Genomic DNA, 129078 nt, shown 5'->3' with positions numbered 1-129078 from the left:
ATGGATGAACATCCAGAAAACGATCAGGATCAACAGCTGAGAGGAAGAATAGGAGTAAGGATGTGAAGTGGAAGGGTACAGAAGGGAAACAGAGGAAGAGGCAGAAGAGGCCAAGGACAGAGGCCCTATCAGATGAAATAAGGGCCACTATTGTGGACCATGTGGTCAATCAAAGACAGGTGGGTTTCCTGTGTTTGGTTTTACTAGTAACAAGTGTAACTGTGAATCCTATCCAGTCTCTTTCGATCAATATCCCACATACAATAATGTGTAAATTTGTACTTTTGAAATGGATATATGGCATAAATAAGAAGTGCAGCCTCCTGCATTTCAGTACAGTAACAGTCATCTGAACTGTTGTCATAGTTTACATCAGGTAATACTAACAGGCTGTTATAGTGACAACATGATGAAGCATTTTGACTCAATCTTGTTACTGAGCAATGACTCAAAGACTTTTCATTCTGATGGCACTGATATGTTCATTGACATAAATACTTGCTTTTGAGAGATGAACTAAAGATTTTGATTAAGTTACAGGCTTTGCAGGTAATCTATTATGTGGAGCTGTTTGTGCGAAATGCAACGAAGTGAATGAGAAAAACTGTATAACTTGACCTTTGGCCTATTTATAGGCCTTTCCTAAAGCCATGATTGGTAGGTGTTCAGTAAAGCACATGTGAGGAGTTACAGTAACACATAACATTCACATATAATTACACAACACTGCTGATTATTACTGTCATTTTTCTTTTCAAGTGTTACTGATGAGACATGTGTCAGAAGAGCTTTGACACTGTCAGACATGAGCTGTGTGAAGATAAAAGAAAACCCCAGGCTCGACTGTCTGAGCAAAACTGACTTTATTGCTTTAAGTAGCTACTCTTTTTGCTATGCTATTATTGCTTATTTATTTATGTTTCATAAATAATCCAACAAATCAAGTTGAAATAACAAGTCAAAAATAATATAAAAATAATATAAAAAGACATGTAGTTACAATTTTTGTGCGCAATATATCACAACAAACACAACTGTTTACTCATGCAAGGAAACAGTCTGTAAAATAAATCCAGCTACATCATTTATGTGCAAGAGCATGACAGGAAATCTGGCACCTGCACCCTTTCTAAGCTATAGCAAATATAATGACATTGTATGTTATATTATAAATATGCATAAAATATATTTTATATAAATCTTCTTTAGGTTTGCCATGTGTGTAATATCAAGGCAGAAAAGGAGCATGAGGTGAAGTGTGTGTGTGTGTGTGTGTGTGTGTGTGTGTGTGTGTGTGTGTGTGTGTGTGTGTGTGTGTGTGTGTACACTAGTGACCAAGCATGTGTTCTGTGTTCATGCAAATGTGTGAGTGTGCATAATGTGTGCACCTCCATGAGTGAGGATTAGCGTGTGTGTGTGTGTGTGGTATTAACCTCAGTGTGTGTCCAGCAGTGATTAGTCTGGTCAGTTGAGCTTTTTTGTATTCACTCAGGCCATTAGCATATTAATGCCCGTCCCTCTTGATCTCTCTCCCTCTTTCTTTTTGCTGTTCTCTGTGTTGCTTTTTCAGTTCCATCTGCACAGATAGATTGTCACACTATATTTCTGATTGGAGGTTTTTTTTTTTTTTTTTTGAATTTCAGATTTTCACCTGGTTGACTGTTTAAATGAAACACATCAACACCCTTTTCACTTCATCTTTAGATATCATTTTCATTTTATACCCTTTTTTTCCCCTCTAACTTCAAATACTTAGTCAAAGCAAAACAGAAGGAGGTTGCTCTTGTACTGTGTAGGAGACTTGATTGAGTTAGTTATGGCCCGAAATCTGGTTAAGACAAATAAAAACACAATACACAAAAACAAGGCAAAAATTAGTAGAACAGCACTCAAATAAATTTCCAACTTTCTTGGCAAATCTTAGCACAGTGTCACATGTCTCTTCTGAAACTCTATAGAGCAGGATTCACCAGCTTTTAAAGTTGTACATTTGAAAAATGAGTTTGAGAGTGAATATAAATAAGAAATATTGCCTGATAAATAATTGCTTTTTAGTTGTTTTAGCAGGGGGGGGGGGGGGGGGGGGGGGGGGGGGGGGGGGGGGGGGGGGGGGGGGGGGGGGGGGGGGGGGGGGGGGGGGGGGGGGGGGGGGGGGGGGGGGGGGGGGGGGGGGGGGGGGGGGGGGGGGGGGGGGGGGGGGGGGGGGGGGGGGGGGGGGGGGGGGGGGGGGGGGGGGGGGGGGGGGGGGGGGGGGGGGGGGGGGGGGGGGGGGGGGGGGGGGGGGGGGGGGGGGGGGGGGGGGGGGGGGGGGGGGGGGGGGGGGGGGGGGGGGGGGGGGGGGGGGGGGGGGGGGGGGGGGGGGGGGGGGGGGGGGGGGGGGGGGGGGGGGGGGGGGGGGGGGGGGGGGGGGGGGGGGGGGGGGGGGGGGAGGGGGGGGGGGGGGGGGGGGGGGGGGGGGGGGGGGGGGGGGGGGGGGGGGGGGGGGGGGGGGGGGGGGGGGGGGGGGGGGAGGGGGGGGGGGGGGGGGGGGGGGGGGGGGGGGGGGGGGGGGGGGGGGGGGGGGGGGGGGGGGGGGGGGGGGGGGGGGGGGGGGGGGGGGGGGGGGGGGGGGGGGGGGGGGGGGGGGGGGGGGGGGGGGGGGGGGGGGGGGGGGGGGGGGGGGGGGGGGGGGGGGGGGGGGGGGGGGGGGGGGGGGGGGGGGGGGGGGGGGGGGGGGGGGGGGGGGGGGGGGGGGGGGGGGGGGGGGGGGGGGGGGGGGGGGGGGGGGGGGGGGGGGGGGGGGGGGGGGGGGGGGGGGGGGGGGGGGGGGGGGGGGGGGGGGGGGGGGGGGGGGGGGGGGGGGGGGGGGGGGGGGGGGGGGGGGGGGGGGGGGGGGGGGGGGGGGGGGGGGGGGAGGAAAAAGGGGGGGGGGGGGGGGGGGGGGGGGGGGGGGGGGGGGGGGGGGGGGGGGGGGGGGGGGGGGGGGGGGGGGGGGGGGGGGGGGGGGGGGGGGGGGGGGGGGGGGGGGGGGGGGGGGGGGGGGGGGGCGGGAGGGGGAGGGGGGGGGGGGGGGGGGGGGGGGGGGGGGGGGGGGGGGGGGGGGGGGGGGGGGGGGGGGGGGGGGGGGGGGGGGGGGGGGGGGGGGGGGGGGGGGGGGGGGGGGGGGGGGGGGGGGGGGGGGGGGGGGGGGGGGGGGGGGGGGGGGGGGGGGGGGGGGGGGGGGGGGGGGGGGGGGGGGGGGGGGGGGGGGGGGGGGGGGGGGGGGGGGGGGGGGGGGGGGGGGGGGGGGGGGGGGGGGGGGGGGGGGGGGGGGGGGGGGGGGGGGGGGGGGGGGGGGGGGGGGGGGGGGGGGGGGGGGGGGGGGGGGGGGGGGGGGGGGGGGGGGGGGGGGGGGGGGGGGGGGGGGGGGGGGGGGGGGGGGGGGGGGGGGGGGGGGGGGGGGGGGGGGGGGGGGGGGGGGGGGGGGGGGGGGGGGGGGGGGGGGGGGGGGGGGGGGGGGGGGGGGGGGGGGGGGGGGGGGGGGGGGGGGGGGGGGGGGGGGGGGGGGGGGGGGGGGGGGGGGGGGGGGGGGGGGGGGGGGGGGGGGGGGGGGGGGGGGGGGGGGGGGGGGGGGGGGGGGGGGGGGGGGGGGGGGGGGGGGGGGGGGGGGGGGGGGGGGGGGGGGGGGGGGGGGGGGGGGGGGGGGGGGGGGGGGGGGGGGGGGGGGGGGGGGGGGGGGGGGGGGGGGGGGGGGGGGGGGGGGGGGGGGGGGGGGGGGGGGGGGGGGGGGGGGGGGGGGGGGGGGGGGGGGGGGGGGGGGGGGGGGGGGGGGGGGGGGGGGGGGGGGGGGGGGGGGGGGGGGGGGGGGGGGGGGGGGGGGGGGGGGGGGGGGGGGGGGGGGGGGGGGGGGGGGGGGGGGGGGGGGGGGGGGGGGGGGGGGGGGGGGGGGGGGGGGGGGGGGGGGGGGGGGGGGGGGGGGGGGGGGGGGGGGGGGGGGGGGGGGGGGGGGGGGGGGGGGGGGGGGGGGGGGGGGGGGGAGGGCGGGGAGGGGGAAGGGAGCCTCACCAGACGGCCAGAAAAGGGAAGAGAGCTTAAACAAACTATAATCTCCATGGCTTTAACTGGAAAGAGAGTTTCATCAGACTCTCAGTCAAGAGCTGCTTTCTTAAACAATTTATAATGGAGCTTCATCACAGCATAACGTTCATCTATAGTTGAATCCATCCATCAAGCTCAGATTCTCCAGAAGCGTTTACTTGTGGAATCATGCAGCATTTTTCTAATCTAATAACCAGGCCCACATGTAATCTCCAGATAAAAATGTCCACATTATTAATTTCCCCTAAAATCTGTGCAGAAAATGCAACAAACATCTCCAGATTCCACCTGCTAGTAACAAACACAAACAATTCCTGATATTTGAGACGATTTTAATCAAACCCCAAACTGAGCTCTGCAAACACAGCACAGAAACATTCTGCTTCGAGATATTTTAGATATCTGACCCTAGAAATGCTTGCAGTGAAGTTCTTCTCAGACACTTCCCCACATAAAGAGCTTCAGAAGAGATCTCACACCATGCTCAAAAACGCAAACTCAAAGATTTCTCATTTAGACCGAACGAGCCGCTGTGCCATCCACACTTCCTAGCTCTGACTATCAGCAGCTGACCCCTTTCTCTGTGAAGAATGTCCAGAGAAAGCAGCTGTAAAGAGCGATGAGATATTCCTCAGAGAAGGCCTGTTAGGAGCGAGCTGAAGGTCCTCCTCTGCTGTTCTGTCCTCCGCAGCTCCTCCACTTCTTCTGTTCCCTCCTCACGCCGTTCCTCACATTTTGTGTCCCTTCTCTGGAGTTTCCCCTCCCCCCCCCTCCTCCCTCCTAACCTCCTTTTCTTCTGCGCCCATCATTTTATGCAGGACTGGGGTTTCCTAAGAGACTGGAGCTCAATGGAGAAAATCTCCAGTGACACAATGAAGCGGCCGAGGGAGAAAGAGCGAGGGAGCGTTGGAGATACAGACGCAGAGTTGAGCATTTGTCAGGTTTGCAGAATCGGAAGAATAAAGCGTTCAGTTACGCTCAAAGCCTGGGCTGTGTACAGCAGTTCTCACGTGGTCCTGTTTACTCAGTACGTGGGTCAAAGGGCAGCGAATCTCTCTGTAAAGGCTGGACGTGTGTGTTTGGACAGCACAAGCTTTTCTGCAGCAGCCCTCAAGGGCCATAAACCAAGAAAGTGTTCAGACTAAAGAGGAACTTCATGTTCATTTAGATGTGATTCAGTCACTTTGAGAGTGAATCATGAGTGCCAGCGTTTCTCTCTGTCTGTCGTATCAGAGTGAAAGTGGAACTGTGTTCATGCGCACTGTCTGAATGCACATTTAAGAAAGAAAATATATTTCCTAATTTGTGCTGTCAAACGATTAAACGCATTCCAAATTTGTTTTTTAATATCAATTGTATTAATATAAATATATACATGTAAATATTTTCAAAATTTATACTGTGTGTGTGTTTATTTATATATACATAATAAATATACACAGTACACACACATATATAATGTAAACAAAAACATTAATCGCATTTTGGGTGCGATTAATCATTTGACAGTGTTATTCCTAATATATGAATGAGAAATATATTAAACCATATTAAAAATGCACAGAATTATATATTGTGTAAATATATTACAATGTATTGAATAATACATAAAGAATTGCCGCTTTCATAAATTGAAAAATATGTAACAATATAATTGCTTATGTATCACAATATATGTAATTTTATAATCAGTAATATACTTTATGAAATATAGACGTTCATGTGATAAGATATGGTACTGCATATATATAAATATATTGAACATACTGCATATTTACTCATGCAGTATATACACACATCCGTGGAATCGTATATTTAATGATCATTTACAAGTCAAGTCAAGTCAAGTCATCTTTATTTATATAGCGCTTTAAACAAAAAAGATTGCGTCAAAGCAACTGAACAACATTAATTTGGAAAACAGTGTGTCAATAATGCAAAATGACAGTTAAAGGCAGTTTATCATTGAATTCAGTGATGTCATCATGCAGCTCAGTTCAGTTTAAATAGTATCTGTGCAATGATTTGCAATCAAGTCAACGATATCACTGTAAATGAAGTGTCCCCAACTAAGCAAGCCAGAGGCGACACAACATTATAATACAACATTAAACACCAACAGATCTCCCCCTATATTCATATTGAGAAAAAGCATGGGAAATAACACTTAATTTTGAAACTGGAAGCAAAGCATGCTGGGAACTAGAGATCTGCTGTAACTCATTCCATGTATGTGTGACCCTTCACCACAAAACCTGTCACAAGGGTCAATTTTGTGAAACTGAGTTTTATACATCTGAAAGCTGAATAAATAGATATCCACACTGCAAAAAATGCTTTCTTACAAAAAATCTAAGTAAGAAAGGCATTTTTGCAGTGCATTGATGTGTGGTTTGTTAGGAGGACAATATTTGTCTGAGATACAACTATTTGAAAATCTGGAATCTGAGGGAGCAAAAAAAATCTAAATACTGAGAAAATCATCTTTAAAGTTGTTCAAATTAGCAATGCATATTACTAATCAAAAATTAAGTTTTGATATATTTACAGTAGGAAATTTACAAATGGATAATTTTGACTCATACAATGTATTATCGCTACAAACAGTGTTGGGTAAAGTTACTTTTAAAAGTAATGCATTACAATATTGTGTTACTCCCTAAAATTTAACTAACTTACGTTCGTTCTATTTATAGCAAGTGTAAAAGCCCTTTCACACCAAAAAGAGTAATGAATGAAGCTCAGGCTGAAGGAACAGTAAATTCACGTCTGTACAGTAGAACACAGGAGAAGAAGTTTCAACACTCTTCAGCAAAAAAAAAAAAAAAAAAAAAAAAAAAAAAAAAAAAAAACAATGAAGCACAATTGTTAGTTTATCTAAAGTCATTTTGCCATTTTGTATGGTTGAAGTGGATCATCAAAGGTCAGCAGCAAAGACATTAGTTAATAAAGTGGGATAAGATACATTTGTGTTATTTAACATTTAATTATTGCAGGTTTGTGTCATATTCTGAGTTTGCATTTCACTGTTTTAAGTCATTTTGATGAATGCTAAATCTGTTTTTTGCAAGTGGGATGAATTAATGCCCATTCACATTTAGTCTAGAACTACAGTAACATCATGTTGACACAGTGCACACAACACCTCTGTACTCTGATTTCTCCAAATATGGGGACAGGAGACTTGTCAGTCAATAAATGGGAAAACAAAGAAACTGGCGTTACTTTTTTGTAAAAGTAACTCAAACAATTTACTGTAAAATAAAAATTAATCCATAACATTAAAATCCACTTCAAAAAACAAATCTTATCACAAAAATATCTTCACTTTTAACATGTTACCCTCAACACTGGCTACAAATATACCTGTGCTACTTATGACTGCTCTTGTGCTCTTTCTTGCAAAAATATTGAAGAACAAAGAAAGTACACTAGGTAACAAATGACATATAGAATCCAAGTCAAGTCAGGTCAAATATATTTGTATAGCACGTTTCACATATTTCAAATCAGCTTTATAGAAAGTCATGCTTTATTATAAACTTTATTATGTTTATAATGCTTTAGTGCTTAGTTTTAGAGCTGCATCATATATAACGGTGATATGAGCGATCCTCTAGATTCACATAGCTGTACTGTATTTATAGTGTTGTCTAGCACAGAAATAGCACAGAAATATGAGTGAGCGATCCTCCAAAAGTAGGGATGTGACGATTAACCGCGACCCGGCTGAAAATCGATTCAAATATGTGACGATTCAAATCGGTGGAGATGCTAAACAAATCATTATTCAGTTAGTGTTAGGAGTTTATATGAATGTATGTCTGAGGGGAACTTACTGTCTTTAGAAGAGTTTTTTTCTTTCCATCTTACCTCTGTATAATGCATATTAAAGTTCATAAGTGCAGCGCTGCTTTGTTTACAGCGGTAACCAAGGAAACGCTTTAAGCTCCACCTGCTGCAGTGTTCATAAGTGCTTCATTTACAAACCATTCTGTTTTTGATTCAAAATTTTGAAATTATACAATATAATTTAAATTAAAACCTGCTCATGTTGCATGTATGCAGCATCTTTGTTTGGATCATGATTAAAATGCAATTTACGTTCTATTTAAATTTAGTCATTTAGCAGACACTTTTATCCAAAGCGACTTACAGATGAGGACAATAGAAGCAATCAAAAACAACAAAAGAGCAATATCAGTATATTATTATAGTTATATTTCAATTTCACAAAGAAATGTACAGCATTTTGTCGAAGCAATAATAAAAGGACACATTTAATTCATAATTTGTTTACAATGTAAATAAATAAATAAATAAATAAATAGTGAATCGAATCGAATCGTGAGTTGAGTGAATCGTTACATCCCTATCCAAAAGCATCAGTGAAGATACAATTAGTTTGCTTTATATGATAATATCTGGTCGTCAAGAGTCTGATGTGAGTTTAACATTTGTCAAATGTAATTAAACAGTGTTTAAAAATATACAGAATGGCTTTAATTTCAATTAGTGTCTTCTCTGTTTTCAGACACACTGCAAAAAAATTATTTTCTTACTTGTTTTCTAGTATAAATATCTAAAAATTCTTGAATGAAGATGCATTTACTTTACAAGTAAAATGACTTAAGATATTAAGTCTTGTTTTCTAAAAACAATTATCATACATTTCTTAGTTTTTGTTTAAACGAAAGATTATTTTTCTCACCCCAATGGGAGATATTTTTGCTTCTTTTAAGCAAAAACTAACACATTTTTTTATTTAATTTTTTTAGAAAACAAGACTTAATGTTAAATCTTCATTCAAGACTTTTTAGATATTTATACTCAAAAACAAAACAAAAATTATTTTTTGTTTGTTTGTTTGTTTGTTTGTTTAAAAACACTATTATGTTATGGCATTCCTTACTGTGGTTGACAATGCACTCTTAAAAATAAAGGTGCTTAACAGTGATGCCAGTGATGCCAGAAGAACCTTTTGTCTGAATGGTTCCATAAAGGTCCTTTCACATCTAAAGAACCTTTATGTTTCACAAAAGGTTCTTTGTGGTGAAAGAAGGTTCTTCCGATTATAAAAAGGTTAGAAAGAAATGGTTCTTTGTGCAACCAAAAATGGTTCTTCTGTGACATCGCCATGAAGAAACTTTTGAAGCACCTTCATTTTTAAGAGTGTGATTTATTCTGTGGTATATATTTTGGTGATATCGCCCATGTCTCAGGCAGCATAATAACACATAAGCCATTTTGTCAGGTTTGTGTTTGAGTTTTCAACTTCTAAACATTGGTTTGTCAAAGAAGTGGCTGTTTGTTACTTGCAGACTGGTCAGATCTCATGATCAGAAGCGCTGGGGTACTACGTGATGGTTACTGAAGAGCGTTTGGGCAGATTGTCCACCTCTCCGCTCAATAAAGTTATTTCCATCTGTTACGGTGCAGCGATGGCTGTACAAAACAGTGTGGCGTGGGAACGAGCCCAGGGGTCAGGAGTGAGGTTCAGGAGGTCAGGGGTCACAGCCAGCTGGACGGCTCAAGAGGAGGCCAGGGTGTGAAAACATTAACATTGAACGAGGGGCCCGCTGACCACCTCTGATCGAGCGCAGACCACTGTGAAACATCAATCCATATAACATCAGTCACAGACAAATGCCACGACTAGCTGCTTTAGCACTTTAATCAGATCGAGCAGAAAATGAGGGAATGTACTGTGTGTGTGTTTGTGGCCGCAGCTGGTGTCCTCTCTCACACATCACGGATCTTAACTTCCAGAGGCTTTTACATTTGATTACATAATGACACACACTGGATCTTTCTGAATAAAAACATATACTGAAAAAAACAGGCCTGCGCATTTGCTTTGAATGTAAAAGTAACATCTTGCTTTTTGTTATTTTTGGATGTTGCCTTGTTTAGGTTTTGGAAATATGTTTCAGGGTGTGTAATTGAGGCTTGTTTTGCCCATTGTCCAGAGAGACCTTATGTATATTTCTTCACTATAAAAACCATAGACAGCCAAGTGATGCAACCAAGGTTTCATTAACAATAAACCCTCTTTACTTTATAACTATGACCTTTATGACTATGAGAGAACATGACTTGTATCATGACTTGTATGTTTCATCTTTCATAATCTCCCTGGCTTGTGTAGATTGTGCTTTGAGCTGAGAAAGATGATAAATAAATATGGATAAGAATAAAAGGTGTGTAACTGCATGAGTTGTTTCTGTGGCCTGCACTGCTGGATCTGGGTGGCAGTGATGGGATTACAGGCGGCTGGCCTCGTCTCACTCCATGGGCTCCGTGGGACACCTTCTGTGCATCTTCAGCGACACTATTCACAGCCGAAGCTCCCGGACAAAAGAGCGCCGAGCGTCATGGATAATCTACAAACATGCTTAACACTGAAGACTGATCTGCACAGAGCAGCCTCGACGGTGACGTCTCAATCATCGCCTCTGATTCACGGCCCGTCCTCCGCTGCTTTACACTGATGCACTTGAAAGCAGGATCTATTTCTTCAGTTCAGCAGAGAATTATTCTTCTGTGGTTGATATAATGTCAGTTGAACCAATGTTTAAATCAGTGGTTTCCAGCTCTGTTCCTCCATCAAACACACCTCATCAGCTGGACCTGATACTGATGCATCACACAATGATGACCAGCATAATGTGCAGCGCTGCACTGGCAGACAAAAAACAAATGAAGTGCAGAAGCTGGTCACTGGGGCAGGACGCAAGAGTATTTAACTTACCCCACTGGTAGATAGTTAGAGGGGAATTACGTGGTATGTGCATACCTAAAAATGCATTTCACACAGGCATAGAAAACTCCTGTTAAAATAAATATCTAAACTTACATAAGCATTTACATTCTTTAGAAGTTCATACTTTAAGACTAGAACCGCTCAGATATACAGTAAAAATGATGGTTGGGTAAAGTTTTCTAATGGTAATCAGAATCAGTTTTTTTATTTTATTTTTTGAAGATTAGACAAAATGACAAAGGCACTTTTTTATTATTTTAATGAGGGAAAAAACTACAATCCCATTAAACATTGTGAATGACAACTGAATAAAAACATGGATAAATAAAAATAAAAAATTTAAATAAAATAGTGTCTTAAGAACACAGAGAGAATGATGTTGTGTCCGATTCTTTCTGCATATACTACACTATAAAATGGCCTGTCTGTCATCCTTTCAGTCCTTTCTCATATACACACTCATACCTGTTTTATTAAATTAAACTTACAACTACTTCAACAGTTCTTCTTACCTTGCATAATGAATGCATTTAACAGTAGATGGCCAAACATCTGTTCTGCTTCTGTGCTGTTTGCATCTTTATCACAATGTTGTTTCAGGTGGATATAACACATGTAACATTAAGTTAATATTTTTCACCATGTGAGATATGTATTATTAAAAAGTCAAAACCCTTTCATGGTGTCATTGTCTGTGAACATTTTGCAGTGTTAGCAGTGATTTATTATTGTTATAATTGATGTTTGTGGTTGTGTTGAGTGTGCACGGATCTCTTCAGACACTCTTTCAACACTCTATGCTTTGGGACACACGTATTCTAATCTCACATACTGTTTAGGACAGATAGTATGCACACGGGGACACAGCGATTCTGTTCCATCATTCATAGTGCTCCATGATGATAACTGACACTAAAGAGTCATTCTGGCACCATTTGCTTGTTTCTCCTCTGGAATGGAATTGCATAGTAATGTAGTATTTTACCTGCAATTCCACTGTTAAACACGATTATTTGATTATCAAAAACATTTAAACATTAAATTACTCCTCACACCTGCAGCTCAGTCTTGTTAGATATAAGCTCTTTAAAGCGTTTTGCTCCAGTATGGCCAAAATCTCTTCTGTGTCACTTTAACCTTGGTTCTGTTTATAAAGACTAAGGGCTTTATGAAGAGTTAGGGCTGAAGCCCAGGAGAACGTTTAGCAGCATTCAGATTAAACTAAGGAGCATTTATTGGATTGGTTTGCGGCCAGGCTGGACAGACCCCAGGTGAGAAGTGAAGAAGAGCAGAGAGAGTGATTATGAGCACCGAGAGAGACGGCTGGTCACCTTGAACTCCAGCGCTCCTCTGGAGGACGTGGAGAGGCCAGCGGGTCAAGGGTCATGGGTCACAGGGCGCCGGGCAGATGGCTGTGAATTGGCACTATGATTAGCATCAGGACAATTGCGTCTCCCTTCTGTGGCTCGGGGGTCACCGCAGAGGAGCTCTGAACTTGAAGGAGAAGATCTTTCTGAAAACACTGGACAGCCGGATGATTGATTGGACATGTCTGTCACTTACTGCAAAAGTCAGCAGAAGTGTTTGACTCTGGGGCCAGATGAGGCTGTGCTCCAATGCACCCATGCACACTATCTACAGAGACAGAAAAAACTCCTCTGTCCTTTTTGGAGATAAATTGAAACCAAAAGCGTTGTCTCACACACTGGGTCTCTCTCTTGACCAAACTTTTGTATATTTCGACATACAGAGCAATGCAGTGCAATGTTGTTCAATAGCTAAATGAGACTGTCATAGACAGCGTCAGCATTTCTCCGCTCCCCGGATCCGTTCCAGACCAGAGCAAGTGCTGGAGTCGTTCCGCAGTGGACATGCGTGGAACAGTTGAGAACAGACACAGGCCGCGAACCCGCGCTAAAACCACATCAGTGGAAGAGGGGCATGTTAAAGGGCCATATGATGCTGCTAAAAATAACATTATTTGGTGTATTTGGTGTAATCAAAAGCGTTTATGCGGTTTAAGGTAAAAAAAACACAGTATTTTCCACATACTATACATTATTGTTTCTCCTCTATGCCCCGCCTTTCTGAAACAGTTGATTTTTACAAAGCTCATCGTTCACGCTTAATGAAACTGGATCCACTTGATCTTCATCATCACCTTCTTAGCACAGCAGAAGTCTTCTCTTGTAAATGTCTTAACACTATTTCATTTGTTTCACACATTCTTCACACCCTTTGTCAGAGCAGGCACCACAGATCTCACTGAAAGACCACAAACTCTATTGGATTCGCTGTGTTGAACAAAGGAAAACATCTATTCACAGCTGATAGAAAGTACTTGCATAATTATGAATCTCTAATGCACCTGTGTGAAACTGATTTGCACAACTCTTCAGTCGGCAATCAGTCTTCATCCCTCTACAAAAGATGCCACCTCTGTCCTGCTATGTGCAAGTATGGATCAAAGAGACCAAAGGTGTGGAAGGAGAGTAAGAGAGCTGACAGAGGGCCAGAGAAAGAGAAGTCTGCACACATGGTGGAGGAGCTGCATTACTGTAAACTGAGAAAATACAGCTCGAGATTCAAATGAAATTCAGGCAACAGTTATTGACCATGTCATCAATCACAGTTTGTCCTTTAGAGAGGCTGGATGAAGGGTTCAACCCATTCTGAGTCAGAGCACTGTGACATCTATTGCCAGGCATTTTTCAAAATGACAACAGGTGAGTGACAATGTTACTGTAAACTACTGTGTATTTCAGCTTTACTGTATTGCCCTGTTTGCAGAACAAACCTTGTATACAGTAATGCAGATGTTTCATCAGTCCCATTTATGTGTTTGACATAGTCAGTTTTGATATGGTTTGTTCGGATTTGTTATTGTAATACATTGTTATACCATACAGTTCCATGCAACTGGAATAATTTGCTCTATGAATTTGCTTTTTTTCAGAGAATAATGTAGTTGAAGCTGAAGGGGCAAATTAATCTGTGGATTAATTAATAATTAATCACAAATTAATTTATTGGGCAGAGGGTCACTGTTTTAGTGCCAGATCCGACGGACCCCAATATCACCATGTGTGCTGCCATCTCCAGTGATGGTGTCCTTTGCCACATACAAACTATCAGTTCAATACAGAACGCCTTGTCACATTTCTTGAAGCACTAAATGAAAGACTGGTTTCACCTAAAGAGAGAGGGCTGTTGATGGATTGGACATGCAAGGAGATACTTCCCTTGGTGCATTGTAACACAGCAAGGAAAAATATCCAATGTGAAGTTCTGAGTATTTCAACTCTTCCTTTTTCTTTCCAACCCATAATTTTCCTTTTTTTAGGTTTTTTTTTTCCACTATATTCAACACTTCTGAGTTTGAACGGTGTAATTTCATATTGATAGCTGTGTATTGTATTTTGCTGTCCATTTTGTATTGATTGAAAGAATAAATTAATTTGGTGCTTGATGGAAGTATTTGCTTATGTTGCATGTTTTGTGAGTGTTGGAGCATTTTGCAAACAAAATTTGTCATTTTGCCCAGTGAGCTTCAGTTTCAGCCGGTGTGTTAACAGTTTTGAAAATGTGATCTCTGAGTGGATAGGTAACATGCAGAACGAGACGTTAGACTTTAGGCTTTTATTAGATAAAGAGTGGTCAAAAACAGGCATGGGTCAAAACAGGTACAATCCAGGGCAAAAAACAAAAAAAACAAAAACAAACCCAAGGTCAAAAAACAAGAAGGCAAGGCAAAGCAAGGCAAGGAAACACAGAGACTAGGAACAAGGTACAGTCTAAACAATAATCAGCCATGTGTGTGTGGAAGAGTGCAACCTTTATAGTGTCACTGATAGGAAACAGGTGTGGTGCAATAATGAGTTCCTAGGCAGGGGTTTATGGGGAATGGAGTCCAGAGAGAACCAAGACAAAACCCCTTATCGTGGCAGGACAAGTGTGTTGAAGCAATCGAGAAAAACAACGATTTACGCATGGAGCCATATTAAGACCCGAATTTCTCTGGAACAGAACCATAAAGGGCCTTAAAATTGAAGATGCCAAAAGGAAAGTTTAAGACCCATAATCTTAAAGGGCATTGAGGTATCTTCAATACTACTTGTGTTACAGGAGTGCAAACGTTGGAGAACTTAAAGTGCCTTTTCCCCATTTTTGAATGATCACAATTGCCATATAATGCTAAAAATATTGCCAAAGTACACTGATTTTACAAATAGACCTACCAATCTGTGTAAAAATAATATAATTTTCATGTTAATATTTAGTAATACCATCAATTCTATGGTGGATGAGAACTAAACTTGAACTGAATTGAGCTGATTAATGACACTATTGTCTTCTGCTTTATAGATGAATCAAATTGGTTCATAATTGATGAATTCTGCAACATTAAACCTCATTTGTTATTGATCTGAATTGAGTCAACACTGAACTGACTGGATCTGAATGACAACACTACTGTCTTCAATGCTGCTTACTGCTGAATTTAATGGATGAACATTACGCCTTTTATTACGCTGAAGTGTTGGGAAGTAACCTAACCCATGTAAGTAAATTAATTAAAAATTATGAGATGCATTATTTGAATGCTTGGCCAAAGAGGTGTGTTTTTAATCTAGATTTAAACAGAGAGAGTGTGTCTGAACCCCGAATATTATCAGGAAGGCTATTCCAGAGTTTGGGAGCCAAATTTGAAAAGGCTCTATTTCCTTCAGTGGACTTTGCTATCCTAGGTACTATCAAAAGTCCAGCGTTTTGTGACCTTAGGGAGCGTGATGGATTGTAGCGTGGTAGAAGACTAGTTAGGTACGCAGGACCTGAACCATTTATGACATAATAGGTAAGTAATAATATTTTGTAATTGATACGGAACTTAATAGGTAGCCAGTGCAGAGACTGTAGTATTGGGGTAATATGATCATATTTTCTTGACCTGGTAAGGACTCTAGCCGCTGCATTTTGGACTACTTGTAGCTTACTACTAACAGTAAGTAACTTTGTAACTACAGGTCAACTAGCAGTCATTAGAGTATTAGAAGACTATCTGCTTAATATCTACTAACACCTTATTTTGATGTGTTCACAACATTCAACATGCTGAATATAAGAAACTTTGCAAGTATATTCTACTAACCCTAAACCTACCCTAACAGTCTATGAGAGTTAGTGGACATGTAGTTGCAAATGAATCTGTGACAAATAAAAAAACCTTGAAAGAAAAAAACATCTTGAATGAGAATTAGTTGACATGTAGTTACAAAGTTACTTATAGTTAGTAGAATGTCTAAAGTGTTAATCGTCTGTTTGTTTACGTCTTTCATTGATTTTTCTGAACATTTCTGCCGTATGCACATAAACTGACAGTCATCACTGATAAGCTACTACTAAATATTGTAGAAACTTAATTTTCTGTAAAGTTGCTTTGCAATGATTTGTATCGTAAAAAGCGCTATACAAATAAACTAGAATTGAATTAAAGCACGGGACACACCGAGCCGATGATCAGCCGTGTGCCATCGTCGGGCGACAGCGAGTGACAGTCGGGCTAGTTTGATTAAATTGATTAAAGTTATCAATGTTACTGATATTCAAAATGGTAAGCAAGCGCTGCTTTGTTTACATTTCATATATCTTTGTTTCAGTTTCTCCTTTTGAATGATGAATATATTAATAGCTGCTGCTATGAACAGCTCGTTCCTCTCACGCATGCGCAGAACGCACGTGTTACTTTGCCGTCAGCTGCAGTCTGTGCTGTGTGTTCCAGCACAGCTTTTTGGTCCGACGCTGCCGACGCGACGCTAGTTCTTTGAAGTCGGCTTGGTGTGTCCCGGCCTTTCAAAATAAAGAGTAACCTAATCTTAACTCAAATGATGAAGGATTTTGAAAGTCTGACATCAGTGTTGAGTACTGTAAGGTTAACCCTGTCAGCTTTAAATGTTTGAAAACGATTAACAGTTGAAAACATAATTTTAGAAACTTAAAAAGTAATCGCAATCAGTTACATTATTAAAGTAATTGAAATAGTTACATTACTTATTACATTTTAGTTACAGTCGTGGCCAAAAGTTTTGAGAATTACATAAATATTGGAAATTGGAAAAGTTGCTGCTTAGGTTTTTATAATAGCAATTTGCATATACTCCAGAATGTTATGAAGAGTGATCAGATGAATTGCATAGTCCTTCTTTGCCATGAAAATTAAACTTAATCCCAAAAAAACCTTTCCACTGCATTTCATTGCTGTCATTAAAGGACCTGCTGAGATCATTTCAGTAATCATCTTGTTAACTCAGGTGAGAATGTTGACGAGCACAAGGCTGGAGATCATTATAAAGTGAAAGTGACGTGACATTCAGCCAAGTATGGTGACCCATACTCAGAATTAGTGCTCTGCATTTAACCCATCCGAAGTGCACACACACAGAGCAGTGAACACACACACACACTGTGAACACACACCCGGAGCAGTGGGCAGCCATTTTATGCTGCGGCGCCCGGGGAGCAGTTGGGGGTTCGATGCCTTGCTCAAGGGCACCTAAGTCGTGGATTATGTCAGGCTGATTGGGTTAGAATGGCAGACTTGACATGTTAAAAGGAGGGTGATGCTTGAAATCATTGTTCTTTCATTGTTAACCATGGTGACCTGCAAAGAAACACGTGCAGCCATCATTGCGGTGCATAAAAATGGCTTCACAGGCAAGGATATTGTGGCTACTAAGATTGCACCTAAATCAACAATTTATAAGTTCATCAAGAACTTCAAGGAAAAAGAGGTTCAATTCTTGTAAAGAAGGCTTCAGGGCGTCCAAGAAAGTCCAGCAAGCGCCAGGATCGTCTCCTAAAGAGGATTCAGCTGCGGGATCGGAGTGCCACCAGTGCAGAGCTTGCTCAGGAATGGCAGCAGGCAGGTGTGAGCGCATCTGCACGCACAGTGAGGCCAAGACTTTTGGAAGATGGCCTGGTGTCAAGAAGGGCAGCAAAGAAGCCACTTCTCTCCAAAAAAAAACATCAGGGACAGATTGATCTTCTGCAGAAAGTATAGTGAATGGACTGCTGAGGACTGGGGCAAAGTCATATTCTCCGATGAAGCCCCTTTCCGATTGTTTGGGGCATCTGGAAAAAGGCTTGTCCGGAGAAGAAAAGGTGAGTGCTACCATCAGTCCTGTGTCATGCCAACAGTAAAGCATCCTGACACCATTCATGTGTGGGGTTGCTTCTCATCCAAGGGAGTGGGCTCACTCACAATTCTGCCCAAAAACACAGCCATGAATAAAGAATGGTACCAAAACACCCTCCAACAGCAACTTCTTCCAACAACCCAACAACAGTTTGGTGAAGAACAATGCATTTTCCAGCACGATGGAGCACCGTGCCATAAGGCAAAAGTGATAACTAAGTGGCTCGGGGACCAGAATGTTGAAATTTTGGGTCCATGGCCCGGAAACTCCCCAGATCTTAATCCCATTGAGAACTTGTGGTCAATCCTCAAGAGGCGGGTGGACAAACAAAAACCCACTAATTCTGACAAACTCCAAGAAGTTATTATGAAAGAATGGGTTGGTATCAGTCAGGATTTGGCCCAGAAGTTGATTGAGAGCATGCCCAGTCGAATTGCAGAGGTCCTGAAAAAGAAGGGCCAACACTGCAAATACTGACTCTTTGCATAAATGTCATGTAATTGTCGATAAAAGCCTTTGAAGCGTATGAAGTGCTTGTAATTATATTTCAGTACATCACAGAAACAACTGAAACAAAGATCTAAAAGCAGTTTAGCAGCAAACTTTTTGAAAACTAATATTTATGTAATTCTCAAAACTTTTGGCCAGGACTGTATATTCCTTTATATATATTTCCTATATATATATATATATTATGTGAAATAAAGTCATAAATGTGACATAAACTTGAAATTACAAAACAAAAATGCAATTAAAAGAAATAAAGAAGCAATTTTGACATGATGTCGTAATTGTGAGATATAAAGTCGAAAGGTCAGGAGATAAACTCATGTTTCGTTTGTTTTTACTCTGAGGTAGAAACTCGAGCTGCAGTCTGAACGTCAAGCGCGCCCCCTGGAGCAATAATAACGCAATGTCTCATTTTCTGATAATCTCTATCCAAATGCACAATGAAAGATACCTTTACAATAATACTAATTATAAACAGCTTTAAAAATAGGTTCAACACTAGTATTTAATGTTCAGCATTCATCCTGCTTGATGTGTGACTAATATCGCGCTATTTCATTGTTTTACGCCTTTCTGAACGCACAGATCTAAAGTCTCGCGGGATTTCAGAGCGTTGACTAAATGCCACGTCGGTTCGAGAGTGAGCAGCATCTGCAGGTCTGTATCTTCCCGACTGCGCAGAATACGCGGTGTCGGAGTTTTAGCGGATTGTATCGCTACAGGAGGCGTCTACACGGCAGCAGCAGGTATTTACTGCCCGTCTCTGTGAGAGCGATCGTGTGTGTACTGTCATGATAGCAGAGAAGTGTTGATCCTGTTCAGAAACACAGACTCTGATGGAGCTGACGTCTTTATCTGAGAAACAGGTGGTTTAGACCCGATTTAAGACTGCTGGACCTGGCTTCTGTCCTCTGGTTTTCCAGGTTTCGGTGGGATTTCAGAGATTTTTAACAGAAGCTGAGGTCGAACACTGTTAGGAAGTCAGTCTTGTTACACGTTATTTGGGAGGGATCTGCTCTTAATAACCCGTGTCCACTGATCACAGGGTTTTATTGATGTTAGGTGTGAGTCCTCTCTGCTGTCGTCATGTCCGCTTTACAGCAGGATGTTGTTCTGATGTCACTTCTCTGTGTGAATATTCATTCATTCGTTCAATAGTTCGTTTTACTAGTTCAAGCTATTTGAGTTGAACTGAATCAGAGTAACTTGTTAGCTGACACACTGTAAATGCTGTGCTACTCTAAAACAGGGTCAGAGAGAGTTATGAGAATTCATGCTTTAAGGGTCACCAGCTGCCTCTGTTTTGTACCGTTCTCTGAGGTCCACTTGTATTGGTATCAAAGTCTTTACACCAAAAAACCATCATAATTTAGAAGTAATAGTCTATTTTCTGTTTTAACCCCTCATCAGAACGCTCTGTTTGAATAGATGTGGAGGATTGTAGACTCTGAAGTAAACGCCCACTGCTGTGATTGGCTAATAGTTGTGTATGATTGACAGCCTACATCCTTCACAGTTGGAGGCTGCTGTGATTTAGGTCCAAAACACATAACTCTGTGCGTTCCAAATGGGATATATTCGGAGTGAAAACAGTCGTGGCCCCATACTGAAGGGTCGTTCCAAACCGAAGTGCTCAGAACTGGCCACTTCAAAGACAGGGCTCCAAACAAAAAACTGAGTGAGGAGCCATTGGCTCCTATAAGAAAAAAACTTAGGAGCCAAATAATTTTTTTAGGTGCCACAGAATAAACGTGTTTTATTTATTTATTTACATTTCAACATTTCAATCATACTGTCATGTGTTTATGTCTCATCTTTTCTTGACTTTATCAGCATTTTAATCCATCTTGTAGATGACCTGGGAACCTTTTAAGCACCTTTTATTTTTCTAGCTGACTGATGAGCTTATTGACACAGAATGGTTATTCTAAGGTAAACGTATATTATGTTGCAATGTTTACAAGCTTTACAGGTTTTCTTTAGTTTGAAACACTGAATGAGCTTTTAAACGAGATATTTCAGTAAGTTGTACTGTAGGATCTCTTATAAAATAGCCTACCTTTTGATGTTAATTCATGTTCATTATGTACTACAGTAGTAAAGAGAAAGATTAAATGGGTTCACTTGCCCTTGAACTGAGGCGCTAAAGCGACCGCGCCTGCCGCATTAAGGAGCGCCAAAACTGTATTTATTATTTGAATTTCGTTATGAATTCAGAATAATTTTAAAGCTGGTACTTTTTATTAAAAAGTGTCAAAGCACAGAGCTTTTTGCGATTACTGGAAGGCAAATGCACTTCAAATAATGAAGTTCACGCATTAAAAGAACACAGACCAAGATCTTGTTCAGGGCTTTTCAGAGATACTAAATATTTGGATGTTTCACCATGACCACTCCCTCTCCTTGGTCTTTAAAAAATGTCTGATATTTCACAGATTCACAATGTTTTGTAGATATTGTGAGTGCACAGAAATAAAAGTAGACCCTTTACAGTTATTACCTTTATGAGCAAAAATGACGGTGTATCCACTGAAAATAATGCAAGTGATCGCCTCCATGTCCTGCAAAGCGCGCTTCAGCTTCCACTCTGCGCAGAAACTTTTGGATATACTGCACATTTATGTAGGTTTAAAGTTTAAACATTGTTACATGCTTGAACTGCTTTATAGGCCTATCTATAGATTTTATTTTATGCAAGTCATGATGATTTGAGAAGGCTAAATTGATCAAACATAGGCTCATTGTCTGCCGCTGGCCGCTTGGTGGTTACTTTAAAAATCAAAAACTTATATTTAACGAACAAAAACTGCTCAAAACTTTTTTTCAAAATTAATTTAATAATAATAATAATAACAAAAAATATAACAAAATATAATAACTTTGCCATTACATACAAAACTGAACTATTATAATAGCTGAAACAGTAGTATAAGTTGTTTTGGGAGAAGGGGGAAAAAGACAGGCTCTAAAAGTGAAAAGTGGGTGGAGCTAAATGAGCAGTGATGTAGAATTGTTGGGCGGAGCTAAACAGGCAGAAATGTAGAAGCAGGCATTGATCCTCTTCTGGGGAGGCGGTCCTTATCCACACTATTACATCATACAGTAGAACATTCCACAAGCTGTGGATTTGGCAGACTGCCTTCAATATAAGCTGATTTTAGACTAACGACAAAGTTTTGAGTTCTGAAACTTACAGGTTGTTTTTATAGTACAATGACCTCTTATATTTCAAATGATCAAGGGAATTTTGGTTTCTCAATTCATAAACCCCTTTAAAGATAAAGTACATGGACATGTTAAGTGTGAACTCAGTCAGTGCCCTCATAATGGCACTGATGATGCTCATTGTGTTTGTGTGCAGGAGGAATGGGAAGCTTCATCAGAGCACTGTTTCTGATCGCTGTCGGGATGGCGGTGTGTCAGCAGACACTTGCTCACTCGCACCATCATCACGGACACTCTCACGGAGACGGCGGCTGCCACGGACACTCACACGGAGGGGTCAAGATGCATCATGGGGCCAGCAAATGGAGCGCTGAAGCCAACCTGCCCCATGCTGAAGAGGAGCATCACGGGCATGTGCACGATCACGATCATGATCACAACCACGGACACGCACACGATCATGGACACGCACACGAACACGGAGCAGAGCAAATGAAAAGCGATGTGGAAGCAGGGAAGCGGAACATGGTGGAGCTCTGGATGCAGGTAAAACACGCTGATGGATGAGATGGTCACAGTATATAAGTAACGTCAGATTCAGTGAATTCTATAAAAGTACTTATAAATCATTTGCAGACTAGTTAATTCATAGTTTATAAATTGTAGTCTGAAATTGTTAGCACATTCCCGGCTAATGATTTTTGTTTCCCAGAACATTATTTTTATGGTTTGTTTTTGGCTAGCCAGGAGAGTTTTCCAGAACATTAGTTTTTTTTGTTTGTAAAATGTCCCTCTATTCTTATGTTCCCAGAATGTTCGTTTTTTTTGTTCCCAGAATGTTTTTTTTTTTTTTGTAGAACATTATTCTAACATTCCCCAAATGTTACTATAATGTTCTGAGAATGTTATGTTTTGATTCCCAGAACGTTAGTTTTTTTGTTTGAAGAGCGTTGCCATAATGTCGTGGCAACATTCCCAGAACATTATTTTGATAAGGTTTTTTTTGGTTTAACAGTTTTCTTAGCAGAAATAGAACGTTAGTTTTTGGTTTGTATAATATTATTATAACGTTATTTTAACATTCCCTTAACGTTATAATAATGTTTCCCTAACCTCTTTACTCCAATATGATTACCCCGCTGTACATCAGTAATCATCCAGCACTCTCACGACCCAGTATAGTATAAGTGGTATGGATGCCTAATCAGTTTTACAGAAACCATATCTTGTTTTCTTCTATTTTTTAATTTGGAAAATAATCTGAGCACATCATATGTACATTTACATTTAATAACTTAGCAGACGCATTTATCCAAATGAGAACAATAGAAACAATAAGACCAACGAGAGAACAACAGTAGTATACAAGTGCCATGACAAGTCTCAGTTAGTCTAGCACTGAACCCGTAGCTAAGGTTTTTTTTTTTTTTTTTAATAGAATGGAATAGAACAGACCAGAATAGGTTAGTGCTAGTATTAGTTGGTCAGGTGCTTGTGAAAAAGATGCGTCTTTAGATGTTTTAATGACTTAATGACTAAGACTCAGCTGTTCAAATTGAGATCGGGAGGTCATTCCACCAGCTGGGAGCAGTCCAGGAAAAAGTCAGTGAGAGTGATTTTGAACCTCTTTGGGATGGCAACACAAGGCATCGTTCACTTGCAGAGCGCAGACTTCTGGAGGGCGCATAAGATTGAACTAATGAGCTTAGGTATGTTGGTGCCGTGCCAGTGGTCGTCTTGTAGGCAAGCATCAGTACCTTGAATTTGATGCGAGCGGCTACTGGTAGCCAGTGTAACCTGATGAGGAGAGGAGTAACATGAGCTGTGTTTTGGCTCATTGAAGACAACCCTCGCTGCTGCATTCTGGATCAGTTGTAGAGGCTTGATAGTACATGCAGGAAGGCCCGCCAGGAGAGCATTGCAATAGTCCAGTCTGGAGAGAACAAGAGCTTGGACAAGAAGTTGTGTGGCTTGCTCTGACAGGAAGGGTCTAATCTTCCTAATGTTGTATAAGGCAAATCTGCAGGACCGGGTCTTTGTAGCAATATGGTCGGTGAAGCTTAACTGATCATCAGTCACAACTAGGTTTCTGGCTGTCCTGGAAGGAGTTATGGTTGATGAAGCCAGGTGTATAGAGCAGCTTTGATGAAATGGTTTGCTGGAACCACAAGCTTAGTAAGGTTGAGCTGAAGGTGATGGTCATTCATCCAGCTAGAAATGTCACTCAGACAGGCTGAAATGCGAGCAACTACCGTCGGGTCATCTGGTTGGAATAAGAAGTAGAGTTGAGTGTCATCAGCGTAGCAGTGATAGGAAAAGCCATGCTTCTGAATGACAGATCCTAATGACGTCATGTAGATGGAGAAGAGAAGCGGTCCAAGTACTGAGCCCTGAGGAACCCCAGTAGCAATAAGTTGTGACTTAGAAACCTTACCCCTCCAAGACACCCTGAAGGACCTACCTGAGAGGTAGGACTAAAACCACAGGAGTACGGTTCCAGAAATGCCCATCTTTCGGAGGGTGGACAGGAGAATCTGGTGATTAACGGTGTCAAAAGCAGCAGACAGATCCAGCAAAATGAGTACTGAGGATTTGGAAGCTGTTCTCGCCAGTCGCAGGGCTTCAGTAACCGAGAGCAGAGCAGTCTCAGTTGAGTGGCTGCTTTTCAAGCCAGATTGGTTGCTGTCCAGGAGGTTGTTCTGTGCAAGAAACATAAGCCCCTTTCACACTGCGATTCCGGCAAATACACGGGTAATGTGTTCCGGCAATTGTTCCCGGGTCGCTAGATTTTGCACTTTCACACTGCCAGTTATTACCCGGAATATGTGCGTGCGTTCACACACAACCCGTAAAGGTCCCGTGAAGACACGTGATATCAGGGTGTGACATGTAATGTACGAGTCGAAAACACTAGGCACATTAACTTTCACTTAAGCTGGTGAACGATCTCAGCTTCAGCGCGGAAAGTAAGGAACTAACTGATCTCTGCTTCATTACAGTTTGCACATATTTTTTCATCGTGAACATTGATCTGCCTTCAAAACACGCTAAAAGAGTCGCGTGATAACGTGCGTCATCACTACGACACGGCATTAGTTCTGGCTTTTGTTCACACAGCGCTCGTTCCGGGACTGAACCCGGCAATGTTACTAGGTCCCCGACCCGGGTTCAATCCGGAATCAATCCCGGGACGTGTTTGCTTTCACACAGAAACAGCAATGTTCTGGCAATTTGCCGGGTCCAACGTGCAGTGTGAAAGGGGCTATAGAGAGCTGGTTGAACACAACTCGCTCAAGTGTCTTTGCAATGAATGGAAGAAGGGATACCGGTCTGTAGTTTTCTAGAAGTGCTGGATTTAGAGATGGTTTCTTCAGCAGTGGGCTTACCCGAGCCTGCTTAAATGCTGAGGGAAATGTTCCAGAGTGAAGAGAGGAGTTGATAATGTGAGTAAGTGAAGGTATGACTGAAGAAGAAATTGCTTGGAGGTGAGTGGGGATCAGATCCAGTGGGCAAGTAGTAGGATGACTGGACAGGATAAGTTTGGAAACGTCCATCTCTGAGAGTGGAGAGAAGGAGGAGAGAGAGTGAGCATTAGTCGTTGTGAAGTTATCCTCAGTCTGCGGTGTGGAGAATTGGTCACTGGCTACATTTACATGCACCCAAATAGTCCGTTTGTAATCGGATTGAAAAACGTTCATATAAACCTTAAATCGATCGGATTGAGCTCGATCCGAATGAAATATCGATCGGATTGAAGGGATTGTTGTTGTTGATTGTTTTTTGGGTGATAAATATGAGCAGCACAGCACAGCGGTTTATATGTATATTTATCCATAAATGGAATATATTAATTCTGCTGTTAAAAACAAATAAAGAAACCGTGTAGGAGAGTGGTTATTATGTGCAAACAGTGAGAAACTCTATATTATCTATGTCACTTTCACTTTTCACTTTCACTATTTGAGCAGTGTGCGCATGTCAAAAAATCTATTCCGATTTGAAGCTTGTGACATATAAACACACACATCAACCCGATCACTTTATTTAGCGTTCATGTAAACACTACTATCAGATTCATCAATCATAATGAATTCAGTCTGATTGAACCAAAAAGTGTGCATGTAAACATAGCCACGTGAAGAAAATTGCAAAGTCATCAGCTGTAAGAATCGATGGAAGAGGAAGGGGAGGAGGACAGAAAAGAGAAAGTTTTGAAAAGTGTGCGAGAGTGCGAACAGTTGTTAATTTTGTTGTGGTAGTATATTGTAAGTCTATATATTATATATATTTATATAAATTAATTTAATATAAATATATACTACATGTAAATATTTACTAAATATATACTGTGTGTATGTGTGTGTGTGTGTGTGTGTGTGTGTGTGTGTATATATATATATATATATAATATATATATATATATATATTAAAATAAATATACACAATACACATATTATGTAAATAAAAATGTGTATTTTGGATGCGATTAATCGCGACAGCCCTACTTTTAATATATATTAATAATGTAGAAACTACAATTTATTAACTATGAATTAACTATAACCTAACAGTATGCAAAATATTTTTCTTTTTTTTTGTAGTTTGTTTTTTACTGTATTCCTGCTAAGTGTTTTTCTGTTTTAAAGTATGTGCAGTCATAAGTGTGCATGTATCAGCTGTTTGACAACAGGGTGTTTCACATGACACTGCTGGACCGTCTGAAGTCAAACAAAATAATACTGACTTGATCAGAATGGGATGAAGTTATGTTTACATGTATATATTTAAACCAGAAAAATAATATTCAGCACATTTAGAAAATGATGAAGTGTTGTTTTTATTTGTCAGTCCTCAGGCGCTCTGCAGTGCCTCCTGTAACCTCCAGGCGTCTGGGGAGGTCCTCTCTGAGTTTTCTCTCTCTCTCTCTGCTGGTTGTAGGCGATTGGAGCGACTCTGCTCATCAGCGCTGCTCCCTTCCTCATCCTCTTCCTCATCCCGGTGCAGTCAAACACGGACCAGCACCAGAACCTGCTCAAAGTGCTCCTGAGCTTCGCGTCCGGAGGTTTGCTCGGAGACGCGTTTCTTCATCTCATCCCTCATGCGCTGGGTGAGTGAGTCACGTGACCATCACATCCTGTCACATGACTCGATGAGTTCAGCCCGGACTGAACAGGGTACACTGTCCGACCGTAGCCTCGTCTTTAGGTCTGTCGTTTCCGCTGCCGTCTACACTGGAATAATATAAATATATTAGCATACTCGAGTCAAGTCTGAGCTGAAGTCTTTTAACAATGCAGATTGTGTCAAAGCAGCTTTACATTATTAAACAGGGAAATAGTGTGTGGCCAGATGAGACCAGCAGTCTGCTTCTAGCTTGCAGCAAAGCTTTCTGAGTTGTGTATTGTTTTATGAGCTGTATAAATCCAAGTCTAGTTTTGGTAGTGTAGATTTAATTCATATGAGGAGCTGTTCTCCTGTCAGAAGACTCGGCTGCTGTTGCAGGCAGATGTAGTTCTGAAATCTGCCATGCTAACCCCTCGATTTCATCTCAACACAGAGCCTCATTCTCATCACGGCCAATCGCACGGAAGCGGCGAGTCACATGGTCACTCACACGGTAGGTTATTGTTCAATCCCTGAAGTTATAATTTGGCCAAATGGAATACGAGAATGTGATTTATTGGAAGATGTTCTTTTGTTTTTCTGAAGTCAGTCAGAGCTTGGTTTCTGTCGCAGGTCATGGTCATGGTCACATGATGTCGGTGGGCCTGTGGGTGCTGGCTGGCATCGTTGCGTTTCTGGTGGTTGAGAAATTTGTTCGTCTTTTGAAGGGAGGTCACTCTCACTCTCACTCTCATGGTAAGAGTCTTAAACTAATGCCAATACATCAGGGCTGCTTGATTATGGCAAAAATCATAATCACGATCAGATTAAGCAGCTGTTCCCAGTGCTGTAGCAGAAAATAACGTCACATTACCATCAATCCTGCTGCTGCTAAATAATACTGAAATAGAATTTCTCTCTTTTTTTTTTCTTTTTTTGTGAGCAGTGGTCCGGACGTTGTTGACAGGTTTCCAAATACAATAAAAACCCTTTCTTGCCATGTTTTCAGCTGCTCCAAAAGCAAAAGACAGTGATGAAGAGGATGATGACAAGAAACAAGAGAAAGATAAAACTGCTGACTCTGATAAGAAACCTGTGAAGAAACCCTGCGAGACGACATCGGGTATGAAAAAGCTCCGGTGTCTGAGCTGTTGTGTGTCAGCCGCTGTGTCGCTCACAGGAAAACTCTGTGTGTCTGCAGATATTAAAGTGTCTGGTTATCTGAACCTGGCTGCTGATTTCACCCACAATTTCACGGACGGACTTGCGATCGGAGCGTCGTTCCTGGTCAGCCCGGCGGTCGGCGCCGTCACCACCATCACCATCCTCCTACATGAAGTGCCACACGAGATCGGAGACTTTGCCATTCTTGTCCAGTCGGGCTGCACCAAGAGGAAGGTACAGAGCTGATCTGTCAAATGTAAACTCCTGGTTTGTGTTCTTCTTCAGCCTGAATTGTGCTGTTTTCTGAATCGTTGCATGCGGATGTGGACGATTCTGCTCCGATGCAGTAATAGACCAGAACTGATAATAGCCTACTGACGTCATTCGCATATGCACTTGTCACAAGTATTACAAAATGCACTGACTAATGCTAAATCTGGGGGGGGTCCTGTAGCTAATTTTACATAATGATTACAAAATTTGTGTAAGGGTGTACACATGTGAGGCCGTGTTTAAACAAAGTATTTTAGGAGGGCGTGGACGAGTCTTAACCTTTATAAAGAATATCTCTTTGGATTTCAGACTTCAGTCTTTGCAACTTTACAGATCTTCTTTATGCACCAAGAGCTTGTAACACTTGAAATCACATCATATGACCCCTTTAACACTTATTTGGATTTATTATTCATTTGTAATTATTTTAAAAGGTAGCCTGCTTATATAATTTATAAAATGCACAAAATAACTGAAATAATCTTGATACTGCATTGAATCGAATGGTTGAGATGATAGTGGTAATGGAATGATGACTGTTTGCTCAGGCCATGTGTCTGCAGCTGCTGACGGCCATCGGTGCGCTGGCTGGAACCGCCTGCTCTCTGCTGGCTGAAGGGGTGGGAGCCGCGGCCACCGCCTGGATCCTGCCCTTCACCGCCGGAGGCTTCGTCTACATCGCCACCGTCACCGTGCTCCCAGAGCTGCTGGTGGGCCGCTCCAGCCTCTGGCAGTCGCTGCTGGAGATCCTGGCCCTGCTGTTCGGCGTGGGAATGATGGTGCTGATCGCCGAGTACGAGTGAGGGACACACGGAGCCGTGTCTGAGAGAAGAAGCTGTAAAACCAGGCCAAGAGACCAGTGCAGGGTCACCTGACCTCTACAGACCAAGTGTGTGTTGAGATGAATGATAGCATTGACTACAGAAACTAAAAAACTGAATGAATGAGGGAGAGAGTGAAAGAAATGAAGTGCTGAGCTGCACTCCAGACCAACATGAATGGATCACTTAATCATTTTAGGCTTCTGTGTACTGTTACAAGACTCCAAGAGATTTGCCCATTTCATTCCCAAGATGCATCGTCTGTGTTGGCTGGAGCGCTCCGATAAATGCTTGTCTCACCAGTAGACTGCTTTTCTAGAAATATCAGTTGTGTTACATGATTAAATCATTTTGCTGTTCGCACAATAAAGGTTAACCTGATTCTTTCTTAAGCAGCGTGTGCTTTCTCTTTGACAGGGAGATTCTTTGATTCCTCTGATGAAATATTCAAACACACACACACACACACACACACTTGCATTTGTGGTTTACGGGGACTCTACATAGGCCTAATGTTTTTATACTCTACAAACTGTATTTTCTGTCACCCTACACCTAAACCTACCCCTCACAGAAGACTGCTGGCAATTTTTGAGTTCAATTAACACAGTTTTGTCTGGGGTTTTTTAGCCTTTTGTTTTACGGGGACACAGGAAGTGTCCTCATAAACCATGTTTATGTTGTGGTACCCATGTCATTATATACATTTGTGTTCTCATAAACCATATGTTAAGGTTTTATTTTTTATTTTTTTTGGCTGACTCTGTATGTTGAGATTTGCTTTAAACTTGACTAAAAAAAAGTTTATAAATCATGTATATCCGTACTCTTACTTAATCCTCTTCATCCCATGTGAGACACAAGGCCACTATCATTATATAAACATTATAAAAATATATAAGGTATGATTTACCACAGAAATTAAAAGATTAGGTTGAGTGAGAAAAAGTGAGCTAAAGTGGTGTGTACAGTGCTAGCCGAATCAATCAGAGCTCCTCAACAAACTATACATGTTAAACAGGAGCACATGTGAAATACTCAAACTTTTCCAGGTGATAGACAGACAGATAGTTGAATGTCTGTTACTTTTGTACATTGTTCAAATCTGATCCTCCTGCCAGAAAACTGTGAAATAATCCTTCAGGACATTTTTTTAACGTTGTATCGTTACAGTTGAGCTGCTGTTAAACTCCCTGTCCACGTCTCCGCTAGGCTCCTTCAGCCATGATGTGCTTAGAACTTTCCCAGTCCGCATACTGGTGGAGTGAACTCTAGTAAAACAGTAATAGCCTATATTTAAAATACATCGATTTCATACAAAGTATAGTTCAAATCTGTTAACATATTTACTGACATATTGCCCGAGACTTTCTGATATACTTTATTTGGAATACTACTTGTGCACAGTATTTTAATATTAAGCCTAAAATGTGTTTTAATGGCACTATTAATGAGGATTGTATGATTTTTTTTAATAATATCAGTCTTTAAATGCAAGATATCTGAAGTGTACTTGCAATAGTTTCACTTTAGCACAATCTAATATACTTCAGTATCTTTAGTTGGACTTCAGCACTTCTTCAACACAATTAAAGGGCATTTAGTACAAAATTAGTTGTTCCAGTTTAGCAGACTTTAAGTATACCAGTTTAGTATACTAAAAGTACAATTGCAGGGTATTTTTATTAAGTACATAAATAATATGTAAATTATTTGTAGTGAAATTCAAATACCTTTTAGTATATTTATTTTTCACTAAGGTATGCATCAGACTTGCATTCCCAAAAGAAAACTGTAGACACAAGAAGAAGTCATGGTCATCTCAAGCACTAGTGCTGGACGAAGTACACAAATCAAGTACTTGAGTAAAAGTACAGATACGTATAATAAAATATTACTCCAGTAAAAGTACTTCTTTTTCAATTGTACTCGAGTGAAAGTACAAAAGTGTACTATTTTTGATGTACTTAAGTAAAAAAGTACTGATAGATTTATTTAGCAATATTATATAGGCTACTTAATTTAATTTTATATTAGCACATTTTCTTTTATAATCCTACTGTTTAAAATACCTGTGATTTTCCCAAAATAACCACTATATGGAGTCAAGATATATTTTTGGACTACGTTGACGAGAGTGATGTGGTAATGTTCAGTGTGATGTACCTGAGAGAAAACAGATTGACCATCTGATCTTCACCAGGAAGAAAAAAGTATTTTAAAGTGTGCTGTTTTGCAGAACATCACAGTTATATATGACATGAGAATAAGGCCTGAAGTTAGGAAGAACATTTTAAGGAAAATATAATTATATTTTCATAATGATTTTTTTCTTCTCAAACCTTGTCTGTGGTGCAAAAAGACCCCTGGCCACATGCCCCCAGAGGGCATCACTTTCCACTTTGATAATTACTGTAGTTAACATGTTCTGAACATCACAGCCTTTCTTTTTCCCTCAGATGTAATCTATCTAGGTGGTTGAATAAATATATAACTTAGCACCAGCAAGCTTGTTAGCTGGACAGTTAGCATCAGCTAACAATATTTACTTATTTTCAGTATGGTTATGAAGAAACATTCACATCCGTCTATTTGGCTTGTTAATCCAAACAATATAAAAACAGACGTCACATAGAGCATGCACAGCATTTTAATAAAACTGTTAACGTTGCGGCAGCCAGATCACAAGATCTCCCGGTTCTTACTTGTGAATTCAGTTCACTGGAGACTCGCACTAAACGGTTCATTTGAATCAGTGAGTTGTCGACACGAGAACAGCTGCAATTGAATCATTCTTATTCGTGAATGAATCATTTGGTGCGATTTGCGAACTGATTTAAAAGGTTCATTGAAAAGAATCAGTTCGTTCTTGAATCAGACACCACTTCTGCGTCTCAGAGCACGTGATATATTATAAGGAGTAACGATATGTTTTATTAAATGTAGTGAAGTAAAAAGTATGATCTTATGCTTTGGAATGTAGTGAAGTAAAAGTTACTCAAAATAAAATTACTCCAGTAAAGTACAGATATTTAAAAAAATTACTTAAGTACAGTAACAAAGTAAAGCTACTCCGTTACTGACCACCACTGAGCACCCTATCTGTCTCTGAGCAGTGAAACCAAACACCCTCAGCCTGTGAGAAAGATTGAAATATCACTGCCCTGGAGAGGCGACTGTTCAAAACCCTCTGATCAAAGTGGATATGCCTTATCACCCACAATCACATAAGGCATCACTTCATTTGTTTTGGGTGGAGGAAATTAGCTTTACAGAGAAAAACAGCCCATCGAGGCTACCACTATTAGCAGGAGGCTGAATATGAATATGTTTTCCATCTATGTCCATCTAATCCTGCTATGGAGCCAGAATCATCACAGCCTTGCAATTTAGGCCATTGTATTTCGACAAGCACGTTTGTTTCAGTGCTTTTGCAGTGTCTCCATTTTGAACATCATTTGAAAGTAACTTCAATAAATTGTTTGGGGAAAGAGCTCATGTGCAGATGTTTCATTTGTAAAGTATGGAGCACGTTCTTAAAGCAGCTTGCATGTCTGATTACTCTCTCTTAAAAAATATACAAAATAAAAATGCTATGCTTGGACCCATTTACACCCACAGAAAATTGAGAGGGACAGATCGAGGGTATTTTGTTTTATTACTCCACCTCTGTGTTGACTGATTTAGATCATCTAGTGGAATGACACATTTCTCCAAATCATTTCTCCAAAAAGTCATCTACTCTATAACTCACCCGGAGGCTCTAATCACTTCAAATTAAAGACCGTGCTCCCCAAATTTCATCAGCATGTTTCCTGCCACACCAGAGGAGACAAAACTTTGGATCATGTTTACACAAACATTGAAGGAGCTTACATCGCGACCCCCCCCCCCCACCTCGGACAGTCTGATCACCTTTCTTTGTTTCTCAGCCCCAAGTATTCACCCCTCATCAACCGTGTGAAGCCATCAGTGAGGACCATCAAAGTGTAGCCAGCTGGAGCAGACTCTTTACTTCAGGACAGGTTTCAACACACGGACTGGAGTATGTTTGCTTCTCAGGCTGCCTGTGGCTCTCACACGGACATTGATATCTATACCTCCTCTGTACTGAATCACATCAACACCACCATTGACAGTGTTACAACTGAAAAACAGATCACAACATACCCTAATCAGAAGCCATGGATGAACAAGGAGGTGCGACATCTGCTGAAAGCCCGCAACACTGCCTTCAGGTCAGATGACGTGCAGGCCTACAGTAAATCCAGGGCTAACCTGAAAAGGGGCATCAAAAAGACCAAGTACTGCTACAAGCTGAAGGTAGAGGAACACTTTTCCAACTCTGACCCCCGACGCATGTGGCAGGGCATCCAGGCCATCAGTGACTACAAGCCTAGCAACTCTACTCCAGCGGTCAGGGACGTCTCCTTCCTTAACGAGCTAAATGACTTTTATGCTCGCTTCAAAAGCGACAGCAAGGAGACGGCCACCAAAACCACACACTCAGCAGATCACCAAACTCTCAAACTCACCTCCACAGATGTCAACACTGCATTGAGCCGGATCAACGCACGCAAGGCTGCTGGCCCGGACGGCATTCCAGGACGTGTGCTTAGGGTATGTGCAGAGCAGATATTTTCAACCTGTCCCTCACCCAAGCAACTGTGCCAACATGCTTTAAGTCCACATCCATTGTGCCAGTAGCGAAACACCCCTCCCCAATGTGCCTGAATGACTATCGCCCCGTAGCACTCACACCCATCATTATGAAGTGCTTTGAGTGATTGGTCCTAGCACACCTCAACACATACGTTAGGATGTTGTTTGTTGACTTCAGTTCAGCATTTAACACCATCATTCCCTCCAAGCTGACCACAAAACTTGGAGACCTGGACATTAACACCTCCCTCTGCAACTGGATCATGGACTTTCTGACCAACAGGCCTCAGCATGTTAGGTCAGGCCACACCTGCTCCTCCACCATCACACTTAACATCGGCGTACCACAGGGCTGTGTGCTGGGTCCATTCCTCTACTCCCTCTACACCCACGACTGCAAGCCTGTGCATGGATCCATCTCCATCATTAAGTTTTAAGATGACACCACGGTGATTGGCCTCATCAGTGACAACGATGAGACTGCCTACAGGGAAGAGGTACAGCACCTGGCCACATGGTGCGCTAACAATAACCTCCCACCCAAAACCAGCAAGACAAAGGAGCTCATTGTGGACTTCAGGAAGAAGAAAGGAAGCATGCATGACCCCATCCACATTAACGTGATGGTTGTTGAACGTGTCTCAAGTTCCTGGGAACTACCATCTCGGAGGACCTGTCCTGGACCACAAACACCTCCAGCCTGGTTAAGAAGGCTCACCACCGCCTCTTCTTCCTCAGGACACTGAAGAAGAACCAGCTGTCTTCAGCCATCCTGGTGAACTTTTACCGGTGTGCGATCGAGAGCATCCTGACCAGTTGTATCACAATCTGGTATGGGAACTGCTCAGTGGCTGACCGCAAAGCACTGCAGAGGGTGGTGAAAACTGCCCAACGCATCACGGGGACACCACTCCCTGCTATTGAGGACATCCAGAGGAAACGATGTGTACGTCGAGCTCGCAGCATTCTTAAGGACTCCTCTCACCCTGACCATAGACTGTTTAACCTCCTGCCCTCCGGGAGGCGCTTCAGGAGCCTCCGGACAAGGACCAGCATATCCAGGAACAGCTTTTTCCCTACAGCTGTCTCCTTGCTGAACTCTGCCCTCTGACACCCCCCTCTGACACCCCCCACACCATACACACAGACTCCTCCCCCACTTCATCACTACATCTGACTGATTTATTTATTTATTTATTTATTTACAACAAGCAAAAAACAGTAAACTTGCTATTACTTGCACTACTGTCTGTTCATCCAGAAACACTGAATAATCCATTTGCACACTGAATATTTTCTATGTACTTTACTGTCCATTGCAATAGTGTAAATTATGTTCATATGTTCATAGTTCTGCCTATAGTGTACATACACTCTCACATATTCCATCTGTATAGTATGTCCATAGTACACCTATCTGTACATCATGCTGATAGTATTTAAAATCTGTAAATTATGTCCATAATACTTATCTGTATAGTTATTGTACATATTGTAGACCTTGTATATTCTGTACTTACTGCTTATTGCACTTCTGGTTAGATGCTAACTGCATTTCGTTGCCTTGTACCTTACATGTGCAGTGACAATAAAGTTGAATCTAATCTAATCTAATCTAATCTAATTTAATCTAATTAGGAAAACAGTGTCAATAATGCAAAATGACAGTTAAAGCAGTTCATCATTGAATTCAGTGATGTCATCATGCAGCTCAGTTCAGTTTAAATAGTATCTGTGCAATAATTTGCAATCAAGTTAACGATATCGCTGTAAATGAAGTGTCCCCAACTAAGCAAGCCAGAGGCGACAGCCGCAAGAAAACAAAACTCCATCGGTGACAGAAAGGAGAAAAAACCTTGAGAGAAACCAAGGCTCAGTCGGGGGGCCAGTTCTCCTCTGACCAGACGAAACCAGCAGTTCAATTCCAGGCTGCAGCAAAGTCAGATTGTGCAGAAGAATCATCTGTTTCCTGTGGTCTTGTCCCGGTGGTCGTCTGAGACAAGGACTTTACAGGGGATCTGTCTCTGGGGCTCTAGTCCTGGTCTCCGCTGTCTTTCAGGGCTGTAGAGGTCCTCATTGAATTACTTTATGATAAGTATGTTTTTTCAATAGTGTGTTGTTTTTAATGTGTATTTTCAATCTGGGTTTAATATGCAGTAAATTTGAGATGTGTGTCTAAGATACTTGGCTGTGTTAATTGTTTTTGAGAGCAATTATATTTTCTATAAATTTGTTTAAGGAAAAACTATAATATGGTGTTTCTGTTGTCATGAAAATGCTTCTCTCCACAAATCAGACACTAAGATCTACTCTTGATGACATCCATAGAAAAGAAGAAGAAGAGAAACCTACAGTAGAAGAAAAAGCTAGAGATAAACAAGTGACTTAGAATGTATTATAAACAAACTCAACAATGCCAAACTACAGAACTAGACTGCCAGAGATCATACAATCCAGTCAAACCATACTGAAGATACACAGGAACTTGAGAAATGATCAGTTTCAGAATCCTGCTTCAGGCGTTTCAGTGCTCACTGGCATGCAAAATGAAACTGAAACTTTATCTCATGGTTGTCTGTTGCTGGGCATGCTCCTGTATTTGAACAATGTGCCCAGTATTATAGACTTCTGTAGTGTAGTGTTCTGTAGTATAGACTTCTGTAGTGTAGTGTTCTGAAGTGTAGACTTCTGTAGTGTAGTGTTCTGAAGTGTAGACTTCTGTAGTGTAGTGTTCTGAAGTGTAGACTTCTGTAGTGTAGTGTTTTGAAGTGTAGTGTTCTGTAGTGTAGACTTCTGTAGTGTAGACTTCTGTGGTGTAGTGTTCTGTAGTGTAGAATTCTGTAGTGTAGACTTCTGTAGTGTAGTGTTCTGTAGTATAGACTTCTGTAGTGTAGTGTTCTGTAGTATAGACTTCTGTAGTGTAGACTTCTGTAGTGTAGTGTTCTGTAGTATAGACTTCTGTAGTGTAGACTTCTGTAGTGTAGTGTTCTGTAGTGTAGAGTTCTGTAGTGTAGACTTCTGTAGTGTAGTGTTCTGTAGTGTAGACTTCTGTAGTGTAGTGTTCTGTAGTATAGACTTCTGTAGTGTAGTGTAGACTTCTGTAGTGTAGTGTTTTGAAGTGTAGTGTTCTGTAGTGTAGAATCAAAGATGAGAGTCATGAGTTAATTTCTCACACATGCACTGCATACCTTGGATGCATTATCAACTGCTTTGGATACAATCCAAATATAAATGTGTAGTGAGCAGAAATGACAAAAATATTGTATGAAAGCATGGGATGTCTGTGGTACATTTGCATTATGGATGTGTGGCAGTGTATCGTGAGACTGGAGCACATGTGCTCATGGTGACGGAAGCGAGTGTGAACACTGAGTTTCCTTATTCCTCAAAAATGAAACTTAAGTGTGGTGCTATGCTGCAGCAAACAGATTCTTCCCTTTTCAGTAAACATCAGCATGACAACTGTGGAAATGTGCAAAACTGTGGTTTATATGTGAAAGCATGACCTGTCGAGGGGTTAGCAAACTGGAGCATTTATAAGTAAGACCCCTGCTCCCACGTCTCAGAGCAGATGAACTGCACCTGACAAAGAGACTGGAACATGAGCATTTTCAAAGTTATCCTTTTAGTCAGTGAGTATACATCCATACACTGTGCTCTATTAATATAGAAATGGCTAAAAACGCATCTCTTCCATCTTTATAACACTCTCTATTCTAAATCTATTTTATCTATTTATCTTTTTTTCATTAAAAAAAAAAAACCTTTAAGACTTGCACTGTATTTGTTTTCTTTTAAAAAAATCTTCTTAATAATAAAAATTTTAATTATTTTTTTTTATTTATTATAGGCGTATTATTAACAAACAACAACAAAAAAACTGTGTTTTCTATCTGCTTGTTTTCTTTAAAAAAAAAGGCATCTAACACTAGCTTTCTCTGTTCTTTTTCTGTTTACTTTCTATTTATTATACATTTAAAAAAACTGCCATGTAAGCTAACTGAGACTTGTTATAACACTTGCATATCATTGCTCTTTTGTCGCTTTGGATAGAAGCATCTGCTAAATTACTAAATGTAAATATATATATATATAGTGTGTGGTTTCCTAGTTACAACAACTGATTTAAAGAACTGCATCTTGTCTTTCCTAGGCATCAGCACACAGTGTCACGCAGACACGGTGAATATGAGCGTCCGGCTGGAGCAGAATGTCACTCTGCCCTGCTTCCTGAACTCCAGCTCTGAGATGGCATGGTATCGACTGAGCTCTGAGAAGATTACTTTACTCATATCTGCAGCAAGAGGAAACCTTAAAAAAGAAGATTTAGTTACTTACTATAATGAGAATGGAAGTCACTTTGGGCTGGAAGCAGACAGGAGGCTTGACTCGGTCAGCCTGGTGATCGCTGGGGTCAGAGAGTCGGATCTGGGGCTGTACTACTGCGCTCTTGGTGTCAGTGCAAAGACGATGCGCTTTGGGACTGCTGTCCGACTCACATTTGCAGGTTAGTGCCCTTCAGATCAGCCTAAACATCATGATTTTATATTATATTAATGATGTTATACTTCAAAACGGCAGAAGCACAGAGAGCTGTGATGTCAGAGCAGGGAGCTGTAAAGGTGTTCTGTGTTTTAGTGGATCACTTCTCCAGAACAGACCTCTTCCTTCATCAGCATGGTTCAGATATAGTGCATAACATCAAAGCAGTCTGTTGGAATAGTGCCATCGTATTAAGACTTCCAGCTAAATGGGAAATACATTTCCTAATTATACTTAGCAATTCTACCTCATATTTATAAAAAATAAAAAGTACAATACCAATTCATCAAGGTGCAGCAGCTGTCAGAATATAGCGCTGAATTGTGAATGCTTTATTTGTTGACAAGTCATTAAGATTATTAGTGCACTAAACCTTTCTTCACTGTCTTTCTAACACTGAAAAACCACAGAAGACCTATTTATGGAGAAGGATTAGTTTCTGAAGGATATGGTTTGACTGTAACCTCTGTTTTCTGTGACTCTCATCTGTTCCAGTGAAACTGCTGCTCTTTCCACTGGTTTGGTTTTGTGTTTCAGATGCTGAACAGCAGCGTTCGTCAGATAGTGTGGGCTGCAGGACGCTCTTGGTCTGTGCTTGTGTCATGTGTGGGTTTTGCAGTATTCTCTGCGTGTGTGTGCTCTGTTACAGGCAAGGTGAGAAACAGAGAACCCCAGCTCTTAAAGGGGTCATAAACTGCCTGTGTTTTTGTTTTGTTTTTTTGTACTGTTCTCTGAATGTAAAGATTTTTACATTAAAAAAACATCATAATTTAGAAGTAATAGTCTATTTTCTGTCCTGTTTTAACCCCTCATCAGAACGCTCTGTTTGAATAGATGTGGAGGATTGTAGACTCTGAAGTAAATGCCACTGCTGTGATTGGCTAATAGTTGTGTATGACTGACAGCCTACATCCTTCACAGATGGAGGCTGCTGTGATTTAGGTCAAAAATGCATAAATAATCATATCAAATTATTTGTAATAACAGACAAAGCAATAGTGATCACATACTTAAAACAGTTTCTTACGCATGTGTTGCAACATTACTGTTATATCTAATATAATCACACAGCATCATCTATCAAATTCAATCTTTCTGAAAATCCTGCAATTGTGCCTTGTTTGTTCATGAATCCGCAGTAAAATGAAGTGAACAAAGAACCAAGGTTTTACTGACATGTTCTGGATCTTCATTAAAAATAAAGTTAATTCTAACATTGGGATCAGAAGGACAGTGACGCAAACACTGTTTTTCCACAGTTTGTTTATTGTTAGCATTATTTACACTATGTGCGCGAATCAGTGGGTGGGGCTAAACAGGCAGCCCTGTATAATCAGTGGGCGGGGCTAAACAGGCAGCCCTGTATAATCAGTGGGTGGGGCTAAACAGGCAGTGATGTAGTGACTCTTCTGGGGAGGCGGTGCTTATCCACACTATTACATCACAGAGTAGAACATTCCACAAGCTTTTGCTTTGGCAGACTGCCTTCAATATAAGCTGTTTTTAGACTAACAAGAAAGTTTTGAGTTATGAAACTTGCGGGATGTTTTTATAGTACAGCAACCTCTTATATGTCAAAATATCAAAGAAATGTTGATTTCACAGTTCATGACCCCTATAAAACAGCATGAACCCCCAAAAACCTGATTGAAATGCAGGTTACACCACACAGTGCTGTGCATCATTTTACATGTGTTTTTCTTTTAGGTTCTTCCAGGGTCTCCTGCACCAGCTGCGTGTCAGAAAACTCAAATATCAAGGTGGGATGGACTTGGATTCTTTAAAAAAATGGCATATATGCAAAAAAGTAGCATAAGAATGGGATAACTAAAATTCTATAAGCACAAAAAAAATGTAAGACATTGGCATTAGAAAACTACAAACTCAGAATATGATGCAGGATCAACGTAAAAACAGGTATAAGAATACCACAAAGAAGTGGCCTAACTACGAAAGGAACCTTTGTTCTCCTGTTTGTCTGTAGTTTGTGTAGTTTGTGTGCTCTGAGAGTGATATTAATATTGATTCATTAATGCAGGGAGATGCTGTTGTTTTCCAGGCAGCACAAGTACAGTACGCCAGTCTCCGGTTCCTCAGACGGTCTAGAGCCGCGCCTCCCGCTCCAGTCAACGTGACATACGCAGCTATAACCAACCACACGTCCTGATTTCACTGCATTTAATCAGCTTCATACTAACAGAGACAGTTTAAGAAGTCTACTATACCAACATCTATACTCTGAACTTATTCCAAGCCTGTAGAAAAAAACATTATTTATACAATACCATTCAAAAGTTTGGGGTTGGAATGATTTTTAAAGGTTTTGAAAGAAGTCTGTTTTGTTCACCAAGGCTACATTTAGTTGGTTTAAAGGGGTCATCGAATGCAAAATTCACTTTACATGTTGTTTAAACATAAATGTGTGTTGGAAGTGTGTGTACACATCCAACCTATAATGATAAACATCCACCCAGTGGTTTTTTTAAAAAATCCCCTTTCTCAAATCAGGCTGCTCTGAGATTCCTGTCAGAATGATGTAGTTCTGCACAGGCCCCTCCCACAATAGTTGATTGACAAGGCTGTCTTACCTTAGACCCGCCCTGAGTGAGCTGTGATCTGTCCACCATTGTGTCAAGTCCAGTGCAGGGGAAGACACAGAATAAAAGAATGACTCGTGTTGTGTTGTTGATGTAATGATGAACACAGCAGTCATCATTTACTGCTAACATCTGAGCGCTGAACACGCAGTGGATTACATTTGTTTCTGAAGAGAATGTGTCCTGATCTTCATGAATGTGTCTGTTCACGCGATCATTTGTGATCCAGCTTCACCTCCAGAAGAAGTGAGTGGAAGCTTCTTTAATCAATCTTTGGCCTTTCCTAATCATGTGTTCGTTAGCAAGAACAGCTCGTCAGTCCTCTGAAGAGAGGGGCGGAGTCAGCTCATTAGCATTTAAAGGGACATGCACCCAAACGGCTTGCTGTGAACAGAGCTGTTTTTGACAGGATAAAAAGGTGTTGTTTTACACTACCACTGAGAAACTTTAACCAAAGTATGATATAGACGTTTCTTAAGACCCTAAAGAATCTTATCAACTTGTGGAAAATGGGCTTCTGATGACCCCTTTAAATACAGGAAATAATGTGAAATATTTTTGCAATTTAAAATAACTGTTTTCTTTTCAAATATATTTTAAAAAATTTTTTTTAGGATCATAATTTATTGTTTTCAGGATTCTTTATATAAAAATTTCAAGGAAACAGCATTTATTAAAATAGACTTTTTTGTAAGATTTTATAAAAGTATTTACTGTCACCAGTTTATAGTATCATTGTTATATATATTAAATGGTAGTGTATATTACATGTGCTATATTACTATATTATGCCTGCTATAGACTATCACTTATCATTCAAAATCACTCATATATACAATACAGCTTTTGTAGGATGACAATAAAGCTAAGACAGTGATTTCAGTTCTATGTAAGGTGTTTTATGTGTATTTGGTTTATGTTTACATATCAGTGAACATGACTCATATTGACTGTATGTATCCAGTGTAAATGAGTGTGTTGTTTTCATGACGTGGTCAATGTGGAGTAAATGACATGCTGTCTGCTGCTCAGCTGTCTGTCTGTCTGCTTCCAGTGCTGCCCACCCAGAGACGCGTACTGGATTTCCCCCTGGATGCACACACACACACACACACGCACGCACGCACGCACGCACGCACGCACACACACACACACACACACACACACATTAGCACAGCTAATATAGATTACTCCAGCCATGTTTACATCATTACTATAATACCATTATTTCTTAGAGAAACATCAAACTGTTGTCATTTTCAAGTAAACATTTTCATTGATCAAATAAAGTGGAGAAAGAAACTCACTGCATCCTCATGAGTGTCCAACATCCAGGGGCCTGAAACAACACAAGATGCCTGTTTGAAATGACCTTTGATGAAACCATGTCTGCATAATGCTGTTGAAATAATCTTGAATGCATGCAATGCAGTGCATGTGTACTAATACCCTGATCTCATGATATTAACGCAAAGCATAACATTATTCCACCCCACCTTCATTTGACATCCTTTGTAATTGTAGACCTGATGCAATGTATGTCGGCCCTGAAAAAAAAAAAAAATCAATCAATCAATTAATCATTTATTTATTTATTTGTATTTTATTTTGTGTTTGTGTTTGTGTCTTTTGGCCAAAGATGAAGTCCAATGCACCTGTTTCTTTTCTAATGTTTCTTCTCCTTCTCCTGCTTTTCCAGCAGATCGTCACCGACAGAAGGCCAACACAAACCATCGCCAGTATGCACAAAGCCAGCAGGACGGCCACTGTCACTAAACACACACCTTCATGTTTACAGACCGTACAGTGCTATAGTGGCAGTTTTTCTTTTTTAACTTTGAGCTACATTGAGATCAGCTGTTTGTTTAGTACTATAACATGGTAGGGAAAATCTAAGAACAAATAAAAACAAAACCATGGTGCACTCTGATGTTTTTACAGGCCGGTGCTTGACATTCTCGTGTAGGATTCAGAAATGTGTCCCGCTCCAGCTCTAGGCCAAACCATTATATTGCCCTCACAGTGTTTTACGGTTGGATGAGCTTCTTATTAGTGAATTCAGTGTTTGGTGTTTTGTATGAAACATTGTTTCTGTAGTCTTGTGGCAAATCTTAGACGTGTAGGAATGTTCTTCTAAGAGTGCAGTAGCTTCCTCACTGCTATCCTGCCACACAGACGTTACTGTTCCTCATTTATCTGATGAACATCACTAACATTAGCCAGTGCAGAGAGCTGAACTCTGACCTCTCACCTGTTTAAACCACAGACTCTTTAAATAAACTGATAATCCTAGAGGTTCACATACTTTCTACAGCATAGATGTTTAAGCGTCTCTCTTTTTCCTGTAGATTTGTGTAATATTTGTCTAACCGGATTCTCTTTGTCTAGTTATAGAATTAAATTCAAATTCGATATGGGTTGAATTTATACAGAAAATACTTAAGAGCTCACAGACTTTCTCTTGCAACTAGGGGAAAAATGAATAGAACTTACCGTATTTATTTATATCTGGACTGCTGTTTTCAATTTCAGTCGATTCTGTAAAAAAGAAACACACAATCTTATTCCATTACACTGTCTAGACTCTAGAGAATAAAATATATTGTATACTCAGAATTGTAATACTTTCAGCGCTATTTTAAACAATGATAATACACAGACACTTTTTTAGGTTTGAAGATATGTTGCACTGAGACGTTCTGTGATTGTGATATGTTAGTGGAACATGTTCACAGTTGATGTGATGATCTAAACCTAGATACAACTTCATCCTTCAAAACACAGCTGATTCAGTGGCACTGGAAAATGGTTCAGAAAAGTGGAGAGATGTAAGGTCACAGCTCTCTGAATAGATTGGCATGGCTATGGATATGATGATGTTAATGTGTTAACAGAATAGATCTGTTACACTTCTGCTGACGTACAGAGACTTGCTCCTGCCAAAACATCCACAGACATGCTTCTGCACATATAACATACATGAAATCACTCCTAAAGCAGGATACACAAGAAATGAACGATACAAGCCATATCTAAAACAAGCTGCTGCACCAGAAGTCATCCCATTTAACATCAGCACTAAACTAAATATTTATGTAACATTTATCATGGTGCAGTGTAAACATTCCCATTACTTTATATTAGGGTGACCAAACGTGCCATTTTCCCAGGACACATCCTGGCCAGGATTTCTATATTGCCTAAAATATCCAGGTTTTTGCTTTGTTTGCACTGCACAGTCCAATTGTAGTATGACAAAGTACCTTGTTCTTTTGAATCACTCTCACGGTACTTTGATGTAATACACTGATCGGTATGCTCAGTGCTGCTTCAAGTCGAACACTAATATGTACATGTATTTGCATCGCTTTGACCATTCTCTGTAGATCCCATCTTCTCACACACCACGACTGGTCAATTACGTACAATGTCTGCATGTTATTGGTCAAACAATCATTACCTTCATTAAGTATGAAAACAGGAAACCAAACCCAAAACCTGGATATTTTTGGCAATATAGAAATCCTGGCCAGGACATGTCCTGGGAAAATGGCCCGTTTGGTCATCATACTTTATATATCATATTACAAATCATCATCATCATCATTTTTATAATAGGATAGCAAAAAAAAAAAAAAAAATCCTTGTTTCGTTCGACATTATGAAGCCTAGTAAAAAATTAATAGGCTACAGCAGAATAAAAAGCCATCATATTTCAACACATTTCACTCGCTTCCACACATTTCAGTTTGGCAATTAGTAAATTGTTTATGAAAAGCACAATTAGTAGCAAAGAAGTAATACTATATCTGCTTTAAGGGGGAATATAATTCTTTGTCTTTGCACAAAGCTGAGTTCATCATGCATATAACCAGACTAAAATATTATTTTCAGGGAGACAGACCTTCTCAATTGTTGGCGTGGAAACTGAAAGAAAATGAGACAAAATGCTCAATAAATTCCATAAGAAATAATAAGGGATATATTGTAACAGAGCCCAAACAAATTAATCAGGTATTTTATGATTTTTATAAGAGTTTATACACTTCTGATAATCCTGTAGATTTACATAAATGCAAAACCTTTCTTAATAGCATTACTTTACCAAAATTGCAACTGGCAGGTATAGATTTTTTGGAGGACTCCCTAACACTGGAGGAGTTAAAGATAGCAGTAAAATCTCTTCAGAAAGGGAAATCCCCGGGCTCAGATGGAATCCCCCTGAGCTCTATCTGGCCTTGTGGGACACAGTAGGAGTATTAATATTAGATTCTATAAACTATGCTCTAGAGCGTAAAACATTTCATAGAGATCAAAAGACTGCTCTTATATCGTTACTGTTAAAAGATGGAAAAGATCCCATGGAATGTTCCAGTTATTGCCCCATTATCACTGATATGTGGAGATATTAAATTATATGCTTGAGCTCTTGCACTAAGATTGGATAAGGTAATGGATAAATTAATTCATTTTGATCAAACAGGTTTTATTAGGGGTCGTTTGGCAGCAGATAATGTCCGCAGATTGTTTCACATTTTGGAGATGGCAGAATGGTTTACTGAAGACTGGGCTGTGCTCTCTTTGGATGCAGAAAAGGCCTTTGACAGGCTGGAGTGGCCATACCTGTGGGCAAGATTTTTATCTATGATACAAATCCTATACGACACTCCCTGGCCTCTGTTATCACAGGCACATGTCAGTCTTAACCTTTTCCATTGCAGAGGGGCACACGACAAGGCTGCCCTCTCTCAACATTATTATTTGAATCAGCATTAGAACCCCTTGCTCAAGCCATAAGAGAGCACAAATCCATATATCCCATTATTGTTCATGGCTCCAAACATTCTATATCACTTTATGCAGATGACATTCTTTTGTTCCTCTCCAACATCAAAATATCAATCTCACACGTGTTAGCCCTGTTCAATGAATTTAAGAATTTAGCAGGTTATAAAATAAATTGGCATAAATCCACACTACTCCCTCTAAAATCCTATTCAGATGGGACTAGTTTTCTAAACTATGTTTGAGTTTCAATTCTTACCACATGACGTCTGCAATTTTCATGTACCTATTCGGACGGGACTAAACATCTCCGTGTTTATTACAGAGGTGGGAGGGTCTGTTTTGTGCATCTGGGCGTCAAAGAGATCACGCGCTCTGTATGCGTGCATTGCATATAGTCACTCAGATTGATTACCATTAGTATTATTACACAATAAATACTAAAAACTAAATGGAAGTTAACAGTTCAGAGTAAAAACAATGTGAGTTAACACGACTCGATTGTCTGCTGTGTATCATTCATTCTGCCAACATACACAACAAAATTGGCGACGAGATGGGATCAACAACTACAGACGCGTCAACAAGACTTTAATGGACATGTAACAGGAAGAGATCGTGAAAAGACAGCGTGAGTCACATGAAAGAAAGAGAAGCCAATTAAAGTGTAAAGCTAACTGCAAATGAGCAAAAATGTCAATGATTGGAACAATCACCGCTTTTGATAGTAATGCTGAAGATTGGGGAACTTATGTGGAAAGAGTGGAATTATACTGTGAGGCTAATGATGTTGCAGATGATAAGAAAGTGGCTGTTTTGCTGAGCGTGATGGGAGCAAAGACGTATGGACTGCTCCGTAGTTTGTTAACCCCTGAAAAGCCAGCGGATAAAACATTTCAGTAAATAGTGGACATTCTAAATGAACATTTAAACCCCAAACCCCTATTAATCGCGGAAAGATTCAGATTCCATAAGCGTAACCAAGCAAAAGGAGAAAGCATTCCTGAATATATAGCTGAGCTACGCCGATTGTCAGAACATTGTCAATTTGGAGCTGGACTGGCAGATGCATTAAGAGACAGGCTTGTGTGTGGAATGCACAATGAAAGCACACAAAAAAGACTGTTGACAGAAAAAAAGACTTGACACTCGATCGTGCACTGAACATAGCAATATCCATGGAGACTGCAGCAAAAGATGCATTGGAATTGCAACAAAAAACAATGGAATGCGCAACAAATAAACTCTCAAATAAAAAAGAAAGAAAACAGAAATGTTATTGCTGCAGAAAAATGTCTCATGATGCGAATGACTGCTGGTTCAAAGATAAAGAGTGCAGAAAATGCCATAAAAATGGGCACATCGAACGTGTATGCAAAATGGGCAGACAGAGGATGCAAAAAGACAGAACACACAAAGTGAAACGTAAATCCGCTACTGTACATCAAGTAACTGAAAATGAAACAAACACAAGTTCAGGTACAGATGATCTTTCATGTTTGGAACTGTACAGTATTAAGGAGACTGATCGAAGAGTTATTTGGCTTACACCAGAAGTGTCAGGAGTCAAACTCAAAATGGAGTTAGACACTGGATCGGCCTTATCAGTCATCTCAGCAGCTGATTACCAGCGACTGTTCTCAAAAATACCACTGCAAAGCACATCAGTGATATTAAAGACCTATACTGGTGAAAAAGTGTCTCCGGAAGGGAAATTACCAGTAATTGTGAAGTACAAAGGAAATCAGCAGCAATTGAACTTGTATGTGTTGGAAAATGGAGGACCTGCATTGTTCGGACGTGTGTGGCTGAGGAAAATACCTCTGGACTGGCACACAATAAAAAACCTTGATGTGTCCCAGCAAGTCACAAACAAAGAGACACAAAAGACCCTAGTGCAAATTATAGAAAATGCAGAACCAGTGTTTCAGAAAGGAATAGGAACACTTAAGGGAATAAAAGCAAATCTGGAGTTGGAAGAAAACACTTCTCCAAAATTCTTTAAGAGCTCGCCCAGTCCTGTACGCAATTCGTCCTAAGGTGGAGGCAGAGCTGGAAAATTTGGAAAAAATGGGAATTCTGACAAGGGTTGAATGGAGCGAATGGGCAACACCCATAGTCCCAGTGATCAAAAAGGGAAAGCAGGAGATGTGCGTATTTGCGGGGATTTTAAAGTGACAATTAATCCAGCACTTCAAGCAGTACAGTATCCCCTGCCACGCATTGAAGACATTTCTGCATCCTTGTCCGGTGGAGAACACTTCTCAAAAATTGACCTGGCCCAAGCTTACCTCCAAATGGAGATGGATGAGAAATCCAAGAAATTCTTGACCATCAACACACATAAAGGGCTCTATCAGTACAACCGTCTTGTTTTTTGGAATTGCCTCAGCCCCCTGCTTTGTGGCAGAGAGCGATGGACCAGGTGTTGCAGGGTATCCCGGGAACGCAGTGTTACCTGGACGATATCATTGTAACGGGGAAGGATGATACAGATCACCTCCAAAACTTGCAACGGGTGCTGATGAGATTGTGTGAGTATGGACTAAGAGCCAACAAAGAAAAATGTGAGTTCTTTAAGTCTCAGATTTCTTACTGTGGTCATGTGATAGACAAAGATGGTCTACAGTCACAAGACAAAATTGAAGCTGTGCTAAAGGCGCCACACCCACAAAATGTGTCTCAACTGCGATCATATCTCGGACTTGTGAACTATTACCACAAATTTCTTCCAAACCTCTCCACTGTACTACATCCTTTGAATGCATTGTTGCAAACAAAGACACAGTGGAAATGGTCGGACAGCTGTGAACAAGCTTTCCAAGAGACCAAAAGGCTCATAACTTCTGATGTAGTGCTGACACACTTCAACCCATCTATGCCTATCAGACTGGCGTGCGATGCATCACCATATGGAATTGGCGCAGTGCTGTCACACAAGTTTCCAGATGGCACTGAAAAACCGATAGCCTTCGCATCTAGATCACTAACGACAGCAGAACGTAACTATGCACAAATAGACCGTGAAGCACTTAGTCTCGTGTGGGGTGTAAAAAAATTCCACCATTATCTGTATGGTCAAAGTTAACAATAGTTAACAATACATTAACCTGATGTATTGAAGTTAACAGTTCAGAGTAAAAACAATGTGAGTTAACACGACTCGATTGTCTGCTGTGTATCATTCATTCTGCCAACATACACAACAGATAGTATAGAAAAACCATGTTAACGTGTGGTTTCTTTAGTTTAACTTGTATTTTTTTTGTAACTTTTTTTAATTATACTAGTTTTTTTTTTTTTGTAGTAGGCTAAACCCATGTTTAATTTTGATAAAGGTACATCTGTAATTAAAACATTATGTAACTGAGTGCAATAAATGAACGTGAGTAATCTTACCTGATGCTGATATTACAATAACCAGTATTAATAGTTTACGTGATCTGGCTCTTGATTTTATTATTTTTATTTTTTTATCATTATTATTTCTTTGCCGGGAAGCAAATATATCAAACATGCGCACGGTAAGAACATCTACGGTAATTCACGTTGGCCAAAACACACAAGGAAACGCGTTGTGAAATAAAATATCACTGGCAATCACAGACATTTGCATTCGGACGGGATTAGTTTTCTCAGAGGATCACTGAGTTTGCTGAAAAACAGTAGGTAATTTGTTCTGGAATTATCACAGAGGTTGTGTGAGAAAAACACAGACGTGGCAGATTCGGACGGGATTAAAATCACCAAGTACGTCTGTGAAACACAGATTTCTCTAACGACCCCCTGTAAAACTAGTCCCGTCCGAATAGGGCTTAAATTCACCTGCCACTAATGTTCAATATCCTCCATCCATTCCTGTAAGCACTGTTATCTCTATTTAGGAATTAAAACATACGCAAAGTTATCAGAAATCACTCACAAAAAATATAGGGTAATCTCTCAAAAGGTGACAGAAGATTTAGAGCGATGGAATACTCTCCCAATTTCTTTACAATGAAGAATTTCTATCGTTAAGATGAACACTCTTCCGCGTCTCAATTTTTTATTTTTCATGATTCCAATTTCTCCTCCACCTAAGTTTCTTGAGCTAATCCAATTGGTTATTTTTCAAATTTATATGGAACAATAAACGAGCTAGAATTTAGTCTTCTACTTTGCAGCGTCCTAAATTGATGGGAGGGTTGTCTCTCCCTAATTTAAATCTATATTACTGGGCATTTTAACTATGAACCCGATTCCAAAAAAGTTTGGACACTGTACAAATTGTGAGTAAAAAAGTAATGGAATAATTTACAAATCTCATTAACCTATATTTTATTCACAATAGAATATAGATAACATATCAAATGTTGAAAGTGAGACATTTTGAAATGTCATGCCAAATATTGGCTCATTTTGGATTTCATGAGAGCTACACATTCCCAAAAAGTTAGGACAGGTAGCAATAAGAGGCCAGAAAAGTTAAATGTACTTATAAGGAACAGCTGCAACTTATTAGGTCAATTGGCAACATGATTGGGTATAAAAAGAGCCTCTCAGAGTGGCAGTGTCTCTCAGAAGTCAAGATGGGCAGAGGATCATCAAATCCCTCAATGCTGCGGCAAAAAATAGTAAAGTTAAAGTTTCTCAGAAAAAAATTGCAAAGAGTTTGAAGTTATCATCATCTACAGTGCATAATATCATCCAAAGATTCAGAGAATCTGGAACAATCTCTGTGCGTAAGGATCAGAGCTGGAAAACCATACTGGATGCCCGTGATCTTCGGGCCCTTAGACGGCACTGCATCACATACAGGAATGCTACTGTAATGGAAATCACAACATGGGCTCAGGAATACTTCCAAAAAACATTGTCGGTGAACACAATCCACTGTGCCATTCGCCGTTGCCGGCTAAAATCTATAGGTCAAAAAAGAAGCCATATCTAAACATGATCCAGAAGCGCAGGTGTTTTCTCTGGGCCAAGGCTCATTTAAAATGGACTGTGGCAAAGTGGAAAACTGTTCTGTGGCCAGACGAATCAAAATTTGAAGTTGTTTTTGGAAAACTGGGACGCCATCTCATCCAGACTAAAGAGGACAAGGACAACCCAAGTTGTTATCAGCGCTCAGTTCAGAAGCCTGCATCTCTGATGGTACGGGGTTGCATGAGTGCGTGTGGCATGGCCATCTTACACATCTGGAAAGGCACCATCAATGCTGAAAGGTATATCCAAGTTCTAGAACAACATATTGTGGCAGGGGAGGCGTGGTTCAGCGAGGTCTGTGACGGGAGAGAGAGTGAAGAGACAAGCGGTGGTAAGCGGGTCAAGTGAAAAACGAGTAACACCTGGTTCTTATTGCAGTGATTGGCATGGGGAAGCGGTATTTAAGCCAGCCGTAAACCAGCGAGGGCAGAGAGAGAGCTGAGGACTTGTGGGGACTCAAGCAAGCAAGCAAGCAAGCGAAAAGCAAGACTGTGAATTGCCCAGCAGTGGTTTGATTTAAACGTATGCGCATGTGGCGCGACTTTGTTTAATTTTTTTTGACTAATAAATTCCCACGAGCCTCAGAAACGCCGACCCTGGTCTTCTTCCTTCTCCTACACAAGAACATTATCACACTGGTGCTGAAACCCGGGTAGGAATGAGAACGACACCGCCATGCAAACTCCGTCAGGACCATCGCTCGCGGGCCTGCATCAGGAACACCATCAAGCCTTGCTGGACTTGCGGGCTGACCACGAACATCGGTTTCAGGCAATGATGCAGGTCCAGCAGGAGGACCGCGAGCTGTTCCGGAGCTTGCTGGACCGGGAGGTTCGGATGAGGTTGGCTTCCCCCAGTTCCAGCCCCGCCGCTCACATGCCTCTTATGAAGATGGGGCCAACAAATGATCCAGAAGCATTTCTCGACCTGTTTGAGAGGACGGCCGAGGCGTGTGGGTGGCCGACAGACAGCTGGACGGTGCGGGTGATCCCGCTGCTGTCGGGGGAGGCCCAGAAGGCTGCTCAACAACTGCCCGTCCAGAACCTCCTGGTATATGCAGACTTAAAAAGAGCAGTGCTCCAAAGGGTTGGCCTCAGCCCCGAGCAACACCGTCAACACTTCCGGTCATTGGAACTGACTGAAGCGGGCTGGCTCGTGCCGCAAATGGCTGTTGGCCGGAGGAAGCGACGCCGAGACCATCATCAACAAAGTGGTACTGGAGCAGTTCATCTCGCGACTCCCAAAGAGAACTGCCCAGTGGGTCCAGTGCCACCGGCCGGCGTCGCTGGATCTGGCCATCCAACTGGCGGCGTGTTCCGGGGTCGGTGAACCCCTTCCATCTATCTCTTTCTCTTCCACCCCCCCCTCTCTCTTCCCCTTCCTCAAAATCTGTCCCTTATCCCAGGACCCGATTTGCGGGGCCACCGAGGGCCGCCCGGCCGGGCCATTTTGTGGATCGGTGCCCGGTCATGGAGGTGGGGACGTTGGTCCAGATCCCGGACAATCAGCAGCCTGCCCCCGATCAAGCCGGGTTGTACCAAATACCCGTGAGTATTAAGGTGGGTACATATCAGGCTTTGGTGGATTCAGGTTGTAACCAGACCTCCATCCATCAAAGCCTGATACAATCCGGGGCATTGGATACGGGCCGCATGGTTAAGGTGAGGTGTGTGCACGGGGATATAGTGTAATACCCCGTAAAAGCCATAGCCATCAAATTTAGGGAACAAAAGCATTATGTGGAGGTGGCCGTTAGTCTGCGCCTCTGGCATCCACTAATCTTGGGAACCAATTGACCAGCTTTCAAACAATTATTGGGGTGTTTAACAGTGGATGCCTCTGGGAAGAATAGATGGCCGGAGGGCGGGGCGAGCACTCAGGTGGGAGAATCTGTGCCAGGACCCAGTGGGGAGGTTTCAGGGGAACCAACTGCTAACCAATTATTAGTACCTCTGAGCCGTCGGGAAATGCTTTTCCAGACGGCGCATTGTAATCCAATGGCAGGGGATTTAGGTATGACAGTGACATTAAATCATCTAATGACCCGATTTTTTTGGCCGGGCATTCACGAGAATGTGCGCAGATGGTGCGCGTCTTGTCGGGAATGTCAGTTGGTGAACCCACCGGCCACCCCATAAGTGCCATTGTGCCCTCTTCCTCTAGTGCAGGTCCTCTTCGAACGAATTGGTATGGACCTCATCGGGCCATTAGAACCATCAGCACGGGGACATCGTTTTGCGTTAGTCATAGTGGATTACGCAACACGATATCCAGAGGCAGTGGCGCTCTGCAACATCTCAGCAAAGAGTGTGGCGGACGCCCTGTTTTGTTTAATCTCCCGCGTGGGAATCCCAAAAGAGATTCTCACAGACCAGGGCACCGTGTTTATGTCACGCACGTTAAGCGAATTATACGAATTGTTGGGCATTAAAGCGGTACGTACCAGCGTCTATCACCCACAAACGGACGGACTGGTCAAACGATTTAATCGCACGTTGAAAACAATGATTCGTAAATTCGTACAAGAAGATGCAAAAAATTGGGACAGATGGCTAGAACACCTCTTATTCGCTGTGCGCGATGTCCCCCAAGCCTCCACGGTGTTTTCCCCCTTGCGAGCTTCTTTACAGACGCCAGCCCCGTGGGTTGCTAGACGTCCTAAAAGAAACTTGGGAGGACGGACGTTCGGATAGCAAGAACGAAATTCAATATGTCATGGACCTGAGAGCAAAACTCCATACACTTTGGCGGCTCTCTATGGAGAATTTGCTTCAGGGCCAGGGCAGACAAAGCCAGCTGTATAACAGGGGAACTAAGCTCCGAGAATTTGCACCGGGAGATAAAGTGCTCATTTCTCAATCAGATCTCAATTATGAAGTAGTACGAACAGATAGAGGCGACTCGCGGCAAATTTACCACCTCAACCTCCTAAAAAAATGGAGCGAAGAGGAGTCAGTGTTGCTAGCGATGGCGGTGAGCGGAGAGGAAGATCTCGGGCCAGAGGCGGTCATTAAAAATCCCTCGCCCTGGCCCCGGGAGGGGATCACCTCTCGCCCTCGCAGCTCCCTGACATTGGGCATTTACAATCCGAATTTGCAGACGTGTTTTCACCCCTACCTGGTCGAACTAATTTGATTCAGCACCATATTGAGACGGAGCTGGGCGTGGTGGTTCGCAGCCGGCCATATAGATTACCTGAACACAAGAAAAATGTGGTTCAGACAGAATTAGAGGCGATGCTGGGGATGGGAGTAATCGAGGAGTCCCACACTGATTGGGCGAGCCCGATAGTTTTGGTGCCTAAAACGGACGGCTCGGTGTGGTTTTGTGTGGACTATCGCAGGGTGAACGCAGTGTCAAAATTTGATGCTTATCCAATGCCGCGGATTGACGAGTTGCTCGATCGGTTAGGAATGGCTCGTTTTTACTTGACATTGGACTTAACAAAAGGATATTGGCAGATCCCCTTATCTCCCATGTCCAAAGAAAAAACACCCTTCACCATGCCGTTTGGATTACACCAATTTGTGACGCTTCCGTTCGGCTTGTTCTGGGCCCCCGCTACGTTTCAGCGTCTCATGGATCGAGTGCTGCGACCCCATGCTGCATATGCCGCAGCCTACCTGGATGATATCATCATCTATAGTGGGGACTGGCAGCGGCATATGGAGCATGTGAGGGCTGTCCTCGGGGCGCTGAGACGGGCGGGGCTAACGGCCAACCCGAAGAAGTGCGCGGTTGGGCGGGTGGAGGTAAGGTATCTGGGCTTCCACTTGGGTCACAGGCAGGTCCCCAAATTGACAAGACGGCAGTGATTGCGACCTGCCCCAGACCCAAGACCAAAAAGGAGGTGAGGTACTCACCAGCCCTCTCGGGATATTATAGGAGGTTTATTCCTGGTTATTCGGACCTCACCAGCCCGCTGAGTAACCTCACAAAAAGAAGGTACCAGATACGGTCCAATGGACAGAGCAGTGCCAACAGGCCTTTACCCGAGTTAAGGCTGCCCTGTGTGGCGGACCACTCCTTCTCTCCCTTTTTTGTTATGGACCGACGCATCGGACAGGGGGCTGGGCGCGGTCCTGTCCTGTCCAGACGTCGTCTCTTTCAGGGAAGACCTTGCATTTTCCAACATGACAATGCCAGACCACATACTACATCAATTACAACATCATGGCTGCGTAGCAGAAGGATCCGGGTACTGAAATGGCCAGCCTGCAGTCCAGATCTTTCACCCATAGAAAACATTTGGCGCATCATAAAGAGGAAGATGTGACAAAGAAGACCTAAGACAGTTGAGCAACTAGAAGCCTGTATTAGACAAGAATGGGACAACATTCCTATTCCTAAACTTGAGCAACTTATCTCCTCAGTCCCCAAAATTTTGCAGACTGTTATAAAAAGAAGAGGGGATGCCTCACAGTGGTAAACATGGCCTTGTCCCAACTTTTTTGAGTTGTGTTGATGCCATGAAATTAAAAATCAACTTATATTCCCCTTAAACTTGGGAGAACTGATTGACCGTAAGATCACTCCGGATTCTTGCCTGTGCTTTCTGAATGATGTCTCTTCTTTGAACCTTGGCACAGTGGACAAAAGGATTCTTTTTCCGAGTTTCACTGCTACAAAGAAACCAATACTTGCACTTTGGTGGGACACTAAGGCAGACATCTCAAGACTGTGGTTACTGAATATGCAACAAATAGTTACGATTAGCTAGATTTAATAAAGCTAAACCAAGAATGGTACAGGCCTGGCAAAGAGCTGTAAAATCTATTGGTGACCTGTTTTAGGTAGTGAGATTATAGATGTATCTCCTTAGGTAGTGAGATGTAGATGTATCTCCTTAGGTAGTGAGATGTAGATGTATCTCCTTAGAATTGTGAAGTATCCATATCTTGGGTATTACTATGTCATCTAAAGTATTCATCTTCTATGCAAGTAGTGCTGACAAATTTTTTTTTTGTTTAGGTTTGATTGATTTTTATTTATTTATTTATTTATTTTGTATGTGTGTGTTCTTTTGAAAATCTAATGAAAAGTAAATTAAAAAAAGCACAATTAGTAAAATCACAATTATGTAAAAATAATAAATTACAGAAATGGTATTCTCCGCTGAAGAAAGAAAGAAAGATGTGTCAGATCGCACTGTTCTTCTGAGGTAAATTATGGCTTATTCCTTAAAACAGGTTTTCTTCCAAAAACAATGAAAAGTAGATGAATCTTCTTATTATTATTTTGATCTATTTTTGTATCTAGGTGAGGAAGGTGTTTGCACAAATGTGTGACTGCAGATAATGAGATTGGAGACGGGAAAGGTTTCTTCACTTTAGTTTTCACTTTAGTTAATCTTACTTATATGACCGCCATCAATTCGTAGCAGTGAATGAAGAGGTATCATATTGATCACAAGTGCAGTATGGAGTACCGCAAGTCTCAGTACTAGGGCCGTTACTCTTCACGCTTTACATGTTACCCTTGGGAGATATCATCAGGAAACACAGTGTTAGCTTTCACTGTTATGCTGATGATACTCAGCTCTATATTTCTTCATGGCCCGGCGAAACATACCAATTTGAAAAACTAACGGAATGCATAGTCGATATAAAAAACTGGATGACAAGTAATTTCTTACTGCTAAATTCTGAAAAAAACAGAGGTGTTAATTATAGGGCCTAAAAGCTCTGCATGTAATGACCTAGAACGCTGTCTAAGCCTTGATGGCTGCTCTGTCAATTCTTCGTCATCTCTTAGGAACCTAGGTGTGCTATTTGATAGCAATCTTTCATTAGAAAGCCACGTTTCTAGCATTTGTAAAACTGAATTTTTCCATCTCAAAAATATATCTAAATTACATCCTATGCTCTCAATGTCAAATGCAGAAATGTTAATCCATGTGTTTATGACCTCAAGGTTAGACTATTGTAATGCTCTATTGGGTGGTTGTTCTGCACACTTAGTAAACAAACTCCAGTTAGTCCAAAATGCAGCAGCTAGAGTTCTTAGACTATTGTGCTGGATATAGCGCTGGATATAGCTGCCCACTGCGCTGGATATAGCTGCCCACTGCTGGATATAGCTGCCCGGGCGCTGGATATAGCTGCCCACTGCTCCGGGTGTGTGTTCACGGTGTGTTCACTTCTCACTGCTGTGTGTGTGCACTTGGATGGGTTAAATGCAGAGCACCAATTTCGAGTATGGGTTACCATACTTGACAAATGTCACGACTTTCACTTCAATGTCACGACTTTCACTTACTAGAACCAGGAAGTATGATCATATTAGCCCGGTCCTGTCAACACTGCACTGGCTCCCTATCAAACATCCTATAGATTTTAAAATCTTGCTTATTACTTATACAGCCCTGAATGGTTTAGCACCTCAGTATTTGAACGAGCTCTTGTTACATTATAGTCCTCCACGTCCGCTCCGTTCTCAAAACTCTGGCAATTTGATAATACCTAGAATATCAAAGTCAACTGCGGGCGGCAGATCCTTCTCCTATTTAGCACCCAAACTCTGGAATAACCTACCTAACATTGTTCGGGAGGCAGACACACTCTTGCAGTTTAAATCTAGATTAAAGACCCATCTCTTTAACCTGGCTTACACATAACATACTAAAACACTTCTAATATCCAAATCCGTTAAAGGATTTTTAGGCTGCATTAATTAGGAAAACCGGAACCGGGAACACTTCCCATAACACCCGATGTACTTGCTACATCATTAGAAGAATGGCATCTACGCTCATATTAGTCTGTTTCTCTCTTATTCCGAGGTCACTGTAGCCACCAGATCCAGTCTGTATCCAAGTCAGAGGGTCACTGCAGTCACCCGGATACAGTATGTATCCAGCCCAGATGGTGGATCAGCCCCTAGAAAGGACCTCTACAGCCCTGAAAGACAGCGGAGACCAGGACTAGAGCCCCAGAGATAGATCCCCTGTAAAGACCTTGTCTCAGACGACCACCGGGGCAGACCACAGGAAACAGATGATTCTTCTGCACAATCTGACTTTGCTGCAGCCTGGAATTGAACTACTGGTTTCGTCTGGTCAGAGGAGAACTGGCCCCCCAACTGAGCCTGGTTTCTCCCAAGGTTTTTTTCTCCATTAAGTCACTGATGGAGTTTTGGTTCCTTGCCGCTGTCGCCTCTGGCTTGCTTAGTTGGGGACACTTCATTTACAGCGATATCGTTGACTTGATTGCAAATTATTGCAAAGATACCATTTAAACCGAACTGAGCTGCATGATGACATCACTGAATTCAATGATGAACTGCCTTTAACTGTCATTTTGCATTACTGACACTTTTCCTAATTAATGTTGTTCAGTTGCTTTGACGCAATCTTTTTTGTTTAAAGCGCTATATAAATAAAGATGACTTGACTTGACATGGATGACTGAACGGTAGCTGCATGGATCTCAGGCTGCCTGGCGGACATCTCGGCCTGGATGAAAGAATATCACCTACAGCTCAACCTGTCAAAAAATGAGTTTTATGTCTTCCCTGCCACTCCAACTCTACAGCATGATTTCTCCATCCAGCTAGGTTATTCTACAATTTCCCCATCAACTTTGGTCAGAAATCTTGGTGTAAGATTTTATGATCAACTGACCTTCAAAGACCACATTGCGAAGACTGCTCAATCTTGCAGGTTTGCATTGAACAACATCAGAAAGATCAGGCCCTTTCTAATGGAGCATGCTGCACAACTTGTTGTCCAGGTCTTAGTCATTTCTAGGCTGGACTACTGCAATGCTCTTTTGGCTGGACTTCCATCAAGCACAATCAAACCTCTACAAATGATTCAGTATGCAGCGGCACAACTTGACTTCAATGAGTCACATCTCTCTTTATCTCCTTGCACTAGCTAACGGTTGCAGCTTGCATTAAGCTATTTCCTCATGAATGAATGCAGAATTTCTGAGGGTTTCAAGACTTAAAGCAAACACAGAACCAAAGGATTTAAAAGTTAAGCATCAGCTCTTGCCATGTCATGATGATGTCATTGTTTGCCGACTGCATTAACAACCAGTCAGCAGCATCTAGAGTTCCATGACTAAACAAGATATTGTATTCCACTAATAATGCAATGGGATTCAGACATTTAAGTTAACTTAAGTGTTCAAATACAGCGGGTGAAATAAGTATTGAACACACCACTATTTTTCTCAGTAAATATATGGTGCTGTTGACATGAAATTTTCACCAGATGTCGCTAATAACCCAAGTAATGCATTCATTCAAATAAAACAAAACAAAAAAACCTTAGAAATTAAGTTATACATAATAAAATGAAACAACACAAGGAAAAAGTATTGAACTATTGAAATGTATTGAAATACTTTATACAAAAGCCTTTGTTGGTAATGCCAGCTTCAAGACGCCTTCTGTCTGGAGAAACTAGTCTCATGCATTGCTCAGGTGTGAATTTGTCCCAAATCTTGAAGGTTCTGTGGGCCTCTTCTATGAACTTATTTTCTATTGGATTCAAGTCAGGTGACTGGCTGGCCATTCTAGCAGCTTTATTTTCTTTCTCTGATACCAATTGAGAGTTTCCTTGGCTGTGTTTGGGATCATTGTCTTGCTGGAATGTCCACCATTGTTTCATCTTCATCATCCAGGTACTGTAGGTGTTGGGACTGAAGCTAATATTAATTTTCACTGATGAGGTGCAGGATTGCTTTCTAATTACTGATAGATTTCAGCTGGTGTCTTGGCTTTCCATGCCTTTTTGCACATCCCTTTCTTCATGTGTTCAATACTTTTTCCCAGTGTCATTCCACAGAACTTAATTTCTGAACTTATGTTTTCTTTTCTTTGTATTTATTGATTACTTGGGTTGTTATTGACATCTGGTAAAAATTTCATGTCAGCAGCACCTTTAGAATCATAGTTACTGAGAAAAATGGTGATGCGTTCAATACTTTTACCCGCTGTATGTTTTGGGGATGCCTTCTTATTGCATGGTATCATGGATTTCCTGTAGGAATACCCTAGGAAAATTCCTATCATAATAGAAAGGATTGTATATTCAGTGTTGATGCTGTGCTCAGTGCTACCTGTGGTCACCGTAAGGAAAGCCATCTCTCTGTTGTTGCACAGATAAAGCCCAGAGTCCTGCAGCTGGAGATCTGAGATAATCAGGTCATCTGTGGTGTGAGTGAATCTTAATGTTGGATCAGCTCTCTCTTTCTTTATGGTGCTGTTTTTATAAAGCGTGGAGATGAACTCTTTTCTGGACTGAGGAGTGCGTTTGAATGCCCATCTCTGCTTCATTTTATTAGATGTCTTACATGGAAGATAAACAGTTGTGCCCTCAGGAACTGTAAAGTTATGACCTGGAAAGAAAGAAAGATTAATTCAAGAAAGCTAATGTAAGAAGAAAAGAAGTCTTAAGAACACATACAAAATAAGAAGAAAAGAAATGAATGCATGCAGGTTTGTGTACAGTGTAAATGTCGCTCAAGTGTTTGTCTTCTGCTGACTGAAATATATTGCATGATTCACATTAACTTCATTTGTGCTACCCTCATGGTGCTTTTTTGTCCTTTTTGGGTCTTCGCAACCTGTGCTCACAGTATGCTTTCAAAATTGTGTCTTTTGTATTCCCACAGAAGAAAGAAAATAGTATGAGTTTGGAAAGATGTGCCACGACTAAAATACCTTTGAGCACAGTGATATCTGCCACTAGCTGATGGTTGCAGTAATATTCTCCTGCGTCTGATTCCTGCAGGTCTTTAATGGAGAGCTGGCCATCTTCAAGCAGCTGGTGTTTGCTTTGGTCCAGGTAAGACACCTGCTTTCTTTGTCTAGAGGCGATCATCCTTTCCAGCCCATGGCTCCAGTTAACATATGAAGCGTCAGAACACATCAGCACAAGAAAATGCTTTTCTGGGGCACTCAGCTTTTGCACTGAGAAAGGTGAAAGGTCAGAGATTATAGGCTCACATTTTACATTTAAATGTAACATCAGCCCTTAATGCATTGCTTTCCTTAAACTGTCCTGTGGCCATGGGTTTACATGAGGTGAGAAATTAATATGAAGTGGGCTCTTTTTACTTGCACTCTACACCTCACAATCCACCAAAACAGACTCATTATAACACCTTCATAACAACAAATTATGGGCGAGCACCAAATAACACACATCTTTTCTTTGCAAATTTTAGGTAGCTTAGTATAGTATTTGAAATATTTTGTTATGATAAATGAGAAATGGCTTTATTGATTGCAACATGAGAAACAATCTAAAACACCTTATTGCTATAGAAAGCAAAGGATGTTGTTCTGTAAAGGAACAGCTGACTCACTTTGATATGAACACACATTCAGAGCTGAGGCTGACTGGACTTCCTGAGTCTGCTCCTATTTATACCTTATCAGAAGGAAGTGTGTGGACAGTGGCTATGTTCCTGTGACTCTGTTTGAAATGGAAGTTTATATATATATATATATATATATATATATATAACTGATACCAGTTTTATATTTTTTAATAGGATATTTTGGATTAGGAATTTAGGTAAACTGGTCAGACAGACTTGCTGTTTTATGTCTCTCATCATACACTAACATGCCTGCCTGTTATTAAATATTAAATGTCATGCATTTAGATTAAAGAGTTCACATAGAAATGAAAATTCTGTCATTTTGAATATTGAATACTGAATACATACTGAATTACAGTATGGTTTTTTTTCCAGTGTTGTTTTGGACCCTGTGGTTCAAACATATTAATGAGCAGAGAATTCTGCAATGCTTGAAACAGTTATAATTAAAGAGGTTATACTTAATATCCAAAGGGGAAAAACAGAATTAATTAAAAAGTCTGGTAACACTTTATTTTAAGGTGTCAAAGTTTTTGTTCACTGATAAAATGTTGAATGATTCTGATGTCAGAGATGAGGGGCAGTTGTGGCCTAATGGTTCGAGTCTCAGCAGGGATTGTTGGTGGGGGGAGTGAATGACCAGCGCTCTCTTCCACCCTCAATACCACGACTGAGGTGAGACCCTTGAGCTAGACACAATCCCCCAACTGCTCCAGTTTGTGCATGTGTTTGGATGGGTTAAAAACAGAACACAAATTCTGAGTATGGGTTTGCATGCTTGGCAACATGTCACGGCAATTGCAGAACACTTGTAACTTCTTCATTACGAGTGTTCGTTCCTAGGTCTGCAAGCTGGGACTCGAACGCGGGACACCTTGGTAGGGTTGCACCAGCCTTTCGTAAGTTCTTTCTTAAATTAGAACGTTAAGTCCACACTAGAGGCTTAGTAACTACTAGCTAGTTTGTAACTAAAGCTATACATTATTTGGTTGCACCAGTTGTTCGTAAGGCAGGACGTAGGTTGTAGTTCATCCACTCTCCGTAAAGTAATGCATAATCGCATAATATGACATTTACCCTAAATCATCCAATAGAAATCTTCAAATACATGAGCAGAACTTGTTTAAATGCTATGAATATTAATTAATACATTTATACAACTTCTTTTGCCTCACGTATACTTACGGTAGAAACAAGTTTCTATTAAAAATTATATATTAATAACAGTCTATATGCTATTTTTAATCTAAATAGGGAAATAAATAAATAGGGATCAATAAATATTGAAAGGAAAAAAAAACCGTAAGAAATGCCATTTATTTATTATTTCATCTGACATGCGCAACACGGACCGAAGCGCACACTGTAGATGGGTGTTGAAGACGCGCTAGAAAAGAAACAAAGTACCTTTATTCACATATTGTTCTCTCTCTTAATATGTACGTGAGTGTAAATGTTAGCATCATACTGTATATGCCTAAAGGATTGCAGGTTGTCGGGTAAAAGAAGAGTATATTGATGCAGTTCACTCAGTCTGCTATTTTATTCCAACTGTTACTCCTGACCAGACGCTTCCGTAATTAAGTAGTAAATAAGAAGAGTTACACTTCAAATAACAGTAAAAAAACAACCAAAAATTAATAAGAAGTAAATAAGATCCAACTTACAGCCAAAACCTGTAAAAACTAGGCTAAGTTGTAACTTACATACAGCTGGTGCAACCGGCCCCTGAAGCGCAACATCCACAAAGCTATCGGCGCCAGACTAACAACATTGTTCTGTGTTCTCATTTTTAAAATAATTTACTGTTTACTAATGGTTTTGTATAATTATCAATTACGTGCTGTTATTGTCATTAAGACTATATTAACAATTTCAACTTTGTTGAGCACACCCTAAACGTAGTCCTATCTCAGCTAAATTTGGATTGTTTCTATTTCAAACTGAGAGGGTGAGAGCAGAAGATTTCAAAAGTATTTACTATTATAATAACAATAAATTATGCATAATTACATGCAAGTAACCCTAATCCTAACCCCAACCATAAAGTACATGTAGTTAATTAATATTACTCAGTACTTAGACGTATAATTACACTGTAACGAGGACACCTTAATAAAATCAAAAGTACAAATAAAGTGTAACCAAAAGTCTTTTAAAATGTATTTAGAGTGTCATGGCAATGGTGATTCTCAGTTTTTTTAGACCCTTTATACTTTCATTAAAGGGCAAAAACTAAACATTGGTTCAGCAGAAGAAAGTCATACAGGTTTGATGAATAAATGCTGACAGAGTGATCAGTTTTGTGTTGAACTGCCTTTTTAATGTCTCAGTAATGGTGAAAGCTTCTTTAATACAGTAGCTTTATTATTTAAGGATTTAATAAAATATGAAAGTGCATCATACTTCATATGCTCATAAACGATAACACATCAGATGACACTGTTCCATTGCAGATTTTATGAATATATAAGTACTGAGATCATCAAAGACAACAGCTTATTCTGCTGCATTTCTAACATAAAGATCAACTGACATTAACAGCGAAGCAGTTGAGCAAAAAAATAAGAAATGGATTTAGATTCAGTCATTTGTTTTACCTGAAGTGTCCTCTTTGGTCAGATGTAAAATAAAGAGAAATGTCCAGGTTAGAATAAGGTTTCTCATGGTGAATAAACCAGTCCTGTGTTCATATGACTGACTAGACTGTGACTCTCTTTCCACTTGATCCTGATTCCTTCTCATGTGTGTGTGTCAGAGAGAGAGAGAGAGAGAGAGAGAGAGAGAGAGAGAGAGAGAGAGAGAGAGAGTTAGAGAGTGTGTGTGTGTGTGTGTGTGTGTGTGTGTGTGTGTGTGTGTGTGTGTGTGTGTGTGTGTGTGTGTGTGTGTGAGTTAGAGAATCTGTGTGTAAGAGTGTGTGTGTGTGTGTGTGTGTGTGTGTGTGTGTGTGTGTGTGTGTGTGTGTGGAAGGAATGTTGTCATGAATTGCGTGAATTGAGTCAAGAGCTCTGGAAAAATCAAGTATATTAGAATATCTCTTATATCTATATCTTTCTCTTCTACTGAAGCTGCAAAGACATGAACAAGATGTTTTGTAAGCCTCAGCTTAAAATTAATGTCTTTGCATTAGATATAAAATATCAAAACAACTGTTAATGAAAAAATAAATTAAAAAAAAAGAAATTCTTGTAGCATCTTTTCTCAGGTACATACCATATTTGCAATGCTTGTAATCATCTGGCGTCACTGTGATGTTCTTTACCCTGATGTATCAAGTTCACACAGGTTTCCTTTTTTAAAAGATATTGTATAGTACTATGTTTTAGTGATGTGTTTCTACTGAAATGCAATCATATTCAGTACATTTACATTTAGTGATTTAGCAGACGCTTTTATCCAAAGCTACTTACAAATGAGGACAATGGAAGCAATCAAAATCAACAAAAGAGCAATGATATATAAGCGCTATAACAAGTCTCAGTTAGCTTAAACGCAGTACACATAGCAAGGGCTTTTAAATAATATAATAAATAAAAAGAACACAGATAGAATAGAAAAAGAATAGAGCAAGCAAGTGTTAGAGGTCTTTTTTTATAATTGTATAATAAATGAAAAGAAAATAGATAGAATGAAAAAGATTAGAAAGCTAGTTTATTTTTAAGATTATTTATATATTCTTTTTAAGAATAGAATTAGAATAGAGAGTGCTAGTGTTAGAGGGTCAAATAAAGATGGAAGAGATGTGTTTTTAGCCGATTCTTAAAGACTCCACTGCAGCGAATGTCTGTGTCATATGGAGTGTGGTCAGTAGAGGTCGTTCTCATGTAGAACATGTTAGCGTTCCTCTGAGTAACTGCTGATGAAGCCATGGATGTCTGTCTGCTTCAGTGAGTCTTCAGACGCTGCACCACAATACTACATCCACATTTATACACAACACAGAAATCATTATTAAGATATAACTTTCTGCACCTTTGCATGCAGAAGGCTCTGTCATTAGATGGAGATGGAGTACTATACACACACACACACACACACACACACACACATACATACACACACACACACACACACACACACACACACACACATATATATATATATATATATATATATATATATATATATATATATATATGATCTTTGACTTGCAGCAGGTAAGTTGCTTCATTTTGTACTAAAGTTTATGGAGGAATTATTTGGTCAGATTATAAACTAAAAGTCTAAAACTAAAAGTCTTAAACCAAAACTAAAAATCTAAATTTGAAACTTAAAGTCCAAGTCGAAAATTAATTTGGTATTTAGGATTGGGCATTTGGTATTTAGGATAGGGTATTTTTAGGGTTGGGCATTTGGTCATTTAGCCATATAGGATTTAGGATTGGGCATTTGGGGATTTAGGATTGTGAATTTGGTATTTAGGATTGGGCATTTAATCATTTAGCCATTAAGGATTGAGGATTGGGCATTTGAAGATTGAGGATTGGGCATTTGAGGATTGAGGATTGAGGAGTGTATGCAAATTAGGAGACGTGGGCCAAATACTGGAGGCTGGGTTTGAAATGGCTGGTGTGCAGAGGCACCTTATGGACAGCAGAGGGAGCTCCCAGTGCTATGGAGCACACTGTAATGAAGCCAAACAGAGCGAGTGAGCGGCTTGAGCGAGGACTCAACGACAGCTTTGTAACATTTGTGGCCTCAAACCGAGCGTACAACTGATGCTTGCGCGCGCGGTAAATCACCTCCGCGAGATGAAAACAATATCGCACGCGAGGAAAAACGGGAGCCCGCGAGCTCATTTCAAACTCTCGCGCGCGCGCGTGACATGTTCTTTGCACGCAATACAAGCCCTCGCGCGCGCATGATCATTCCCCAGCTGCTCGCGCTCGATCTTCTCACCTGCTCGCTCTAACACTTTTATTTTTGTCACGACTGAAAAAAAAAAAATGTGCGAGCGAGCCGGTGAGAAGATCGAGCGCGAGCAGCTGGGGAATGATCATGCGCGCGCGAGGGCTTGTATTGCGCGCAAATGGGCATTTCGGTTCTTTTTCGTGAGCCGGCTCTTTTGGCTCACAAACGGCTCTTTAAAAAACAATAATGTTTTGACTATGATAGGTGTGAAAACAATTCTAGTAAATTATTAAATGAAATCAAACTCACAATGTCTCACAATTTCTTTACAAATGCATTGATTTGTTATGAAAAAAAAGAATACTATTAAACATTTGCATTTAAATTACAACTTTTTAATGTATAGAAACAACAACATTACAAAACAAATACAATCTGAATCTGAACAACATAATAGAACCCATATTAAAGAAAAATAAATAACTGAAAGGATTAAACTGGTCCCTCTTTTTTGGCATGTTATATAACCAGCATGGACTATCTCACTAGTTATGTTTTGTATAACTAGTATGAACACACACACACACAATGCTGATCATATTTTTATTTTATGATAGATTTGCATCCAGAAATGCAAGCTGCCTTACTTTCGAGGGGCTGATGCGGTTTCTCCTCCGAGTTTGACAATGTGTGTGTGTGTGTGTGTGTGATGGCCCGGCCCCTCCCTCATGCCATATAATTGGTTGACACCTCGTGTATGATTGACAGGAACAGAATGTGAGGCTGTTCAGACGAATATGTGCGCCTTTAGGCCTATATAATATTTTTTTTTGTTCTTTGAATTAGTCAATAATTTTAAATAAAATAAAATGCATCCATTATTTCATTATTACATAATGATTTAATTTCTATAGGTTATATATATATATTTTTTAAATAGAGTCGGCTCTTCAGATATGCGAGCCAGCTCTCGTCGTTCACCTACAAGAGCCGGCTCTCAGAGTCGGCTCATTCGCGAACAACCCATCACTACAAAGAACATGTCACATGCGATTTTGTTTTCATCTCGCGGAGGTGATTTACCGCGCGCGCAAGCATCAGTTGTACGCTCGGTTTGAGGCCACAAATGTTACAAAGCTGTCATTAAGTTGAAGATATCACAATCCTCGCTCAAGCCGCTCACTCGCTCTGTTTGGCTTCATTACAGTGTGCTCCATAGCACTGGGAGCTCCCTCTGCTGTCCATAAGGAGCCTCTGCGCACCAGCAATTTCAAACCCAGCCTCCAGTATTTGGGCCACGCCTCCTAATTTGCATACACTTCTCAATCCTCAATCCTCAAATGCCCAATCCTCAATCCTTAATGGCTAAATGATTAAATGCCCAATCCTAAATACCAAATTCACAATCCTAAATCCCCAAATGCCCAATCCTAAATCCTAAATGGCTAAATGACCAAATGCCCAACCCTAAATACAAAATGCCCTATCCTAAATACCAAATGCCCAATCCTAAATACCAGATTAATTTTCGACTTGGACTTTAAGTTTCAAATTTAGATTTTTAGTTTTGGTTTAAGACTTTTAGTTTTAGACTTTTAGTTTATAATCTGACCAAATAATTCCTCCATAAAAGTTGTCCTATAAGGCAAAAAATAAACAGACGTAAAAACTAAAACATCTGACTTAATTATTTTTCTGACTTGATCATATTGCTGTTAGCTGAATTTACAAGAACTTATCTACAACACAGGGCTAAAGAGATGTAAAAAGAAAAAGAACAGTGAAGGCAGTGACACAACTTGGCCCAATGTTAGAAGTGAGCTGTGTCATGCCAAAGCACTCAGCTTACATTTGTGTGTGGGGCCCATGTGTGTTTGACATGGGCTGAAAAAGTGCGCACAAAAAATGGGTTTGTCCACGGGTTCCATGTTGGCCCCATCCAACTTACCCATGTGGGTTTTATGCAGGATTTCCCTGATTTTTCTGTGGGGGCCAACTAGAGATCATATGCAAAATCTGGGTGTAATGGTGGGCCCAACAAGACAATATGCTTAATGCCCATCTGAAAAAATAAAAACCTTTTCAACACCACACAATTTTTTAAAAGCATTAGAGCACACAGTGAGATAGAAATCTCTTCAAATTTCAATTTTATTGAAACTACCCATCATATTATGCTATATTCTGATACCTAATTGTTAAAACTAATGTAACTGTTAAAGTTAACACACATTTTGAACCTGTTTTTGAACCAGTGTTTACTGAAAGCTTTGAACATTTGCACAAGAAAAGAAAAATGGGGACAGAAGCAGCAGCAACATATTTTTTTCAGTAGTGCTTACACTGCAGACAGACATTTGTGCATTCTGGACACCCTCAGTCCTCCTCTGTCTCTTGTACCATTTTTAAGAGTTCCCTCTCAGCTTCTTGCCGGTCGATCTTTGACATCAGTGCAGTGTTCTAAACAGCCGCTGGAATTTTTTTTTTTTTTTTTTTTTTTTTTTTTTAGATATACAGCTATATAACATAACATTAAAATAGCACTTTTGTGCTTAGCTAAATCATGGTGATACTAAGAATTACTAAAAAAAAAAAAAATAGGACATTTTAAAATGTGTCAGGAAGATGATGTCTGAGGATGCTGCCCTCCCCTACAGTAAGGAAAACAACAGAGTGAAGACCAAAGTGTCTACATGCCATTCTGATAGACAACTTTTCTATGATTCGTTAATGTTTAGGTTTATGGTGTTTAGTGAACGTGAAATATTATGTTACTATGCCATTAAAATACCATATGAAATAACTTTATACTAAGGATAAGAAAAACAACTTCAATTGGAATGGTCAATGTATTGGAATATCACTGGAAGGGCAAATTAATAGAGAATTACTGTTTATTTATTCAGGCAATTGTGATTTCAATTTGTAATGATAAAGTCAGCATTTTTTTTGCATTTTTAGATATGTTTCTGTTAGGTAGTTTCTCACATTCAGATTCTCTGATATGGACAGAATAGACTGACAAAATAATGCATTATTTTTTATTTTTTTATTATTTTTTTTATTTTTTTGTGAGGCACCATTGCCTTCCACAGTATGAAAAAAATAATATGAAGTCAATGGTACAACCCAACAGTTTGGTTACAAAAATTCCTCAAAATATCTTCTTTTGTGTTGAGCAGAATAATGAAATTCATACAGGTTTGGAGGAACTTGAGGGTGAGTAAATGATGACAGGTGTTTTGTTTTTGTCAACTATTCCTTGAAGATTCACAGTTTTAATAACTTAAGTTAGAGCTGCATGATTCCGGATACATTGAGAATCTTTTTTTTTTTTCATGTCAAACAGACATCACAATTCTGAACAGACAACTAAACATAAAATCTAATTTACTAGAAGTTCTTACAATGTTAATGGCTGCAGTCTATTTAAAATGCTTAATCTTGAATGAATTAAACAAAAAAGGTCTGAATGAATGATTAAATTACTCATTAATACATACTTAACTTGTTTCATTACAGAATGAATCAGGGATTTTTAATGAATCTCTTGGATGATTCAATAACAAATATATTTGTTTAACAGTCACTTGTCGGCATCTACTGGTGTAACGTCACTGATATAATCTTTATCTGAAGTGTCAACTTTTGGTGCTTTTCCACTGCGTGGTACGACTCGGCTCGACACGTCACGTCACGGTTTTGCGTTTCCACTGTAGTTTAGTACCGCTTTAGAGTGGGTGGGATTATTCACATGTGGTTATAGTTGCACCGCCTATACTGCCGCTACTCCTAAAAAAAACTTTTCATTCCGTGTCGCCCCATCAAGCTCTCGCTGGATCCGCTCCTCTGCTATCAACGAGAGGAATGTTTGTACTTCCGCAACAGACAACGAAACTTTTTGGTGCACAGTTTGTTCGATCCTTCGCTGGCTGTGCTGATTTAAATCTAGCGGTTCTGTTGTGTTCAGTGACACAGGTAGTGATTCTCTTCTGTCAATCCGTGATCAGCAGAGTTTACACGTCACGTTTTGGTAACCATGGTGTACCATGCAGTGGAAAAGCGCCATTTGTTTACTACCTAGGGCCCATGTCAGCCTATATAGGACTGATTATGCTGCTCATGTCTTACCCAGAATGCTTATGTCTTACCCAAGAGGGCCCCATATTAGTGATGGGAAGTTCAGATCATTTTACTGACACTCTTTTCATTTGATCTCGTTCATCAAAATGAACAAATCTTTATTCAAGTCTTCAAGTTTATTTCAGTCATTTAAGTGACATTAAATATTATACTTTTACCAGCCAAATTCCCCGAACACACCCACCTATGCAGTCTTGATCATATTCCAAATTAGGAAATCATAATAATGCAGCCAAAGATAATTTAAAGGAAACATAAATAATTACTTTACCTTCAGAGTCTTTCATTTATTTGTCACGTGACAGACGCAATGAACAGATCATTCATGAATGACCCATCACTAACCCATCACTAACACTAATATGTATTTCCCAATTCATAGCCCATACGGAGATTACCCATGTGGGTACTACCTTGAGCCCATGTAGCCAATCTATAAGGGAATGATTGCGCTTGCCCATGTCTGACCCATATAGTTTGGCACGTTTTTATTTTTTAGTATCTTTATTGGCACTGGACTTTTAGCTACTGTAACGATGTTTGTGTAAAAGGGTTACTTTACACTTTACACAGCAGTTTTACTGATGTATGCATGTGGCATTGCATCACTGCAGTGTTTGGAGAGGAGTGCTATGAAAACCACTCTGGACAAAAGTTATAAATCATTACACAAAAGCATAGCTTAGCTTTGTAAAAACCATGATGTAGCATGCATTTGTTATTAAATAAATACTGTAATTATTATGCCTATGGCCTGAGATGCTGGGATTAGCTCCAGCATCTCTGTGTCCTTACATAGGACAAGCGTTTTGGAGAATGAATGGACAAATGTATTTAACTTAAATTTAACCTAAATTTAACCTTTAACTTTAAAATTCACCTAAAATCATTTTAAAATCATGAACAGTATTTATCCAGCAGCTGTTATTTTAGGATAAAAGAGATCTTCGTAGATTCTAGTTGCAATGGTACTTCTGGGATTACTCTGAATAATAGGTTCGATAACAGATTTCTCTGTATCTTTTCAGCAAGTAATATCTACAACAGAAAAGTGGTTCTCCGCTCCAGTCTTGGGCAGAGGTGCATGTTTTGTATGTCTGCCGTTTTGACACACCTGATTCAACTCATCAGCTCAGGTGCAGAGAGCAGCATGAACTCAGCTTGGTCTGGCAGATACAGCGAGACATGCAAAACTTGCTGTTCTGTGATCCTCAGAACCAATGCGGTGGAAAACAGAGGAATTTTAACAGATAGAGACAAGTACTTTTCCAGAGAGGCAACAGGATAAAGAAGGTAAGTTCTTAGAAGATGAAGCAATGTCTACTATCATTATTTCTCTCTAGTGGCTTTTTTGTTTCTTTGTTGAAGCTCATTCTGACACACTTGAGACTATTTTCATAAGTAAAAATCCGAAATGAGTCTGCCATCAGTTTTTGGTTACTTTCTTTCCATCTACACAGATCAGCCACAACATTAAAGCTACAGACAGGTGAAGTGAATAATATTAATAAAATAATGGCAAAAATCAAGGGGTGGCATCTCAGTTTGCTTGTGTATACAGTAGGGCTGCATAGGCCAAGGGGTGAGTTTTAGCATTCACTTTGATACCTTTGAAACCTATCTAAAAACCTTGTAAGTCTTTCATGGCAGCCGTGTTCCTGATGGCAGTGGCCTCTTTCTGTAGGATAATGGAGGCTCTTCAGGAATGGTTTGAGGAACATGACAGAGTTCAAGGTATTGCCTTGTTGCCTTGAATCCAATGCATGGAGGCATGTGTGCATGTGAATGTGTGTGAGCCCTGTGATGGACATGCCATCCATCCAGGGTGCTTCCCCGTCCATGGCCGAGACACTGGGATATAGATATTTCTCTATGCACTTTTTTACTGTCCATTGCACTAGTGTAAATGATGTTCATATGTTCATAGTTTCTGCTTTTAGTGTACATACACTTATTACATAATCCATCTGTACAGTATGTTCATAGTACACCTATCTGTATATCATGCTGATAGTATTTAAACAATCTGTCAATTATGACCATAGTACTGCCTTATCTGTATATTTATTGTACATTTTTAACATATTATTGACGCTGTATATCCTGTACTTACTGCTTATTGCACTTCTGGTTAGATGCTAACTGCAATTCGTTGCCTTGTACCTTACATGTGCAATGACAATAAAGTTGAATCTAATCTAATATACACCAGCATTCCCGTCACCAAGAGGTTTAGAGAATGAATGGATGAAATCTGCATTTAATATTATTCAATAATGACAGGCATCCTGTTTCCCCTCTCTTCTTCTTTCATCCTCCTATTCTTCAAAAATTCATATTAGGTGGACAAATCAATAAGTCTCATAAAAAGTACAGGGTCGGAGTCTGTTAAGAATTGGCAGAAAATCTAAGAAAGCGTACTCAGAGAAGGGTTGGCCCAACTTCTGTTGTGCGCTTGAAAGTGAACAGACAGGCATGTGAAGCCTTGTTAGACAGTGCCTCGCAAGTTACAGTCTTTTACGAAAGCCTGGTACAAATGGCATCTCTCTGACACTCCCATCTACCCCATTGGGCTTAAGTCCAGATATCCCTTATTTGGCTTATGTTACCAAACCCTGGTTATTGTGGGCACCGATACAAACCTTTTCATGAGCTTGGCCCAGCTGTGTAAAGAAAATGCTGGGGTGGACATTGTGCAGACTTTGGACATAAATGTTGGTCATGAGACACAGCTAAGGTCTGCATTGAGGTCCTGCCTCCTTGTCTTTGTCTCCTGGTTGGTATGGCTTGGCAGTCCTCCTGAAACTCCAGCCACAAAGACAGGAGATATTGATACAAACCTCATTGTCTTTGGAGAAACCCCTATTCCTGAGACGAGGTAACAGAGGTAGAGGCAGAAGTTGTCAGAAAGAGCTGGTGAGTTCTCACTACTTCAGTGCGATGTTGGGTTGGCAAAAGGAGTGGGACACTCGTGGGGAAGTCGTGGCCTAACGGTCAGAGTATTGGACTTGCAACCCAAGGGAGTCTCAGGCCGGCAGGAATTGTAGGTGGGGGGAGTGAATGTATAGCGCTCTCTCCACCTTCAGTACCATGACTGAGGTGCCCTTTAGCAAGGCACCGAACCCCCAACTGCTCCCCGGGCGCCGCAGCATAAATGGCTGCCCACTGCTCCAGGTGTGTGTTCACTGCTGTGTGTGTGCACTTTGGATGGGTTAAAAGCAGAGCACGAATTCTGAGTATGGGTAACCATACTTGGCTGTATGTCACTTTCACTTCACTTCACACCAAATGCAATTATCTGATCTGAGGCTCTTTCTTAAGAGGACACCCTCAGAAGTTTATGAAAGCAGACATCATTAAGTAATTGTAAAGCCCCTATAGTCAGAAAGAAAAAGTAAAAATGTGAGAATGTGCACAGACTTTACACATGTAATGCTTGTACAGTGCCAGACCAGTGTACTACTCCCCATGATGCTTTGAGCTATTTGTTAGGGAGTAGATGGTTTTCAGTCCTAAACTGATATGTCTAGAGAGGATAAGAATAAAGCCACCTTTATACACCTGTTAGGTTTTTACCAGTTTGAGCGTATGCCACAGGGTATTACTGGGGCACCAGCAACTTTCCAGTGTCTTGATGGAAAAAGTGGTTTAAAACATGAACCTTCTTGGAGTCATATGACCTGACCATCTTTGAAAGGGCCTCTAAAGGTCTTCGACATATTAGAGAAAGTTGGTTTGAAATTGTCATTGGACAAATAGTATCTGAAGACACTGCGGCAGACCATGACAAGTCAGCACCAAGCCACATCTTACAAACCTTTAGTCCTTAAGATCTTTTCTGGATTTCTGGATTACTGTAGCTTTGTAGCCAACTACGTTGCAATCGTCAGATCACTTACTGACATCACAAAGTATTATGCACCCACTCAACAAGGTAAAAAGCTTGGCAAAGACAAATCCAATACGTACCTGAAAGAGTCTGAACCTTTCGGAGACAGGTGGATGGATGCTTGCTTGGATGCTTTTCACCAAATTATTCAGTGTCTCACTATTGCCCCAGTCTTTGCAGACCCCTATAAACACCCTTCATCTTGCATGCAGATGCCAGTCTAAAAGGGCTATGTGATGTATTATATCAGGAGCATTTCTCTAGTCTGCAGCCCATAGCATTTGTGATTAGAAAACTGAGCAATTCAGAGAAGAGATATCCTATCCACCAGTTGGAATTTCTTTCAATAAACTCAGCAGTCGTAGATAAATTCCATGACTACCTATATGGAGCCAAATTCACCATATGTAATGACAATAATCCAATCACATGTGTTCTTACCACTGCAAAGCTTAACGCCAGTGACTGGACATCACTGGCTAACACCCAACCTCATGTGACTTTTTGTTGTACAGGCCAGACAAGAACAATATTGATGCACATTTGCTGTCCCGAAACCTGGCCAAGCAACTAGGAGCTTCACTGGAGTGCATCCCTGCTGTGTAGGCTTTTGTGCTCAACTGAGCCGTGTCTTCTTGGAGCAGAAATCCATGACCGAGTTGGTCAAAGCCCACAAGAGTAATGTTCTGAGACAAACAATTGAAGCTTTGAAGCACTGAAAGTGCACTACAGAGGTAAAAGTGAGTTCTGAGTTTAAGCAGAATGACTCATAATGAAGGATGGTTTGCTTTACAGAAACAGTAAAACACACTCTGGATAAGAAGTTTCCCTTCAGAGAGTCTGTGTGAAGTTGTCACATGATGAAAAGGGTAATCTGGGCATAGAACGACCACTGGTCTTGTCAGGTGTAGGTTCTACTTGACCAAAATGGCTTGTGAGGTGGAACAATACATCAAGATTTTTGGGAAGTGCATTACTCGTAAAACACATTGCAACAAAGATGGGCCAATGCACCAGATTACTGGCAATGGACCAATGCATCTGGTGTAGTCAAGATCTTGGTGGACACTTGGTGCACTATGGCTGGACCATGAGAATCCATTCCTGCTGATGGAATAGAGGAAAGACAATACTCTCAGTTTGTTGCCAAGCTGAAAAGGGATCTAAATGAAGCTTATCAACTTGCCTCAGAAGTTTCAAACAAAGTGCACTTGAGAAAAAAAGAAGAGTTAGATATGTTGGTGATAAGAGTGTTTCTGAAGAAAAGCACAAACTTCAGGGTCGATTAAGTTCTGGGCTATATTTGTGAAAATGCCCAACTTACCAGTGTACAAGGTGAAACCGGAACTGGTATGGGAATAAAAACAATCAGCACATAAGACCAGTCTCCCAGGTTCTTGAAACACACTGTTCCTGTCACTAGTCATCGCTGCAGCTTGTGGTCTCTATGGCCACAAGTTTGTCTTCACTACTCCCTTGACATAATGCTACTTAGTTCTTCAGTAAAGTTTATGGTGTTTGGCCAGAAACTGCCTGAACACCAGCAAATTTAACCCTTACCTGCCCAGGCTTTGCAGTCCTCAGGTACCCATCTCTTCTTCAATGAGAGTCCACAGATTCATCTGTCATCACTCGGATGAATTTTGGAGTGGAAACACTCTCCCTTAACGTTCCTCTCTCTTCCTCCAATATGCTGTGCATGAAGAGCTTTTCTAGACCTTTCTGACTGTCAAGCCTAAAATGACACAAGTAATAGTTAATTTGGGTTTGGTATAATTTGAATTTTATTGATTCCAACTGCACTTCTGACTTCGCCTATCGATTCCAATTCTTATCGAATCCCACTTTCTATTCCAGTGTGTAGATATCAAACACATTCATATTCTGTCTCTTTTTGCAAAGCATTTTGACACCTCTGGTGACACCTCTTTTGCAGCAAATTAGCTTGCCACAAATATTACACTTGGCTTTTTCAGCTTCTGACTTCGCAAAGTTAAGCCTCACTTCAGAGCATTTTCTGCAGTCCATCAGGACTGATGTTACGTAACATAAAACATGAATGAAGAATTTAGAATTTATAATAAGAAATTTTTAATTTTATAACATACAATTCTACAAACCCAATTCCAATAAGTTGGGACACTGTACAAATTGTGAGTAAAAAAAGGAATGGAATCATTTACAAATCTCATAAACTTATATTTTATTCACAATAGAATATAGATAACATATCAAATGTTGAAAGTGAGACATTTTGAAATGTCATGCCAAATATTGGCTCATTTTGGATTTCATGAGAGCTACACATTCCAAAAAAGTTGGGACAGGTAGCAATAAGAGGCCGGAAATTTAATGTTAAATGTACATATAAGGAACAGCTGGAGGAACAATTTGCAACTTCTTAGGTCAATTGGCAACATGATTGGGTATAAAAAGAGCCTCTCAGAGTGGCAGTGTCTCTCAGAAGTCAAGATGGGCAGAGGATCACCAATTCCCCCAATACTGCGATGAAAAATAGTGGAGCAATATCAGAAAGGAGTGTCTCAGAGAAAAATTGCAAAGAGTTTGAAGTTATCATCATCTACAGTGCATAATATCATCCAAAGCTTCAGAGAATCTGGAACAATCTCTGTGCATAAGGGTCAAGGCCGGAAAACCATACTGGATCTTCGGGCCCTTAGACGGCACTGCTTCACATACAGGAATGCTACTGTAATGGAAATCACAACATGGGCTCAGGAATACTTCCAGAAAACATTGTCGGTGAACACAATCCACCGTGCCATTCGCTGTTGCCAGCTAAAACTCTATAGGTCAAAAAAGAAGCCATATCTAAACATGATCCAGAAGCACTGGCGTTTTCTCTGGGCCAAGCCTCATTTAAAATGGACTGTGGCAAAGTGGAAAACTGTTCTGTGGTCAGACGAATCAAAATTTGAAGTTCTTTTTGGAAAACTGGGACGTCATGTCATCCGGACTGAAGAGGACAAGGACAACCCAAGTTGTTATCAGCGCTCAGTTCAGAAGCCTGCATCTCTGATGGTATGGGGTTGCAGGAGTGTGTGTGGCATGGGAAGCTTACACATCTGGAAAGGCAACATCAATGCTGAAAGGTACATCCAAGTTCTAGAACAACATATGCTCCCATCCAGACGTCGTCTCTTTCAGGGAAGACCTTGCATTTTCCAACATGACAATGTGCCAGACCACATACTGCATCAATTACAACATCATGGCTGCGTAGAAGAAGGATCCGGGTACTGAAATGGCCAGCCTGCAGTCCAGATCTTTCACCCATAGAAAACATTTGGCACATCATAAAGAGGAAGATGTGACAAAAAAGACCTAAGACAGTTGAGCAACTAGAAGCCTGTATTAGACAAGAATGGGACAACATTCCTATTCCTAAACTTGAGCAACTTGTCTCCTCAGTCCCCAGACGTTTGCAGACTGTTATAAAAAGAAGAGGGGGTGCCACACAGTGGTAAACATGGCCTTGTCCCAACTGATGTGTTGATGCCATGAAAATCAACTTATTTTTCCCTTAAAATTATAAATTTTCTCAGTTTAAACATTTGATATGTCATCTATGTTGTATTCTGAATAAAATATTGAAATTTGAAACTTCCACATCATTGCATTCTGTTTTTATTCACAATTTGTGCGGTGTCCCAACTTTTTTTGGAATCGGGTTTGTAGAATTGGAATTAATTTTCCATTCCCAACTCTGAACTGAACAACTGAAGTTAATAAGTTTAACATAGCTACATGTAAATAGATTAAACACACACACACACACACTGACAAATGAGTATTTTACCAGGATTTTGGAGCTTACATTGGCTAATATAACTTGGCTAACATTTGATTAAAAACAATCTGAATATAAAATCGTATGTGACATTATTTGTTGAGCCTAATTTTCTTTTCTTGTACTTCTTCGTTTGCTGGGTGGCACTTTCCTTTTACACTGGGCTTAGTTAAGCCAGGCAACTATGGCCACATGATTATTGTTTGTTGAGTCTTCGTTATTCTCTTAGATTAGAGGCTGGATTGCTGCTGGAGCTGTCAGGTGTTGCTTACTGATGCTCAGATGATGCACAGTTATGATATGTTTAATACATATTAAAGAAGAGAAGAGGACTTGCAGTAAATCTGTGCAGATTTGGCTTACATGAACAACCGGGGACTGAACATAATGTATTAATTTATTGGCAGTGCTACCCACCATGCTTGCCTGAATTTACTAATTCAGAATATGATTGAGGATTGCATACGAGGATGTTGTTAAATTTATAAAATAAAAAATAATAAAATGTAACTCTTGTCTTATAGAGATAAGTTCTTTTTTTTTTTTTGTAAAATGGTTACAAATTCCAGTCACTGCTGCATACAACTGAAACACAGCTCTCATATTATTAACTTGAAATCAAGGGCATGTTGTATTTATTTTAGTAATACATGGAATGAGTAGTACTGTATGTCTAGATTCATTTTTTATGAAACAGTGGGTGAAAAACACCTGATGACCTACTACCAATTCCACCAAGATTCTTAAGTGTCACATGTTGTTTTGAAGTATTTACTCAAGAGACACTTCCTTAGAGAATATGTGTCTGAGCAGAGAGACACTGCAGGACAAACCGCACAGGTTTCTGGTTCCATTCCAAATGTTCCAAACTGTTCTCGAGACGTACATCTGCAGTGACACACAAGCCTCTTAAAAAGGTGGGCTAGGTTTTCTAATCCTTTCTGGGTCCCCTGAATGCAGTTTTGGGGAAGCTGGTGTAAAAACAGCTCAGAGCTCTCACGCTCGACTCCACGTGACAATCCGCCTGAGCTTTGTAAGAGCTACAGGTTCAAGAACTCTCCGCAAACATCTTTATATTAAACAGCTGCTGAAGTCATTTCTAATGACCAATTTTTTTTTTTAAAGTAGAAATTAGGCAAGAAAACAATAATACGGGAACAAAGGCGCACTTTAGAAGGTCCATATTATGCATAACTTCATTGGTCGATAATACCGTCAATCGCCAAAGCGTGTTTTTACTGGCTTCTGCAGCAGAGCAGCCCGCCTTCCTGCGAGAAAACCACACCATTGGCTCACGGTCATCCAATAGCATGCGTTCTGGGTTTCGAGAGGCCAACCGCCCTGCCAATCTTCTGTTATACGTTCCCATTGGCTGATCGGAACACAAAGAGGCGGGGCTTGTTAAGGAAATGAGTTTCCCTGTCTGTGTTTGTCAGTCGAGGGACGGTGCGGAATGGCGAGTTAAACCGATAAAACAAAGCGATCGGTCAGATTAGTGATCTGCTTCACGGTTTCGGTGCTTCACTAACCGATGGACGTGACCGCGCGCCTCTCGAGGTAGAATCGGCCCCGCCTCTGTGATTCCCCGCTGAGAGAGAGAGAGAGAGAGAGAGAGAGACAAAGATAAACACAGAGATAGACAGACACATCTACGCCGATAACCTGCTGACCAGCGAGGACTGGGAGCTGGACAGTCGCTTCTACGCCGATAACCTGCTGACCAGCGAGGACTGGGGTGAGTAACGTTACCGAGAACGGCTCGCTGGATGGTTTAGAGTCAGTGTGAGGGGTGTTCCGCAGACTCCGGAGTCACTCCGGATCCGGCTGGTGTTAGTGTGCGCACGTCTCACTTCAACTAGAAATACAGTTTCCCTTTTATATGTTGTTTTCAAACGTTAAAAAGACGTGGTGGTGAGTAATATAAGAAAGGAAACGTGTTTGTAACTACAATCAAATGTAATTATAAAAAGTTTCCTCACTATATGAATGTGTGCGTTACATGATTAGCTCCAGATCACTAGATGCTGGACTCGGGTGGGGGGCGGTTGCCAGGGCGTTGCTATGTGGGGTGTTCTGAGTGGATGCTCACTTACCCAAATCAGAGTCACCAGTGTCTTAGAAAAGTAACAGTTCCCCTTTTGTGAATTCGTATCTGTATAGAAGAGTGTTAGTAAAGCAACACATCAAAGTAAACGTGTGTGAAGAGGGACGTCTGCAGCAGCTGTTCCTGGGAACTGTACAGAAGCAGCAGCACCTGGAGGAGTCAGAGCTTCCGCTACAAGCGTCTCGATTTCATTTCCGCTCGGACGTCATTGTTAGGGGTCTGAGTGTGTGGAGCATGAACAGAGCTGTTACAGTGATCTCAAAATATTTCAAATAACAGCTGGTTACATGCAGTCTACAAAACAAATGGCAGAATGTATATGCTTCTTACATAGCTCAGAGTCAGTAATCAGTGACTGTTTTGAGAGTAGCTTGTGAGTTTGTTGTGTGTGGAGCCGTTCAGCTGTTCTTCAGGAAACTCCTTCAGTACATACTTTGGTTTTCCAGCATCTTCTGTTTATTCGGACCCTTTCCAGCTGTGACTGTAGGATTCTGAGATCAGTCTTCACACACTGAGGACAGCCCAGGGACTCCAACACAACTGCTGTGAAAGTGCAGATGTTCATGCTCAGTGCTTGAAGAGCTTTTGATAAGGATGTGTACATTTTTCTAATTTTGTTTAAAGATTCTATTTTTCCATACGGCTCTGTCCTTCAGAAGCTACATGGAATACTTGGAAGATGTTTCGCTGGAGAACTGATTATCTGTTTCAAAGAGCTGACACCCTCTGGCTCTCGAAGCATCTTGTTCTCTTCTGATTATATTCACATGATCTGTTTGTGTTTGTCAGATGCCTGTCTGTATCAGTGTGAGGATATGGAGGAGGATTTCCCCGGAGAGCTGAAATATGACACATCGGTACGTTCATAACTCAACACACATACACACACACACACACACACACACACTCTCTCTCACACACACACACACACACACACACACACACACACACAGTTATTACCTGTCCCAGACTCGGCTGTAAGTGTTTGTCCTCAGATCTCCTGATCAGTTCTCACAGAGAGACACAGGAGCTGAAAGCTTTATCCCTCACTCGGCTTCACTGAGAGAATGATTAAGTGTAGCTGCTGCATCGCTTCAGATCAATAAATGTGACAGAATCAGTCATCAGTAGCACAGGTATATTTGTAGCAATAGACAACAATACATTGTATGGGTCACAATTATACATTTCTCTTTTATGACAAAAATCATTAGGACATTAAGTAAAGATCATGTTCCATGAAGATATTTAGTAAATTTCCTACTGTAAATATATCAAAACTTAATTTTTGATTAGTAATATGCATTTCTAAGAACTTCATTTGAACAACTTTAAAGATGATTTTCTCAATATTTAGATGTTTTTGCACCCTCAGATTCCAGATTTTCAAATAGTTGTATCTCAGACAAATATTGTCCTCCTAACAAACCACACATCAATGGAGAGATTATTTATTCAGCTGATGATGATGTATACATCTCAATTTCAAAAAATCGACCCTTAAGACTGGTTTTGTGCTCCAGGGTCACAAATATGCTGAACAGCTACAGCATTTTATTGCCATAAGTGACAGACTCCAGAAAATGCTGTCCTAAAAATCCAGCATAATAAGAGAAGTGAGGGAGTATGTATCTGAGTGTCTCTCTGTCTGTCCTTCTGCCAGCTGGACAGTGACCTTGTCCTCACGCTGGACCCTGATGACCCCACTTCACCCTGGAAGAACCTGGAGAACAACTTCACAGGTGGGACACCGGTCTGCTTTATAATGTCACTTCTCATGACTGTTCCTCTAGTTCAGAGTCCAAGGCTCTTTATTAGCAAAGACAATATTAGAAGGTCAGAGAAATTCAGGTAGGGAGCTCATTGTAGATTTTTGCTTATAAATATGACAATCTTTGGCATTATTCAGCTCATAAAGGCCCATAAACAGGATGTTTTTACTTTAGGCAGCGCACACATGGATAAATGAACAGATCGCTCCATGTTGAGACTGCCTCTTGAACAGAAGCTAACAGCAGACACGTTAAAAGCGAAGCTGAGCGCTGAACACCAGGCAGACTGCTCACAGTCAAGAGATTATTACTGCAGAACACTCCTCAGCAAGAACCACCTTTTATTCAAAACTTGAGAATGTTTCAAGAATTCCACTTACGAAATTCTTGGAATTTATCTTCAGAAATGTCTTAACTTAGTTATTTCAAGAAGATGTTGATGAACCTGGCCCTGCTGCTCACTGTTATATCACACACTCGGTGCACATAGACACTCACACATTCATCGATGAGCGTGTTTGTGATGTATGCAGAGTGTGCAGTTTATTAGTGTTTTTCAGAAGGACTCTGACCTGCAAACATTTGTGTTTAATGATTGAATGCTGATGCTTCGAGCTCAGCGACCGCTACTGCATACCATGCTGTGTTTCTCTGTTTGATCAAAAATAATGACTAGAGCTGAGTCCTCACTGTGTGTGCGGTGTCTTTGTTTGTAGGTGAAGTGTCAGTCATGAATAATTATATGACTACAACACATACTCATCCATTATAAATTTATAAAAGACCATGTATTCATGCTTCCCCATCTAGTGTGTTTTGTAAATAGGATCTGGTCAGGATTATTATTATTTGAATTAATGCATTAAAATGATTATAGATGATTTGTTTTAGCCGCAGTCTTGTTTCAGATGAATCTCTGGAGAAAGGCATGAGTAAGTTGTGTGTGTGTGTGTTGTAGTTTTCCAGGTGAAGACTGAACCTCCGTCACCTGTTCCACATCAGACCTAAGACAACTCCAGTCCCTCCCTCACCTCAACCCCACATCAGACTCGAGACTGTGAAACGCTGCTCTTATGATTCAGATTGTACAGTAGATAAAATATATCCGGGAGTTAAACCATGATGGGAGTATTGTTGTTTGCTCACGCTGTCTTCAGTGCAGCTGAGCAAACATTAGGACTCTTCCTGTCTTCTCTTCTGTCTCAGGTGACTGTGAAGAGTGAGAACCCACCCACTCCTCCGTACATGTGTGGAGACGTGCTGCTGCCGCCGCTGGCCAGTGTGGAGGTGACCCTCTCCAGCATCACTGCTCCACACCAGCCCCGGACCATACAGACACACACCCTCAGCAGCCTCGACACACACACCACAGGTGTGCTCACACACACACACACACACACCCTCAGCAGCCTCGACACACACACACACACACACACACTCACACACACGCTCAGAAACAAACAAAAACAAACAACACACACACACACAACACAAAAACACACACACACACACACACACACACACACACACCCTCAGCAGCCTCGACACACACACATCACAGGTGTGCTCACACACACACACACACACACCCTCAGCAGCCTCGACACACACACCACAGGTGTGCTCACACACACACACACACACCCTCAGCAGCCTCGACACACACACCACAGGTGTGCTCACACACACACACACACACCCTCAGCAGCCTCGACACACACACCACAGGTGTGCTCACACACACACACACACACACACCCTCAGCAGCCTCGACACACACACCACAGGTGTGCTCACACACACACCCCTCAGCAGCCTCGACACACACACATCACAGGTGTGCTCACACACACACACACACACACACACCCTCAGCAGCCTCGACACACACACACCACAGGTGTGCTCACACACACACACACACATACACACCCTCAGCAGCCTCGACACACACACCACAGGTCTGCTCTCACACACACACACACACACACACACACACACACACACACACACACACACCCTCACACCTCGACACACACACCACAGGTGTGCTCACACACACACACACACACACACACACCCTCAGCAGCCTCGACACACACACACCACAGGTGTGCTCACACACACACACACACACACACACACACACACCCTCACAGCCCTCGACACACACACACCACATGTGCGCTCTCACACACACACACACACACACACACACACACCCTCAGCAGCCTCGACACACACACAACACAGGTGCTCTCACACACACACACACACACCCACACACACACACACACACACACACACACACACACACACACACACACGCTCAGCAGCCTCGACACACAAACCACAGGTCTGAACACACACACACACAGAGACACACACACACACGCTCAGCAGCCTCGACACACAAACCACAGGTCTGAACACACACACACACACACGTCACACACACACACGCTCAGCAGCCTCGACACACACACCACATGTGCGCTCTCACACACTCACACACACACACACACACTGCCTGCTGCTGGTTTAAAGTGAGCAAACAGGACAGATGACTATCTCCGGTATAAGAGACTGCTCTGAGTAACTTGACTCTTACTGTCTCTGTAACTGAGTTCTGTTCCTGTTCCTCTAGACCGACGTGTTCTCTCATGTTTATTTGAATGTTCTGCCAGAGCAAACGCAGCAGGAAATAAACATCATGCAAATTAAAATGCTAAAAGCACTTGATGAATCTCTTATCTGATTATTTTCATAGCGTGACCAGGGCCTGTCAGACTCATAAAAGTGTCTTAAAAGGAGCTTGTTTGACTCCAGATTCACACACTGAAGAACAGGGTTGGGTACCTATGTAACCGGTATGTACCGAACCGAATCAGAACACAGATTTCAGTGCCTCTTAAATGCCTGAGCGATCGATTGAAATATTTGTCCTGGTTCTCCGAAATGTACACAAGAAGCATGGGCTATAGCTCCATAAACTGCACACAACTTCGCAATCGCCTTAGAGTCAGTCCCCTTAAATTTAATATGAAAACGGCAGCAGACCGGTCTCCTCCCCATCTTTCAGCGTGCTCTTCAATCCGCAGACCGTGGCGGACTCAAACAGAAACAGAGGACACAAGGTGTGTTTATCGATAGATTGTTAGAATATCTGTATCTGTACAGGTCTTTGTCATAAACACAGTTTACAGAAGGTCACGAGGGAACAGTCGGTTTCTCATCTACTGTAAAGTTTTCTCTGCGTTCACCGCTCATCACACCACAGCTGTTTCCTCCAGCGACAATCTAGCCCTTCACACATATGAACACATACTTTAATTATACTTATTTAATTATACTTAATTTAATTATACTTACTTTACACATACACTACTGTGCAAAAGTCTTAGGCACGTTAGTGTTTTCACCCCAAAGAGTGGTGTTGGACAGTTATTTCTATCTTTTGCTGTCGTGTGTCTGTTTGCTGTAGAGACATTTAGTGTGTCTCAGTTTCATCTGTCTCTTCATGTAATCACAGACAGATCTGATGATGGTGAGATCAGATCTCTGAGTGGAGCTGTTGTCAGACTGATGGTGCATTCAAAAATCTCATTAGATTATTATGAAAATAAATGGCAAAATGAATGTTTGGAAATGTAAAGTGATATTTCCTACTGACACACTACAGCAAAAGATAGAAATAACTGGCATAAAACCCTTTTTTGGGGTGAAACTTCTAACGTGCCTAAGACATTTGCACAGTACTGTACTTTATAAATGACATTGTTGCTACTGTATAAAGAATGAGCATCCAGTCATCACAGAACTGATTAAAGACCGTGACAGACAGCACTCATTATAACTAAATATCAGAGTGATTGCCAGAGATACAGTAGATACATTATGTGTGTTTTTTTTTTTATTAAATAATGACCCAGATACCAGAAATACATTTATTAGCCTTAGAGTAAGGGGAGCACAACTTGGGGAATGAGAGCATCCAAGGAGCGTGTGAATGCTATGGATTTATTTTAAATATTTGTAATGTTCAATAATATCAACAATATTTTTTTGCTCCTCTTTTTTTTTATTTTTTTTTTTTTTAATGTTTTTTTTTTGGAAGTATCGGATCAGGCACTATTTAAAAACATCCACAATTCTAAAACAATCCAAATCACACAATAATAATAAAAAACCTAACTTAAGTTGTATAAAAGTGAAGAACACACCCGAAGTCGACTGTCTGCCAAGCATTTGGTGCCACATGTCTTTGGTTCTTGAGTGTGTACAGAATGTGATTGGAGAATGTTTTCTGTCAGTAATGACCAGAGCTCTGTGTGTGTGTGTGTGTGTGTGTGTGTGTTCAGTGCTCTCCTCAGCAGCGACGCTGAAGGCCAGCAGCATTCTGAGCAGCAAGCCCCTGATCCAGCCCAAACCGGTGTGTGTGGCTCAGAGCAGCAGTCCGGCCAAAGCTCTCCTCCTGCAGAGCGTCCCCATCCCAGCCATGGAGCAGAACACCGCCCCCGGTGAGATCCTCCGCCTCCACAGGAACACACCCAACACCTCTCAGTGGAGGAAACCACTGCCTCAGAGCCTAGAAAGCAAGAGCCTGTCACTTTATTAGCACACACCAGTGCTACTCACCAAGTAGTGCAGAGATCATCTTAACATGCTTCGGTCCGTCCTCTTCTTAAAGGGGGGGGTGGATTGTGATTTCACTTTTTAACGTTAGTTATTGTGTAATATTGCTGTTTGAGCATAAACAATATCTGCAAAGTTACCACGCTGAAAGTTCAATGTAAACGGACCGAGTGGTGTTGAATAAAGGTAAATAATGTGAAAAATAATGCATTTAAAAAATAAACGAAGCACTAACACATGTTAGCCTGCTCCCCATAAACACAATCAAGCACGAGCAGATCTCCTCTATATTTATCTTGTGCAAAAACACACAAAATAACTTTTCATGTCAGCATTTACTCTCCTTACAGTCTCTGAAGCAAAGCATGCTGGGAGCTAGAAATCTGCTGTAACTCATTCTATTCGAGTTCTGCTCAATACAATCAAACAATTGAGTTCACATAACTTACTTTCAGTAATATTTGAGTGAAATGAAGTGTGCATCCTGCGCACATCAGTAATGACACTGTAGTGAGATTACAGAGCTCAACTCGAGAAGAAAAGTAGTGCTGACAGTATGTGTTTATGTCACACTTCCCAGATGTGATGAAGTTCATAGTGTGGTTGCTGCCAGCTCTGCTTCTACACCATATGCCTGACAACCACCATCACATCTTCCTTCCCACTCCATTTGTCCTGTCTCAGCCCCTGCTATTGTTGCTATTGTTCGCTGTTGTTAAAATGGAGCCTTTGTCTCCCAGCATGCCTCACTGCACCAGCCCCTCAGCCCCGCCCCCCAGCAAACCCATCATCCCAGCGTCCAGCCTGCCCGGAAACAGCTGCGCTGACATCGACGTGAGTGACCTCATGCAGTAATCACATCTTTAGCTGACTGTCCAACAGGATTTCAGTTCAGAAGAGAAAGAGTCCAAACCCGTGAAATATGATCTACAAACCAATGCTGACATTTGCAAAGCGCCTGCATAAGACGCGTGCGATCTCCCTAAAAAGTACCTTATTGTGAAATATGTCACACAAACATAATCTGTTATGTCTTTCATGAACGGTTAGTTAATGGTTGGGGAAAATCTGACGTGTAACATCATATCCGTTCCATGCATTACAGTAGGTCTTAATATAGTTCTGTCTCAATGTTAATCATACATTAAAAGAAAAGAAGATGCTAATTTGCATCTTTGTTCTTATTTTTAATAACAAAGATCAAATAAAAAAGAGCTATATTGTGATTAATAGTATAGTAATTATTATTAAGAAAAGAATTGGAGGATAATATGCAACATTGCTTGATTTTGTTTTGGAATCTACAGAAAACTAACTCTTTAACACTTTTCTCAAAATCAAACTCCTGAAGCTCAGTCTTTTTATTTTATTTTTTTGTCTGATTCCAACAAGTCATATCATTTTGGAGGTATTTTAATGTGAAAATAGGAAACTCATTTAAACAAAAAAAAGAAAAGTGCTTAGAATCAGAGTTGGACTGAATGCACTCGTCTGCTCCTCAGATGAAGGTCTTGAAGAGGCAGCAGCGTATGATCAAGAACCGGGAGTCGGCCTGCCAGAGCCGCAAGAAGAAGAAGGAGTACCTGCAGAACCTGGAGGCGCAGCTGCGGGAGGCGCATCAGGAGAACGAGCGTCTGCGCAGAGAGAACCAAGCGCTGCGGCTGCGGCTCGCCGGGAGAGAGGTCAGACGCTGATCCCGCAGAGAAACGCTTCACTCTTTCAGGGGTTTCCATGCTGTGTCTAATTGTGTGCTGTGCCAAACAGGCCGCTGAGTCTGGCAGCAACAAGGGAGCGCTGTGTGTGATGGCTCTGTTCCTCTTCGTCACCTTCGGCCCCGTCAGGTAAACCAGCACACACGCCAAACTCGTTAGCAAAGATCACTCTGCTGACACTGCAAGCGGATCGTCAGATCTTCTTTGTTTTTGGTTCTAGTGCCAATGCAGGAGCACATCACAATAAACAGTATGCTTTCTGTGCTCATATTTAAATTTAATTTGATGCAGACACCAGACATCTCATCTCATTTATGTATGTATACTTGTATGTTGTGTGTATGTATGTGAGAGATATGTTATATATACATGTATATAACGTGTCCCTGCAGCACAGAAGCAGTCATCAGTAGCACAGGTATATTTGTAGCAATAGACAACAATACATTGTATGGGTCACAATTATACATTTCTCTTTTATGACAAAAATAGTATATTAAGATCATGTTCCATGAAGATATTTAGTAAATCTCCTACCGTAAATATATCAAAACTTAATTTTTGATTAGTAATATGCATTGCTAAGAACTTCATTTGAACAACTTTAAAGATGATTTTCTCAATATTTAGATTTTTTTTGCTCCCTCAGATTCCAGATTTTCAAATAGTTGTATCTCAGACAAATATTGTCCTCCTAACAAACCACACATCAATGGAGAGATTATTCAGATGAAATCTCAACATTTCAAAAAATTGCCCCTTCTGACTGGATCTGTGCTCCAGGGTCACATATATAAACACAAATACTAAAAGAATTGTTGATGGAATTGTTCAGGAAGCAAAATCCAATCCACAAACACTGTGTCAGAGGTGAGTTTGTTTTGGGTCACTCTGTGGCTGTCTCTCTCCTGCAGTTTGAGAGACAGGTCGCTGGAAGCTGGACTACAGGAAGCGGCTGCTCCGCAAAAACGCTGACGAGCAAGCCAGAAATTTAACACGTATCAGAAGAAGAACAGAAAACAAGAAGAAGGCTGACACACCGAACCAGATAAAGAGAAACGACTGACCACACAAAAACACAAAAACAATCATACGTCCTCACAACAATTAATGTCACATAACATTCAAAACACAAAAAAAAAAAAACACTCAGACGTGGTCCGTGTGTGTGAGCCTGCGCTTGTCCTTCAGGAATCAGAGTGGTGTGTTCGGTGACGTCAAAGACCTGCTCCTGGAGGACATAGACAGATACTTCTCTGACTGCAGACAGTTCAACCGCTCCGAGTCCGTCAGGTCAGTGCGTCCTGGACAGATACACCCCATTATAGCCCTTTATCTCACACTGGAGTCAGTCCATCTCCGCTCGGTCTCATCCTTCACTTATCCACACTTCATCGCAGTCTCGTTGTATTTAACGACAGTAAATCAATCATCTGATCCGTTCTAAAGAGACTACCAGTGAAAGCTCAGGAGTTTACCATTCTCATATCTGACCCTGGAGCACAAAACCAGCCCTAAGGGACAATTTTTTGGAAATTAAGATCTATACATCATCTGAAAGCTGAATAAATCATCTCTCCATTGATGTATGGTTTATTAGGAGGACAATATTAGGCTGAGATATAAATTATTTTTAAGCCTTTAAAGTTGTTCAAATGAAGTTCTTAGCAATGCATATTACTAATCAAAAATTAAGTTTTGATATATTTACAGTAGGAAATTTTCTAAATATCTTCATGGAACATGATCTTTACTTAATATCCTAATGATTTTTGTCATAAAAGAGAAATGTATAATTGTGAACCATACAATATAAATCCATCCACTCATACAAACACAAACCAAATAAAAAATACTAATTATGAAACGCACATCAGAAAATTAAATGAAATAATTTCTTATTAAATTACTATTCTAAAATAGTGATACCAAAGAACGAGTGGGTGTGTGCAGACTTTTGATCGGCAGTTAATAACTATTATTTAAAGTAATATGATGAATTCTTTCCTTTTAATTTCCCTTTCATTTTTTTCTTTCTTTCTATTTAAGGGACAGTATGTTTTATACTTCTGTCTCTTTCACACCAAAGACGAATCGATTGGTTCAGAGTGCCTGACTCTCTCTGTTTCTCCATCAGGTTGGCGGATGAGCTGCGTGGATGGGTCCATCGCCATCAGAACAACAGGAAGTCTGATAGAAAGGCGAAGGTTGTGAAGAAAACTAAAATAGCTCAGGTGTGAAACCACAGCTGCTCTGTGACTCAGCAAGCTTTCTCATGTCATACAGACTCAGAGCGGTGCATTGCACACCATTCCCCTCCAAGCATCTCACTACAGGGCAGTTCCCTGTCGTTGTTCAGGAAGTAGAGCAGCGTTTGTTGCATGGCTCCACGTTTGAAGTAAAACAGAGATGAGCTGCCCTACACTGACACATTACTGCTTTGTTTGCACTAGTGCTGTTAAACTATTAATCCTGATTAATCACATTCAAAATAAAGGATTTTACTTGCATAATATGTGTGCGTTATTGCTGTGTATATTTATTATGCATATATACATACACATGCATGTATATTATATACAAGAAAAATGTTATGTTTATATATTAAATATATTTATAAATATAAATTATATGAATAGAAATATATACATGCACAGGTGTGTATTTATATATACATAATACATATACACAGTACGCACATATATTATGTAAAAAACCTCTTATTTTGGAAGCGATGACTGGTCTGACAGCTGTAGATTATACTCTTCTTTCCCTCTCATCGGCAGAAAGCTCAGCACAGAAAGACAAACTTCTCCAGGTACCTTCCAATTCAGGCTCATCGCTCCATCGAAAGGTAACCACAGAGCCAGCCTCGGAGTAAAACAAGTGCTGGAAATCTTTTATTTCATTAATGTGTTCATGGTCTGTGCTGGCAGTCAGCTGCAGGTGCTGCCCGGGCCAGAGATCAGCTACAACGACTTCCTGGACGCTATCGACCGGCGCGAGGACACTTTCTATGTGGTGTCATTCAGACGGGTAAGAGAGCAGGATGACCACAGAAAGAGCGCACTCCTCTGTCCCTCACACTCACTCTCGTCCCTGACTCCCGCAGGATCACCTGCTGTTACCCGCCATCAGCCACAATAAAACCACTCGGCCCAAGATGTCTCTGGTCATGCCTGCCATGGCCATCAACGGTGAGTTTGACCGGTCGCCTCACCCAAAGATGAATATCATTTATGTGTTCTGTCATGACTCAGTGACAGTCCATGAGGTTCAGTGTAAAGCTGCACAAGTAAGCAGTAATGTACTCGAGGCCGTGCTGTATCGTGAGTAAAATTCAAGCCGTGATGAATTCACGATACAGCACAGCCTCGAGTACCTTATTGCAAGCATCATTACAGTGTAAACTGATGGACATACAGAACCATACCTGAAACTGAAAACTAATAACTACAGTAATATTATGTAAGTTTCCACACAGATGTATGCACACAAGAAAGAATGAAAGATGATTGAATTTTGCCATAATACATAATAAATGAAACAGTTTTAATGCTATATTATTGATTGTTTATGTTGCTAAGAGTGGTTGCTAAGGGTGTTGCTCAGTGATACACAGAACTGTTATAGCTGTGCTGTATCGTGAATAAAACTGCTGCTGACCAATCAGAATCCAGGAATGGAACTAACCGTTTTATAACGCTTGGGGCCCTATCTTATCTTACACAAGTGTTCTCTTTGCTAGTTTCACTCCGACGCAGTTATCATTTTCACATTCTGCGCCACGTTGTTTAAATGCAGTTGAGGTCAAAAGTTTACATCCCCCTTTCAGAATCTGCAAAATGTTAATTATTTTACCAAAATAAGAGGGCTCATACAAAATGCATGTTAATGTTTTAGTACTGACCTGAATAAGTGTTCATCAGGTGTGTTCATTGTTGGCACGCTGCTATTTTGAGCCAACTTGATCTTGATTACTTTCCTAAAAAAATTATGATTAAGTTTATTAACCACAAGTATTGTCATTGAATTTTTTGCGTGGTAAACAGCACAAGCATCTGTGTGAAAGCAAACAGACTGGTTATGTAACGCTGTTATTGAATCTCAGCAGAGATGGCTAAACACACATTCACATGTTGGCAGAGGAATCGCATGCGCACGGTTGCCAGGTCGGAAAGATCAGTTAAACCACTGAGCAGAAAACGCTTTGCTTTAAGGAAGAGTTCTGATCGAGGGATTCAGACCCTTGACATCTGAAGTCATTACCAATGCAAGATAATGAAACGCTTGCAGGATACACAAGATTAGACTTAAGAAATCAAGGGGTGTAGAAATGGTGATGCAGCTCTAGTTGAGTGTTGTTTGAATGAGGTGAGAGTCTATGTTGTGACCCGTGTGTGTGTGTGTGTGTGTGTGTGTAGATTCGGTGTATAACTCGTCTCAGGGTGGCTATGAAATGATGATGCAGGTGGACTGTGAGGTGATGGACACCCGGATCATCCCAATCAAGTCCTCTGTAGTCCCACCCTCCCTCAGAGACCCGCCCCCCACTCCACCCCCTCACCATCACCACGGCAACCACAGCTCCCTGCGCAGCCGGGCCCAGCCCCTGCAGAGACGGAGGAGCGCGGGTTACCTCCTCAGCCAGAGCGGATCCGACTGAGACGAGCCCACAGAAGACCACGCAGAGATAGCACTTATGCGCTGCTTCCTTCCTGTCCTGTTAGCGCTGCTGTGTTTGTTCCTCTAGCATCTGCTCACTTTTTATACATGCGTTGTTGTTTTTTTTCTTTTCTTTTTTTTACAGATTTTTATTGAGATTATTTAAAAACGATATGCTTCTATTGGATGTGTGTGATATAAATGTTCATTTGAATATAATTAATGATTTTGTATGTATTCTTGTCCATCACAGTCACACATTTCTGCATGTATATACTGTGCTCTGTCAGGTCCAGTAAGAAGTTTCCCAGAGCGATCTCTCTTTCTGTCACTGAACCTGATGGCAGAGATTGTTTTTGACGTAAATAATAAGAGATTTTAGGCGGTCACGGAATCTTCTGGCTGCTTCTGTCCCGAACCACTAACAGGACACAGGACAGAGGTGACCGCTAACATCTCCGCTCATGCTTCATTTAACTCGAGGGACCGTTGTAAAGGATGAGTTGTGATGCACCAGCCGCTGATATCTCTGTTCAGCTCTCTTGTGTTCAGAAGCAGAGCCGAGGCCGGAGGTACGTCTTCATCACCCAGACTTTCACAGAAGTGCTTTTCTTCTCACTGAAGATATGTTTTCTTGTCTCCTCCTCTGATGATTTGTGTGTCTGAAACTGTCCCATGATGACCTGCTCTAGCATGCTTCTGTCATCTGTGATGGAGAGATATTGTATGAAATGTAAACCTGCTTTTTTACTTTATTTAAAAGAGCTTTCATAAGGAAAACACTTCTCTTATTTTCTCTTCCCGTCTGTATGAGAATTTTGAACTACTGTCTGTATTTGTAGAGGAGAAAATAAATTTGATAGTGTGTAGTGAGTGAACGGAGCGTTTCTTTTGGAGGAGCTACGAGAAAGCAAGAGAAGAGAGTTCAGAACGATTAAACTTGATAGTTATTCACACCAGAAGGCCTGAAACAGACAAATGATTCAGCTGAATGGGTTTCTTTAAATAAATAAATAAATAAATAGGTGTCCTGTTAATGAAATGCTTCACATATGTTTTCTGATATATCAAGCTTTGATCCACTTCATGAGTTTACACACACGTGTTATAATCTGAACTTCACATATTTCTCAGATAATCTCAGAATGGCCAAAGGTTCTGCACAGAATGTGAATCTTGTTTGTCTTCCTCTTCTTTGGCTCTTCAGCTGTTCTTCTTGTTCCCCGTCTTATAGCCAGAAACGTGAAAATGGAATATTTTACACATCTATATAACTCTTTACTGTCTGACAGTTTTTCAGTGTGTCATGTTGTTTTTTCTTGTAGTCTTCCCTCTCTATCAGGTTTGCATATGCAAATTACCTTTAAAAAGTAATTTAAAAAGTAAATAATTTGATTTCCTGCAGAAAGAGGGCGCTAGAGATCGTACTAGGTAAGCATTTATTTTTTTAGACACTAGCCAGGTTTGAATAGTAGTCCATCAGTCCTGAAATGAGCATATTAGTACTGCTGTGTGTGTGTGTGTGTGTGGTTGGTTGGTTAATGAGGACACACTTTTGTATAATGGCATGGGTATGACGGAGGTATTACAATGTGAAGGTAATTCATGAGGACACTTTCAGTGTCCCCATAATTCAAAAGCCTTATAAATCATTCAGAAATAAGTTTTGCTTGCAGGATTCAAACCTGTGACCTTTAGTTACCAGCCCTTGCTGTGCCACAGCACATAAATGATTCCAATGGCCAAGTCTAGAACGCAAGACTTCTCAATGACCTTCAGCAGAAACCACTGCAAACATTCGGCACTTGGCATACAGTGATAATCAGGTACATTCACTAAGCACAGCGCTTCTGCAGACTCTGAGCCGATCGCTTGTGACAGATTAAAAGCCTCATGACATCATTTCACGTGATGAGGGCTGATGTCACGACTCGCTGTGGAAGATCTCATTATTGTACTGGCACTGCTTCTCCATTCAGCTGCAGCGTGGGGCTTCGTGCATAGGCAATATCTCCTTGTCAGACTGGGCTTTTCAGTCCCTTTGATCATGTTTCTATCGTGCAAGACATGTATAGGTGTCTGATTCCATACAGAGAGGGATGGAAAAATCTTCCGTGGGGACATCCAGCAAGGAGTTGAGGACTTGGATCATGGTCTTCAGGATGGTGTGGCTGTTAATGTATTGAGATGTTTCATGTGAGCAGAAGGAGTCCAGCAATGTGAGAAAGCATCTGTCTTTATAAAGAGCTTTAAAACTGAGGCACCAATAAAATCAACCACCTAGAACAGCAAAGTCTTATTAAAACCACCGCTAACTCTCCATGAGTGTGTGTGTGTTTTGTGACATATCAGGACACAAATTTGTATAATGACGCGGGTATGACAAGTATTACAAGGAGAGGGTGACTAATGAGGACATAACCCCATGTCCCCATTTTTCAAAAGGCTTATAAATCATACAGAATTAGTTTTTTGGAGAAAGTAAAATGTGCACAGTGTCCTGTGAGGGCTAGGGTTAGGTTTAGGTGTTTGTACTGTATAAAAACCATTATGCCTATGGAATGTCCCCACAAACCTGTGTGTGTGTGTGTGTGTGTGTGTGTGTGTGTGTGTGTGTGTGTGTGTGTGTGTGTGTGTGTGTGTGTGTGTGTGTGTGTGTGTGTGTGTGTGTGTGTGTGTGTGAGAGAGAGAGAGACAAACAGTGTGTGTGTGTGTGTGTGTGTGTGTGTGAGAGAGAGAGAGAGAGAGAGAGAATTAGAATTTTAACCAAACATTTATTTCACAACTTTTACACTTTCAAAACAAATCTAATACAATAATTGACATTGGCATCAATCATTGTAACAAACACGAAAAATATAAAATTACATCATTGTAACACCACTGAACCAAAAAGAACAAGTCTTTCATCATCTAAAAAAATTTCAAATCAACCCACACTCTTGCTTTTATCCGATTTTTACAAATAGGTACAACTTCACATCCTTCTGACCCTACAATGTTATTCCTCCTGCTTATATATACTGCCATTTTTGCTTCTCCCACAATGAAATTTAAAAGTTGACATTTGATCTTGTTTTTTGCTGCATATCGATATCCAAGAATAAAACTCTGAACAGTAAAATTTTCATCTAACTTACCAAACAACAATGTAAGAAAATCAAATAAATAGCACAATCTTGTACACTCCATAAAACAATGAAAAATTGTCTCTTTTTTTTTCCACAGAAAGGACATAGATTCCAAACATTAGGGTTAATATCATGCACAAAAGAATTAAGAGCAACTGCGCCGTGTAAAATTCTCCACTGGAGATCCCCCACCCTTTTTTCCAAAGGAGGTTTATAAAACACTCTCCACACAGGTTTTATATTCTGATCTAAACCTTATTTGTCTCTCCAGACAGTCTCAACTCTTCCATTTAAAACTTTCAAGTTTAAAATTTTAACACAGCTTCTGTACATTTATTTTGCTGTTAGCCTCATTAATAGTTAGATCCTCTAAATTCTTCAACAATTCCCCAGCTGCACCTTTAAAATCAGGAATAATATAAACTTCTGGAAAAGGAGCCTTGTTATTTGGAACCACCTTTCCTTCACCATAACTTTTAAGGAGAGACTTTTCTTCTGCCGTAAACTTCTGTTTTAAAAGATCCAGTAATTTCCTGCTAATCTTGTTGATCTAACTCCAATGCAAGAAGCAACCTTTTGTGAGATATTTAACTCAGGACCCCCAGCAGCTATTATGTGACACAATTTAACTTTTCTTGCTCTGCACATTGCATTTTCACTTGAAACATCAAATCTAGCTCCAAACACAGTCAGTTCTTCCAATAACCAAAATAAAGACAAACCAAAAGCCCCTCTTCTTTTCTTGAATAAGCTCCATATTCTAAAGACCCCTTTATAGAATGGAGTCAGTCCATTCAGCTGAATTTTGCTAGAGTCCATTAAAATCAAAGCAGAGTCCAGTCCCAGGCCTCCAGCTTGACTCAAAACAAAGTTAGCAGCATTTCTCCAGACAAGATCTTCAGGTCCAGTTAAAAATCTCTGAATAAATTGTAAACGAAAAGTTGCTCCTCTGCTGGCCAGATGTACTAGTCCTTGTCCCCCTTCCTCCTTAGGTAGATATAGTACACTCTGCGGCACCCAGTGAAGCTTTGTCCAAAATGGTTCTATTGCTAAAGCATACAACATGCCTGACAAAGCGCATCCTTGCCTTATGCCCCTTGTGATCTTAAAAGGAGCACTCGGGCCACCATTAATTTTAAGTACACTCTCAATGTTGCTATACAACACCCCAATCATTTTAATAAACCTCGGACTGAAACCAAACTCTCTTAATGTCTCTCTTAAAAACATTACAACTGACCAAACAATGCTCTGAAAATCCTACAGGTGAAATTGCACAACACTTAATAGTATTAAAATGATGTTTAAAACAATACCACCTGTCTAGTCTAGCCATTGTTACATGATATTCTCTCACTTGTGTCCATGTATACTGCCTCTGTGTTCTATTCAACACTCTCCAAATATCAAACAGATCATGTTCTTTTGTAATTTGTCGCAAAACACGTTGTGATTCCATATGAGATTCTTTATGGTTCCTATCAACGCTATAATTTTCTGTACAGTTAAAATCACCCCCAATAAATAGATACTCTTCGGGTTTGCTCTTTTCTACTACATCTTTAGCTTTATTTAAAAACAAAACCCTTTCACCTCCCAGAACTGGTGCATACATATTTAGAAATACAAACGTAAAATGTTCAAACTCAGCCTGTAATTTTAACAACTGTCCCTCAACTACATTTTCCACTTCAAAAGAAACTGGAATTATATTTTTCCTTAATAAAATGGCTACACCTCCACTGATATTAGTCTTATGACTCATAAACACCTCTCCTTCCCACTCCATTTTCCATGCACTTTCATTCTGCACATCAGTATGAGTCTCCTGAACAAACATGACATCAATATTTTTTTTGCTTAATTCAAACAGCATTGCTCTTTTTCTATGATCCCTTGCACCATTTATGTTCAAACTGCCCAACCTTAAACTACTCATGAATAAATTAATAAAAAATGAGACTGAGCAAAACAAAAATAAAAAATTAACAAAGAAAAAAGAAATATTATAGCATTGCTTTTTCATCATTCAACATAGTTGATCTCAGCTTTTGAACAATTTTCTTCAGCCTGTATATTTCTTGTTCTGTGAGACCCCCCAAACCTTTCTCTTTCATTGACACTCTTGCTGACTCTATAAACAATTCTCGAACTCGAACAATTCTTGAACTCCCTTCATTCCTTTTGTGCTTTGCAAAAAAACTTTAATCTTTTCAAGAGTATTGGCATTCCTTTCAGATCTCCTAAGAGAAACTCAATCAGCTTAGCACACGGATTCACACTCACTCTCCGTTAATGACTCATCAGATTTACTATGATCAGATACAACTCCATCTTCTCTTTCATCTGTTTTTCCTGAACCTGTTCTTTCCTTGCTTTTTTCCCCCCTTCTCTTCCCAGTAGTTTTTCTTTTCAGTGTTGGTGTTTTAAAAAGACTGTCATCATCCATCATATCAACGTCTCTAAACCTTTCCACTTCCACAAGACTACCAACAACATCATTTTCTATTTCAGTTGTGTCCTGTACTAGTTTTTCCTTATTACCCTTATTCACACTTTCTTCATGATTGGCTCCTTGTTCACTTTTTTCACCATCCTCACGTTTTTTTTTCCCCTCATTTTTTATCCCTATCCTTCTCTTGTTGGTTTTCACTCACAACATTTTCTTCTTGTCCCTCACCATCATTATTCTGGATTATTTCATGTTCTTCATTCTCTGGACAAGCGCGAATAACATATCCTTTCTGACCACACTTAAAACATTTCATTGTTTCTGATGTTACATAAATAACATAGTCAAAATCGTCAATCTTAAACTTCAGTGTAAGATTCAACCCCTGTCCGTTATTTAAAATCACTTGTCTACGGAAAGTAACAATGTGTTTAAGTTGTGCAGATTTACAATTTAAAGTAATCTTTCAAATCTACAATACAACTTCCCCATGCCTTGCCAGTTCCTCTTTCAATCACTTCATCTTTGATATATGGCACATTTGACAATAGTATCTTTTTCGCAGGTTGCATCAAATGCATTACCGCTGTATAAACCTCATTTATGATGATTCCACTCACAACGATCTCATTAACTGTTATTCACGTCATCTAAGAACAAAACAATTGCGCTGTTCATTCTTGATGCTGACAGAGTGCTTCTGTTTCCAACAACCTGTGCGACTGCTAAACTACACTCTTCCACAGAACTGCGTTCCGCGGGGACAATTTTAATGCCATGCCACCGATTAGTTGATCAAGCGTCACACTTCCAGGTGCTGCCATTTCAATCAGCACACACTGATCGACAGCGCCTTACTTTCCTTAACTGTACCAAAACTCTGAAACAATCACCAACAACGCTTCCCAAATATAATGAAAGAACAGAAAGAACGGAAAAACTCAGTCAACTCGCAGACAAACGCTCTCACTCCACACACATCCAGCTCCACCCACTCACGCATGCATTTACATTTACATTTACATTTAATCATTTAGCAGACGCTTTTATCCAAAGCGACTTACAAATGAGAACAGTAGAAACAATCAGATCAACGAGAACAACAACAGTATACAAGTGCTATGACAAGTCTCAGTTAGTCTAGTACAGAACACGTAGCCAGGGTTTTTTTTTTTTTGGGGAATATGATAGAAAAGAAAAAAGGTAAGTACTAGTATTAGTTGGTTAAGTGCAGGCGAAAAAAAATGAGTCTTTAGATGTTTTTTGAAAATGAGTAAAGACTCAGCTGTTCGAATTGAGATCGGGAGGTCATTCCACCAGCTGGGAGCAGTCCAGGAAAAAGTCCGTGAGAGTGATTTTTTTACCTCTTTGGGATGGCAACACAAGGCGTCGTTCACTTGCAGAGCGCAAACTTCTGGAGGGTGCATAAGATTGAACTAGTGAGTTTAGGTAAGTTGGCGCCGTGCCAGTGGTCGTTTTGTAGGCAAGCATCAGTACCTTGAATTTGATGCGAGCGGCTACTGGTAGCCAGTGTAACCTGATGAGGAGAGGAGTAACATGGGCTGTTTTCGGCTCATTGAAGACAACCCTCGCTGCTGCATTCTGGATCAGTTGTAGAGGCTTGATAGTACATGCAGGAAGGCCCGCCAGGAGAGCATTGCAATAGTCCAGTCTGGAGAGAGCAAGAGCTTGGACAAGAAGTTGGGTGGATTGCTCTGACAGGAAGGGTCTAATCTTCCTAATGTTGAATAAGGGCAAATCTACAGGACCGGGTCCATTGTAGCAATATGGTCTGTGAAGCTTAACTGATGATCCATCACAACTCCTAGGTTTCTGGCTGTCCTGGAAGGAGTTATGGTTGACGAACCCAGCTGTATAGATAAATCGGTAACCAAGTAAACACTAGCTGGAACCACCAGCAGTTCAGTCTTAGTAAGGTTGAGCTGAAGGTGATGGTCATTCACCCAACTAGAAATGTCACTCAGACAGGCTGAAATGCGAGCAACTACCGTCGGGTCATTTGGTTGGAATGAGAAGTAGAGTTGAGTGTCATCAGCGTAGCAGTGACAGGAAAAGCCATGCTTCTGAATGACAGATCCTAATGACGTCATGTAGATGGAGAGGAGAAGCGGTCCAAGTACTGAGCCTTGAGGAACCCCAGTAGCAAGCTGTTGTGACTTAGAAACTTCACCCCTCCAAGACACCATGAAGCATCTATCAGACAGGTAGGAGTTAAGCCACTGGAGTGCGGTTCCAGAGATGCCCATCTTTCTGAGGGTGGATAGGAGAATCTGGTGATTAACAGTGTCAAAAGCAGCATACAGGTCCAGCAAAATGAGTACTGAGGACTTTGAAGCTGCTCTTGCCAGTCGCAGGGCTTCAGTAACCGAGAGCAGGGCAGTCTCAGTTGAGTGGCCACTTTTGAAGCCAGATTGATTGCTGTCCAGGAGGTTGTTCTGTACAAGAAACATAGAGAGCTGGTTGAACACAGCTCATTCGAGTGTCTTTGCAATGAATGGAAGAAGGGATACCGGTCTGTAGTTTTCTAGAAGTGCTGGATTTAGAGATGGTTTCTTCAGCAGTGGGCTTACCCGAGCCTGCTTAAATGCTGAGGGAAATGTTCCAGAGTGAAGAGAGGAGTTGATAATGTGAGTAAGTGAAGGTATGACTGAAGAAGAAATCGCTTGAAGGAGGTGAGTGGGGATCGGATCCAGTGGGCAAGTAGTAGGATGACTCGACAGGATAAGTTTGGAAACGTCCGTCTCTGAGAGTGGAGAGAAGGAGGAGAACGAGTGAGCATTAGTCGTTGTGAAGTTATCCTCAGTCTGCTCAGTCTGCGGTGTGGAGAATTGGTCACTGATGGTTCTTGTCTTATTTGTGAAGAAAATTGCAAAGTCATCAGCTGTAAGAGTCGATTGAGGAGGAGGTGGAGGCGGATTAAGAAGAGAAGAGAAGGTTTTGAAGAGTGTCCGAGCGTCACAACAGTTGTTAATCTTGTCGTGGTAATATGATGTTTTAGCAGTGAAGACGTTTGCAGAGAAGGAGGAGAGGAGAGACTGATATACACTGAGGTCGGTAGAGTTTCTTGATTTAAGCCATTTCCTCTCTGCAGCCCTGAGTTTAGAGCGATGTTCACGGAGTACATCGGACAGCCAGGGGGCAGATGGGGTGGTGCGTGCTGGTCTAGACGACAGTGGGCAAAAGTTGTCCAAGCAAGAGGTCAGAGTGGAACAAAAAGTGTCCGTAGCACTGTTCGTGTCCAGAGCTGAAAACTGCGAGAGTGAAGGAAGTGAGGATGCAACCACAGAGGATAGGCGAGATGGAGAGAGTGAGCGTAGGTTCCGTCGAAAGGTGACCCACGTTGGAGCGTGTGCCGCTTCAGGAGTAAGTGCTAGATTAGCAGTAATGAGGAAGTGGTCTGAGGTGTGCAGTGGAGTAACTAAAGTGTTGTCCACTGAGCAACAGCGCGTGTAGATGAGGTCCAGTTGGTTGCCCGATTTGTGAGTCGCTGTAGTAGAGACTCGCTTGAGATCAAATGAGGCGAGCAGAGTGTTGAAGTCAGTAGCCTGGGGTTTATCTAGGTGGATGTTGAAGTCACCAAGCAGTACCAGAGGAGTACCATCTTCAGGATAGTTTGATAGCAGCACGTCCAACTCCTCCAAGAAGTTTCCCAATTGACCTGGGGGACGATAAATGACCACAAAGTGGATTTGAACAGGGTGGGTTACAGTAACAGCATGTGATTCAAATGAACCGTGACCTGTAGGTGGTGGTTGAAGATCAAATTTCCAATCTTTCGATATAAGGAGTCCAGTACCTCCACCCCTCCCAGTCGTACGAGGGGTGTGGGAACAAGTGAAATGAGTGGAGAGGGTTTGATCCAGGTCTCAGTCAGTGCCATGAGGCTGAGACCAGAATGAGTAGCAATAGAAGAAATGAAGTCTGCTTTGTTAACAGCGGACTGGCAGTTCCAGAGACCAAGTGGAATAGAGAGCGTTGGAGTAGAGGTCAGAGGGACAGGCCTTAGATTTGTCAGGCAGGCCTTCCTTCGACGTACATAGCGTGCTCTCCGAGTGTTGGTAGTGATAGTAGAGATCTGAAAGCACATAGTGACTACAAGTGACCAAAATAAGTATTGGAGGATGAGCTGTACAAAAATTGAAGGGGAGAAAAGCAATACTCAAGCACCCTGTCGGTGTCCTTGCTCGGTGGAGTCGCGCAGGTAGAGTCGATTGCACCTACAATCGTCGGTCTTCACACGAAGAGGCTTCACACGAGGGCTGCCGCGACCGCTGCCGCGGTGACACCTACCACTTATATATTTGCCTGATTACCTGTGATTGAAGTCAGCTTGTCACGCCTCCCTATTTAGCAGACTGAAACTGTCCAGTCCCGCGATAGGCAAACGCAAAACCAAATGCCACAATTCACACGTATTTACCAGGGTAAGACACACAGTAATTAAAGCAAAGTTTCCCTAGCAACGATGATCACGCAGTAGTCTAATGAGAAAACGAGGCAAAAATACTTACAAACTGCTGTCCTTCTCTGTCGCTCGACTGTTTCTTCTGACAGGCGCTTACAAATCAGCTCTTTAAGTACTTTTTACCGGCTTACTGGCTATTGTCACGCCTCTCTATTTAGCAGACCGAAACTGTCCAGTCCCGTGATAGGCAAACGCAAAACCAAACGCCACAATTCACACGTATTTACCAGGGTAAGACACACAGTAATTAAAGTTTCCCTAGCAACGATGATCACGCAGTAGTCTAATGAGAAAACGAGGCAAAAACACTTACAAACTGCTGTCCTTCTCTGTCGCTCGACTGCATGCACTCAGAGAGAGAGAGAGAAAGAGAAAAATTAAAAAATCTATCCAAATTGAAATACCAATTAGAATCTGGCTCAGAATATTCCAATCATTTACTGAACCTATTGCATTGTATGGCAGTGAAGTCAGGCACAGGGTGCTCTGGTACGATCAAGTTTTCAAAGTGCAGTACAGATGGATGGTCCAACCAAGTTTTTCTTTGAACTTGTAAAAAAGAATGGCCTAAATAGAATTATGCATTCTTTGTTATCAGAAACTGGCACAGAAATTACAGAGCCAAAGGAAATTAGGAAAAGAGCAGTGGCATTTTATTCAGAGCTGTACAGGAGTGAATACACAGAGGTGGAGGAGATAGCCAGTTGCTTTTATGAGGGTCTACCTAAAGTTCCAGAAAGAGCAAATGCTGACCTGGAAAAAGGGTCCTCTCCTAAATCACGAATTTGAAAAATGGGACAAAAATCAGATTGAAGCCCTGCATGCTGAGTTCTGTAAGAGTCTCCTCAGAGTACAGAGGAACACTACTAACAATGCATGCAGGGCAGAATTAGGCCAATACCCTCTACTAATGCACACTGAGAAATGAGCCATCACATTCTGGAAACATGTGAAATGATAAACATGTTAAAATTGAGCAACCCCAACTCTTACCATTTTAAAGCCCTTAAAAACCATGAAGTAAACCATGAAAAAAAAAACCTGATTCAGATTATCCTGAAGCTGCAGAAACAAACTAACATGACTAACAACAGCCAGCACCAGGACTCTGAAATATCCATCCACAAAATTCGGCCCAACCAAATTATAAAAGCACAAAAAGAAAATTATCTATTTCATTGGACTGAAACAACAGAAAAACAAAGTAAGCTTGAACGTTATTTGGCCCTAAATAGAGATTACACAACTGCAGAATATCTGAGTACAGTGAAAGACATTTCATCCCAGAATTGAAACACTTTACCCTGACTACAAAATGTTAAACAAGAAAACACAACGGGCAGATACCCACAGCACTGGACGTCCCAGAATTGAAACACTTTACCCAAAACAAAAAAAATAAAAAAAAAAAAAAAAACAACAATATATATGAGACATTTCATCCCAGAATTGAAACACTTTACCCTGACTACAAAATGTTAAACAAGAAAACACAACTTCAATATTTATTAGGTGAAAAACAAGACTGTATTGTGTGTGTGTGTGTGTGTGTGTGTGTGTGTGTGTGTGTGTGTGTGTAATCAGTGGATATGTAGACTCGGGCTTGAGATCAGACACCTGACACATCCATGAGGGACTCGCTGTCTCTGCATCACACAACAAGATGTGTGTGATCACTGATGGTCAGGTGCTTTTATTTCTGCAGGACAATAAGCACGAGTTACAGCAACTGATATCCATATCTCTATCCTTATCGATCACGCAACCAAACTTTTCCAAAGCTTCACAAAGTTCAGAAGCTCAACCGTACACTGTAAAAACTAAAGGTTCCTGGAGGCACCTTTTGGGGTTCTTCACTTTTCCACACTGGAGGAACCCTCTGTAGACCCTCTAGGAACTGTTCTAAAAGAAGTGGTTCTCTGAGGAACTTTAACAGTTCCTGGAGGAACCCTTTTATTAAGAATGGTCAAGAACCAACCTGGGTGCTTCGAGGCACCATTTCCTAATTTCAGTTCTTTAATATTTACATCCCCCACCCGGTGAGCGTGATTTCACCAAGTACCATATGTTCCTGGATCAACATCCTTGTTGATCCTGGAACAATATTCCAATCAACCAATCAGAATTGAGATATAACTTTTCAGGAAATATCTGTTTTAGGTTTACGATCAGGGTTAGGCACTTCTACACCTTTGTTAATCAGCTATCATTTCTCACTGATTTTAGGAAGAAATTATGGGTAGGGTTAGGTTTAGGGGTAGGGACTGGGTTAAGTCAACATTTTTGAACAGTTATGTTGATCCAGGAACATGACTTACTTGGCAAAATCAGGGTGACCCCACCCCCACTAGTTAATTTTTCCTTCTATTGACAAAACTGAAAAACTAAAACAAATGCATATAAAACATTGTTTATTTATAAACAACTACAATATCCATAATTTCAAATAAATAATCACCTTCAATAGTCAATACTGCACATCACAATCCCATTCATGGAAACATTAGTGTTAATACTGTTATAAACAGAAAATAAAACATTCACAAAAAACAGTCAAAAAACAAAACAGATTGACTTCTTTTAGTCCCCTCCGGAAGCATGCATTAAGCGTGGAATCGCTCCAACTCACCAGAGGTATCAAGCTCAAGAACTCATTCACATACTCCTCCAAAGACCTTCCCTCCTGCTGGATTGCATAGAGATAATCATCAGCCCAGCTCATTCTCTGTTTTTGGGTCCGTTCTTCTGTAACAAAACGGACTCGGGAACAGAAGCTTAGTTGACTGTAGATTTATTGAAGCAGGTAATGACAGTGGCAGTGGGAGAGATGCAGGTGAGTATATACGTTGGAGAGTAGGATATTGGCAGAGACAATGTGGAACGATACTAGTTTTCTTCTTACAGAGAGTGGGGGTGACCAGGACAGCTGAATGTGTTGCACACACCTCAGTAGTGACATTAGAGAGGAAGTCTTGGAAGATGAGATCGCTGGAGGAACGCTGGAGTAACTCAGGAGGATAGGAGATTCTCACTGGAGAAGAAGTAAGCAAAGAGGATAGTTAATGGGGTCAATTTCCTCACCATCAGGAAAGACTCATCAGATGGGTCTCCTGTTATTACCACAGCTGTTCTGAGGTTCTGTGTAACCTGTTTATTCATTTAGCACAGGCTTTTTTCAAAGAATCTTAAAATGAGGAACACTACAGGCAAGCTTTTGTTATATTAGTGAATTGATTAATGGTTGTGGACTAATTAAATGCACAATGTCTATTACAATAACACACAGTGTATGTAAATGTGTGTGTGTGTGCACTATATATGTATACACACATGCACAAACTCATACTTACCTCATTTATTATATACAGTCCAGCACAGCAGGATCATCATGTAACAGGTAGGGCAAGGCTAGGATTTCTCAGAAGATAATAGAAGAAGAAGAAAAAAAGGGGTTTCTAGTGTCTCTGCAATTGTTCACTTATTTACACACCTTCAAAAGATTGGGGTTAGGTCCAGAGAGGTCTTTTTTTTTGTCAGCCAGCAACAGACATCAGCGACTGTCCACTGCCTCACATTTGAGGTGTCTACTACAGAGCCATATTCATGAAACATATGCAGAACAAACTTCTTTATTAACTGCTGAATAAAAAAAGAATACATCATAATTTTTTAAATGTTTCATTTAGTTCAGTGTAACAGTGTATACAGTCATATATAATTTTGGATTAGGCCAAGCTGAAACACTATTTCAGTTATTTTCAATGTAAAATAAATGATGTTTTATTAACAAGGTAAGAAAAAAGGGAGGAGCACGTCAGATACTTAGCCTAATCAACACCAGTGGACCACAATCAAGTAAAATACTGCTGACTTACCTCTGTCCATTGAAGGGTTATCAGCATTCGGTTTACACCTTTTGCCATCATATGGCAGACTCAGCTTCTCCCATGTAGAAGACGAGGTCTATAATGGGGATTTTTCAGTTCTCTGGCCAATCTGCCAGGCCCAGAATCGCTCCTTCTCCGCCAGACACCGCCGCCGAGCTCCGTGCTCCCTTGCGGCTGCTGCTCTGCTCGACCAGCCACACACTCCCCACGATGCCGAGGCTTAACCTCGCCTCTACCGGCGTCACTTCCAATTATTCCCTGGCATCCTTTTATCTTTCAGCTTTGCCTACAATTACTCCAATCGGGAAGTTGACCACATTTAATCCTGAGGCAAACGGCGATTAATTCCAACGCACTGTCCTCGTGAAGGTAAACAAAGCGGATCTGTAGCTAAGCTATTAGTCTCCTAGCAATCCACCAAACCTCACTCCTAAATCCACAGCAACAGGGCAGCCAATATATCGAGCAAAACTCACAAGGCCCCGAACTCCCCTCCTCGACACCTCCATTGCCCCGGGGTGCACAAGACCCGGCTCTCCTTAAGCGCTGGCTCGCAGCGGCAGGCTTCCAACGAGCCTGGGCCATGTCCCCGATCTCACCGCAACAAAGCCTCACTGGCTTCCCGCTTTGACTCAACCTTTTACCGTGGCTCTTCCAGCCGCAGCGGCATCATGCAGCCGGGCCTCAAGCTCCTGCGCTAGCGGCACAAGCCGTGTTGCAAATAAATTTTTAGGTAAGTCGCTAAAAGGTGTCGTTGGTTGCTGAAAGTTGTAAAACGATGTTGTGACAAAAGGATCTTGATATTATTTTTAGCCACGTCGCAAACGGCGTAGAATACAAAGAAATTTAGAAGATTTTCTTAATTTCGCGAGTATTTTTTTGTGTATTTTAAATTACACTTCACTCAGATAAACGGATGAAAAAGTGCAGTGTCTGCTCCTGCAGGAGCCTCTATCTGTATTTCCCTACTGCCACAGCAGTGTCCGCTCCCGCAGGAGCCTCTATCTATATTTTTCCACTGCCACAGCAGTGTCCGCTCCCGCAGGAGCCTCTATCTATATTTTTCCACTGCTGCAGCAGTGTCTGCTCCCGCAGGAGCCTCTGTCTATATTTCTTCACTGCCGCAGCAGTGTCTGCTCCCGCAGGAGACTCTATCTGTATTTCTCCACTGCTGCAGCAGTGAACGCTTCCAGAGAAGCCAAAAAAAAAAAAAATTGTTATGTGCTTTGGGAAAACAAGTCACTAGGGTAGTTTAAGAAATTGCTAAATCTAAACAACAAATGGCTTAATTGGGAACACTGCAGGCCACCCTTTCCTGTGGCCTGCAGCTGAAACAAGCGTGGCCCCCGCTCCTCTCCCTCTCAGCTCTCTACTTCATTTAAAATCACAATATTCTCTTTTTTTATAGCAACACCACTGCTCGTTCAACTAAATGCTGTTGCCTCGGAGCCACCTTGAATGGTTCATAACATCCGAGCTCAAATCCCGGCAAGTGCGGAATTAGATCCTTCATCTAAGGCCATCACTAACGATTAGGCCGTGGTGACTGGTTTAAATGAAGTATGAAAAGCAATTACTGATATTGTCCTATTGAACAAAACTCAACATAATGTTTAACAATATAATGTACATGCACATTATATCAAAGCCTTCAAGGGCATCAATGTCCTGACAATTGTTTCTACATGTCACTGTGTAGTCTAATCCTCGCTTGGCTAAACATTTCATTCAAATGTACATAATCTTTAATATTGGACAAGTCTTTATGCTACAGCAATTATAAATCCTCGAACGTGGACATCAAATGTTGCCATTGTTTCATTACATTCAGCCGTTTCACTGAAATAATCTGTTCAGCTTTCCCCCATAGGTGGCATGAATTAAAGAAGGGTTTATGATCAGCCCTTTCAAAGCCCCGCCTTCTCAGGTTTGCATTAGCCCGATCGGAGTGGCTACTAGAAAATTTTCAGAAATTCAGGATGCTGGCTCCAGGCAAACCAATTACCCACTCCGGTTCCTCACTATTCAGAATTAATATTCCCATAACCCACACTCTAAAACCACTCCTCAAAGCGTCACTTGACACTATTCTCCAGGCAGTTTCTCACAGAACCCTCCAGTCATACGTGACTGCGTGGAGATGCTTCAATGCATTTCACCTCACTTATAACATTCCGTTCCCGGATTTTTCCCTACTCTCTATCACCTCTTTCATTTCGTTTCCTAACAGTGTTAAGGGTCTCCAAGTCGGATCTATTAAAAGCTACCTGAGCAGAGTCCAGTTTTTTCACAAACTGATGTTCGGCGCTCCCTCACCCGAAATAAACAATTCGCAAACCTCCCTCTTGATCAAGCACACCCATCCCGACTCTAGACAATCCATAACGCTAGATATCCTCACAAAATGTATCCACACCCTCCGCACAAATTACCAACCCCTCAGCATAGCCCACACGCTCAACCCCATGTTCATCCTTGCATTTTTCGGTTTTCTTAGGAGCTCGGAGCTAACAATCTCTTCAAATTTTAATCCAAAAATCAACCCTACCATATCAAACCTAACCGTACTTGACGACAAAACAATCGCTTTTTTAATCAAACAAAGCAAGACAGACCAAGCCAAGGTCAAGTCAAGTCAAGTCATCTTTATTTATATAGCGCTTTAAACAAAAAGGATTGCGTCAAAGCAACTGAACAACATTAATTAGGAAAACAGTGTGTCAATAATACAAAATGACAGTTAAAGGCAGTTCATCATTGAATTCAGTGATGTCATCATGCAGCTCAGTTCAGTTTAAATGGTATCTGCAGCTCAGTTCAGTTTAAATGGTATCTGTGCAATAATTTGCAATCAAGTCAACGATATCGCTGTAGATGAAGTGTCCCCAACTAAGCAAGCCAGAGGCGACAGCGGCAAGGAACCAAAACTCCATCAGTGACAGAATGGAGAAAAAAAACCTTGGGAGAAACCAGGCTCAGTCGGGGTGCCAGTTCTCCTCTGACCAGACGAAACCAGCAGTTCAATTCCAGGCTGCAGCAAAGTCAGGTTGTGCAGAAGAATCATCTGTTTCCTGTGGTCTTGTCCCGGTGGTCGCCTGAGACAAGGTCTTTACAGGGGATCTGTCTCTGGGGCTCTAGTCCTGGTGTCCGCTGTCTTTCAGGGCTGTAGAGGTCCTTTCTAGGTGCAAATCCACCATCTGGGCTGGATACATACTGGATCCGGGTGACACCGGATCGCCATCTCGTCCCTGCTTCAACTACCACCTGAGTGTTTGTCCCCGACCTGTGTCTTTACTTCTAGACTAATATGAGCGTAGATGCCATTCTTCTAACGATGTAGCAAGTACATCGGGTGTTATGGGAAGTGTTCCCGGTTCCGGTTTACCTAATTAATGCAGCCTAAAAATCCTTTAACGGATTTGGATATTAGAAGTGTATTAGTATGTTATGTGTAAGCCAGGTTAAAGAGATGGGTCTTTAATCTAGATTTAAACTGCAAGAGTGTGTCTGCCTCCCGAACAATGTTAGGTAGGTTATTCCAGAGTTTGGGCGCTAAATAGGAGAAGGATCTGCCGCCCGCAGTTGACTTTGATATTCTAGGTATTATCAAATTGCCAGAGTTTTGAGAACGGAGCGGACGTGGAGGACTATAATGTAACAAGAGCTCATTCAAATACTGAGGTGCTAAACCATTCAGGGCTTTATAAGTAATAAGCAAGATTTTAAAATCTATACGATGTTTGATAGGGAGCCAGTGCAGTGTTGACAGGACCGGGCTAATATGATCATACTTCCTGGTTCTAGTAAGAACTCTGGCTGCTGCATTTTGGACTAACTGGAGTTTGTTTATTAAGCGTGCAGAACAACCACCCAATAGAGCATTACAATAGTCTAACCTTGAGGTCATAAATGCATGGATTAACATTTCTGCATTTGACATTGAGAGCATCGGCCGTAATTTAGATATATTTCTGAGATGGAAAAATGCAGTTTTACAAATGCTAGAAACGTGGCTTTCTAAGGAAAGGTTGCTATCAAATAGCACACCTAGGTTCCTAACTGATGACGAAGAATTGACAGAGCAGCCATCAAGGCTTAGACAGCGTTCTAGGTCATTACATGCAGACCTTTTAGGTCCTATAATTAACACCTCTGTTTTTTCAGAATTTAGCAGTAAGAAATTACTCGTCATCCAGTTTTTTATATCGACTATGCATTCCGTTAGTTTTTCAAATTGATATGTTTCGCCAGGCCGCGAAGAAATATAGAGCTGAGTATCATCAGCATAACAGTGAAAGCTAACACCGTGTTTCCTGATGATATTTCCCAAGGGTAACATGTAAAGCGTGAAGAGTAACGGCCCTAGTACTGAGCCTTGCGGTACTCCATACTGCACTTGTGAACGATATGATACCTCTTCATTCACTGCTACGAATTGATGGCGGTCATATAAGTACGATTTAAACCATGCTAATGCACTTCTATTAATGCCAACAAAGTGTTCTAATCTATGCAAAAGAATGGTGTGGTCAATAGTGTCGAACGCAGCACTAAGATCCAATAGCACTAATAAAGAGATACAACCACGATCAGATGATAAGAGCAGGTCATTTGTAACTCTAAGGAGAGCAGTCTCAGTACTATGATACGGTCTAAATCCTGACTGGAAATCCTCACAGATGCCATTTTTTTCTAAGAAGGAATATAATTGTGAGGATACTACCTTTTCTAGTATCTTTGAAAGAAAAGGGAGATTCGAGATCGGTCTATAATTAACTAGTTCTTTGGGGTCAAGTTGTGGTTTTTTGAGGCTTAATAACAGCCAGTTTGAAGGATTTTGGGACATACCCTAATAACAATGAGGAATTAATAATAGTCAGAAGAGGATCTATGACTTCTGGAAGCACCTCTTTTAGGAGCTTAGATGGAATAGGGTCTAACATACATGTTGTTGGTTTAGATGATTTAACAAGTTTATACAATTCTTCCTCTCCTATATTAGAGAATGAGTGGAACTGTTCCTCAGGGGATCTATAGTGCACTGTCTGATGTGATACTGTAGCTGATGGCTGCATGGTTACAATTTTATCTCTAATAGTATCGACTTTAGAAGTAAAGTAGTTCATAAAGTCATTACTGCTGTGATGTTGAGAAATGTCAACACTTGTTGATGCTTTATTTTTCGTTAATTTAGCCACTGTATTGAATAAATACCTGGGGTTATGTTTGTTTTCTTCTAAAAGAGACGAAAAGTAATCAGATTTAGCAGTTTTTAATGCTTTTCTGTAAGATAGGTTACTTTCCCTCCAAGCAATACAAAATACTTCCAGTTTTGTTTTCCTCCAGCTGCGCTCCATTTTCTGGGCTGCTCTCTTTATGGTGCGAGTGTGCTCATTACACCACGGTGTCAGACTGTTTTCCTTAACCTTCCTTAAGCGTAAAGGAGCAACTGTATCTAAAATGCTAGAAAAGAGAGAGTCCATAGTTTCTGTTACATCATCAAGTTGTTCTGAGGTTTTGGATATGCTAAGGAATTGGGATACATCAGGAAGATTACTTACAAAGCAGTCTTTTGTGGTAGAAGTGATGGTTCTACCATACTTGTAACAAGAAGTGGAATTTACAGTTTTAGCTGTAAGCGGCCAGCAAGGCTTACCCGTTCATTGCCAGGAGCTCGAGCTCTCTTCGGACGTCAGTGAGAGCCGCCCGGCTACTCTACATTGCTGTTCCATCTTACACCCGGAGAGGTTTACCCATTTGATGCCTGGAGTTGGAGCTCCCATCGGATGTTGGTGAGAGCCTCCCGGCTAGACAACCTTACCTTTTCTGTCTCCCGGCCAGCGAGGCTTACCCGTTCAATGCATGGAGTTGGAGCTCCCATCGGATATAGGTGAGAGCCGCCCGGCTAGACAACCGTTTTCGTCCTTCAGCCAGAGGGGCTTACCCGTTTGATGCCAGGAGCTTGAGCTTCTATAAGACGTCGGTGAGAGCCCCCTGGCTAGACAACCTTACCTTTTCCATCCTTCGGCCAGCGAGGCTTACCCATTCAATACGTGTGCTCCCATCGACGCCGGCGAGAGCCTCCTGGCCAGACAACCGTTACCTTTCCATGTTTTTTGGTCACCAAACTGATCTACCCAATATGCAAGCCATCCGATGCCGCGAATATCAAGCCCCCATTGGACATCGGCGAGAGCCTCATGGCCACACAAACCCACCTTTTCCATCCTATGGTCGTCGAGGCTTACCCGTCTTATGCCATGAGTAGCGAACTCCCATAAGACGTCGACGAGAGTCTCACGGCCACACAAACTTACCTTTTCCATTTTATGGCCTGCGAGGCTTACCCAGCCGATACAGTGAGCAGGAAGTCCCTGTTGGATGCTGGCGAGAGCCTCCTGGCCACACAACTTTACCTTTTCCATCTTACATCCGGAGAGGCTTACCCGTTCGATGCGTGTGCTCCCTTCGGACGCCGGCGGCTCCCTCCTTAATCTGGGGGCTGTCCTTTGTTCAATTGCTTTTTGGGGGGTACTCTAGGTTCTGTCCATTCCCGAGCTCGGAGCCCTTCCCCGGACAGCACGCCAAATACGCATTCCATACCTCAGCTAATAATATGTAAGCGTGAACTCGTGAAATGATGTTTTATTAACAAGGTTCGGAAGGAGCGCGTAAGATACTTAGCCTAATCAACACCGGTAGACCATAATCAAGTAATCAATCAAGTAATGTTTGCTTTAAAGTTTTTAAAGTTTTTAGTTATTGCAGTATTTAGGTTATACAACAAACTTTTTTTTTTAAATCCAACAAATGGAGGCGGATAAAAGTGCAATCTGGAGGAAATAAATAAATAAACAAAATAATTTGTAATAACATGGTGTAGCCACTGGATGCCTGTATGACCGTATATGTATATATTCCCTATTGCTGAGAACAGTGTTTTCAGAAATAATTGTAAAATTTTAGTTGGATAGACTGTGGCTGATTTGTAGAATTTGTGTGTCCTTTTGTTATTTTTATTTATTTATTTATTTATGACGGCCAATTCTGACTGTGAACAGAACAAGTCTGACCATTTTTACAACCATTTAGTTTTTTCTCATCATACAAGTTTTTTTTTTGTTTTCACATGGCAAGTGCCACAAAAGTCATTACAGTCCATCACATAATAATAAAGTAAATATAATTAATAGTCATAATAATAATAATAATAATAATAATAATTAGTCATATTTCATTTTTGTCACATGAATCTCTGGGTTCTTCCAGATGCTGGCTTTTACAAGTAAGATCTTCCAGGAACCACTTTAATGTTAACAGATCTTACAATAACCCTTTTTTAAAATGTGAGTTCCTCCAGGAACCTCCAGAGAACTCTGAGGTCTCCGTGTAATGAAAGGGTGACTCCAGAACCTCAGAACTGGAGACATAGTGCTTCAAGGATCCCATGAGTTCAAGACTATAATCGTTCCTCCAGGAACACTATTATGAGAAAAAGAGCTTTGAGGCACTTAAAATACATTTGGTCGAGCAGCTCGGTTGAGCGTCTGTTGACCGTATCAGATGAGCTTTATGTTTGTGTGTTCATCAGTGTTTATTTGTGAAAGAGAGACATTTTAAAATGTGTTCATCATTTAAAGCATCTGTGCCTCTTCAGAAAGTATTTTTGAAGCTTGTAAATTTTGGTTGTGTGGACTTTCAGTGGATGGACAGAAATGAAGAGAAGATGAATGGAAGTCGTATGGGTTTGAGTGACATGAGGGTGAGTAAATTACAGGATTTTCATTTCTGGGAGTCTGTGTGCTGCTGACTGATGTCTGATTGGCAGAGTTTGTGAGGAGTTCTTCAGTGTGTGTGTGTATGATGCTCTAGCGGAGCTCTAGAAGAGTCGTGGAGCTGTCAGTTGTGCCGCCTGCACACTAATGACTAGCACAGCTGCTCGGTTTGAAAGTTCATTTAGCGTGAGCTGTGCTTCATACCTCTACACCACTGACAATAAACATAAATAAACATAAATATTTACTGATCACAATTAAAGACCTTGTAGTCGTCCTTGGATCTAATGTGGGAGAGAATGAGACAGAAAAAACACTCGTTCTCCAGCAGCTGCAGAGCTTGGTTTGTAGATTGTGAGGAAATTGGGCACTGATGATCTGTTTCAGGTGTTCAGGATTTCCTGGCTCTGTTCTGCCACACTAGCATGCTGTTTTCATTAGCTGGTGCTGAGAGCCGGCCATCAGAGCCACTGTGTGTGTGTGTCATGGCCAGTGGTGAGGAAGGGCAATGCAATGCAATTCTGTCATTAATTACTCACCCTCATGTCGTTCCAAACCTGTAAGATCTTTGTTCATCTTCAGAACACAAATTAAGATATTTTTGCGCTCTCTGACCCTCCATAGACAGCGAGGATCCTTACACAATCAAGGTCCAGAAACATAGCGAGGAGATCGTTAAAATAATCCACGTATCCAATAATCCATCCATCCTACGAGAATACTTTTTGTGCGCAAAGGAAACAAAAATAATGACTTCAGTTAAAAATATGTCTTTGCGTCACCCTATAGTGTCATTTAAGAGAGTAATACATACGTAAAAAACGTATATCCGCGTACATATGTGAATTATCCCTTTAAAAATAATGGCTCCAAACATAGCGACTTAAAAGCTTGCTCGATTTTTTTATGCAAGGCTGCATAGAGTCTTCATTAAAAGAAGTGCACTCAAGCATACTTTTAAAAAGACTTCTTACTGCAGAAATAATATACTTTAAAAGAATATACATAAGTGCGAACTACACGTAGTGGTATAGGGTGCTTAATTGCATGCTAATTGCAATTAAAATGTACTTTGAATTTATATTAAATGGAATTATCTGAGTGCCTTTTGACACACTTCAGTAGAACTTAAGAACATCTTTATACGTAATTTCCTAATTACTTCTATTATCACATAAACCATGCTGAAATATGGTTTAAGTGCACTGCTGAATACTGACAAACATTTCTACTCAGAACACGCACACTAATATTTGAAGTACTGTACACTACAAGTGCACATTCAATATTAGTTGAACTGGCACGCATGTGTGTAGGTGTGTTAAAAGTGCACCCATGTGAGTGATTTACACGTGTGGAAGAGTACAACTCATTTCTGTAGAGTGTGTGATGGTCTGCAGTGAATGCAGGCGTGGAGTATATAGGTCGGTTCATGTGTGTGTTTCCAGCTGAAGGAAGCAATCACATGCAGCATGTCTACGAGTGTGAAAGGCCTGCAGCTGATACTGTGTGTGTGTGTGTGTGTGTGTGTGTGTGTGTGTGTGTGTGTGTGTGTGTGTGTGTGTGTGTGTGTGTGTGTGTGTGTGTGAGGGTGTCATAAACCAAAGGAAATACGTGAGAAGTGCAGTGTGTGTGGAGGCAGTCGGAGCTGTAATGTCTGTTAACGACTGCCTCCCTCGTGCTCTTCCTCTTCAATTAGAGCAGTTTGAGACAGAAGCCCGTTAAAACGGACACTAAACATCTCCACATGTGCACTCAGCCTGTGGAAATACTGCAGCTCAGTGTTTCTGCATTTTAAACAAACATTTCAGCCAGTTTTATTCCCATTCTGAAGTCTATAAAGCTAAATGAGTGGACTGTGGTTTTGTGAGATAACTGAGAGAGCTGAATGGCCATCAGCAGTCTAATCATGTCCTGATTAAAAACCACAATGAGCAGCTCATTCTGCTATTAAACCCAGGAGGCCTCTAATCACGCGTGCGGGAAACACGTTAATGGAAACTCGTATACTTTATCATCATCATTATCGGCGGTGAAGTGTTTCAGTGATGTCATTGTGAGCCTTGTTTCTGCACTGTGAGTGAATTCTGTGGAGCTGGTGTGTGTGGTTTTATCTCCAGACGTGTGTGTGTGTGTGTGTGTGTGTGTGCGCTCTCATCTTTACTGTCATCACGGGAGTGAATGAAGCACCATTGTTCTCACATCTGACCGTTTTAAAAGATCTTCCACCGATATATGGTCTCCTTTCTCTGTTAGTGATGTCCTTCCAGATGCACTCAGACACTCCTAATGGTGATGGCAGAACATGTAACCATGGCAGGACTGGACAAAACACTCATGTTTTTCTTCTCCCTTCCATTTCTGTAAAAAAAAAAAAAAAAAAAAAAAAATTTCAATAGTCCTGTGTAGACATTCTACTAATTCATATCTGCTGACACTTTATTTTGGTCCCTCAACACACATTCTACTGATTATAAGTAACTTTTCAGCTACGTCAGCTAACTCTTATTACAGTATCAGCAGATTGTTCATCAAAGAAAACTTTAGGACGACCATGGCACTCTTGTAGATTAAAAAGCCTTTATTATCAGATGGCTGAATCCAAGAAATCTAAAAACTCTCCAACACGTTTCGCCACATGCCTGCCTCAGGGAGAGCAAACCACAAACCTCGCTTATTAGAGGACTGCTATTCAACAATAATTCTGCAGAATTAAAGTGCATTAAGTACAAAATTAATTCCAAGAAAACCAGCTAAGTATACTAAAAGTACAACTGCATGGTGTTTTGCAGGTACTGAGGATGCACTGAATGTAGACTCATCAAGTCAATGTGAGTGAATGACGTACAGAAGCCTGTGCACTTTAAACTTATTCTCTCTGATTCCCGCTGCCAGATCAATAACACATGATGGCTCGTGAAAGTAAACATTTGTTGTTTTTTGGCATACATTTTTTAAATGTTAAAGACCTTAAGAAAACCTGCATGCTTTTTATTGGCATATTAAAATGAAACTTAAACTTGACAAAGCATATGTTAACATTAAACACACATACTCATTTACACATTAAACCAAAAGTCAAATAAAAAGAAAATAAGAAGATAATGTATGTTGATTCTTCAAAGTTGCCAGGTAAGACCAGCCTCCACGAGAACACAAGTCTGTTCTTAGCTCTCTTATAATTAAGAAACAGCCAGAGAGTAGTTAGTGTGTTCCTGTGCACCTTGCTAGTGACATACGTCTCAGCAACACAAAGTGCTTGCATCGTCACTGCTGTCGTTCGTTTCTGTCTCGTCTTCTTGGCTCGGAGCATCTTTACCTCGAGTCACATCAAGGACATGCTTCATCTGAGAGCCACAAAAACATCTTGCAAACCTGTCAGAAACTGAACATCACGTCCAGAGATTCTGACTTCAGTCACCATGATTTCTGTGTGATGGAAAAGAGAGAAGCCCAAAACACTCAGAGGTCACAGAGACAGAGCAAAACAACCCGAGTGTATGACAGAAGACCAGTACAGGACCAACGGAGACCAGTAATGAAGAACAAACTACTGGAAGTGGAACCGCATGTTCCCTGTATGATTTATGATCGTGTTTGGCAGAAACGTATCGTGGGTGTCATCCTTGCTGGGGACACTCAGGGATTTCATGCTGGAACTGGTCTGGCTGGTGGAGCAGCTCTTTCTGTACAAACCAGTGCAACCATCAGATGTAGTGTACAGGAGAAGCGATGGCTTTTCGCTCTAGTGCCAGTGTTTGTCTGGTTGTGTAGGGAAACCCATCCTGAGCGGCCAAACCTTACGCTCTCCTCTGATGCTCATTAATGTGGACTGCAGAACACATTATGGGTTAGACCCTGGCCTGCTCTCAAACTCTGATCCTTGAGCAGCCTTTTTTACCCAAGCCTTGATCTCTGCTGCTCCACAGATGGAAAACTATCACTAGGCTGAGAGTGTTTTGTCCAGATCATGTGAGCTTTACTGCTTGCATAACTCTGAGCCCTGGTAGAGAGAGATCTTTCCTCACCTCTTCAGAGCGGGAGAGCTGACCTTCAGTCAGATGAGCTGCTGCAAAGCGTTATCCAGCACGGCTCCGTGTCTCACCTGTGACCTCGGCCTGCTGAAGACCCGTGAAACACTGCAGTCCAGTCCCTGCGCTCTGCTCCGATGGCCTGAGAAACTCTTCAGCTAAATCCTTAGCCTCGTATGAGGTGCATACAAAGCAATCCATACATTCTCAGACCACTACAGACAGGCTCTCATATGCTCATCTCATTACAAATAGAGAAGTCCAGGTCAAAGGGCAGAAGGGTAACAGGTAATAAAGATCAAATGAGCATCTGAGCAATTCCAGTGCATACTGAAACACAGGAACATTTCCCACTGTCTCCTCTGAATGAACACGATGAGTATGCATGCTGTGATGCTCAGCTGCTCTAGTGTGAGTGCTACTGAAAGGAAAGCTCAGCACCTGCCTTCACCACTGCTTACAGTAGTTTATATCAGTCTTCACTCTGTGAGTTATATCTATCTATCTATCTATCTATATATATATATATATATATATGACATGACGTGACATACAGCCAAGTATAGTGACCCATACTCAGAATCGGTGCTCTGCATTTAACCCATCCAAAGTGCACACACACACACTGTGAACACACACACACACACTGTGAACACACACACACACACACACCGTGAACACACACCCGGAGCAGTGGGTATCATTTATGCTGCAGCGCCCAGGGAGCAGTTGGGGGTTCGGTGCCTTGCTCAATATTTCCATTTATATTCCAGCTTTAAAGTTTGTCTGGGTTTGAGTAAGTTACAGTACATCTACTCCTATAAAGTAGAGCTTTGAAATAGTACTGTATATCTGTTTACTCAAATACACGTAGACTGGGCCAGAAACTGAGATTTTGCCAAACCTGTCAATGTTATGTATATATATTCACATAGTTTCATGGCCGGTAAAAATATTGGTATCACTTAATATTTAATTAAAATACACAAATCAAACAAAACATTAATAAAAAATACTATAATGCTTATAAAGTTAAACTATAACGTATTTAATCATTCTTAATTAATAAAATAATTTTTAGTAGTTGTAGTAGTATAACAACAGGACAATTACAATTTTAATATGTATGGTTGTTGTTGTTGTTGTAGAGCTCAATCATATCTCAAGGGACCATAAGTAATTGGACAACTGTGTGTGTGTGTGTGTGTGTGTGTGTGTGTGTGTGTGTGTGTGTGTGTGTGTGTGTGTGTGTGTGTGTGTGTGTGGACAAATGGTATAAAAATGGTTGTAATTCCTAATCATTTTGTGTTATTTATTTTTTTGTTCAACCCCTTGAATTAAAGCCTAAAGTCTGCACTTTAATTTCATCTTGATTGTTTCATTTTAATTCTACGATGGGGGCATACAGAGCCAACATTATGAAAATTGTGTCAGTGTCCAAATATATATGGACCTGACTGTATATGAAATTATGAAATTATGAATATATGAAATTTGATAAATAAAATAATGTATTAATACTAATTAATTGATCATAAAATAATAAAATTTGATCGTCAGACTGTGTGGTTGTGAAGCTTTATTGCATCATGCTGATCTTGTTTTCTCTGTGAGGTCAGATCAGGGGTTACAGTAAAAACACCTCATTTGTTTGCAGACGGCACTTGCTTTTACACACTGTATCTCATCTAATGCAGTGACACTGAGATATTGTCCATACTGTGTGCCTCGTCAAAGCTTTGAGGACTCACTCGAGCCCTGACTGTGAGCTCTGCTCCCTTGGTTACTGTTGCTAGGTCTAACAAGCAAGAGTGTGTTTACAGAGTGTCCCAAAACTGAGGCAAAAAGACAACAGTGAAAACTATGATTTTTGGTGGACTGTGATCCAGAAGTGAGGCAAATGCTCTACAGTCAACAGGGAAAAGCATCATTTTATAGGGATTAACACTGGAACAGAGTTCTGTCCTGCATATTCTTACAACTAGAAACGATGACACAACAGACTCCTTCCTTACTGTGGCCTCTTCAGCGAGCTGAATCAGTGTGTTTGTGAATCATTTGCATTCATTTACCCTTGTGTCTTTGTTGGGCAGTAGAGCTGGTACAGTGTGAGATGGGCGATGCAGAGCCAGAGCGAGCAGGTTTCAGTCCTCAGACAGAAGCACAGAGGAACACACTCACCTGGAAGCGGTTAACCTGACAGCTGTGTTTCGCTGGGACGGGTCGGGCTCGGTGTGCAGTCATGTGTCCCCTATAAAAGGGTTTCCCACCAGGGCCAGATGTAGAGCAATGATGGCTTTTACAGCTGCTGTCAAATATGCATTGCTAATCTGAGACAGGCAGACACCCGCATCAGAGAGAGGTTAAACACACAACACAGAGCGAAACACAACTGTGCCCTTCCATCATCGAGTGTAATGACAGCCGTGCTGCTAGAGATCCAGAAGAGGAATCAGTCATGTTCTCACAAATACACTGCATCCTGTCTTTCTACTGGACTCTGATTGTTTTCCAGAACTGTGCTGACTCCACGCCTGACTGTGTTTTTTGGAGAATAGAGAATAGATTTGATCACAGTAATTGCTGTGGCATTTGTGTGGGAAATAACCGAGCAAAGCTTTTTTGCAGTATAATAAATAGCCGCATCGTCATATTCCTTACAAAACACAACATCCTAAAAACAGTTACTCACAAGTGAGCTTTTGATCAAAACAACACATCTATTCTCTCCACACTCTAATAAACAAAAATCTAAAGGACAAACAGAAAAAAATTCACATGCTTTGTTGATTAAAATAAAAAGTTTTAGACTCTGTTTGGCATGATGGTTTACTGTACAAATGATTACAATTTGGCATCGGTGGAAAAACACCACGTAACTAATGACTATTGCCTATTTCATAAATATCCCTTCCGTATGTTCAATTTAAATATCATAATAATAATAAGTGTCAACACAAAAGGAAAAAAGCTCTAACTGAGCAGTTCAAGAGTGTTGCTTGTTGTATATTAGGCCAGTGACTGGGTTTATTAAAAAGTCACATGAACCCCATAATAAAGAAAACGGCCTGATTGACTTGTGATGTGAATGAATGCAATCTCTGATACTGGTCCGTTCTCTCTCAGAAGGACGGAGATCTCAGGCAACTCTACTGGAGAAAAGGAAGAAACTGTATAATATATTTTTATTTCAAACAATAATAAAATCATGACAAACATCTCATGTATTTTTGGTAATACACATGTTATGAACTTGATAGCATATACAGGTAATAGATTAGATTAGATCAAACTTTATTGTCACTGCAGTAAGGACGGAGCGAAATGCAGTTAGCATCTAACCAGAAGTGCAATAAGGTAAGTACAGAATATACAAGGTCTACAATATGTACAATAACTATGGGATAAGTATTATGGACAAAATTTACAGATTTTAAAATACTATCAGCATGATATACAGATAGGTGTACTAAACTGTGTATGTGAAGTGTATGTCCACTATAGGCAGAATATGAACATAAATTTAAACTATTGCAATGGAAAGTAAAGTGCATAGAAAATATTCAGTGTGCAATGGATTATTCATGTTCCTGGATGAACAGACAGTAGTGCAAGTAATAGCAAGTTTGTTTTTTTGGTTGTAAATAAATAAATAAATAAATCAGTCAGATGTAGTGATGAAGTGGGGGAGGAGTCTGTGTGTATGGTGTGGGGAGGTGTCATAGAGTTCAGCAAGGAGACAGCTGTAGGGAAAAAGCTGTTCCTGGATCTGCTGGTCCTTGTCCGGAGGTCCTGAAGCGCCTCCCGAGGGCAGGAGGTTAAACAGTCTATGGTCAGGGTGAGAGGAGTCCTTACGAGCTCGACACACAGGGTTTCCTTGGATTGCCTCAATAGCAGGAAGTGGTTGTCCCTGTGATGCGTTGGGCAGTTTTCACCACCCTCTGCAGTGCTATTTCCATACCAGACTGTGTACAAGGATGCTCTCGAGCCACACCGGTAAAAGTATATGGCTGAAGAAAGCTGGTTCTTCTTCAGTGTCCTGAGGAAGAAGAGGCGTTGGTGAGCACACCAGGCTGGAGGTGTTTTGTGGTCCAGGACAGGTCCTCCGTGATGGTGGTTCCCAGGAACTTGAAGCTGGAGACACGTTCAACAAACACATCCCGTTAATGTCATGCGGTCATGCTGGCTTCCATTCTTCTTCCTGAAGTCCACAATGAGCTCCTTTGTTTTACTGGTGTTAAGGAGCAGGTTATTGTCAGCGCACCATGTGGCAGGTGCTGTACCTCTTCCCTTAGGCAGTCTCATCGACACTGATGAGGCCAATCACCGTGTCGGTCTGCAAACTTAATGATGGAGTTGCATCCATTTTGCAGTCATGGGTGTAGAGGGAGTAGAGAAATGGGCTCAGCACACAGCCCTGTGGTACGCCAATGTTAAGTGTGATGGTGGAGGAGCAGTGTGGCCAGACCTAACATGCTGAGGCCTGTCCAGAAAGTCCTGATCCAGTTGCAGAGGGAGGTGTTAATGTCCAGCACAATATTAACCATATATCATATACAATAAACATCTTATTAACTTAACACCACACAAAGTCATATTCTGAAATAAAGAACACTCCACCATGCAATAAACTATTCTCACATTGCAATAAAGTCGCATTATCCGCATTATCCAACAAAAAGACCAAAAAATAATAAAAACCACACACTTGTTTTCCTTTGAACTCCACACTCTCACACCCACACACATCTCAGCGTAGCTGGGATTTTTCTAGCTGTGTGTTATTTTCCTGAATGGTCAGCTTTGACGCATTTCTCAGACACAATGGTGGCCTTTTAGGTTCTGAATATTTGTCTGTGCTCATATCTGACTGTCCAGACACACTGAAGCCCATGTCAGCACGGTTTATTCTCAGAAAACCACATCTGTTTTACTATGACTTGGTTCCAATATAGTACTGTGAGTCACAATATATGATCAGCTTTTTAGTCTCAAATTAACAATGGTACAGTGCAATTTTTTTGTTGTTTTTTTTTTCATTGGACTCATTGTAGAAGCTGTTGCTTTTGCTGAAATTACAGATCAGACTTAGGAAGCCTGTATAGATGATTAATATTTACATGCAACTAACCCTAAACCAACCTCTAATCCTAACCCTAACCCCATAATAAGTACATGCTGTTCATAAATATTATGCAGTACTTGAATATTTAATTACACTGTAACAACATCACCTTAAAATAAAGTGTAACCACATGTTTTAAAAGAGCTGTCATGGGTTATTGATATGTTTTCAAATGAAATGATTGATCCAGTGACTGACACACAGGATGATCCAGCATGATCCAAGCTTTGTAGCTTTTGTTGTTAGTATTGAGACATTGAGTGATATGAGAACATCCACTCTCCTCTCCGTTCAGAGCTCATGTTTTTCTTTTCAGTCCAGGACTCCCGTTTTCCACTGGTTTATGAGATGAGCACCACCATATGGTGTGCAAAAGAAACACTAAAGAAGAAAAATCATCCCCTGTCTTGTAAAGTCCGCCTGTCTGCCTTTGTACGCTTTATCTCTTCTGTTTCTGTTCCCTCTCTTTCTCTCTCTCTCTCTGTCTTTTTGCTGATCTCTCTTTATCTCTCTCTCTCTCTCTCTCTCTGTCTCCCTGAGGAGTGATAGCCAGCAGTCTCAATTGTTTCTTGATGTTCTTCCAGTCTGTGCTTAGCCTTCTGAAAATGGACAAAGCAGAATTTTCCCTACAAACCTTCATTTAATGTAACTGCTTTTACGGCAGCCTCTGTTTGTAGGATAAACAGAACAGGCTGTATCCTTTAGCACCTTGAAAACTTTTCAATTACTTTGTCTAGTCCTCTCAGAAAAACAAGGGTTATATAGGGCTGTGCACGAATTGAGTAAGCCTTTTAAATCCCAATTCACTTTCAGAGGAAGTCGAGAACACATTTGACAAGATTGTGCTCGTAGTGTGAACGCTCATGTGGTCGAATGCATTCAAACAGCCAGTAAAGTCCACCTTCTCTCGCTGACTGAGCTCATTCTCAAATATCCTCATGTAGATTTCCTATCCGCTAACTGACAAAATAAGAATGTTCAAGTAGATTTAAATCAAATATCACCTATTAAAATATATGTTTTTCTTTTCAGTGGTTTAGTATTGCATGTGCATGAACAACATGAGACTATGGAGTAAAACAGAATGACATATGATAGGAATAAAATTAAAAAGCCTATGGAAATATGTTTCAGTGAAATAATTAACAAAACAAAAGGAACAAAAAAAGAACAAAAAAGAAAGAAATCTGTTTCGTTTCATTTTGATTGCTGCACCACAGGTTCAAGGAAACAGAGATGGCTAAAAGCACATTTTGTTTGTTTTCTTTATTTTGCAATGGCATAGTTTTGTTGTTATTGCGGATATACATAAATAAAAGTAAACCCTTTACCATTTCAAATGATGTCTTACTCCTATTTTTTTGTCCAAAAATGACAGAATATATATATATTTTTTCCCCAGTGGCAAGGGCCGTGTCTGTGATCACGTCAGAGCCTCTCGTGTACACCACGCATAATTTATAACATTGCCTATGCAGTTTATATACACTGGCCCATAGCCCCTCCTCTCAAAAGAAAGCAGGACAGAATTGGTTGAAAGTGGACAGAAGAGACTGATTAAAAAACAGGTGTGAACGGGAATGTGTCTCCCTTGTTTGCTTGTGATCTGATCCACTAAAATGCATCTTAATACCAGGTGTAAACAGGGCCAATGTTCTGGAGCGGGCTCCCTCTGATGGTTGGATGAGTAGGTTTCTGGCTGTGGCCTTACGAACATCTCCCAGTGTGTTCTTGTCCTGAGAAGTCCCTTTGGTCATGCTGATTGGGATGCACTTGGTGGAACCTGTGGATCAGGTCACAGGATTAATTTGTCTTAGGATACTAAATAAACCTGGGGCTGAGTTTCCTGAAGGGTAGCTGCAGGGGAAGGTTCCTTTTAGATACTCAGACACTCTGGCCTGGCTGGTAGTTGGTCCTTCTGTGGTTGGCTTGAATTTTTTGGGTCCAGATGGTACGTTGGAGTCTGACTTGAGCACTGTCCCACACCATGTCACTTCTCCTGACCCAGTCGTCCACTCCTGGGCCATGAGGGTTCACCTGAACAAGGGAACATGGATAGTTGCTACCCCACAACACACTGGAAGGTATGAGTCCAGTGAAGGAATGAGTAAGGGAATTCTGTGCATATTCAGTCCATTGAAGAAAGTCACTCCATTTTAACTGATTATTGAGGTAGCAACTGATCTCCTGATTGAGCCTCTCCAGCTCTCCATTGGCCTGTGGTGAGGCTGACATTAATATTTAGCTGTTTGCAGAAAGCATACTACCATACCCATGAAGTAAAGTGAGAGCCTTGTCTGACACAATGTCCTCTGATATCCCGTAAACTCTGAAAATGTGATGAAACAAGGCATTAACAGTTTCCATGGCTGTAGAGACAACTTTAAAGGTTTTAGGACATCTTGCAAAATGCTTACTTTAGCCTGATAGCACTGAAATCTAACGCTTTCCATTGACTTTGTATTGCAGAAAGCTATCTCTTTGTTATTTCTAATTTGAAAAAAAAAAAAAAACAGAACAATGCCTAAAAGCTACTGTGTGACAAGGTATACAGTAAACAAGTAAAAAAAAACAACAACAAAAAACCATAACAGAACTACATTTTTATAAGTTGTTCACCCCAAAAAATGAGGACACTGTTGTAGATGTCAGGGTGTTTCGCGTTGAGCCATTCAGTTGGATCATTTCTCAAACAAAAAGAAGGTAAGGAAAAGGGGCACTGACATAAAAAAAATTTTCTCAATATATCTCCTTTTTGTTATAAGTCCAAAATGACAAGGAGGCAGCTTCCTGCAATACAAAGTCAATGGAGAGCATAAGATAGTTAAGATAGATTGCTTTCTTCTCCTCTTTATACTTAATTTTTGGCAGTTTCTATTGATCGCACATAATGTTGCGTGATCCATGTAATGCGCGAGCTCGAATCTCTCCACTCACAAGCAGATTTCCTTCACTCACACAAAACTGGACGTGTGCTTTTAAATATACATTGTTCTTTTATGAATTGTCTCTACTCACGCTCAGATGTTGCATATACACGCTCAAACGTTGTCTTTGCATCACTGAAGACTAGAAGAGCTTTTTTTCTAATTCAGGTGAGGAGTACGCTTATCTCACTAAATGGAAGCAAGCTGATTATAGTCAGCCTTCTCTAGTTATTTATTTTATTAATAGCCGGCTTATTTTAGTTAAGTGCTTAAATTGTAAATATGCATTTATTCAATTATTTTATTTAGTGCATTTGTATTTTGTTGTTTTTGTATATAGTTTTGCAATAAAAGCGTATCAACCAGTTTCCAGAAATAATCACTGTGCTTCTGAAATTAGTGAGGGTGCTCTAGTCTTAATGCACATTTTCAGATATTTTGTCCCGTATTGCGTTGGTTATCACTATGTAAATCACTGCTACTTTGAGAGTGAATCCCGCATAAATATGTAGACGTCATTCCCGAAACTTTGCAATGTATGTGTGGTGAAAAAAAAACAAGGTTCTACATTTTAAATGGATTATAAACTAGAAAGCTTGCAAAGAGTGCTCATAACCACTAAAAAGCTGTCACTCTTTGATTAGTGTGTGTATACACAATGTATTATAACATACATCGTGCTGCAAACCATTTTGATTGGACGAACATTTCTTGGTCCTATTCCTTCCACAAAATATATAAATACAGTACTGTATATAACAAAAAATGTTTCTAAAGACAATCGCCTATTGCATCTTTAAGGGGAGCTAAATGCCATGACTTATTACGTTATTACAATATTGTTTTATATTCAAAACAATATTACAAATTATAGCAAAATACTTGGAAAATTGTCTATTATTACCAGAATAATTGTGAAACCGTTAGATTTAGGAGAATCATTGACAAAATACACAGACAGATGGGAGCGGCAGGGAGTTCTCTGGGGTTTATCTTATTTATTATAATTGTATTTATTTATTTATTTATTTTTAATTTATTTATTTTTTTGACTCTGCACAAATGGTCAAGGACATGACAAAGTTAGTAACACCCTAAGTTAAATTTGGCCACCATAATGACTTATGAACTAGCGTGATGGTGCATTGAATACTTAAGTGTCCGCTGCTGAGAACCATATGAAACCACTGGGTGGTGTCCGATCAAATGTGGTGCGTATTGTTTAGTAGAAGGGCATGCTGCTGGGGTTGGATCAATTTTTGTTGTTCAAGCCCCATGATTTTGTGTCGGTTGGTTGCTGTAATGACTGATGATGGTATAAAATTGGTTCTTGGTGGGTAGGAGCATGTGAAGGGTTATAGCTCCTGGAGAGGGCATCTGCTTTGCTATTCTTACTGCAGAGTCAATATGTGACTATGAACTGAATTCTAGTAAAGAATAATGACCATCGTGCTTGCCAAGAGTTCAGATGTTTGGCACTCTTAATATACTGCAAATTGTGATTCGTTATTACCTGGAATATGTGAGCTGCCTCCTCCAGCCACTGTCTCCACTCCTCTAATACCACATTGATGGAGAGAAGCTCCTTGTTGCCTACATCATACTTCTGCTCTTCAGGGGTTAATTTTCTGGAAAAGAAAGCGTGTGGATAAATTGTGCCTGTTATGCCATGCCCCTGTGATAGAACAGCTTCTGTTCTACAGTCAGGAGCAGCCACTGTAACAAATGGGAGATTAGAGTCAGGCTGTTTGAGAGTGGGAGCTGTGGTGAACTTGGTTTTGAGCATTTTCAGTGCTGTTTGTGCCAATTCTGTCCATGTGACATATTTTCTACCTAACTACCTGTAAACATTTGCAAAGGTTGTAGCCATTCTCTTACTGCCATGTTTTCTGACAGATCCATCTCTACCCCTTGGTGGCTGATTTTGTATCCATGGGAAGAGGTCATGGTGGTATGAAACTCATGTTTCTCTGCCTTAACATACAAATGGCTATCTTGTAGCCAAGCGAGTACAGGTTTCACATGCTGAATGTGCTGTGCCTTGGTTTAGGAGGACACAGAAGATTTTATTTATGAAGGACTTACAGGAATACAGCTGGTGCAATGGCAAGACAACATGGCATGACCTGGTATTTACAGTACCCTCTAGTGATGTAAAATTATCTCCCTCTCTGATTAGCAGGAGGATGTATGCTCTTCTGAGGTCTAATTTCTTAAGAATCTAAGCCTCACACAGTTGTTCCAAGGTAGAAGGGACTAATGGCTGTGGGCATCTGTACTTGACTGTAACTGAATTGAGGCCAGGGTCATCAATGCAGACTATGAGGCCACCATCTTTATTACAGAGGACGTAATAACAGGGCTTCAACAGGGGACGTGGAAGGGCATATGAAGCGAGAAGCTCATGCCTCCATTGCTTGAGTCTCAGGGACTGATAGTGGGTATACCTTGCTTTTAGGAGGAGCAGCACCTGACAGAAGTTTAGTGATGCAATCCCAAAGATGGTGAGGGAAATTTGGGTTGCTTTGCAGAAATGTTTGTTTTAAGATGGTTATTCATATCTCTTGCTTTAGTGTAACAATTGACTGAATTGTATTACGTTATTCAAAACACTTCAATTCTGATTCCTGCCATTTCAGTTTGGTAAATAATAATAATAATAATAATAATAATTACATAATCAGATATATTTTAATCGATTTTGGAAAACCAAATGGCAGCTGGGCTAATGTTAGGTAAGGGA

The 129078-nt window shown here is 41.3% G+C and overlaps 4 protein-coding genes across 4 annotated transcripts; 3 read left to right on the top strand and 1 right to left on the bottom strand.

Moving 5' to 3' along the window:
* The first annotated feature begins 19111 nt into the window (after positions 1-19111).
* LOC109056796 (zinc transporter Slc39a7) lies at positions 19112-29440 on the top strand. Its single transcript, XM_042745095.1, has 8 exons — positions 19112-19268; positions 21884-22233; positions 26626-26794; positions 27245-27304; positions 27424-27546; positions 27800-27913; positions 27992-28188; positions 28776-29440. Exons 2-8 carry the CDS (start codon positions 21889-21891, stop codon positions 29028-29030), a joined length of 1263 nt encoding a protein of 420 aa, XP_042601029.1. The 5' UTR covers positions 19112-19268; positions 21884-21888; the 3' UTR covers positions 29031-29440.
* Positions 29441-36843: 7403 nt separating this feature from the next.
* On the top strand, positions 36844-41433 carry LOC122140773. The gene is made up of 5 exons (XM_042745706.1): positions 36844-37342; positions 37864-38217; positions 38790-38906; positions 39960-40012; positions 40312-41433. The coding sequence occupies exons 1-5, from the start codon at positions 37312-37314 to the stop codon at positions 40417-40419; spliced, it is 663 nt and encodes a 220-aa protein (XP_042601640.1). The 5' UTR covers positions 36844-37311; the 3' UTR covers positions 40420-41433.
* Positions 41434-41686: 253 nt separating this feature from the next.
* Positions 41687-63685, bottom strand: LOC109113604. Its single transcript, XM_042745619.1, has 8 exons — positions 63540-63685; positions 60275-60523; positions 59671-59949; positions 43343-43387; positions 42505-42621; positions 42346-42396; positions 42157-42188; positions 41687-41938 (listed from the first exon to the last, which is right to left on the bottom strand). The coding sequence occupies exons 1-8, from the start codon at positions 63682-63684 to the stop codon at positions 41834-41836; spliced, it is 1023 nt and encodes a 340-aa protein (XP_042601553.1). The 5' UTR covers position 63685; the 3' UTR covers positions 41687-41833.
* A 15479-nt stretch (positions 63686-79164) lies between these two features.
* atf6b (activating transcription factor 6 beta) lies at positions 79165-93390 on the top strand. The gene is made up of 19 exons (XM_042745386.1): positions 79165-79190; positions 79277-79368; positions 80527-80594; positions 81401-81479; positions 82226-82258; positions 82624-82881; positions 85871-86126; positions 86281-86294; positions 86725-86978; positions 87647-87826; positions 87909-87985; positions 88771-88826; positions 88873-88886; positions 89010-89149; positions 89994-90090; positions 90643-90710; positions 90793-90892; positions 90969-91053; positions 92281-93390. Exons 1-19 carry the CDS (start codon positions 79165-79167, stop codon positions 92520-92522), a joined length of 2139 nt encoding a protein of 712 aa, XP_042601320.1. The 3' UTR covers positions 92523-93390.
* Positions 93391-129078: the final 35688 nt, after the last annotated feature.

This window comes from Cyprinus carpio, chromosome B19, assembly GCF_018340385.1.
Source record: "Cyprinus carpio isolate SPL01 chromosome B19, ASM1834038v1, whole genome shotgun sequence".
Taxonomy (NCBI): domain Eukaryota; kingdom Metazoa; phylum Chordata; class Actinopteri; order Cypriniformes; family Cyprinidae; genus Cyprinus; species Cyprinus carpio.
The sequence above is the reverse complement of the archived record's forward strand: the minus strand, read 5'-3'. Positions and strand labels throughout refer to the sequence as shown.

Excerpts from the sequence above, each read along its gene's own strand:
- atf6b (XM_042745386.1), top strand. The coding sequence starts at position 79,165 with ATGGACGTGACCGCGCGCCTCTCGAG. Across the intron at positions 80,595-81,400 it reads AGCTGAAATATGACACATCG|CTGGACAGTGACCTTGTCCT; the intron begins GTACGTTCATAA and ends TCCTTCTGCCAG. Across the intron at positions 81,480-82,225 it reads CCTGGAGAACAACTTCACAG|GTGAAGTGTCAGTCATGAAT; the intron begins GTGGGACACCGG and ends CTTTGTTTGTAG.
- LOC109056796 (XM_042745095.1), top strand. The coding sequence starts at position 21,889 with ATGGGAAGCTTCATCAGAGCACTGTTTCTGATCGCTGTCGGGATGGCG. Across the intron at positions 22,234-26,625 it reads TGGTGGAGCTCTGGATGCAG|GCGATTGGAGCGACTCTGCT; the intron begins GTAAAACACGCT and ends TGCTGGTTGTAG. Across the intron at positions 27,914-27,991 it reads ACCCTGCGAGACGACATCGG|ATATTAAAGTGTCTGGTTAT; the intron begins GTATGAAAAAGC and ends GTGTGTCTGCAG.
- LOC109113604 (XM_042745619.1), bottom strand. The coding sequence starts at position 63,684 with ATGAGAAGGAATCAGGATCAAGTGGAAAGAGAGTCACAGTCTAGTCAG. Across the intron at positions 60,524-63,539 it reads GACCAAAGAGGACACTTCAG|TGCAAAAGCTGAGTGCCCCA; the intron begins GTAAAACAAATG and ends CACCTTTCTCAG. Across the intron at positions 59,950-60,274 it reads AGATATCACTGTGCTCAAAG|GTCATAACTTTACAGTTCCT; the intron begins GTATTTTAGTCG and ends CTTTCTTTCCAG.
- LOC122140773 (XM_042745706.1), top strand. The coding sequence starts at position 37,312 with ATGAGCATTTTCAAAGTTATCCTTTTAGTCA. Across the intron at positions 38,218-38,789 it reads TGTCCGACTCACATTTGCAG|ATGCTGAACAGCAGCGTTCG; the intron begins GTTAGTGCCCTT and ends TTTGTGTTTCAG. Across the intron at positions 40,013-40,311 it reads CAGAAAACTCAAATATCAAG|GCAGCACAAGTACAGTACGC; the intron begins GTGGGATGGACT and ends GTTGTTTTCCAG.